Here is a 144179-nt window from a genome sequence, read left to right on the forward strand (position 1 = left end):
TGGTTTCTATATGCGTTTTGTGAGAGATTTCAGCACCATTGCTGCACCTCTCAACGAGCTTACAAAGAAGGATGTGCCTTTTGTTTGGGGTACCGCACAGGAAGAAGCCTTCACGGTATTTAAAGATAAGTTGACACATGCTCCTTTACTCCAACTTCCTAATTTCAATAAGACTTTTGAGCTTAAATGTGATGCTAGTGGAATTGGATTAGGAGGTGTGTTATTACAAGATGGAAAACCTGTTGCATACTTTTCTAAAAAATTGAGTGGGCCTAGTCTGAACTATTCTACTTATGATAAAGAATTATATGCTCTTGTTCGGACCTTAGAAACATGGCAACATTATTTATGGCCCAAGGAATTTGTTATACATTCTGATCATGAATCTTTGAAACACATTAAAAGTCAAGCAAAACTGAACCGTAGACATGCTAAATGGTTGAATTCATTGAGACTTTCCCTTATGTCATTAAACACAAGAAGGGTAAAGAAAATGTTATTGCTGATGCCTTGTCTCGTCGTTATACTATGCTTTCACAACTTGACTTTAAAATATTTGGTTTGGGGACCATCAAAGATCAATATGTTCATGATGCTGAATTTAAAGATGTATTGCAGAATTGTAAGGAAGGGAGAACTTGGAACAAGTTCGTTCTTAACGATGGATTTGTGTTTCGTGCTAACAAGCTATGCATTCCAGCTAGCTCCGTTCGTCTTTTGTTGTTGCAGGAGGCGCATGGAGGAGGATTAATGGGACACTTTGGCGTCAAGAAGACGGAGGATATACTTGCTACACATTTTTTTTGGCCAAAGATGAGACGGGATGTTGAGCGTTTTGTTGCTCGCTGCACTACATGTCAAAGAGCTAAGTCACGACTCAATCCTCATGGTTTATATATGCCTTTGCCTGTACCTAGTGTTCCTTGGGAGGATATATCTATGGACTTTGTTTTAGGTTTACCTCGAACAAAGAAGGGGAGGGATAGCATATTTGTTGTCGTGGATAGGTTCTCGAAAATGGCACACTTTATACCATGTCATAAAAGCGATGATGCTGTTAATGTTGCTGATTTGTTCTTTCGTGAAATTATTCGCTTACATGGTGTGCCAAATACTATTGTTTCAGATCGTGATACTAAATTTCTTAGCCACTTTTGGAGATGTTTATGGGCTAAGTTGGGGACTAAGCTGCTTTTTAGTACTACTTGTCACCCCCAAACTGATGGACAAACTGAAGTAGTCAATAGAACATTGTCTACTATGCTTAGGGCTGTTTTGAAGAATAACAAGAAAATGTGGGAAGAATGCTTGCCTCATATTGAATTTGCTTATAATCGTTCATTGCATTCTACTACTAAGATGTGCCCTTTTGAAATTGTGTATGGTTTCCTACCTCGTGCACCTATTGATTTGTTACCTCTTCCATCTTCAGAGAAGGTTAATTTTGATGCTAAAAACGTTCTGAATTGATTTTAAAAATGCATGAGTAAGCTAAGGAAAACATTGAGCGTATGAATGCTAAATATAAACTTGCTGGAGATAAGGGTAGAAAACATGTTGTGTTTGCACCTGGAGATCTTGTTTGGTTACATTTGCGTAAAGATAGATTTCCTAATCTGCGCAAATCAAAGGTAATGCCACGTGCTGATGGTCCTTTTAAGGTGTTAGAGAAAATAAATGATAATGCATATAAACTTGAGCTACCTGTAGATTTTGGGGTTAGTCCCACTTTTAACATTGCAGATTTGAAGCCTTATTTGGGTGAGGAAGATGCGCTTCCGTCGAGGACGACTTCATTTCAAGAAGGGGAGGATGATGAGGACATCAATACCATTGTTACACCCACAACCCCTACTGTTACATATACTGGACCAATTACTAGAGCTCGCGCACGCCATTTAAATTACCAGGTACTTTCGTTTCTTGGTAATGATTCTAATGTTCATGAGATTATGATGCTGCCTAAATTGGATACATTTGTTTTGCTTACAAATGAAGGGCCTAGCTTGGAGAAGGATGAACATTGGAGCAAGAACACGCATGGAGTTGATGGCATGCGCAAGGGGATCAAGAACGGAGTTACAAGTGATGATTTCAGGACTTTGAAGCCGCCATAAGGATTGCATGAAGCCTTGGACGAAATATACAAGATGCCACTTCATAATATTCGTCCATAGGCTATTCTAGGTGCTGCGTCACCTTATTAATGGGCCAGGCCCATGTAATTTCGAAATACTTAAGTATAGGCTATTTTCAGAGTCCGTATGTGTGGGGAAACAAGAGTAAGGGTTGGTTTCGGACCCCACCCTCAAGGGCCACGAAATTCCCCCCTCTTCCTCCATATATACAGCCCTTAGGGCGTCGTTTAGACTTTGGGTTTTGTTTAGATTAAAAGTTCGCCATAGCTGCAACTTCGCGTACTTCGTTTGTGTCCAACGACCAGACCAAGACGTCACAGAACCCCACCTTGATCAATAAAGCTTTCATCTTATATTCGCAATATCCCGATTGCAATCTCAGTTTCTTGCTTGTTCTTCGTTTGCTCGCAGGAAACAGACCCTCGTGGTCAGGTTGATCGTGCTCCGACGTGGTCAATAACCCTCAGAAGTTGGTTTAGCGATTGCTAAGGCGCGACGTCTCGCACGTTCGTAGTCGGATCGTCAAGGTCGACTCCCACAGAAAACGATAGCCACCATCTCATCGAAACATCCGGACACCTTAGCCTCTATCAGAAATAGATGTTTGGGGGTGTCGTTTCGTGCGTATGGGAAAGATACACTCTATATAGTGTGTGTGCTATGGAAAGAGAGATGCCAGGAGACCTAGAGAGTGAGGGAAGAGATGTGTGCATGCCCGAGAGACAAAGTGATAGAAACCTATATTGGGGTCCAGACTTTAGAAGAGAGGGGGTGTTAATGTACTCCTGTGTTCTTGTCTGGGGGAGAGAACAACTTGTGGTTGGGAGGGGGGTAGGTGGCTTCACATAAAGAGTGAGGTGTCTATATTTGAGAGACTTTAGCGTAATTGAGATATATATGGTCAATACTGTGTGCACTCATGGTTGACCAATTTGTTTCACAGTTTGGACTATGAGATAACGATACTTTTGAACATGCATATATACTTTGAAGTACTAGAATTACAAACCTAAGATTGGAATTTTGGAACTCGACTCCATCATTATCTTTTGTAATTCATTTAAATGGGGGTACATTTTTTAAGTCAGGATTTGGTGATTTCAAATTCATATATCAAACCTAGAGATATACACATACGGGCATGTTCAAACCTTATAATCCACTTTATTCATACACATACACAATTTTGTTTTTTTCATAATATTTAGGATAAAAACATTTGGAATTTCATTTGAATTGGACCATATGATGGTATTTGCTTCCACTAGCTCAATGATCCATATTTGAATTGAATGGACAATCTAAGTTTCGAGTTGGAGACATTGATTTTCGAAACTTGCACTTTTTTGCATGCAAAACAAATAAATTCTCGGCCATAATATCATAGTCAGTCGTACAACAGCAGAACATTTAATTTCAGGTGCCAAAAGCATTCAAACTTCCCGCTCGTATCGAAATATCTCGCGCCCGAGAGTTTAGCCTGTGATATTCCTGTTTTACCCCTGCCACACGAACGGAAAAGGGCTGCTTTGGTAACTCCATTGTTTTCCCCTATTTGCCCCCAACATTCTTCCCCAGATTCACTTCCCTTCCCCTCCCCGCCTCCAACCATGCCAAGGTGACGAATCTAGTCTACCTCCACTGCGGTGGACCTCACACCCCACCGGATCTACCTTCCGCACCTTGGAAGCCCCAACTGCCAACTCACCACTTCACTAGAGCCGCTTCAGCGACTGGCTTGTCCACCGCTCTAGATCTCCTTGACCTCCATCATGGTCCACCGCACCGGATCTGCTTCACCGACGCCGTCGTCCACCATAGTGTAGGCCCTTCACCGACTCCCTTGTCAGCCCCATCGCTGGCCCTTCATACAAGCCCTTGTCCGCTGCAACAGAACCGCCTCACTGAAAGCACTATACACCGGCTTCGCCGATGCCTTCGTCCACTGCACTGGACCCGCTCCACGGACGCCACATTCAACTCCATCGACCCTGCTTTACTGACACCGTAGACTCATCAGGTTATTTCAATTTGTACTCCTTCGGTTTTTCTCTTCTTTGTCATGGAACTGTTTCTAACGCCCTCGATGCGGCTATATCACCTACGTGTCGAAGCACGACTTAGAGGCATAACCACATTGAAAGCAATGTCGCAAGTAAGGCAATCTTCACAAAATCCCATGTAATATAGATAATAAAAGGGGAAGGTACATAGTTGGCTTACACTCGCCATGTCAAACAAAGTACATAAATAGCATTACATCATTCAATCACTCATGGCCCGACTACGGCGCCAAAATAAAAGATCAACCCAACATGTGACACAGTCCCGATCGCCCCAACTAGGCACCACTACTGATCATCAGGGAAAGACACATAGTAACGACGGGAAGCTTCATCGAACTCCCACTTGAGCTCAAGCGCATCATCTGGAACGGAGTCATCAGGCCCTGCATCTGGTTTGGAAGTAATCTGTGAGCCACAGGGACTCAGCAATCTCGCACCCTCGCGATCAAGACTATTTAAGCTTATAGGTAAGGCAAGGTAATATGTGGAGCTGCAGCAAGCGACTAGCATATATGGTGGCTAACCTGTTCGCAAAAGAGAGCGAGAAGAGAAGGCAAAGCACGAACGAATAACTAGAGAACAACCTGCGCCAAGCATTACTCCAACACCGTGTTCACTTCCTGGACTCCGCCGAGAAGAGACCATCACGGTTACTCACGCAGTTAATTCATTTTAATTAAGTTAAGGTTTAAGTTATCTACAACTGGACATTAACAAATTCCCATCTGCCCATAACCGCGGGCACGGCTTTTGAAAGTTCAAATCCCTGCAGGGGAGTCCCAACTTAGCCCATGACAAGCTCTCACGGTCAACGAAGGATATACCTTCTCCCGAGACATTCTGATCAGACTCGGTATCCCGGTTCTACAAGACATTTCGACAAGTTAAAACAAATCCAGCAACACCACCCAGATGTGCTGACAAATCCTGATAGGACCTGCACATATCTCGTTCTCAGGGCACACCGGATGAGCAAGACGTCGGGTAGGCCAGCCCAGAGTTGCCCCTGGTAGCCCCGGACATCGCTCGGTTGGACCAACACTCAGAGGAGCACTGGCCCGGGGGGGTTAAAATAAAGATGACCCTTGAGTCCGCAAAACCCAAGGGAAAAAGGCTAGGTGGCAAATGGTAAAACCAATGTTGGGCATTGCTGGAAGAGTTTTATTCAAGGCGAACTGTCAAGGGGTTCCCATTATCACCCAACCGCGTAAGGAACGCAAAATCCGGGAACATAACACCGATATGACGGAAAACTAGGGCGGCAAGAGTGGAACAAAACACTAGGCGAGAGGCCGAGCCTTCCACCCGTTACCAAGTATATAGATGCATTAAGATAACAAGATAATATAATGATATCCCAATAAGTAAACAATGTTCCAACAAGGAACGGTCTCCAATCTTCACCTACAACTAGCAACGCTATAAGAGGGGCAGAGCAAAGCGGTAACATAGCCAAACAACGGTTTGCTAGGACATGGTGGGTTAGAGGTTTGACATGGCAATTTGGGAGGCATGATAAGAAAGTGGTAGGCATCGTAGCATAGGCATAGCAAAAGAACGAGCATCTAGCAAAGCAAAGATAGAAGTGATTTCGAGGGTATGATCATCTTGCCTACAAAGTTGTCAAAGTTGACTGGATCCTCAAAAGCAAACTCAACGGGCTCCTCGTTAGCGAACTCATCTCCTGGCTCTACCCAAACAAGACAAACAAGCAAAAGGGACACAATCAACCACGTGCAAAGCTCAAACAACATGATGCAAACATGGTATGCTATGCGGGATGCGATATGTGATGCATATGCAAGATTTGACAAGGAAAGAAAGAACCTGGCCTCAACTTGGAAATCCAAAAGTGCCACTGGAAAAGTGAGGTAATTTCGGTTGAAATCGATATAAAGATCGCCGGAATCGGATGCACGGTTTAGAAATGGCAAGCAATTCAAATATGACAACGGTCTGCGATAAACAACAAGTAACCATCTAAATGCAACAAGTTAAACATGCTACAGCACCCAAACATGGCAACAAAATGCATGGCAGGGATCCATTCATGATGCTTAACAAAAGATGAACACTGAGCTACGGCCAATTCATCCATTAACAGGTTCAAACAAGCATGGCAAAAGTGCAATTGGTAAATAGGTTTCAGACTTAGTGAAATTAACACTTGTCTGGGATTTCAGATCAGGTAGCACACTTTGGAGCACGAAAACTACATGCTACAGGAACTTAACATGGCAAAGAAAGGCATGGCATGGAGCTACTCAAAGAGCTTAACAAAAGTCCCTTAGTTACCTTGAGCCAAAAGGGATCGTAAAATACAATTGCAAGCATGTGAACATGGCAAAAACATAATCAGATCTCAGACTTAGTGAAAAACTGAAGCATGCAAATCAGATATCAAGTAGGCATGTTTACGAGCTCGATGCACTCACTACAGAGCATGTCATGACAATCTAAGCATAGACTCATCAAGAATACATATTGTACAAGCTAGTCATGGCAAGAACAACAACATAGCACGCACGGATCAACTACAACATCCTCGGCAAAATCGCTAACAAGTAGACAATCTGCCTAGATTCACGAAATAGCAAAAGTAGAGCTCGATTGACTCAAGCTAGGTTGCTCCATAATTGCAAACAAAGACATGGATGGATAGAGCACTACAATATTAACAAAACATCCTTACTGATCATCCTCAAAAGAGGCACGGATCACTAGGAAACAACATGAACATATGGCATATTGATAAAAACAGTCCAAGGACTTAGTGGAATTGCTAAGTCCCTGAAATCAGCATTAACGAATGCACCACTTTGCAAGCTTGTGCTAGTCACCACACACATCACAAAAATACATGGATGGCACCTCTGGAAAGATGACAAAGCATATAACAAAACACATGTAGAGCTCAGGGGCATATCATGCACACAATAATCAAGGCAAAAATGACAAATAGCTATTTGGAGCAGCAGATCTGACAACTAAACTCAAATAGCACTCTTTCAACTGTATTTCGGGCATCAAGACGAACTCAAATGAAAATGATGCAATGAGTTGAAATTATGTACTCTCTGAGACGAACATTTTGATATCCTACACGCCCAAAACGGAGCTACGGATGCGGAGATATAGCAGGATGAATAATGCAAAAAAATACTGGAAATGGGGCAAAAGTCAACCCTAGGGTTTGGATCCGGATCTGGATCGGATCGACCGGCACTGTTCACGCGCGCCCTCCCGAGGACTCCGGCGAGCTTGTCGGGCTCCGGCGAGGTGGGCGAGGTCGGCCGGCGAGCGGGCGGAGGGAGTCGCCGGCGAGGGGAAACGGCGGCGGCTCGGCGAGGTACGGGCGGCGGAGCGGCTCCCTGGCCGCGGCGGAGTGGTTCCCTGGCCGCGGCGACCGGCTAGGTGGCGAGGCCGGACGGCGACGCGGCGGCCTCCGGCGATGTGGGCGGCGGGTGGGCGGAGGCAAAGTCCGGCGAGGGTAGCGGGGCGGCGCGGTGAGGGCGGCGCGCCCCGGGCGGTTGGCGGCGGAAACGGGCCTCGGGGGCCCGGGGTGGGCTTTCCGGGCCGGCGGCGGAGGAAGGCGGCGATGTGGGCTCGGGCGCCACGTGGCGTTCCCGGAGTGGCCGGCGGGTGAGCAGACAATGTCCGGCCCGCTGGATTTCGTTCGGCGGCGGCGGGTGGAGATGGATCTAGGGTTTAGGGGGAGGGGAGGCCCGTGAATTTCGGAGGGAAACCTATATATGGGCATAGGAGGAGCTAGGAGAGTCCAAATGAGGTGCAGTTTTCGGCCACGCGATCGCGATTGAACGCTCTAGAAGATGGAGAGGGTTTTGGTGGGTTTTGGACCAAATTGGAGGGGTGTTGGGCTGCAACACACACGAGGCCTTTTCGGTCCCTCGGTTAACCGTTGGAGTATCAAACGAAGTCCAAATGGTACGAAACTTGACAGGCGGTCTACCGGTAGTAAACCAAGGCCGCTTGGCAAGTCTCGGTCCAATCCAGAAATGTTTAACCCCCACACATGAAAGAAAGGTAGAAATGGCCACCGGAGAAGAACGGAGCACCGGAATGCAAAACGGACAATGGGGAAAATGCTCAGATGCATGAGACGAACACGTATGCAAATGCAATGCACAAGATGACATGATATGAGATGCATGACAATGACAATAAAACACGGAGACAAAAACCCGAACCCGAGAAAATAAAATAACTTAACGCCGGAAATGGCAAGAGTTGGATTACATATTAGGTAAATTACATTCAGGGTGTTACACTGTTCACTTACCATAGATGAGCTTTCCTGTATGTCGACAGGCGCCGCATCCGAAGCACCAGAGTCGCTTCAGCAATAGTGAGAGCCGTCCAAAACTCAACCGCAACACGAGCACCATCGACGATCCTTGGCTATCAAGTATGACAACGATGCCCATATGCTGCCGAGAATCAGGTACTATTATCCAACGGTCGGCCCCTATGTTCACTTTCTTGGCATAAACACCGCACCTTTGAATTTCTTTAGGGCATCATTCAACTTTTCATGAGACACGTTATTCTGCTTGCACCTATAGGGCCATACTTCTGGCAGTGAACATGTTACATGTGCAAAATTACAAACTAGTGCACATATAGTTATAATGCTTTCGTTTTATCCTAAGTATTATTGTACTTCCTAGATATCAGTGCCTACTATTTTACTTCTTGCATGCTATATTTATGATAATGGTGTTGTTCTGATGCCACCTGTAGGTTCCATGAGTCTGCTTCATGTTCTCTATTATTAATTACACATTAGCAAACTAGCATGTGGTTCCACAGCTTTTTGTTTGTTTACCCTACGTTTTCTGATGCTAGCTATTACATCACTGCTCTGAGCCTCTGTTCATTATATTTTTGTGCATTCTTGATCTTCCCAAGTTGCATGACTAATTTCATTCTTCTATTATTATGGAGTTGCCCACCCCATCAAGCAAAATATTTGTTCTTTTGGGGCTGGCACCTCGAACAAGCATAAAAATAGAGTGAAGCACTTATATTGTCGTGTAAGCACACACCCTTATTTCATTAGTTTAGATGAACCATTGATGATCAATTCGAACTAGTGCATGCGATTAAAATTAATTTACCTAAATAGAGGGTGTAGAATAAACTACAACAACTAGATTTGCAACCACGGGATGCTGACGATATCTTCAAAGAACATTGCAACAGTAGCGAGGCTTCACAACAACATATGCTAAGCCAATGTGCTTTAGTACATGTGAAATGTAATGCCTGTGGGCTACTTTCTTGGCTTGTGCCCTCAACCTGCAACCCTATAGAATTACAAATAGTTCAGTTGTCTGCTTTGCTGTATTGCTTGATTCAAATGCTTGTTTGTTACTTGTTAGGCTATACCTGAGTTGGCCAATATGTCAGCAGTGCCAGCTATAAAATCGTAAAGAAATGCATGCCTAGTTCATTGGACTCCTTTTCTTTTCCTATGAACTTCATCACAAGATTGTCTTCGTAGTTTATATGAGGCCACACTGTTAAGTGCTTTCTCAGATTATTTCAACTGCTTAGATGCCTTGGAAACTAAAATATAGCGGTGGTACACTGCCTTTCAACTAGGGATGTCAATTGGGTCCCATTTAATCCGGATTAAAGTCCACTAATGGTATGATAGTTCAAAAGAGTTTTTTTTTGGAAAATGAACTAGCGAGCTAGCAAAAACTAACTAGATGGGACTGGAGGTTGCCATTTATTTTCCACTTACATCCCTAGTTTCATCTTACCATTTTAATTTCTTTTCCGTTGTTGATGCTTCGAACCATTTAAATATAGCTTGGCATGCTCAGCAATAATTTGTATGTCGTTTACCATGTAAGTGTACTGCCTGGATCATGTGATAACTATCTCTTACTTATGTCCAGCGGAAACCTTTCAGGATGCTGTTCCCACTAGGATGCAATGTACAACCCCAGAATCTATTTATGGAAGCAGTGCGCCATCCATGTTACCAGATGGTAGCAGTTCAGAGGAAACACCGCCGGAGAGCGGTCTGAGCACATATATTATAATTCTTGAGGCTCTACTCGAGGCAAAAAGAGATGGTGTGGCTGCCATGAATGAGGCAATCTTGATCTTGAGGCTGGATATTATGCAATTAGCTGCACGCATTATGCAAGCAACCCAAGAATTGGAGGAAGTAAGAATGCTGCATTTGAAGATGGAGGAGGTCCTGCTACTTCTGCTATCTGAAGCCCATGGTAATCCCAGTTATTCTTTAGATACCAGTTGAAATTGTCATTAGATTATTATACTTGCACGTTGTGTCATGTTTCTGAATGGATTATGTTGTAAGACCCGCTATGTTGTCCATGTGTTGTAATGATCTGAATTTTTTAGGCGAGGTAATCCTCGGTACTAGTATGATTGACATAAGGTGAACTGTTTTTTGTGTGAGCATATTGTAATTTCTGAAATAACTTTTTGACTCAAAGTCCATCCAACCTACTGAATTCAAAGATCCCGACATTTCTAAATCATATTCATATATAAAGGTGGATTAAATCTTTGTCGTGGTTTTGATGAAATAAATAAATAACGTAGAATGATGTATGCATATTCGTAATAGAATACAAATTGGATTTGAATTTAGTTGCCAGGGCCCAAGGTAAACATGAATGCTAACTCTCACAAATTTTGAACGAAGCGGCAAAACACCCACTATCATTTGTCGGCTGCCCGAAGCAAGTGATTGCCAGATGGAAATTGCTGTCTACCCCTGACACTTCACATCCTAATCGACCCGATTTCAACTGCTGTCGATAGGGGTAGACTAGTAACTTCAATCAGACGTGACATGACCGCCTCTGAGCCAATTCATACACGATCGGCGCCAAACGTAGGCGGCAACACACATTTGATTCAAGCTCATCCAAAAGACCTCTGTCTCTCCCTCCATTTCCCCATTCATACACGGTGGGCGGCAAAACAAACTCTCCTCTTCCGGAATCGATGTAGGCGGATATTTTAAATAGGGGCAAATGTGTAACTTCCCTCAAACGTGACACAACCCTACCTATCAGCCTCGTTCATACACCGTGGGAACCAACCGTGGGCGCCAAAACACCCTTTCCTCACCCGAAATCGCTACCGGCAAATATTGGGGAGATGCGAGATTACCGTCCTATCCCCAACCGATGAGATGTCTGAAATTTTAAACCAGGGATAAGTTCGTAACTTTTCCACATTTCAGACAAGCGCGTCCCAAAGTTTGAGATCCCCCCTCCCCCTCCAATTCCCCATTCATACACCGCCGGCGCCACAACAACCTCCCCACTCTGGCCAGCCTCCTCCGTCCGCCACCCCATCCTCTACCTTGCCGAAGCCGCTACCCCTGCCCCGTCGTCCACTACAAGAGATGGCGTCTCTCATCCACGGCGCCGGACCAGGATCCTTTCATGGTGTCCTCTCGCTTCATCGGCGCCGTTGTCCACCTTGTCGTTGCCACTCCTATGACCGCCTCTTCCACGGTAACAGGACTTATCCCTAACCCTACCGTCTACCGTCTAAAGTCTTCTTCCGCACCACGGCAGTTCATCGCACCCGCAGCACCCTCAATGTATCAGCGGGGGCCTACATGGCGTCGCAAGAGAGTTGGTACTCTTTCATATCTGCTTAAGTTATTGATCTCACATGGAAAATAGATCGGAACTTGTTTACTATACTTTTCTTGTTCGTACCACATCGTAGTAGCTAGTTGAAAGCAAACATTGGTTGCGAAGTAGCCTTTCTCCGGTTTGCACCTTCAGATCGGCCATGGCACAGTCACTATACTCGTAAAGCTTATGGTTTCCCCCCTTTATATGCACTACCATCATCATAGGTGCTTTGTGTCATGCTAGCACTGCTCCTCAAGACCTCAACCCATCAAGAGAAACAACATGCCACTCATAATGCCAAAGCTTAGTTGTTGAAATATGAATCTGATATGATGCTCATATTACTAAAACAAAGAACATTTAATTGGTCAGCTAATGTTCCTATATTAATTTGAAAAAGCATGTGCGCCACATATAGAGAGACAGCAGGGATTTGCATTTGTCTGTGTGCTCTGGTTCATCATGGGTGGGCAACATGCATTCTAACTATCAAGATGCATTTGTATGAGTAGTTTATCGTGTGGGAGAAAAGGATGAACAAGGGAAGGCCTTATTTTCAAATGTGGAGAGGCGTGTGGGTATCTTTTTGGAAAATTGCCATAGTTTTCTTCCTATCCATCAGATGTAAACCAGACGGCCTATATTGCAGGATGGCAGGCACACCATCATCACCAACTCTATTTTTTATAAGAGTATAAGTGTAGGGAAAAAAGTAGAGAAATATGCTTGCTCTTTGTTATCATATTCCTCTTTTGTTCTTATTAATGAGTATATTACTTCGTCCGTTCCTAAACTGCCTTGGGTGCGTGTGTGTGTTGTGGTGGTGTGCGTTTGTATCGGGTGTTGTTCATCGTTGCTTTATCTATAAAGTGGGGCGAAAGCCTTTTTCGGTAAAACATAAGTCTGTTTATATATTCCAATGAGAACTACATACGGATATATATAGACATATTTTGGAGCGTACATTCACTCATTTTGCTCCGTATGTAGTCCGCATTTGAATCTCTAAAGGATTCATATTTAAGAACGGAGGGAGTAGTACAGTATGTTCCTTGTCGAGAAGTGGAGCAGGGACATTTGCAGTCGACAGGTCTATTTACTAGTACGTGTCGGTGCTATACAAACGGTTTTTAACCCCTTTCTGTGACAGCATTTGGAACCGTTGCCAAGTGAGTGTGGGCGATAGGGGGGTCCTTCCCACATGACCCAGAAATCATCGGGGATAGGCCCTCCTAGGACATAGGCTGGGGCCATGTGCGATCGGGCGAGGCATCGAAACCCAATCATTTCCGTTGGTATGTACATCCCACACGGTGAATCCTAGAAAAACATTTCCGTAGGTATGTACATCCCACACGGTGAATCTGAGAAAAATATTTCCGTAGGTATGTACATCCCACACAGTGAATCCTAGAAAAACATTTCTGTAGGTATGTACATCCCACACGGTGAATCCCAGAAAAACATTTCCGTAGGTATGTACATCCCACACAGTCAAACCGGGGAAAAGGTTTCCGTTTGTATGTACATCCCACACAATTTTATGTGTAGGCTCCTCTGTGAAAGGTGTAACTATCACACATGCTCCGCCATGGTTAACTATTTGCTTTTATCAACTACATCACACACGATTTGTTGAAGAAAACTGTGTGGCATTGAGCTATCCATCACAAGCGCTTTTACAGCTAGAACCGTTTGCAAAGTTCCATGACACATTTAGCAGGTTTATTAGTTTACAATTAATAATTCTAGTGTTACGCAAATTCACATTTCATATCGAATAGTTGTTTGCCAATTTCATATCAGGCACCTAAATATATTATAACATCACAGTACGATAGCTACATGAAAACAACACAATACAACATATAGCCAGTTCAACTTCATAAGAACAATATTAGAACAATATATTCATTTCCCTAATCGAGATCATCCAGGCTCGTCTTATCCACCTCTGCTTTCAGTTCAGTAAATACCTGTTTTACACAGGCCAATTGGGAAACTGCCTCCTCCTTCGCCAACACCATCTTAGCAAAGTCTGATTTAAAAAATCTGAGCTCATTCTCAACCTTCAACTTTTTATCCCACATCTTCAAATATTCTTCAGCGTTGACAATAGTTTCTCTAAGCCTACATCTGTTCCCTTCCTCATACATGCTCCATTGCTTCGCTAGGCACATCTTCAAAGACTGTGGCCACTCTTGATCAACCCACTCCAAGTAAGAACACTTCCATTCATCCTATAATATTTAAAGCTAGATTGGTAACAATTGTAGGGGAAATGGGTTTATAGCAACATAGAAAATCACCAATGCTTATTTTGAAAAACTGGAGAAACATGTTAATTATGACATATCTTCTCAAAAAGATCAATGTGCAAATGTTAATTGCTACTGAGACAACAACCAAATTCTGGAACATCAGAAGCTATGATTAACCACAACAACACTACAAGTCCTTACTCATGTACAATAAATAACAAATTGAACATTTTATGCGGAAGGTAAATATAACGGCAACAGCATAGCGACAGTGTTTGGATGACAGCAAATTGATACTAACAGGTGTGTGCATGCACAAATTTAGTAACATAGAACTAATAGCACTAAGGAAGTCCACTATCTATGCCAAAACTGTGGTAAAGACAACTGTTGCTACATCTTGCATCGGTGCCCTACACAGGCAAGCCGATGCAGCGGAAAAACAATCAGGGACCCGTACTCTAGAGCACGTAGTTGCTCCGATGCCCAGTTCCTTCGTGCCATAAAGATTTAGTATTTTACTGCTTGGCTTCTCGGATGTGTGGAACAAAGTTGGCTGCACAAACTGCTAAAAGCGGTGCCAAATAATTTTCTAATGGCACCGCTGATGAGATGGCAACAATTAAGATACTAGGTACAAACTATGACACTGTCTTAGGATGCGTTTGGTTGAAGGTGTGGTATGAATGGGTTGGGACTGTGACAGTGTCTAAATCACATCCAACAAATGATTTCTAACAACGAAAGAAGGTCTAACCTTCTATGTACATGCCAGAAACTTCCTCCCACTGTCCATAGATTCAAACGCAACTACCTTCATGCATGGAGATTGACGGTGACAATGAGAAGATAGATTTTCAGCCACCCCGCTCCATTCATTGCCACTAATGGTCCTAGGGAGCTACAAGAGGAAGAAATAACTCAAATCGACCGCCGGGTAAAAATCCTTCATTCCAAGTCATAGCCTAAGAGATAGGAGAGAGGCATACCCGGGTGGTGAAGGAGTCGTCGCTAGAGGAGGAACCGCTGGAGAGGTCTTTGAAGAAGACCATGGCGACCCCGACGGTAGGATGCGAGACGGCGAGAGCGAGCAAGCGAATATAGCTTAGGAAGGAAGGAAGGAAGGAGGAAACAAGGGAAATGTGACTTGTGGTCGGGGAGAAAAGGGGGTGGGGAAGGGGGAGGGGGCGGGGTAGATATTTTGGCGGTAGGCCAAAATTTTGGAAATGTGGAGGGAAACTTTGCGCTCGGTGCCGTCGGACCATTCACTTTGAATGACTGTGTGCATCGCAAATGATTCTTCTACTTTGCGCGCATGGGATGAGTTTGATGATTCATATTTTGGTGGAAATTTCCCCGGGTACGTCATTGCATAATTTAACATCGCTTGCTAATTTGGGCACACAAAAGAGCGTACAGCAGACAGACCACACTAACTGAATCGAGCAATTTTAGTAATTAAACAGAGCCAGTTGACCTAAACATTGCTCTAACAAAAGACCAGTATTAAAAAAAAGGCTAAGTACACATAATTTTAACAAATCCGCCGCCATGCCGACCTATGCATCACCGGTGTGAGATGAGAAGTCGATGACTTGTCCTGGCGACATGCCGCCGTTGGTGGACTCCACGTCCCCCGTGCTGAAGTTGACCGCGTCGTCGTCGTCGTCCTCGGCGCCACCCTCAAGGTTGTAGTACTCGTAGTAGTGGATGTGCCAGAGCTTGCATTGGTACTCCATCGCCGATTCCTTGACGGACAGACTCTTCTCTACGTCAACCCCGGCCACGCTCAAGTCCTCCCCCCGGCGCTCCTCGATCTCCACTGCCTCCTACATCTCTAGCTCCCGCTCGGCGACCTCATGAGGAAGCAGGTGCTCCATGGCCACCACTGCCTTTTCGGACGTGAATTGCATGCTGGAGTCCGAGGTGGCCTGGAATATCTTGGCGTGTGCATCCTTGATCTTAGCGTGGATGGCCTCGACCCAGGCCACGATGACATCGGTGGCAGGGACGGCAGCTCGAGCGCTCTCGACATTTGCAGTCACCGTCGCAGCAGTAGTTGCAGCTGTATTGGCTACTGCTGCTGCCTTGTTGGCTGCCGCAGACGCCCTCTCGGCAGAAGCGGTCGCGGCGCTCTCGGCGTAGGCGGCGGCGCTCTCGGCGCAGGCGGCGGCGCTCGAGGTGGAGGCAACCATCGTACGGGCCTTCACGAAGCGTTTCCATGGTGTCATCTTTGCAAGAAAGGGTGTGGGAAAGGGGATCGGGATTCGTGGATTCGGGGGTTGCCGGCACTGGAGCAGACGAGCCGGCAAAGGTTAAGGAGGGAGACTTAAATAGACCCAGATATTTTCATCACAAACGGTTCCTAGAAAACAACTGTGTGTGATGTTGTAGATATTTTTATAGCTGTGAAAGACGAATTTGGAGTAAAGTGGCTACGGATGGTGATTTAAATTTACGAGAAATTTCATAGTACTAATACAACTGTCATGTCAAATTTTGGAAAATTCCAGGGGTCATTTGACCTTTTAAGACATTTAAGTGATTTTCTGGCCATTTAATGACCGTAATTGGAATTTGAACTACATGTACATGCAACAGCTAACCATAACAGTTTGAAAACTCATATTTTCTATACTTATGTGCGATTTAATTCCATGTGCACTAAATTGGAAGGAATTTTCAAACATATTGGTCTAACGGCTATGACACAATTAAGCATGGAGTGACATGTCATTTTAATTCCAAAGAATTAAAAAAATATAAGAAACACATGAAACCTTGGTTGATGTAATGTCATGCCACCAAGATGATGTGGTAAAAAAATTGGCATGTTTGACGAAAGTTTGGACACACACCCCTCACAAATCGGAGCAACTCACTAGAAGGCTCGTGGTTCCGATAGGGAACAATGCATGTTTGATGACGAACGGGAGATAGCTTCCTCTTACGGCCTTTAATATTTTTCTACATGTAACATGCACTACAACAACTGTAATGTGAAACTTTAGAAAATTCTAGGGTTCATTTGACCTTTTAAAGACATATCAGTGATTTCCTAGCCATTTAATGGCTGTAATTCAAATTAGAACAATATCTACATGCAACAGCTAACCATAACGGTTTGGAAAATCATATTTGTGTACTTGTGTGCGAGTTAATTCCATATGCAGTAAATTAGAAGGAATTTTCAAACATATTTGTCTCACGACATGGACACATGCATTTGTATGCATGGAGTGACATGGCATTTTAATTCCAAAAAAATAAAAAATCAGAAACACATGAAACCTTGGTTAATGTAATGTCATGCCACCAAATTGACTTGGTAAAAAAATTGGCATGTTTGACGAAAGTTTGGTCACACACCCCTCACAAACCGGAGCAACTCACTAGAAGGCTCATGGTTCCGAGAGGGAACAATGCATGTTTGATGACGAACGGGAGATAGCTTCCTCTTTCGGCCTTCATTTTTTTTCTACGTCTAACGTGCACTACTACAACTATAATGTGAAATTTTGGAAAATTCTAGGGGTCATTTGAACTTTTAAATACATTTAAGTGATTTTCTAGCCATTTAATGACCGTAATTTGAATTTGAACTACATCTACATGCAACGGCTAACCATTCGGGTCGGGCAGGCGAGGTAGCAGGCCGGTGGCGGGGCTTGACGAATCCAGGCAAGGGGCGGTCTTAGCATGGGGCTCTAGCGACGGCGATGGATCATGGTGGCAGGACACCGCGGGAGGGTGGGCATGAGAGCGGGCGGGGGCCTGGTTGTGCGGTGGCTAGCAACGGCCGCGAGGCGCGGGGCACGCAGGGGGCGCGCGGGGAATGGAGCGGCGACGGGGCGGCAGCCGGCAACGGCTCCGGTGGCCGACGTGGTTGAGGGAGGAGGCGAATGGGCGTGGGGAGTGGCTCTCATGGCGTGTGGTGCGTGTGGCGGCGCGAGGGAAGGAGATGGGGATTGATCGGGAGAGGAGGCCAGCGAGCAGGGGGATAAGGGGAGATGGGGAAGGCCTCTTGGGCCGGCTAGGTCGGGCCGCAGGCGGGCCTTAAGCAGACTGCGATTATGGACTTCCCCCCTCTCTTTACATTCTCTAGAGAAATAGAGATTTAGAGAAAGGAATAGAGTTTGGACGTGGGATTATTTCCTTGGACTCGCAAGAATGAGTTTGATCCAGAAAAATTGTAAGGAGAGATGTTGAAGGCTTTTGAAAGCAACTAACTTGAAGCACATTCAAATGAGTTTGAATAGGAAGTGGGTGTTTGGAAGGTCCAAAAATGTAGAAATTTTTGGTGGAGCTTGCTTATGAGACAAAAGAATTATCGGTAAAGTTTGGGGACCAAACTTGAAGTAGAAAGGGCGTGGGAATTATTTGCAAGTGTGTTATGGTCGATCCCAAATTAATGAAATATTTTATTATAGCTCCCTAACCATATTGAGAGATATGTTATAAAGAGAAGTCACCATGTTCCCTTCCCTCGATTTAAATGGATCGAAGATCCATATGTGAGTCGCCAAAATTAATGAGATGAAGCATGATGACATGATGCAAATGATGCTATGAAGAATGCAACAAACAAACAAATCGCACGGCAAAACTCGGAATACATGGAAGGCATTTGAAGTGTCCGTCTCGGGTCATTACAACTCTCCTCCACTTACAAGAGATCTCGCCCCAAGATCTAGGGATAACAATGGAAAGAAGAGGTATAACAAAGTTGCTTCTTTGACAAATGAGTGAAACCATGAACCTTGAGAGGTTAAACAATTTCAAGGAAAGAATACACCGGAGATGAATGAGGATGAAAAAACTCCGTTAGAAAAGAGGAACAAGGAACACGACAAGAATTTGGAAAGCACTCCGATTGAAAGAGAGGCAAGACTTGATAAGATGAAAAGAACTTGAATAGGGGACAGAACACCCCTGTTAAATGGATAAACAAGGGAAAGAACATGATCTTGACAAGACGAGAAGATTGGTCGAAAGAGAAACATCACAATGCCTTCGGGACGAAAAAAATAGAAGCTGGATCGTTGGAAATAAAAGAATGGAGAAGAAAATGACAACTTCTACCATAATTAAATTTGGCAAGCATCCTTACAAAGAACGATTGAACGAAGAAATCAACAATGAAAGGAATAACCTTGTTGTCGGCTTATGGAAAACATCTCAACATTATGAGGTGACAAATGGCCACTAACGGAAACCACTGATTTGATTGAGAGAACCAAAGAGATGAAAAACTTCTTCCACCAAGATGATAAAGAGATAACTTGGATCATTGATAAGCACCACAATAGAAACATTCCTTTGGGAAGACTTTAGGTGGAATATGACACAAGATAACTCCAACAAAGAAATTGTTGGGTTGAAAAAATCTCACAGACGAAGAGAAAATGATGGTCTTCAAATATCTCATTCCTGAAAACTTGTGAATCATGAAACACGAAGGGAAATTGTCAAGAATGACATAACACCACCTCAAAATATAAGAGAGAAAGAATTACACTTTGAAATGCATGAAGAAGAATACTTGAGCTCCTCCAACAAAATCTTGATGAGCACTTCACGAATGAAAGGAATATTTGATGAACCACCATGATGAGCCTTAGTGAGAACTCTGGTTGATAACAAGATGGTTGCAAAGAAAGGAAGCTTGAAAAGAATAAGATGAATCCTTGCAATGATTTAGATGGACTTCGTGACGACATAATTGAGAGCTCGGAACTCTGAAAAGAAAAGGTGAAGCATCTCGAACCGAGAATATGATATGATGAACAACTCTGGAAAGAAGAAATTGATCACCTCGAGGAAATAAGAATGAGATTTACGTCATGCTTACTCTTCATCAACTTAAACTGATGACAAGCAACACATAGGCATGCTACTTATTCTTGTTGAAAAAGTATTAAGCAGGGATATAGCGCAAATTTGAGAAAGGTCTTGATTGAACCACTGGTGTGATTTGGAAACCACGAATGAATTGATATGATAACGAAGGAAGGGAAATCTTGACAAACCACCGTAAGAATTGAAAACGAATGAAGAAAGGGAACGAATCACCAGGAAGAATTAGAAAAAAATGAAGGAAGATACTTGAGGGAATTATATGCAAGAGAACGAAGAGATCACAAGCTGACTAGAGAATACTTGAACGATCCACCGGTAAGAATTGGGGAATGAGAGATGAATGTTCAGAATGAATAAACCTTCTGAAAGGATGGCCTTCGGATGATCTAGAAATGAAACAACTCCTGAGATGCTTCGGATGGGTATGAAAAGAATTCTTGATGATCGGAACAATTATGAGGATGAGATGAAGTTAGAACCATGAATCTTCAAGAGAACGGATATGATTTGGAGGAAACTCTTCTTCGGTCTTCAATGCTGAGAATGTCGACGGGGAACAACACCAAACTGCTGAGATACTCCGGAACAATGAAGAATATTAATATTGAACCAAAGATGAAAAGAGTTTGAAAGCGATCTCAAAGAAAGCAATTGACTGATGAAATTTCATTCTTACGTCAAACTATGAAAAGAATTTGAGAATAGGTCAGGAAAAATTAGAAGAGTCAGGTAAAATCCTAGGAAAGACCTGTGGGTTAGGGCCCACTCAAAGATACACCGTTGAAGTGATTGCTTGAAAAGAGAGATTGCACTAGTTGAATTAAATAGCTTGAATGAGGTAACAACCACAAAATAGAACGAGCGGATCTTTAATGGAAACACGAATCTTCAGAGATCTTCAGCACCCTAAAACAATTGAATAGAAAACGGGGAATGATTATGAGGTGCACCGGCATGGGAAAGCATTTGAAACAATGAAAGGGATATGATCAACACCGAAATTTTGCATTTAGTCCACCGGAGAACAAAAAGAACGAAGAATGAAGAACTTGTAGAGCATCTTCATGAGAACCACTGGGTAAGAACATTGAAGGTAAAGAATGAAGAAACCTCACATGAACAAAATGGATACTTGACTAAGAAATCTGAATCCTTAAAGAAAAAGGGTGGGACGATGGGAAAAACAACAAATGCAACTTAGGACGGATGATACGAACAAAACCTCAGGCTTCTCAACTGCGCCCGTATGGAATAACTGAAGAGAAGTTAACCGGTTGAAAAGGATTGACATGACAATCTCAATGATCCAGAAAGATTAGTATTCACATAGAAATATGAGAACACCGCTTAGGAAAGTTATGGAATCAACAATTGACAATGAAGCAACTCGAATACCACAATCAAAACAAAATCAAGGATTTGGCTTGCAGAAATAAGCCTGAAACAAATATATGATAGAGATTTACCCAATCCCATATCATGCATCTGTCAGAAAGATATTCTAGGTAACTAATTGAATTCCCACCTAAAAACTCCCGAAACTTTCTGGTTATGCAATCTAGTGTTGGGGATACAGGGAGGCACAAATTTCTCACACAACTAACAAATCCTACACTCCAACTGTATCCATCTGTCTAAACATAACCAAGAAAACCTCAGAAATCCTGTACCTCAGACCTTCAAAAACATCTGATATACTAGATGTGGCAATACATGTGATCACTCTCCCTAGTACTGGGTGTCGTCAAACTACTCTCACCACAAAGAGTATAGAAGCATTTTCGTTGTTGGCGACCTCTGGTATTCTGGAACTGAAACGATAAGCACTGTGACAAAAACACCTTGGAGCTCAACTCCCCTGAACACTGCCACAACCCCTAAATGTCAGGAGGCACCAAGAACATAATCCCCGTCACAATGCTATCCCAACGATCCAACAACACCCATGTGATCCTAAAAACAATTTGAGTGAAAAGGATAGAAGAGTGGAAAAACACCTACATCACGAGTCCTCACCAGAGCGACGAAGGGGATAAGGAGTAAAAAGAATTCCTACTCTCCGATATAACTAGACTCAAAATAGTTTTCTTCTAGACTCAACAACGTCAGCGGTTCGATCAATCAATGGGGCTCCTAAGGTCCGTAAGGCTCTAATACCAATTTGTAGCGTCCAAGATGCGATTCTATCCCAATCACGTGATGAATTCCTGATTGGGGCACAATCGCATTTCAAGCGCATAGCAAGGTGGATATCATTACAACATACCATGTACTAAACAGATGAGAATACAAGATAAAGGCTTACACTCGCCACAAGCTATAACATGAATACAACAGTTCATTAATACATAGCAATCATCATACAGAAGAGCAGGATCCGACTACGGATGAAATCAAACGAAAAAGAAGAACGGCATCCACCCTGCTAATCCTAGGCTCCCCGACCCAGAACCTATCCCTTGATCGAAGAAGAAGCAGAAGAAGAACTCCAAACAATCAAGCATCGCTTTACCTGCACCTACAACTGTTGTTGTAGTAATCTGTGAGCCACGAGGACTCAACAATCCCATTACCATGGGTAACAAGACTAGCAAAGCTTAACGGGTATGGAATGGATAAGTGGTGAGGTTGCAGCAAGCACTAAGCATTGTATGGTGGCTAACTTACGAGTACAAGATTAAGAAGAGAAGCTACGCAATGGTCGCAAACTAGTAATGATCAAGAAGTGATCCTGAACTACTTACGATCAAACATAACCCCACAGTGTTCTCTTCTCGAACTCACTCGAAAAGAGACGGTCACGGTTACGCACATGGTTGGTGTATTTTAATTCAGATCTGGTGTCAAGTTCTCTACAACCAGATATTAAAAATTCCCATCTACCACAAAACCGCGGGCACAGCTCTCGAAAGTTTAAACCCTACAGGGGTGTCCCAACTTAGCCCATGATAAGCTCTCATGATCCGCGGAGACAATCCTCCATCTCACGACACCCCGAGTAACCTCTGAGTCTCAGTGCACAAGCTCTTCGAAGAAAGGAAAAATATCCCAAGGAGATCCCCCGGTGAGTCAGACCCGTGTCCAGAGCCGCGCGCTCTCTATCTACAGACTCATCCATCTATGCAAAGTGGACGATAGCAAAAAGACCTCGAGTTGCCTCGAGGCAGCACCACCGACTGCTAGGTAGGTGGACCAACACTCATGAGGAGCACTGGCCCGGACGTTGATTAAGAGACCTCGGGGCTAGCCAGTCCCTATGCAAGTTTTAGTTGTTATTAGGCAAATGGTAAAACCAATGTTGGATCTCCTTAGGAAAGCTTCACTTTAGACGAAGAAACAAGGTGTAAGTGCATCTAGTACCCCTTAGTGCTTTTGGTGTATTGAAGAATTATAGGTTAAGGGACTACTATGTTTGTGAGTGTACACAGGTCTATAAGTGTATGAGGAGTTTGATATTTACAGAGAAAGTCAGTCCCTAAAAATGAATGTATTCAACTGAAGACTTTGGCTTTCTGAAGACTTTGAAAGTGAATAAATTGGTGTGATCATGAAGACTTGATATTCATGCGAGGAATATGAAGCATGAAGACTTTTGTTTTCGTAGTTTTGTTTTCTCCTTCTCGAGTCATAGGAAACACCGTATTGTTAAAGGTGGTCGAGGTAAAACTAAGGAAAAGTTTCCAAGTGATGCTCATCTCAAAATCCTTCACCTACCAATCCTTTCGAGTGAAGCCATTGGAAATCTCATATAGTTCAGTAAATTTCTTCAGTGACAAAGACAAAGATCTTCTGGTCTCTAAGGAATTTGTTCTGACTGAGGAATTAGGAATTCGCCAATGCGGATTGCGTACGAGTGAGGAACATGATAGCCCTGAGGAATTTGATAGTCAAATTTCCGACCGTTGTTGTGCTATGCGCCAGCTGTCCCAAAATATCTTACCCGCCTAAAGGTCATATCATTGAAGGACATTTATGTCTTATCATGTCGGGCGGCTCCCTAGGCTATAAATAGCCGCCCACTACAACCACTAGCTGGTTGGCTGCTCCGAGAGAAACTGACACTTGTCATTGAGAGCATTCCATCCTCCGAGGACTTTGAGCGAAAATCATCAAGTGAGGAAAAACCCAAACCCAAACACCTACAAACCCAAAGTAATTGAGCATCACTGATGAGATTGTTCCTATGTGGAACCGACACTTGTTACCTTTGAGGAATGTGCATCCTCCAGATGGTTAGGCGTTATGGTCTAGAGCATCCAAGAGGAAATTGTGGATCACCAAGTGACCGGGTCTGTGAAGGTTTGGAAGTCACCTGAAGACTTACCACAAGTGATTTGGTGAAGTCTGTGTGACCTCAGCTCAAGGAGAATACAGTGAAGCCTGTGTGTCCGGGACTATGTGTCCTCAGGTTTAAATACCTAGCCGCTCCAATCAGACATACGACTGTCACGGCAGTTGGAACTAGTCTACCAAATCACTATCTTCACCGAACTAACTGGTTCTATTTCCTCAACCCTTTCACTTCCTCATTCTATGTTGTTGTACCTGATCGTTACTATTTGAAGACCTGGATTGGAGACTTTCTCAATTTCCTCAGTTCAGTTTCTTCAGTCTGCTTATCATGTGTTTACGCTTCCTGTACACATTGCTTGTTTTCATTTCATCATGTTGACTGTGCTACTGCTTTTTTATGCTTACTTTTGAGTACTCATTCCGCTGCTAGTTGTTCGTGACTTAGTAATTTCCTCAGTTTGAAATTCCTTAGTGACAAATTTGTAAAAATTGCCTATTCACCCCCCTCTAGTCAATATAACACACTTTCAATTGGTATTAGAGCAGGGTACTCCCTTGTTCTGTGTGATTTTGGTTTAATCGCATGGAGGTTTAGTTCTGTGTGATTTTGGTATTAGAGCAGGTATGATCAAGGTCTCTGTTGGGTGTCCTACCTTCGATGGGGCGGACTACCCCTATTGTAAGAACAATATGCGAATGCATCTTGAGGCAATTGACAACAATCTCTGGTACGTTGTGGAAAATGGCGTTCCCTCTGTCACTCCTACCATAAACGCTACTGATGTGAAGAGATTCAAGCAACTCGACTCTCAAGCGAAGAACATCATATGTGGCCATTTGAGCAAAGGGCAGTATGGTAGAGTGAGTGCTTTGGAGACAGCGAAGCTTATCTGGGATAGGTTGTCCAAGGTCAATAAGGACTCTCAACTCAGCGTGACTCTCGAGTTGACGTTCTTCGCAATCACTTCAACTGCTTCAAAAGACTCGACAATGAAAATGTGCAGCAAACTTTCGATCGCCCCACTGACATCTCAAATGAGCTTCAAGCGTTGGTGCCACTGACATCACCGACCATGAGGTGGTGAAGAAATTGCTGAGGTCGCTTGATTCCTCATTTGACACCCTTGCAGTGATGACATAAGAACGTGGAGACTACAAGTCACTTGATCCCGCTGATATCCTCGAGAGGCTAAACACTCATGAGTTCCAACTTGCTGAGAAGAGAGATCTCTATGGACCAAGCTATGGCAGATCGCGCGCTCTAAAGGCCAAGGCAGTCTCTGAATCTGAAGGTGAGGATTCTGGTAGCAGCCTTGGTTGTCCTGAAGAACTGAGCCAGGAGCTAGCAATGCTTGTGAGGAAATTCCAGAAGTTCTCAAAACATGGTCGCTTTGGTAAATCCTCAAGAAGTGATGACATGAGAACAGATTCCTCATCCCGTGACTACAAGAAGAGAACTTTCCACAAATGCAAGAAACCTGGTCACTACATTCAAGATTTTCCTCAATGGCAGAAGGAATCAAATAAGAAGAAATACAAGGATTACAGTTCAGATGACTCGAAGAAGAAGAAGAAATCTTCAAAGTTCTCATCATCAAAACCCTCGAATTCTTCATCTCACAAGAAGAGCAGCTCCAAAAAGGCTCGGGCATTCATTGGCAAGGAAATGGACTCTGAAGCTGAATCTGAGGAAAATGAGGAAGAGGAGGCATCTGAGGAGTCAGACTCTGGTGTGGCGAGCCTAGCCCTCGCTACTGCGTTCATCAGCAAAACCATCTTCAACTCTGAGCAAAATGAACTCCCCAACACCGCTGTCGACGACGATGATGACTACGCTCCCACCTATTGCTTCATAGCAAAAGGTGCGAACATACTCAAATACCCCTCCTCTGAATCAAGTGAGGAAAGGTTCAAAATATGCTTAACAAGAGCGATGATATGTTGGGTGAAGAAATGGATTGCACTAAAACTTTGACTGAAAATCTTCAGAGACTTCAGTCTAAGTTTGATAACCTTCAGAATCATCATAACACTCTATTATCTGATCATGAGAAGCTATCTTATGAATTTCTTCAAAGAAATAAAGATCTTGAGAAGCTAAGGGTAAATTATGAAGATCTTCATAAGGAGCGTGATTCATTGCTTGCTCAACAGATCAGTGCCGCTCACGAAGAATTCATTCCACCATGTTTGAAATGCATTGAACGTGAACCTGCTAATTCTTCACCTGAAATTTCAAATGCTTCTATTGCTGCAAATTCTTCAACTATCTCTGCTATTGCAAATTCCTCATCTGAGGATGCTGCTAGTATCACTAACCATGCAGGGCTGAAGGAATTGTATGTGACAGGCATGTACAAAAGCCTCAAAGGGCATCAGGCACTTTGTGATGTGCTTAAAAAGTAGATCCTCAACAGGAACCCTAGGAAAGAGGGCATTGCCTTTGAGAGGAAACTCAATGCTGATGGGACCTACTTGAAACCTGAGCAGTATCCCAAAACCTCATGGGTTGCTGCAAAGTGACCTTCAGTGGATCCATCTACTTTATCTGGCTTTACATGTGAATCTTCATATTCTTTTGATGAGTCATTCAACTCCAACTATAAACAGTTCAAAAATCAGAATGGTGAAGTATTTGCTAGATATGTTGGCACTAACTGCAGGAACGACCCCCCTATGAAGAGAATCTGGGTTCCCAAAAGGTGCCTTGAAAGTCTTCAGATGAATTTCATCATGACTCCACCTGTGAAGAAAAGGAACCCCAGATCAAATCCTTCATATGGACAAAATTCTTCATATGGATCCAAGTCTTCATATGGACCAAAGTCTTCATATGGATCAAAGTCCTCATATGAACATCATCGTGCTAACACTTCTGTTTCGCATGGAAGATCTAAGGGCTATGAATATGTGCATTATTCTTCAAACCATTATGTTCATAAGTCCTTGAAGAATTTCTCTGCTTATTCATATGCTTACTCTAACCCCTCTTATGTGAAACGAAGTGGATTGGCATCTATGCCACCTATCTCTTATGGAGCTCGCAGAATGATGAACTCTTTGCCACCCCTCCAGATGTGGGTGGTGAAGAAAAAGAACTAATCTCTTATGCAGGGTCAGGTCTCCAGATGAACTTAAACGTCTGAAGAATTTGCTGGAGACATGAATATGCTTGAAAGGATGCAAGCTAATCATGAAGAATTGACTTCTCATTTCTCACGTCCTCGTACTACTATATTTGTTCGACTTCTTGATGAAATTTCTGATGAATTTGATGTCATATTCTTCATTGCTGAAGTATATGGGTTCGTAAGATGCACTAATTCATCTGCAGGATGATCAACCCAAAGCCACTGAGTGGGTCCTCGACAGTGGATGTGCAAACCACATGACTGGTGACAGGAACTTATTGATGGACACTGCTTTATCTCCATCGCATCTGAAGCATATCACCTATGCTGACAAAGGCAAAAGCAAGGTATTGTGTCTAGGTAAGGTTGCGATCTCAAAGGGTCGACACATGAACAAAGTCATGCTTGTCGAGTCCTTAGGGTTCAACCTCATGTCTGTCTCAATGCTTTGTGATCTTGATATGGTTGTTGTTTTGGCAAGTATCGTTGAGTTGTGATCATGGAAGCTGACAATTCCAAAGTCTTCGAAGGCTTTAGGAGAGGAGACTTGTATATTGTTGATTTCTCTACAGGACCACAACCTTCCACGTGCCTTCTTGCAAAAGCTTTAGAAGGATGGTTATGGCATCGACGACTTGGTCATGCTGGCATGAGGAACTTGCACACTCTCGTGAAAAAGAAGCATGTCACTGGCATCGAGGATGTCAAATTCCACAAGGATCACCTGTGCGGAGCTTGTGAAGCTGGAAAGATGACCAAGGTCAAGCATCCCTCAAAGACCATCATGACTACCACTCGTCCATTTGAATTGCTTCACATGGATCTCTTTGGCCCTACTCATTATGCCACATTCACTAATGCTGCATCTTTATATGGCTTTGTCATTGTTGATGACTATTCTCGTTACACATGGGTGCATATCATCACTTACAAAACTGAAGTGCAGTAAGTCTTCAAACGATTTTCCTCGAGGGCTTCAACCAACTTTGATTTGAAGATCAAGCACATCAGAAGCGATAATGGGACCGAGTTCAAGAATACTGGTCTTGATGACTATCTTGATGAACTTGGTATTACTCACGAGTTATCTGCTCCTTATACTCCTCGGCAAAATGGCGTCATGGAGCCCAAGAACAAGACTCTTGTTGAGATGGCTCCCACTATGCTTGATGAATACAAGATGCCTCCTCGCTTCTGGCATGAGGCAATTGATACTGCATGCCACATCATCAACAGGGTATATCTTTTCAAATTCTTCAAAACATCATATGAACTCCTCACTGACAAGAAACCCAATGTGAGTTATTTCAAAGTCCTCGGTGCTAAATGTTTGATTAGAGATCCTCATCACAATTCTAAATTTGCACCGAAAGCACATGAAGGTTTTATGCTTGGTTACGGAAAGGACTCGCACACCTACAGAGTCTTCAACAACTATCACCACAAGGTTGTTGAAACTGTAGATGTGCGGTTCAATGAAACTAACGGCTTGCAAAGAGAGCACCTACCTCCTGTGTTAGATGAAATATCGCTTGAGGAATCCATTAAGTTCAAGGCTACTGAGGATGTCATTCCTACCAAAGAATCTGCTGAAGAAGTCTTTCCAGAACGTGAAGAACATCATGCTGGTGCACCTGAAGAAAATGGCTCTGAAGAAAATGCTGAGCCCCCTCAACGTCGTCAACCCGTTCATCCTCGTGTTGCTAAAGAAGTGCAAATTGAGAGAATCATCAACGACATCAAAGCACTAGGTCCTCTCACACGCTCAAAAGCTTCACATTTGTCTAACTTTTGTGGGCACTTTTCTTTTGTCTCTATCACGGAGCCCACCAAAGTAGATGAGGCATTTCTGGAGCCTGAGTGAATTCAAGCGATGCAAGAGGAATTACATCAATTCAAGCTCAACCATGTTTGGGAAATTGTCAAGCGACCAGACCCACGCAAGCACAATATCATCGGCACCAAATGGATCTACCACAACAAGCAAGATGAAAATGGCCTTGTGGTGAGGAATAGGGCACGGCTAGTAGCTCAAGGCTACGCACAAGTTGAAGGAATTGATTTCAATGAAACTTTTGCACCTGTTACTATACTTGAGGCTATTCGCATATTGCTTGCTTATGCTAACCATCATAATATCATCTTATATCAAATGGATGTGAAAAGTGCATTCCTCAATGGTAAGCTTGACGAAGAAGTATATGTTGCTCAACCCCCAGGTTTTGAAGATCCAAAGCATCCTGACCAAGTTTTCACACTCAATAAGGCCCTCTATGGCCTCAAGCAGGCCCCTCGGGCTTGGTATGATACTTTGAAGGAATTCATCATGAAAAAGGCTTCAAACCCGGTTCACTTGAACCAACTCTTTTCACCAAAATCTATGATGATGAATTATTCGTGTGCCAAATCTATGTTGATGATATTATCTTTGGTTGTACTAACCAACGTTACACTGACGAATTTGCCTATATGATGAGTGTAAGTGCATCTAGTGCCACCCCTAGTTGGTTTTGGAGTATTGACGACAAACCTGGTTGACGGACTAATGTGTTTGTGAGAATTGCAGGATAACACAGATAGTAGTCCCTCATTGATTCGGTTTACCTACCAGAGATGACCCCTAAAAACGTGTGAAGACATTGAAGACAATGGTGGTATGTGAAGTTATTCATATTGAAGACTATGACATGAGAAGACATCGCACGAAGACTTTGGAGCACGGAGACATAATTGTTTTGTAGTTTCATTTTCTTCTTCGTTGAGTCATAGGAACCACCGTACTGTTAAGTGGGGTCCAACTGAACAAAGTCAGAGTGACTAAAGTGATGCTCAACCAAATCCTAAGTCTTCGAGTGAAGACAATGAGAGCAAATCTTATCCAAAGCTGGATAAGTCAGCTTTACTTGTAGCCCAAGTCAAGCTGCCGCGTGTGTGTGAAATCTGACCGTTGGAACACGTGTCAGTTCCTTAGTGGCCCAGGGTCATTTTGGACAAATCAGGTCAGGTTGCCTAGTGGCTATAAATAGCCCGCCCCCTACACCATAAATTGGTGGCTGCTCAGAGTTAGTACATGGCTTTTGTCGTTTGAGAGCAACCCACCTCGAAGCCTTTGAGAGAGAAATTCTTGCGAGGACAAATCCCTAAACACCCAGAGCCAAAGAGTGTTAGGCATCACTGAAGTCTTTCTGTCCACGTGATCTGAAGACTTGTTACACTTGAGGACTGTGAATCCTCCAGCCAGTTAGGTGTCGCGTTCTGAGCATCCAAGAGTCATTGTGGATTGCCGGTGGACGAAGTCTGTGAAGGTTTGGAAGTCGACCTTGAAGACTTACCTGAGTGATTGGGCAAGGATTGGGTGTCCTTAGCTCAAGGGGAATAAGGTGAAGACACTGTCTTCTGAGTTGAATCTCAGCCTCCCTAACCAGACGTACAGTTGTCACAGCAACTGGAACTGGTCCAACAAATCCTTTATCTTCACCAAGCAACTAGTTCTATCTCTTCCTTCTCTTTACTTACAGTTTGTCTTCATGAAGTCATTGCTTTCTTGCATTATCTGTTTGACTTCACTGTGTGACTACTTGTTCTAATTGGCTTCATACTATCTTCCATCCTGATCCATACTGCCTAGCTGCCAATAGTCTTCGTGCTTTCACTTCATTAAATACTTGACTATGGCTTGCCTAGTGTAGTCTTCCTTCTGCTGCATGTTAATAGCTTCATTTCTATCATTTGTCTTCGAAACTTCCATGTTTTGAAGACTTTCATAAAAATTGCCTATTCACCCCCCTCTAGTCGATAACTAGCACTTTCAATTGGTATCAGAGCAAGGTACTCCCTTGTTCTGTGTGATTCAGTTTAACCACCTGGAGTTTTAGCTATGTCGACTGCAGGGATAATCAAAGTCTCCGTTGCGTGCCTTGTCTTCGATGGCACTGATTACCCCTACTGTAAGAATAACATGCGCATGCATCTTGAATCCATTGATGTCGATCTATGGTATGTCCTCAAGAACAGTGTTCCCAAGACTAGTGAAGGTGTCACCCCTGTTGATGTCAAGAAGTCCATTCAACTGGATTCTACTGCCAAGAACATCATCTGTGGTCATCTGACCAAAGGACAGTATGGCTGTGTGAGTGCTCTGGAATCGTCGAAGCTAGTCTGGGACTGGCTCTCCAAGGGTCAACGAAGGCGTCTCAACCTAGAGAGATCAAAGGATCAGTGTCCTTCGCAACCTATTCACCCGCTTCAAGAGAAACGACAATGAGAATATTCAGCTCACGTTTGATCGCCTCACTGACATCACAAATGAGCTTTATGCTCTCGGCGCTACTGAGTTCACCAAGCATGAAATCGTCAGGACACTCCTGAGATCACTTGACAGCTCATTTGACACCCTAGCCCTGATGATTCAAGAACGCCCTGATTTCAAGACACTCGATCCGTCTAACATACTTGAGAGGCTCAACACACATGAGTTTCAGCTTTCTGAGAAAAGAGATATCTACGGTCCCAACTACGGCCGAACTCACCCTTTGAAGGCAAAAGCTGTTTCCTCATCTGAAGAAGAATCTGACTACAGTTCTGGTGATCCTGAAGACATTGGAAAGGAGCTTGCTATGCTTGTGAAGAATTTCCAGAAATTCACCAAGAAGAAAGGCTTTAGAAAGTCTTCACGGTCCAACTCAAGAAATGATGAAGCTTCTACTCATGACTACAAGAAGAGAACATGCCACAAGTGCAAGAAACCCGGTCACTACATCTATGAGTGTCCGCAGTGGGACAATGAAAACAAGAAGAAGAAGAAGAAGAAGAAGAAGAAGAAGAAGAAGAAGAAGAAGAAGAAGAAGAAGAAGAAGAGCAAGGAATATGATTCTGATGACAAGAAGAAGAAGAAATCATCAAAGTATTCTTCCAAGTCTTCATCAAAGTCTTCATCACACAAGAAGAGCTCATCTGGCAAGGCTCGTGCTTTTGTTGGCAATGAGATGGATTCAGAGGAGGAGTCTGCTTCTGAGGAGGCGGAGGTGGAGTCTGAGGAGGAGTCCGACTTTGGCGTTGAAAGTCTGGCTACAGCCTACGTTGCCAAGTCCATCTTCAACACTGAAGACAATGGCTCCGTCACCTAAGCTGATGATAATGACAAGGACGACTTCGCTCCCACCTACTACTTCATGGCATGTGGTGCCAAGGTAAACTCACACGATGCTTACTTTCAAACATCAAGTGAAGATGACTCTGATTGTGAATCCAAACCTAGCTACAAAACACTTGCTAAAATTGCAACTGAACAACAGAAAGCTATGGAACATATTCAAAAACTGTTAGACAAAAGCGATGACCTGTTGGACGCGGAAATGACCCGATCTCAGTCCTTAATTGAAGACATAAAAAATCTTCATGTTAAGTATGAGGAACTTGAAAGTCGTCACGAAACGCTCTCAACAACTCAAGAAAAGCTTTCCTATGATTATCTTCAAAGGAAGCAGGAACTTGAGAAATTGAGAGCAGTTCATGAAGATCTTCAAAAGGAAAACGAGTCACTTCACGCTCAACTGATCAGTTCCGCTCAGGAAGGATTTGAACCACCATGTCTAAAATGCCTTGAGCGTGATAACGCTACTTCTGTAGCTGAATGTTCTACTGCTACTACTATTGCAATATCTTCAACTGTTGGTGTGGTAACTAACCCCTCTGCTGAGGATGCCACTGCTATTGCTGATGAAAATGCTAGGTTGAAGACATTGCTCGAAACAGGGATGTACAAAAGTCACAAAGGGCATCAGACACTATGTGATGTCCTCAAAAGGCAGATTCTGAATCGAAACCCTAGGAAAGAGGGTGTTGGGTTCGAAAGGAAAATGAATGTTGATGGCTCTTACTAGAAGCCTGAGCAGTACCCCAAAACTACATGGGTTGCTTCAAAGGAACCTTCAGTGGATCCATCCACCCTATCTGGCTTCACTTGTGCTAACTGCTACCTCTTGAGCACTTGCGTTGGTTTTCCCTTGAAGAGGAAAGGGTGGTGCAGCAAAGTAGCGTAAGTATTTCCCTCAGTTTTTGAGAACCAAGGTATCAATCCAATAGGAGGCTACGCGCGAGTCCCTCGCACCTGCACAAAACAAATAAATCCTCGCAACCAACGCGATAAGGGGTTGTCAATCCCTACATGGTCACTTACGAGAGTGAGATTTGATAGATATGATAAGATAATACTTTTGGTATTTTTATGATAAAGATGCAAAGTAAAATAAAAGCAATGAAAATAACTAAGTATTGGAAGATTAATATGATGAAGATAGACCCGGGGGGCATAGGTTTCACTAGTGGCTTCTCTCAAGAGCATAGGTATTTTATGGTGGGTGACCAAATTACTGTTGAGCAATTGATAGAATTGAGCATAGTTATGAGAATATCTAGGTATGATCATGTATATAGGCATCACGTCCGAGACAAGTAGACCGACTCCTGCCTTCATCTACTACTATTACTCCACACATCGACCGCTATCTAGCATGCATCTAGAGTATTAAGTTCAAGAGAACGGAGTAACGCTTTAAGCGAGATGACATGATGTAGAGGGATAAACTCATGCAATATGATGAAAACCCCATCTTGTTATCCTTGATGGCAACAATACAATACGTGCCTTGCTGCCCCTACTGTCACTGGGAAAGGACACCGCAAGATTGAACCCAAAGCTAAACACTTCTCCCATTGCAAGAAAGATCAATCTAGTAGGCCAAACCAAACTGATAATTCAAAGAGACTTGCAAAGATAACCAATCATACATAAAAGAATTCAGAGAAGATTCAAATATTGTTCATAGATAAACTTGTTCATAAACCCACAATTCATCGATCTCAACAAACACACCGCAAAAGAAGATTACATCGAATAGATCTCCACGAGAGAGGGGGAGTGTCGGTGTCAAAACCGGCGGATCTCGGGTAGGGGGTCCCGAACTATGCGTCTAGGCCAGATGGTAACAGGAGGCAGGGAACACGATGTTTTACCCAGGTTCGGGCCCTCTTGATGGAGGTAAAACCCTACGTCCTGCTTGATTAATATTGATGATATGGGTAGTACAAGAGTAGATCTACCACGAGATCAAGGAGGCTAAACCCTAGAAGCTAGCCTATGGTATGATTGTTGTATATGGAGTTGATTGCCTACGGACTACAACCCTCCAGTTTATATAGACACCGGATAGGGTTATGGTTACATAAAGCCGGTTACAATGGTAGGAGATCTTGAATATCCGCATCGCCAAGCTTGCCTTCCACGCCAAGGAAAGTCCCATCCGGACACGGGACGAAGTCTTCAATCTTGTATCTTCATAATCCAGGAGTCCGGCTGAAGGTATAGTCCGGCTACCCGAACACCCTCTAATCCAGGACTCCCTCAGTAGCCCCTGAACCAGGCTTCAATGACGACGAGTCCGGCGCGCAAATTGTCTTTGGCATTGCAAGGCAGGTTCCTCCTCCAAGTTCTTCATAGAAGATTGTAAACACCAAGAGTAGTGTCCGGTTCTGCAATATAAGTTTCCACATATTGCCATAGAGAGAATAATATTAACACAAATCAAATCTGCTGACGTATTCCGCAGTGCGTCATCACACTACGGCCAAGTTCTTTACTCGAATCATTTTTACTTTTCCACCTCAGCATGTTTTGCGAGGCGGTTTCCTTGGCACGTCTTGTCGAAGCAGAGATCGTGTGCCCCCCTTTTATGGGATTCTCATCCATACGGACGTGGGTAACCCAATCGTGCCCGTTAGCATGTTTTCTCAATTAAAGGCGAGTCCCAAACGGTTACGGGGAGGGCTCCTGGTATTCAACCTCTTATAAAGAGACCAGGGCCTTACTCTTTTTTCCAATCTCAAACGAGTTCGCCCATCACCTCGAGTTCCAACACCCTAGGCCCCAGATTCCAGGCCCTTCGGACCTTCGACAATGTCCGGTTCTGACCTTCAAGGCCGATGGATGCCCTCCTCCGTCACGGAGGAGGATGTGCTAAAGTTGAGAGAGGCTAAGTTCTTGACCGCCGAAATTCCGCATAGGTTGCCTGCTCAAAAGCAGGCTATTCCCAGTCCCCAGCCCGGCGAGAGCGTAGTGTTCATGTCTCACTTCCTTCGGGGGTTAGGCTTCCCGATGGATCCCTTCGTGAGGGGGCTGCTGTTTTATTATGGGCTAGAATTTCATGACTTAGCTCCGGAGTCCATCCTCCACATTTCCTCATTCATCATTGTGTGCGAAGCGTTCCTTCGTGTTACTCCTCACTTCAGATTATGGCTCAAGACTTGTGGATTGGAGCCGAAGATGATCGAGGGACGGCACGCAGAGTGCGGAGGCGCTATCATAAGTAAGAATGCTGATGCTCCATGGCCCAAAGGCTCCTTTCAAGAGGAGCTCGGCTTGTGGCAACGAGAATGGTTCTATATCACCGCTCCCAGGAGCGCCAAGTGGGCGGCGCCTCCTGCCTTTTGCTCGGGTCCCCCATCACGGCTAGCGTCATGGGTCAACAAAGGATTAGATTGGGGTTTGCCCAAAGACGTGCCCCTGTTACAGGGCCGAATTAAGGATCTCTTGGAAGGAGACCTCAATTTGGTCAAGGTGACGCAGGTCATGCTGATTCGCCGACTATTTCCCGGCAAACGTCGCCCCCTTCGCCTATGGGAGTTTAATCCAGAGGGACCGCGAGCTCTCTAGAATTTTATGGGCGCAACGCCCACGGAGATGTATAGAATGTTCTTCGGATCACAAGAGATGTGTCCAGATTTAACTAAGGACGCACGCCTAAGCTGCAATCATCCGGATACTCAAGTAAGCAACCCTGTGCCCGGACCTTCTATCCGTATAACTGTCATAAACTTGCCCCTAAAAGAGCCGTCCTTTTAAACAGGAGTGGATAGTGAAGGCAAAGCTAATCAGGTGTCCGGCTCCCCTTCCTAAAACCAGGCCAGATCCCGTGCTGGTCAGGATGCTGGAGATAATGCATTTGGAGGGGGAGGACAAGGAAGCTATGGCCTCCTCGAAGGAGGCTGCTCCGAAGGGAGGAACCAACAATTCCTCTCCTAAGGGGAAGAAGAGAGCCGCCTCTGACGACCCGAAAACCATGGCCTCAAAACGGGGGAGAAAATCCTCGTCAGAGGGTCCGACGCCGGGGAGTTCCTTGGCCGGACTACGCCCTCAAGGGGATCAGCCCTCCAGCGAGCCGTAAGTAGAGAGAGGTTTTCCTTTTTAGGGATGAGAGAAATCCTTGATTTATATCTGAGAAGATTAACCGAAATTTTACCTTGTAGCTTGGACCTCGGCCCTTCTCAGCAGAGCTCGTCTTCAGGGGATCTTCTTCCAGAGATGATGGAGAGCGGGACGCCTCCTCCTGCCGTACCGCCTAGCGAGGCGGGTGAACCTGAGGTGTCGTCGCGGAGGGTTTATCCAAATCCGGCAGGGGCGGAAGGTGGCTGTGTGGCCCCTCGAGGTTCTTCGCGTCCGGCCTTCGAAAGAGGCCATAGGACAAGTCCGGCACCGTCTAGTGCTCGGCCGGAGGAGCTAAAGATTCTGCTGGGGCGAGCTTCTATCTCAGAGGAGCACCGTGCATTGATGGGCACGGTGATTGAAAGGATTTCATTCGCAGAAAGCGGATTGCATGAGGCCTTCAAATTTTTACTGACGGGTTTTAAGGTACGTTAGATAATGTACACTTTTGTCAGTTGCGCATAAGTAAGATGCGCCCTATGTAGATAGTAGCCCCTGAGACTCTGCGCATTGTGAAGAAATGACGGCACGCAGAGGATCATAATCCCAGGTCTAAGATGTCGCATTTGAATGTAGGTGGCGAGGTGTCCGGAATCAAGCCGAACTGATGATGTGGCCGAACTAAACCGGCAACTGGACATGGCAGATGCCGACATCGCGCTTGTCAACAAGCGGCTTGATGAGGCTCAAGGTATGTAATTCTTCGGACGGCATCAGGTAAGAGGAGCTTCATGCCAATGTCTTACAATGTGTGTGCTTGACGCAGATGGTACGGCTGCCGTGGAGAATCTTAGGGCAGAACTTGCCCAAGCTAAGGAGCAAGCCAGAAAAAGCGATGCGGCTGCCGAGAAGGCCCTTGAAGGGCTGAGAGCCGAACAGGCTGCTCATTGCCGAAGCAAAGAAGAGATAGCCGAGATGGCCGAGAAGTTAAATAGTGTTGCAGACCATTGTAAACTTCTTGAGAAAGAGGACCGGGCGAGACAGACGGACTTAGAGAAGGCCGTTGCCGATGCCAAGGACGCTCGCTCTGTGATGAGAGCTGCGAAGGAGGAGCTGCGTCAGGCCGAACAGATTGCAGCTGGAAATCCCTTTATGCTGCGGAGGAAGTTTTGTGATCCGAAGTTTGCTCCGTTGGACCGGATGTGGAGTGTGGAGGACACCTATCTGGACTTGGCAGCGAGTGCCGCTGATGCGACCGAACACTTTCGAGATCAGAAAGATCGCGAAGTGGAAAAGCTTTTCTGGTCACAGTTTCACAATCCAGAGCGTCCACTGGCAGTGGATGATCGTTTGGCTCAATGGTCCGAACCGAATAGGTTGTCCGGACTCGCCATGAAGTACGTCATAGATCATCTGTGGCCGGGGAGATCGGAGTCGAAGAGTTATTTCAGCTTGGTGCAGCAATTCCTTGACGCGGTGCCGCGTATTAATGCAATGAAGAGGTCAGCATGCATAGAGGGCGCAAGGATGGCTCTTGCCCGTGTCAAGACATCCTGGGCAGAGATGGAGACCACTGTTGTTGCGTCCCGAGATTCGGACAAAAGCCGAGTACCTTCCGAGCACTATTTTCAGGAAGTCCTTGAAGGCGCTCGTGTAATAGAGACGCAGTGCTCGAAAGATGATATGTTATGATAGCATATGTAATTGAAAAGTAATATTTTGATAAACTGTAGTGGCCTTTTTTATACTTGTGCCTCCAAGTATTGGGAACCCCTCATGTGCGGCCATTTTTAAGATATATATATATATATAGAATCTAAAAGATGGCAGTCGTTGGCTTCAGCCCCCACACACATAGTGCGGGGGTGCTCGCAGAAGACGCATTTTCACACTTAACCCAACGTCTTGGTCCTACAAAGGAGGTGATAGCGCAGCGGGCCAGGCAACCGGACTATAATGCTTTAACACTTTCACTTAGCCATAGGAGTTTGACAATGAGACTCTTTAGGTAGCTCCTTGGTGGCAACTGCGCTCGTCCGAATTCGGGGCGCGTATGTGCCTGACCGGGAAGCGGCCCTTTGTTAAAGCGGAGGAATCCGATAGATTCCGATAGGTCATCGAGTGGCTGACCAGTCTCACGCTACATCATGACAGTCAGTTTTTGGCTTTCTCTACTGAGGTGCTCGCCCGGCCGAACCAGGGGCACAATCGCAGTAGTTCTCCTGGTGCTACCTTAGCCGATAGAGCGGAACGTAAGGTAGCCGAACTCAGGAGCCGGGCAACCCAACATTTGACCAAAGACATGATTCAGAGCTGATGCATATAATGCCAAAACTCACGACGTCGAACACTCCCTAAGGTGTTCGATCTTTATGAGTGCGGGCGAAACAACACTCTTTATTATTAAAAAAGCCCCTAGTGTCCAGGTACGCGCGAAAGTTCTGGCGTGGCCACATGCCAAGACGCCAGCCTCCTCCTTGGTTATATCAGAAAGAAAAAACCAGGGGATGTGTAGCAACAAGAGGCAGTAAAAAAGGTTTACGTAGGGTCTTAATCTAAAAAGAATCCTTTACGACGGGTCCCTACTGCATGTCTGCGCCTGTGTCTCCGTTGTGCCGTATCCTGGACGGGCGCCGCACGACGTTCATCTGTAAAAGAGAGGAACTGAGTTGAAAACGGGTCGTGCCGAAAAAGTTTAAAATAAGTAAAGTATAAAGTAAGGTATATAAGGTTGAGCTTTATTGTCTCTTATTGTATAAGCGTGGAGCCCCTAGTGCGGGGGTATATGGCTTCTAGGCCTGCATCAATGATGATTCTGCACCGAACTCGTCTATCCGCGTTCGTGGTCTTGAATGACCTATTTTGAAGTTTTTGTTGGCCGGTGAGGCCATTTTGCTGTGGGGCTGTCAAAGCGGCCGCACAGCCATCCGCTTGGGGAGGCGCACTTTAGTGCTTCCCCTTCAAAGAGATGATGCCTCATGGACCGGGCATCTTAAGCGTAAGAGATGCATAATGCGGTATTGCATTAAAGCGAGCAAAAGCTTCGCGTCCCAGTAGTGCTTGATAGCGACTTGAGAACGGGACGATATGGAAGGTCAGCTTTTCGTGGAGGAGGTTATCGGCAGAGCCGAATGTGAATGTGAGCCGGAGAAAACCCATACAATGGGTGTCTGGACCAGGTATTACCCCTTGAAAGGAGGTTTTGCTGCGGTGGATTTTTGCTGGGTTTATCCCCATGTGCTGCATTGTATCCTGATATATCAGGTTTAGTCCACTGCCGCCGTCCATAAGGACATTTGAGAACTGGAGTCCGCCAATTATTGGATCGAGTATCAAGGCAGCCCAGCCTACATTCTTGATATTCCTAGAATAATCTAGCTGATCGAAGATGGTCAGTTTTGACAACCAGTTGCAGGACCCTTTGGGTCGTGTGGTGCGTACCTTTACGGGCGCCGCACGTTTTGTTATGTGAAGTGAGTTCACTGTTTTTACTTCTTGTGGGAAGTTCTTTTGTTTCCTGGTGCTCTGCTTTTGGGGTTCGTCCTCGTCTTCGCTTGGTGTGTCGAGCCCCTTGTGTTCGGCATTGAGTCTGCCGGATTGTTTGGAAACAACAGTCTCTGTGGGTATGGTTAGCAGGCTTCCCGGGAGTACTGTGTATCTGACATATTCTGTCCAGGATTTTATTTAGGTTGGATGGATCGTCCCTGTTATCCTGGGGGGGCGATTTTTCCTGATTTCGTCGTGAGCCTTTGAATCCGGCATTGACTGTCGTGCTCTTCAGATTTTTGTCCTTAGTCCAGCGACGGTCCTTGTTGCGTCGCGGTTTTCCGTTTCCATCCCTAGTTTCGGATGTACTAGGGTCGCTGGGGCTGCACCTTGCCAACCAGCTGTCCTCTCCTGCACAAAAGCGGGTCATGAGGCTTGTTAGTGCGGCCATTGTTCTTGGCTTTTCTTGGCCGAGGTGTCTGGCGAGCCATTCGTCTCGGACGTTATGCCTGAAAGCTGCTAAGGCTTCAGCGTCCGGAAAGTCGACTATTTGATTCTTTTTAGTGAGGAATCTATTCCAGAACTGCCGAGCTGATTCTCCGGGTTGTTGAGTTATGTGACTAAGGTCGTCTGCATCCGGAGGGCGGACATAGGTCCCTTGAAAGTTTGCTCGGAAAGCATCCTCGAGCTCTTCCCAGCTTCCAATTGTGTTCTCGGGAAGGCTTTTAAGCCAATGCCGGGCTGGCCCTTTACGCTTAAGGGGTAGATATTTTATGGCGTGGAGATCATCTCCTCTAGCCATGTGTATGTGGAGGATATAATCCTCGATCCAGACTCCAGGGTTTGTTGTTCCATCATATGCCTCTATGTTTATGGGTTTGAATCCTTTTGGGAATTCATAGTTCAGGACCTCATCAGTGAAACATAGGGGGTGTGCGGCGCTCCTGTATTTGGGTGTGCCAGATTCTGATGATGGCTTCATAGTGTTGCTTATGAGAGCTTGCTTTCGTGGCCCATAGATGGACCTGACTGGGCCATGATGCGAATCCTTAAGTGGGTCGCATGCCGATTTGGGTGCGGCGTCGCTTGCCGCTTTATGGGGTCGTCTATCCGACCGTGTGGCTTTTTCATTTTTTGAATGCGAGGGCTCTAGGGCCTCTTCATCGAATTTAGGCAGTAGCTTTCTTTTCGGATAGCTTTTAGTGCAGCGACTGTCGCCGTACTTATCTGTGGTATTGATTACTTTGCTCCATCTAATCCAGAGTGCGTCTTCCGCTGTTTTTAGCTTCCGCTTCTGCTTCTTTAGGCTGCGTGCAGTTGCAACGAGCCTGTCGTGGAGATTCTTCTGCTCCATAAGTTTATTCGGCGTGAGGTCGTCTGGAATGCCATTTTCGCCAGAGGAGGGATGTTTGGTTTCTCTATCCGTGTTTCCTTGTTCAGGCGGTTGCTCTAAGGCCTCCTCGTCGTCTACCGGCTCGTCCTGCTCTATGGCTGGGTTTTTGTTGAGGCGGGGCTTGGGTCGGCGTTTACGCCGACGCTTTGATTGCTTTTCGGGGGGTCGATCTCCCGTCCCATCCCCTTTTTCCTCTTTGTTGCTTCCTTTAGGGGAATCCACCATGTATACACCGTGAGATGAGGTGGCTGTCCAATGCCCTATGGGCGTTGGTTCGTTGGTATCTCCTGCATCGTCATCCATGCTGTCGATGTCTCCGGAGTCAAAGTTGAGCACGTCGTTTAAATTGTCGATAGTGGCTACCAAGTGGGTGGTGGGTGGGCTTTGAATTTCTTCATTGTCCGTATCCCACCTTCACTGACCGTAGTTCGGCCAGGGCTCTCCTGATAAGGAGAGAGACTTGAGAGAGTTCAGGATATCGCCACAAGGCGAGTGCTGAAAGATGTCTGCGGCGGTGAACTCCATTATCGGTGCCCAATCGGATTCGATTGGCAGGGGCGCAGGGGGTTCGGAGTCCGGGGAGGAGTCCGGATCCTCGGAGTCACGGGTCGTGCAGAGTGCGGGGCTAGCGTTCGGCTCGATCGCTTTCGGGATCGCAGCCCCCGAGGTGACGTCCAACCGCTCATCCTCAATTGGCGCAATAGGCTCCGCATTAGGGGTCGGAACCGATGTGTGTGCGGCCTCCAGGACACTGTCCGGGGGCAGAGCTATATCATGCCCATCGAGACAGTGCGGCACGCTTGGCTGTGGCTCGGATCCATCGAAGATCAAGTCACCGTGGATGTCAGCCGTGTAGTTTAGGCTACCAAACCTGACCTGATGGCCAGGGGCGTAGCTTTCGATCTGCTCCAGGTGGCCGAGCGAATTGGCCCGCAGAGCGAAGCCGCCGAAGACGAAGATCGGTCCGGGGAGAAAAGTCTCACCCTGGACCGTATCGTTGTTGATGATCAAAGGAGCCATCGGGCCTCCAGGCGACGACACAGAGGAACTCTCAATGAAAGCACCAGTGTCGGTGTCAAAACCGGCGGATCTCGGGTAGGGGGTCCCGAACTGTGCATCTAGGCCAGATGGTAACAGGAGGCAGGGAACACGATGTTTTACCCAGGTTCGGGCCCTCTTGATGGAGGTAAAACCCTACGTCCTGCTTGATTAATATTGATGATATGGGTAGTACAAGAGTAGATCTACCACGAGATCAAGGAGGCTAAACCCTAGAAGCTAGCCTATGGTATGATTGTTGTATATCGAGTTGATTGCCTACGGACTACAACCCTCCGGTTTATATAGACACCGGATAGGGTTAGGGTTACATAAAATCGGTTACAATGGTAGGAGATCTTGAATATCCGCATCGCCAAGCTTGCCTTCCACGCCAAGGAAAGTCCCATCCGGACACGGGACGAAGTCTTCAATCTTGTATCTTCATAATCCAGGAGTCCGGCTGAAGGTATAGTCCGGCTACCCGAACACCCCCTAATCCAGGACTCCCTCAGGGAGAACTTTGTATTGAGATCCGAAAAGAGAGAAGAAGCCATCTAGCTAATAACTATGGACCCGTAGGTCTGAGGTAAACTACTCACACTTCATCGGAGAGGCTATGGTGTTGATGTAGAAGCCCTCCGTGATCGATGCCCCCTCCGGCGGAGCTCCGGAACAGGCCCCAAGATGGGATCTCGTGGATACAGAAAGTTACGGCTGTGGAATTAGGGTTTTGGCTCTGTATCTGATCGTTTGGGGGTACGTAGGTATATATAGGAGGAAGAAGTACGTCGGTGGAGCAACAGGGGGCCCACGAGGCTGGAGGGCGCGCTGCCTACCTCGTGGCCTCCCTGTTGGTTGCTTGACGTAGGGTCCAAGTCTCCTGGATCTTGTTCGTTCCAAAAATCACGTTCCCGAAGGTTTCATTCCGTTTGGACTCCGTTTGATATTCCTTTTCTCCAAAACCCTAAAATAGGCAAAAAAAACAGCAATTCTGGGTTGGGCCTCCGGTTAATAGGTTAGTCCCAAAAATAATATAAAAGTGGATAATAAAGCCCAATAATGTCCAAAGCAGTAGATAATATAGCATGGAGCAATCAAAAATTATAGATATGTTGGAGACATATCACTAACCCTATTATCATTGATGAATCCTTTGATGCAAACTATAAACTGTTTAAGAATCAAAATGGTGAAGTGTTTTCCAGGTATATTGGTACCAACTGCAGGAATGGGCCACCTATGAAGAAAATCTGGGTGCCCAAAAGGTGTCTAGAGAATCTTCCAGTGAATGTCGTCATGACACCACAAGGGAAGAAGAAAAACCCCAGACCAAAGGCTTCATATGGTCCAAAGGCTTCATACAGACACAGGACTCACCTGAGTCACCCTAACGCTGATGTTTTGCAGGGAAACTATACTCAGGACTATGAATATGAGCATGTTTCAAACCGCCATGTTCATAAAACCAAGAACTACTCTGCTTATTCTTATGAGTATTATTCACCTCCTGCAAGACTATTTGCTAGGGCTCCAAAGCCAAAGTTCTCAGATGCTGCACTTAGACTCATTGCTTCGAAGCCACCCCTGAAAATGTGGGTGGTTAAGAAGACTTAACTCTCTTTTGAAGGGAAAGGTCTCCAACCGGTAATCAAAGGCGTCAGACGCTATTGCTGGGGACCTAAAACATCTTGTGGGGTGCAAAATTGAATGCCCAAATGGTCTTATTATGTATTTCGTTCCTGAGTTGCTTGCTATTCATCCTATCAGTCCTAACCTCGATCTAAGCTTTCATAATCCACTTGCTCGTCAAATGTTTATGATTCACAATACTCTTCGTGAAGCCTATCCCCCTAACTGCACTTTAGGGTATGACACCAGCTGCTTCAGAATGAATTATTGATAGTGGATGCACTAGCCACATGACTGGCGAACGAAGTCTTCTCATGGACTCAACCTTACGTCCATCTGACAAGAGTCACATCACATTTGCTGACACTGGTAAAAGCAAGGTATTGGGCCTAGGTAGAGTTGCAATCTTAAAGGATCAGCACATGGATAAAGTGATGCTTGTTGAATCCCTTGGTTTCAACTTAATGTCTGTCTCAATGATGACTTGAACATGATTGTGATATTTGGAAAATATCGTTGCCTTGTTCTAATGGAATCTGACAAGTCTCTAGTCTTTGAAGGGTATCAGAAAGATAATTTGTACATGGTAGATTTTTCAGCAGGACCACAGCTTGCCGTATGTATTCTTGCAAAAGCTTCAAAGTGTTGGCTCTGGCATCGGAGGCTAGGGCATGCTGGCATGAGGAACTTGCATACTCTCCCAAAGAAGAAGCACGTCATAGGCATCAAAGGTGTCAAGTTCAAGAAGGATCACTTATGCGGTGCCTGCGAAGCTGGAAAGATGACAAGGGCCAAGCATCCCTCGAAGACAATCATGACAACAACTCAACCCTTCGAACTGCTACACATGGACCTATTCGGCCCTACTCACTACTCTACTCTCACTACTACTGCTTGTCTCTATGGCTTCGTCATTGTTGATGATTATTCAAGATATACATGGGTGCATATAATTCTCTACAAGACTGAAGTGCGGGATGTCTTAAGACGATTCGCCAACCGTGCCATGAACAACTATGGCATCAAGATCAAGCATATCAGAAGTGATAATGGCACAGAATTCAAGAACACCGGCCTCGACACTTATCTTGATACCTTGGGTATCACTCATGAGTTCTCAGCTCCATACACGCCGCAGCAGAATGGCATCGTGGAACGCAAGAACAGAACACTGATTGAGATGGCTTGGACGATGCTTGATGAATACAAGACTCCACGAAAGTTCTAGCCTGAAGCTATTGATACTGCATGTCATGTCATCAACCGTGTTTATCTTCACAAGCTTTTGAAGAAGACATCCTATGAACTCCTTACTGGTAAGAAGCCAAATGTCAATTACTTCAGAGTATTTAGTGCTAGGTGCTGGATCATGGATCCACATCACACTTCAAAATTTGCACCGAAAGAACATGAAGGTTTTATGCTTGGTTACGGAAAGGATTTGCACTCCTACAGAGTCTTCAACCTCTTTCACTATAAACTGGTTGAAACTGTGGATGTGTGGTTCGATGAAACTAACGGCTCGCAAAGAGAGCACCTGCCAAATGTGCTAGATGAAATTCCACCTAGTGAATCCATCAAGCTTATGGGAACTGGAGAAATCTTACCGTCTGAAGCTCGGGCTGAAGAGGGACTTATCATTTCTGCACCTAGTCAACCTGAAGACAATGCTCATCCCAAGACAATCCTCCTAATGATGACAATGATCAGCAAGAGTAAAGTCTTCGTCCAGTTCATCCTCGTGTTGCAAATGAAGTACAGATTGAGAAGATAATTGATAGCATCAATGCACCTGGTCCACTCACTCGTTCAAGAGCAACACAGCTAGCAAATTTCTGTGGGCACTTTGCATTTGTCTCAATATGAGAACCCAAGAAAGTAGATGAAGCCTTCATGGAACCTGAATGGATTCAACCTATGCAAGAAGAGCTTCAACAGTTCGAGTTGAACAATGTGTGGGAACTGGTCAAGCGTCCTGATCCTCGTAAACACAATGTCATCGGCACTAAATGGATATGTCGCAACAAGCAAGATGAGCATGGTCAAGTTGTCAGAAACAAGGCTCGTCCCGTTACTCAAGGAAACACTCAAGTTGAAGGGATTGAATTCGATGAAACATTTGCTCATGTGGCTAGGCTTGAAGCCATTTGCATACTGGTAGCCTACGCAAATCATCATAACATCCTTCTGTATCAAATGGATGTGAAGAGTGCCTTTCTCAATGGCAAGATTGAAGAAGAAGTGTATGTTGCACAACCGCCTGGCTTTGAAGATCCAAAACACCCTGATATGGTATAGAAGCTCAATAAGGCACTGTATGGCCTTAAACAAGCCCCTCGTGCTTGGTATGACACATTCAAAGACTTCCTGAAGAGCAAAGGCTTCAAACCTGGTTCCTTGGATCCCACACTCTTCACGAAGACATATGATGGTGAAATGTTTGTGTGCCAAATATATGTGGATGATATTATCTTCGGTTGCACTAATCAAAAATATAGTGATGAGTTTGGATACATGATGCAAGAGAAATATCAGATGTCCATGATGGGTGAGCTGAAGTTCTTCCTTGGTCTTCAAATACGTCAGCAAAGCAATGGCATCTTCATATCTCAAGAGAAATACCTCAAAGAATGCCTGAAGAAGTTTGGAATGCAAGACTGCAAAGGTTACACGATGCCAATGCCAACCAAAAGTCATCTGGGTCCTGACGCCAATGGTAAAGAGTTCGATCAAAAGGTATACTGCTCCATGATTGGTTCTTTACTTTATTTATGTGCATCTAGGCTAGATATCATGCTTAGTGTTTGCATGTGTGCCCGATTCCAAGCGGTACGAAAGGAATCGCATCACTTAGCTGTGAAGCGAATTCTTCGATATTTGGCTTACACCCCAACACTAGGATTATGGTATACAAAGGGCTAAGAGTTTGATCTAGTTGGATTCTCAGATGCTGATTATGCTAGTGACAAGGTGGATCGCAAGTCTACATCAGGCACATGTCACTTTCTGCGACGATCACTTGTTTGTTGGTCTTCAAAGAAGCAGAACTGTGTATGTCTCTTCACTTCCGAATGTGAATACATTGCTGCTGGATCTTGTTGCGCTTAGCTTCTATGGATGAAGCAAACACTCAAAGACTATGGCATCCATCTGAAGCAAGTACCATTCTACTGCGACAATGAAAGCGCCATCAAGATTGCCAACAAACCAGTTCAGCACTCGAAGACAAAGCACATTGAAATTCGTCATCACTTTCTCAGAGATCATGTCATGAAGGAAGATATTGATATCATTCACATCATCACTGAAGAGCAACTGACAGATATCTTCACAAAGCCCTTGGAAGAGAAAAGGTTTCAAGTTGCGGTGTGAGCTAAATATCTTGGAATCCTCAAATGTCCTGTGATTAGGCACACATCCTAACACTTATGCATGTTGATGACTTAGATGTGCAACACACGAAGTAACGTATATCTTCAATTAATGAAGACTTACACTCTAAGTGTGAATACATTAATGCGGAATTTGACTTCGGAGCACCACGATAATTGTGCGCCGTGTCTTGGTCTAATACTTCCTATACGGTGGGTAACGCCACCACCAAACTTTTGTTTGGAGTGTTTTCTGTTGGCGTTACATTTCCAAAGTCTTCGCATTTCGTTTGTCTTCAATATTGACATGACTTCATGTTTATCTTCACAATTTTGATTTGGTCTTATTCTGATATATTCATATATTAGTGTTCTGTCCTCTATAGCATTCACTTATAGCTATGTCTTCTCATTTGAATCTTTTGATCTAAGTGAATGTGATCGGACCCTAACCTCTCTATGCTCCCTTCTCAAACCTATCTATCCAAATCATATGCATTCTATTGAAACTGTCGAATGTCTTCTCTGCGTCCTTGTCAGCAGGAGATACAGAGACAAACATTAAATCTGTTTTAAATGCTCAATCCTTTTTGCCTGAAACCCGGAGAAGCGGGAACGACCACCTGACAATCCAGGCGTGCGTGGGAACATGGAACAACTTCCAATGTGTTGCATGTTCGCCACGTGTCCCTCAGATGTGAACCGCTAGGGGCACATGCGTAATAACGTTGTGCCGTCCCTGTTCTTATAAATACACGCCACACTCCAGTCATTATCTCTTCTTCCAATTCTCCTTCTCGCACAAACCCTAGCGCCACCGCTAGCTCTCGACGACGCCGGCGACGAAGCCCTCAGCTGTCGCGACCTCACCGACGCCGTCCTCACGCCGGCCGCGGACATCGTCTTCTCTGCCGTCGCCGTAGGTGTCCTCCGTCGCCAAGTTAAGGCACGGAAGATCGAACTGCTCGGCCTCATCTTCTACTCCGTCTAGCAGTTCTTCGTGTGGTAAATAAAACCTTCTTTTTATTGTCCATTTGATCCGATAGATTCATCCTTTTCAACCACAAGTGGTTTCTGTCCCTACAAATTTGGATCTATCTTGTTCTGCATCTCATAACATGCCTAGTATATTCACTTATGCTTCACAAAGTAGTTAGATTCCTCACTTGTACTTATTCTTGGATTCGTACAAATCTGGAACCAACTCTCAACATATGAGTGAATGTCTTCACACTATGAGGTCAATGCCTTCTAAACTGATTTATCTTCAAAATCTTCTGAGAATGCATATGACCTCTTCCCCTTCCCTCGCATCTCTAATGTTGTCATAGGTACATGTCTGTGGGAGAATCCCTTGGTTCTCATAGTTTGCATTCATTTGCAGATTTCTTACAGCGTCACATTAATTCTCCCGAAGCCAGTTCCTGTCTGACCAGCAGACGGAAGCCTTTGCAAGTTCTGAAGCCATTCAGTCTGAACTTCATGGCAAGAGAGAAATTAGTCAGGAAGGGCGGTAGACAGCACCGTGGGAACACGGCTAAGGACCTGCCACCAAATCTCTATGAGCTATACAAGTCAGATCCTAAAGAGACCTATGGTGAATGCAAGAACCGAATCCAATGGATTCGAAGACATTGGGCAGAGGAATGGTTCAAGTACAAATTTACCACTAACGAATATGCTGAAAAGAATGCCATCAAGAGCCCCTGGGGAGATATTATATACAAAGGTCTTCAGCCCAAGTCGAAGCCCGAAGCCATTGCTCAAGGATTCTAACCATGTATGGTCCGTGGACCTCAGCCTGCTAATGCCAACCCATCCAGTCTGCTATGGTGTCGTGAAGACAATCTCTTTAAGCGCAACTTCCAGTTTGCCAAATAGTCTGCAAAGAAGAACAAGAAGGACCTTGGTCTAGACTTCAACCCAGGTCCATCAGCTCCTCGTGCCGATGGCACCCGTGATGCCGAACCCAATATCATCGGGGCCTTCTACAACCTCGAAGGTCTCATCTCACACACTGTTGTTCAGGGGGCAGCCGTGGAGCACTCTGCAGATGACGCCGATTCTGATGAAGCGCCTGCTCCTCCCAAGCCACAGAAGCAGAAGAAACCAAAGGCTTCAAAGCCCTCCACTGCACCAAAAGCTTCGCGTGCGAAGCCTCTAGCCACTACACCTCCTGAAGCCAGTGTGCAGTCTGAAGATCTCTCTCGCATCTCCAAGACTGAGAAGAAGAAGAAGCCCAGTCAAATCTCTGGTCAAGCACTGACCCCAGCTGTCGTTCTGAGGAATGAGAATGAAGCCATTGATCTGTCAAGTGACGAAGCACTGACCCCAGATGTCGTTCTGAGGAATGAGAATGAAGCCATTGATCTGTCAAGTGACGATGATCTTGGCGATGATGCTCTTGAGCTGCTGATAAAGAGCAAGGAAGAGGCGGAGATCTTCAATGATCTACCCCTGTTTGATGTGGACATCTTGAACAACTTCATTGATGAATGGTTTGAAAACCCCAACATCAACCTCGATGACCTTGAGCTTCCAATTGGCATCAGTGTCTCCTTCCACAGTGCCATTACTACTGAGCTGGCTCTGGCTCAGAAGATTGTTGAACTGAAGAACAAGATTGATTATGAGAAGGCTCGGTTCAAGAAGAATATGGCTAACCTCAGCGTGGCTGATGTTCAAAGCTTCAAGCAGACGCTGGATGAGCTCAAGGAAAAGTTTCACCAGAAATGCCAGGAAGCAAAAGGTTTAAGAGAGAGAATGAAGTATTTTGCGAAGAAAAGTGTTCAAGCTCACAATGAAGCAGAAAAGCGCAAGGCTCGGGGGCGCCCTGGCATCGACCCCAGAATGGCTGTCAAGAAGAAGAAGAAGCCTGTTGTAGCCCCAGCCGAAGCGTCAAGGCATGAAGAACCCCACATTGTCTTCCCTGCCAGTATGACAGGCTCGAAGCCTAAGGTCCCCACAGCTGCTTCAGAACTCAAGAAAACAAGGGCAGCTGAAGCTGAAGCCCGAAAGCGCAAGACCAAGAACACCATTGACGATGCTCCACCGACCAAGAAAAGGAAGACAAAGAAGAAAGATCGGGCTGCTCCCACAGAGCCCCTGGTCGTCGAGCCAATCTCAGTTGCTCGCCCTGCGCCTGAACACTGTGAGCGCCAGTTGATAGTTCACGAGCTTGCTACCACAGAGGCTCCTAAAACTGAAGAAGATCCAGCTGTTGACCCCACCGCAGCTGAAGACATTGGTCCCCAATACAATGTTGAAGATGATGAAGTCCTTCCTCAGATCGAGCACAACATGGTATCCTAGCCTGTTCTGACAAACAGCGAACTCATCAGCATTGGTCGTCCCTTGACGCCAATTGCTCATGATGATTCATGGGCTGATCACCCTCAAGACTCTCCAAGTACTCCCCCACCTCAAGCCACCACTCCGGTGCTTGCAGATGATGACTTTGTGGTCCAGCCGACTCCCTCTCCAAAGGCGCCGCCCGCACTCTGCAGGCTTCGCAAAGGACCAAGGCCACAAGTCACTCTGTCGAGCGTTCCAGAAGGAGAAGGGCAACATAATTCAGTGGCACGATAAGTCTTCCCTGACGCCACTCCAATTGTGAATGTCTCTGAGTCCGAAGCAAAAGCTGTTGAAGACATTCCGGCTGCATCAGCCGACGAACAAGAAGAACCAAGAGAAGAAGAAGAATGTGTTGCTACACCCCCGTCCAACCCTGAAGTTGTTCTCGAGGAGAACGTGTCCGACCCTCCAGCTACTCGAGTGGAGGTTGAAAATTCTGAGGCGGCTACTAACACCAATACTGAAGCCAATGACGTTGTCATGGCCGAAGCTAATGTGGTGCCTGAAGCCAATGTGGTGCCAAAAGTGAATGCACCTGAAGCCAATGATGCACCACAGCTCGAAGACAATGCCTCTACTCATGTACCACCTCCAAGACCTCACCCCATTGAGCAAGCATATGATCGTGGTCAGCTTGTGACCGTCCGCTGGCCCATTCTGGTTCCTCCGCCTGCTCCCGGTCCTCAATTTGACTATCATGTGGAGCACAGGCCTTAGGTCCAGAAGCCGAAGCCAAGGCTGTCAAGGTTTCCAGGTACTGCAAGTTCACCAAGATCATTTAATGTGAATGGCTTCATAGCACACAACACCTTCTTTGATAGTGCAAAGAACCCCTACTCCAAGCCAAGAATTTCATCTGATCGATTCTGGAGCTATCAGCAGCATAGTTACTATTCATGTGTTCTCTATGATCAAGGGCGCATCTTTCCCCACATGCGTCTCGATAGTGAAGCTATTGCTGGACTGCCCTGCTTAGAAGAGGCACTTGACTGTTTCCGTGATGCTGGTCTCCTGAACTTTGTGACTACTAAAGAGCATTGGGATGAAGAACTTCTGCTACAATTTTATGCTACCCTCCACATTCGCGGCTACAACAGGGATCTGAAGACTTGGATCCTTGAGTGGATGACAGGTGATGAAGCTATGTACCTAGGGTAGGGTCATGGACCTGTCCTAACTGCCCTACCCAAGGACATCTCTAGAAGAAATCACCTTTCAATCGACTTGGAGGTGTTCCACTCGACAGACTCGAAGACACTCGACCAAGAAGCAACCACTCGACCAAGACCCAACCACTCGACCGCCAGGAGACCTAAAGTCACTCCGCACGCTAACGGTCAGTCATTAAGTAGCTTTTATGGTCATCATAGCACTTTATTAGGGGCGTTACCAGTAACCCCCGACCTTAATGTATTTGAAACCCTGCATAACTGAGGGCCGGAGGGGTCTGGCGAACTCTATATAAGCCACCCCCCTCCTCAGTGTAAAGGGTTCGCACCCCTGTAATTCTTACGCGCATAATCCAGTCGACCGCCTCCGGGCTCCGAGACGTAGGGCTATTACTTCCTCCGAGAAGGGCCTGAAATCGTAAACCTCGTGTGCTTACAACTTCTCCATAGCTAAGATCTTGCCTCTCCATACCTACCCCCTACACTACTGTCAGACTTAGAACCACGAAAGTTGGCGCCCACCGTGGGGCAGGGGTTTTAGCGATTTGTTGGAGGAGCTGCGATCTTTTCCGATCCAAATCATCATGGTTTCTGGCGGAGTTTTGGTGGAGGGCCGCGAGATCCGTCTCGGCGCGCTCACGTTCATCGCCGACAACTCCGCTTGGCTTCAGGAGGCTCCGCTCGACGTGGATGCACTCCCTGTTCGCGGGGCAACTCACTTTCGCGCGTGCGTCCGCGACGTCCTCTTGCGGCAACCATCGACCCACTATCGGTCGGCTCCTGTGTTGTCCTCCCTCCCTGTTTCCCACCGGCGCAAGCGCTCCAGTCGGTCGAGACTTCAGCGGTGGGTGAGACACGCGGTGGCACGCCAGTCGGCCACCCCTCAAGTCGTGGCGATCGAGCCCGACGAATCCCTCTACGGCCTGTTCGACCTATCGACTGGCTCCGTAGAGACCGCATCAGAGTGCGACAGCAGTGATCTAGCGGCGGAGGTTCTAATGGTCGATGGACCACCCAGTCCTCCCGGTTTTCCCCGCATCGACAGAGGCGCAGCTGGAGGCGACCCGTCGCGTCCCCATGAGGAATATCTCCCCGAGCCGCTCACGTCGCTGCAGAGAGAAGAACTTCGTCGCCGGAACATGGATGCACTGCACACTCCTATCGTTGGAGAAACCCCCGAGTCTCATGCCTTGGAGGACGCGCGCCTAGCAAACTAGGCCGAGCGCACTCGACTGGAGAACCTCCAGTGACCACTCGACGAGCGTGCGCGACAACGGGTTCGAGAATCCAGTCGACGTCAGCTCTTTCCGCCCCCGCAGGTATATCGAACTCCGATTCAAAAATTAGCAGCTGCAGCCCGTATAGCAGAATCGATTCAGCCTTCCCAGTCAGAGGCTGGCAGAGGCTTGCTGCAGATCAGAGCGTTACTCCGGGCAGCAGGAGACTAGAATTCCGTTGTTTCTCAGTCACGGAACAGGATTCATAGTAGATCCATTGCTGCAGTCACAGTCCAGTCGGCTCATAGCCCAAGATCGCCCCCGAGGCGAGAGGGACGTGGGGACTGGCGGAATCAGTACGGGAACCGTGAACAGTATGACCACCGATTCGATCGTGACGATCGACGTTGAGTGCCCACCCCTCCCCCGAGGAGCGGGTCGTATGCGCCTCGGCAGCAGGATGACAGGCGCCCTCATAGTGTTGGGCGAAGGATTCCAGTCGACCCCAGGGAACCAGGCTTTAATGCGAGATCCATTCTCGTTCAAGGTTTGGTCGACAGGAACAGAGCTCACCGAGAAGGTCACGATAGAGATGCACCTACCAGCAGTAGAGTACATGTTTCGGGGCCAGAGTGCTTTAGTAGAGCCATCAGGGCCGCTGTGATTCCTCCCAATTCAGGTTGGCGACTGGGGTCAGTAAGTTCACTGGTGAGTCCAAGCCCGATACTTGGCTTGAAGACTACCGAGTGGCCGTCCAGATTGGCGGTGGCAATGATGAAGTGGCCATGAAGCACCTGCCTCTCATGTTGGAGGGCTCGGTCATAGCGTGGCTGAATCAGTTAGCACCCAGCAGCATTTACACTTGGGAAGATCTCGCCCGAGTGTTTGTCACCACATTTGAAGGAACATGCAAGCGACCGGCAGGGTTGACGGAACTGCGGTCTTGCGTGCAGAAGCCGAATGAAACTTTGAGGGATTACATCCAGAGATGGATCACGTTACATCACACGGTAGAGAATGTGCCTGACCATCAAGCGGTCTGTGCCTTCAAAGAAGGCGTCAAGTACAGAGAACTGAATCTGAAATTAGTTCGAAACGGAGACATGTCTCTGAATCGGATGATGGAGATTTCCACCAAGTACGCCAATGGTGAAGATGAGGATCGACTCAGGAGTGGCAAGCTCAAGTCAGTCGCTCAAGAAACCAGAGGAAATTCCAATCGGAAACAGAAGCGGAAAGCCGAGCCAGCTGCTCCTGGGGAAGCCTTGGCTTTAACTCAAGGAAAGTTTAAGGGGAAACCCAAAGGTCCTTGGAACCCCAAGAAAGTTAAAGACCAGGACGAAAATGATGTGTTGGATTTTCCATGTCACATCCACACCAAGAAAGATGAAGAGGGTAATTTCATTTACCCGAAACATACCACTCGACAGTGTCGACTCTTGATCCAGCAGTTCTAGGGAAAGCAACCCAAAGATAAGGAAAAGGAGTCGAACAAAGTTGAGGACAAGGAAGACAGTGACGATGGATACCCCCAGGTCAATTCCACCCTGATGATTTTCGCTGATGTTGAAAGCAAAAGTCGATTGAAAGTTATCAACCGAGAGGTGAATATGGTTGCTCCGGCGACGCCCAGTTATCTGAAGTGGTCTCAGACTGCCATCACATTCGACCGGTCCGATCACCCAACGCACATTGCCACCCCTGGGAGGCAAGCTTTGGTGGTCGACCCAGTTGTTGAAGGCACTCGACTGACCAAAGTCTTGATGGATGGCGGCAGTGGTTTGAACATACTATATGCTGAGACATTGAAAGGGATGGGCATTCCGATGTCTAGACTCAATACCAGTAACATGAGCTTCCATGGAGTCACTCCTGGAAATAAAGCTGAATCACTCGGCCAGATTGCTCTTGATGTGGTTTTCGGTGATTCCAAGAATTACCGCAAAGAAAAGTTGACGTTCGAAGTTGTAGACTTCCAGAGTGCCTATCACGCTATTTTGGGCAGGCCGGCTTATGCATGCTTCATGGCCCGACCATGTTATGTGTATCTCAAATTGAAGATGCCTGGTCCCAAAGGTGTGATTACTATTACGGGCAATCGGAAGAAAGCAGAAGAATGTTTTCAGAAAGGTTCAAAGATCGCTGATGCTCAGATGGCAGTGGTGGAGCTGCAGGAATACCAGAAGACCGCGGACCCGAGTGATTTGTTGCGAGCCAAGAAGCCTGCTACAGAATCAGCTTTTCAGTCGTCTGGCGAAATGAAGACGGCTCACATCCACCCGACCGATCCCAGCGCTGGTCCAACTCATATCTCAACAACACTCGACTCCAAATAGGAAGAAGCGCTCATCTAGTTCCTCCATGAGAACTGGGACATTTTCGCATGGAAGCCTTCTGACATGTCGGGTGTTCCCAGGGAGCTGGCTGAGCATCGCCTACGAGTCGACTCAAAAATAAAACCTGTCAAAGAACATCTCCGACGGTCCGCCGTCCAGAAGAGAAAGGCTATTGGCGAGGAGGTGGCTCGGCTCTTAGCAGCGGAGTTCATCTGAGAGATCTACCACTCTGAGTGGCTCGCCAACGTTGTCATGGTCCCCAAGAAGGACAAGTCACTTCACATGTGCATTGACTTTAAACATATCAATCGGGCCTGCCCGAAAGATCATTTTCCTCTCCCCCGCATTGACCAGATAGTCGACTCGACTGCGGGATGTGAGCGACTGTCTTTTTTAGATGCCTACTCCGAATACCATCAGATCCGTCTGTATGGGCCTGATGAGATCAAAACAGCTTTCATCACTCCATTCGGGTGCTTCTGTTACGTTACCATGCCATTCGGCCTCAAGAATGCCGGAGCCACATTCATGAGGATGATTCAGAAGTGTTTGCTCACTCAAATCAGTCAGAATGTGGAAGCATACATGGATGATATTGTGGTCAAGTCACAGAAGGGTTCCGACCTGCTGACTAACCTTGCTGAAACCTTTGCCAACCTCAGGAGGTATGACATCAGCTTAATCCGTCAAAGTGCACATTTGGAGTTCCTGGCGGAAAGTTACTTGGTTTCCTCGTTTCCGAATGGGGAATCGACACAAATCCGGAAAAAGTCGGTACTATACTCCGAATGAAAAGTCCTGTGCGAGTGCACGACATCCAAAAGCTTACTGGTTGCTTGGCCGCTTTAAGTCGACTCATCTCTCGTCTTGGTGAAAAGGCATTGCCTCTTTACCGATTGATGAAGAAGTCAGACAAGTTCGAGTGGACTCCTGAAGCTGATGCAGCGTTTGCAGAGCTCAAAGCTCTGCTCTCCACCTAGCTGGTGCTTGCCGCGCCAATCAGCAAAGAGCCTTTGCTGCTTTACATCGCAGCCACGGGACAAGTCGTCAGTACGGTACTGACGGTCGAGCGGGAAGAAGAAGGAAAAGCCTTCAAAGTTCAGCGCCCAGTGTATTATATTTCTGAAGTTTTGACCCCGTCGAAGCAAAGATATCCTCACTATCAGAAGCTTGTATATGGGATTTATATGACCACAAAGAAGGTCGCTCACTACTTCTCTGATCATTCCATTACAGTCGTCAGTGACGCTCCATTGTCAAAGATCTTGCATAACAGAGATGCGACTGGTCGAGTGGCAAAATGGGCATTTGAACTCATTCCTCTGGATATCAAGTTTGAGGCAAAGAAAGCTATCAAGTCCCAAGCAATAGCAGATTTCATCGCCGAGTGGATTGAACAGCAACTACCGACTCAGGTTCACTCGGAGCATTGGACCATGTTCTTCGACGGTTCCAAAATGCTCAATGGTTCCGGTGCCGGAGTGGTATTGGTTTCCCCTGAGGGGATAAGCTCAGATATGTTCTTCAAATCCACTTTGATTCCTCCAATAACGAGGCAGAATATGAAGCACTTTTATATGGGTTGCGCATGGCCATTTCACTCGGCGTCCGTCGCCTCATGGTCTATGGCGACTCTGTTTTGGTGGTTAATCAGGTGATGAAGGAGTGGGACGTCAGAAGTCCAGCCATGACTGGTTATTGCAATGCAGTGAGAAAGTTGGAGAAGAAATTCGAGGGGTTAGAACTTCATCACATACCCCGATTGAAAAATCAAGCAGCCGATGATTTGGTGAAAATAGGTTCCAAAAGAGAAGCCATCCCCAGCAATGTGTTTTTGGAACACATCCGCACACCATCAGTTCAGGAGGATCCCTTCACTGAAGAAGCCCCACGGCCAAAAAGTGCCACAGATCCGACTGAAGTTGAAGTTCCAGCTGTGGTCGACCTGGTCATGGAAGTCTAGGTCATCATTCCCGACTGGACAATACCGTTCATCGCGTACATCCTAAGGAAAGAACTCCCAGAGGACGAGGAAGAGGCTCGACAGATCGTCCATCGATCCAAGACCTTTACAGTCATAAACGGACAGTTGTATAGAGAAAGCGCGACTGGAGTCAGCCAGAAGTGTATAACACCAGAAGAAGGTCAGATGATCCTTGATGATATCCACTCGGGGACCTGTGGTCATCATGCGTCCTCGCGGACCATTGTGGCTAAAGCATACCGAGCGGGATTCTACTGGCCAAGGGCCAATGAAATGGCAAAAGAGATAGTCGACAAATGTGAAGGATGTCAGTATTACTCCAATATGTCGCACAAGCCCGCGTCAGCCCTGAAAACCATTCATCACAGAGTTGATATTCAAATATGGAGTTCCACACAGCATCATCACTGACAATGGGTCAAACTTCGATTCCGACAAATTCAGGGCCTTTTGCGCCTCTCAGGGCACACGAGTCGACTACGCTTCGGTCGCTCACCCCCAGTCGAATGGACAAGCAGAAAGGGCAAACGGCTTAATTCTCAAAGGATTGAAACCTCGATTGATGCGCCATCTCAAGCATGCAGCAGGTGCATGGGTCGACGAGCTTCCATCAGTCCTTTGGGGATTGAGGACAACCCCGAACCGATCGACCGGAAGAACCCCGTTCTTTCTGGTCTACGGGGCCGAAGCGGTTTTGCCAAGTGACCTGCTTCACAACGCACCCCGAGTCGAGCTCTACTCTGAAGATGAAGCAGAACAAGCCCGGCAAGACGCAGTCGACCTCCTGGAAGAAGAAAGAGAAATGGCCATGATCCGATCGACCATCTACCAACAAGACTTGCGTCGATTCCATGCCAGAAATGTGAAGAGTTGAGCCTTCCAAGAAGGAGACTTGGTCCTCCGAGTGGATCAACAGAAACCACACAAACTCGCTCCCACTTGGGAAGGTCCCTTCATAGTCACTAGAGTTCTCCACAATGGAGCGTACCACCTTTATAACGTCGATCGCCAAATTGATGAGCCACGAGCCTGGAATGCGGAGCTGCTCCGCCCCTTTTATACTTGAATTCTCACTCGGATGAGATGTAATAAGAAAAACTTCTGTAGTTTATTTATCAAAGACAAGAGCGTTATAATTTTCCCAGTGATTGTTATTGTTTTTTACATGAGAAATCCCCCAGCGGGTGGCTTAGCTGCGAATCCGTTTCGCCTAAGTTTGTAAAAATAATTTCCTACCGAGTGGTAAGCCAGCCTTCCACTCGGGGGCTTAGCTGCGAACCCGTTTCGCCTAAGTATTTGAAAATCCTACCGAGTGGTAAGCCAGCCTTCCACTCGGGGGAATAGCTGCGAACCCGTTTCTCCTAAGTATTTGAAAATCCTACCGAGTGGTGAGCCAGCCTCCCACTCGGGGGCTTAGCTGCAGTCCAATACTCGCCTAAGTATTTGAAAATCCTACCGAGTGGTGAGCTAGCCTCCCACTCGGGGGCTTAGCTGCAGTCCAGTACTCGCCTAAGTATTTGAAAATCCTACCGAGTGGAGAGCGACCCTCCCACTCGGGGGCTTAGCTGCAGTCCAGTACTCGCCTAAGTATTTGAAAATCCTACCGAGTGGAGAGCGACCCTCCCACTCGGGGGCTTAGCTGCAGTCCAGTACTCGCCTAAGTATTTAAAAATCCTACCGAGTGGAGAGCGACCCTCCCACTCGGGGGCTTAGCTGCAGTCCAGTACTCGCCTAAGTATTTGAAAATCCTACCGAGTGGAGAGCGACCCTCCCACTCGGGGGCTTAGCTGCAGTCCAGTACTCGCCTAAGTATTTGAAAATCCTACAGAGTGGAGAGCGACCCTCCCACTCGGGGGCTTAGCTGCAGTCCAGTACTCGCCTAAGTATTTGAAAATCCTACCGAGTGGTGAGCGACCCTCCCACTCGGGGGCTTAGCTGCAGTCCAGTACTCGCCTAAGTATTTGAAAATCCTACCGAGTGGAGAGCGACCCTCCCACTCAGGGGCTTAGCTGCAGTCCAGTACTCGCCTAAGTATTTGAAAATCCTACTGAGTGGAGAGCGACCCTCCCACTCGGGGGCTTAGCTGCAGTCCAGTACTCCCCTAAGTATTTGAAAATCCTACCGAGTGGAGAGCGACCCTCCCACTCGGGGGCTTAGTTGCAGTCCAGTACTCGCCTAAGTATTTGAAAATCCTACCGAGTGGTGAGCGAGCCTCCCACTCGGGGGCTTAGCTGCAGTCCAGTACTCGCCTAAGTACGTGCGCTCCATCGCCGACCCGCAAGGACGACGAGGTGCAGGTTGACTGCCGCCTTCTCCTTGGGAGCTTCGCCACAAATACAACGTGCGCTCCATCGCCGACGTGCAAGGACGACGAGGTGCAGGTCGACTGCCACCTTCTCCTTGGGAGCTTCACCACAAATACAACATGCGCTCCGTCGCCGACCCGCAAGGATGACGAGGTGCAGGTCGACTGCCACCTTCTCCTTGGGAGCTTTGCCACAAATACAACATGCGCTCCATCACCGACCCGCAAGGACGATGAGGTGCAGGTCGACTGCCACCTTCTCCCTGGGAGCTTCGCCACAAATACAATGTGCGCTCCATCGCCGACCTGCAGGGACGACGAGGTGCAGGTCGACTGCCACCTTCACCTTGGGAGCTTCGCCACAAATACAATGTGCGCTCCATCACCGACCCGCAAGGACGACGAGGTGCAGGTCGACTGCCACCTTCTCCTTGGGAGCTTCGCCACAAATACAACGTGCGCTCCATCGACCGACCCACAAGGACGACGAGGTACAGGTCGACTGCTACCTTCTCCTTCGGAGCTGCGCCACAAATACAAAGGTTGTCTCGGGTGAAGACCGATTTCCACTCGACGGAGGATTCGTGAAGACAGTCAACGATAAACCAAGTTCAGATAAATCCCAAAGGATCCGGACCACAGATCGAAGTACTCGGGCGTTCAGCCCGAAAGAGTTTAACGGTTACAAAAACCACTCGGCATTCCAGGCAAATTTAAGGTGAGGCATAAAAGTTTGTTCACTCCGCGGGAGGAGGACTAGCAGGCTCGACGAACTCGTCTAGGTTGACGCCGTCGGTGATTCGAGTGGCTGCAGCGATGAAAGTCTCCATAAAAGATCGGAAGTCATGCTTATGGGTGTTGGCGACCTTGATTACTGCCAGCTTCTCTTGTCGCACCTCCTTGCAATGGACACGAACCAAAGACAGGGCCACATCAGCACCACACCGGGCAGAAGATTTCTTCCACTCCTGCACTCGGTCAGGGATCTCATTAAGTCGAGTCATCAGGGACTCAAGATCATTCGGGAGCGTGGCCTCTGGCCAAAGTGCCGGGTCGATCCGTGACATGGCGACCTTCAGTCGAGCCAAGTAGTCTACAACACCGTCGATGTGGGATTCCAGTCGGAGCAGATTCATGGCAGTTTCATCTTTCACGGGAGAATTGATTGGGTCCAAACCTGGCTCAATCCGCCCAGTCTCCTCCTCGAAGTTCTGGCAAAACTCTGCATTCACGATCCAAGGATAAGTCAATTTTCACACCCTGAGTCGACACAAAAAAATCAGTCAGAACAAAATGTGTACCTTCAAGCTTGATGAACAACTTCTTGGCAAGGCTCCTCAGATAGCTCTCCATATCGTCCCTCCTGCGAGCGATGCCTTCCATCTTCTCGCACAGATTGAGATTGTCCTTCTTCCAGCGTGTGCACTCCTTGTTGGCTTCATTCAGAGCAGATTTCATCTTGGTATTCTCTTCTTCCAACTGGCCGACTGAAGCCAGTTTCTGTTCTGCCAGAGCGGTTTTGTCGTCAGCTTCCTTTCGAGCAGCAGCCAAATCCTGATCCTTCTTCGCCAGAGCTTCTCTCAGTTTTTCTGCAAAAAAATGGTGCTTGATTCAGAGAGGGCAGAAGGGTACTCAAGCCTAAGACAAACCAGTCGACAAGCACGTCTTACCCTTGGCGTCGTCCTTGCCCTTTTGCAGCTCTGTCTTGGCCAATTCCAAGTCAAGGTTCAGTTGGATCTGGTGTTTCTCCAAGTTAGCAAAGCGAGCTCCAAGATCACAAGATTTTTGCAATCAAGGAGGAGAAGTTATTTTGCAGCGAAAAACGACAAAGACAATAAGTACTAAGACTATGGTCGACTGCCCGTAGTCCACCATAGTCTCGGGGACTACACCCAGTGGGTGCACTTTGCGTGCCCCCACCGGTTCTGATCCCACTCGACCGGCCCGCCGGAGTCGAGTGCAGAGAGTAAAAAAAAGAGAGAGAGAAGAACTCAGACCATAGTCGACTTCCAGCAGTCGACTGCGGTCTCGGGGACTACACCTAGTGGGTGCACTTGGCGTGCCCCCACCGGTTCTGATCCCACTCGACCAGACCGAGTGGAAGAGACAAACTACCAGTTCAGTTTACACTCGACAAAATACAAAGACTACAGTCGACTGCCAGCAGTCCACCGCAGTCTCGGGGACTACACCCAGTGGGTGCACTCAGCGTGCCCCCACTAGTCCAAAAATTCAATCGACGCACCCAGTGGGTGTACAGATGCAAAGATTTTTGGAAAGAGTCTTCAAGATAGCATATCCTAATAGAACAAGCGGTGACCAACTAACCTGGACGTTGCTTTGGAGAGCCGAGCTGGCGTCATAGGCGGCCTGACTGGTGTCCCTCACCATCTTCATCTTCTCCATCATGATGCCCGCCTGGCGTATGGCTTCCTTGGAAGCATTCACTTCGTCCTCTGGGACATGATGGGTCGCGAAAACTGAAGGTGGGTCGACAGGGGCCAGAGCGGTCGAAGAAGAAGGCGAGGCACTCGACAGTGGCACGGCGAAGGTAACAGAACCCCGATTGGCGTCGCCAGTGTCCTGAACTACTAGTTCCGCCCTCGGCGTCGACTGTGGCACCTTGCTTGCAGGAGCTTGCCTATTCTTCCTCGTCAAAGGCCTCTCGGGCTCTTCATCATCATCGGGGAGGTCGAAAATGTTGGGAGCTGTACAAAGTTCAATCGCCAAAATCACATCACCCAATGGTGCACATTGTAGTTGAGTCGACCAAATAAAGACAGAATGGTAGAAATCATACCCAGATTGGAAGTGACCACATCCTCCATTGCCTCATCCTCGTCCCTGTAAGATGAGGTCCCGGAAGTAGCAGCGCTGCCAGTTCCAATGTTCGTTTGGTTAAAACAAGAAAAACAAACAACATGGGGCGTCGAGTGAATACGAAGGGAGACACTCACGCAGAAGCGACGGGGATGTCAATCTTAATCTTCGGCAACGCCTTCCAAGACTTCGGCTCTGCAACTTTGCGATGCTTTGGCGCTTTTTCGGCCGGGGTTGGTGAAGAGACCCGAGGACGCTTTGAAGACTGACCAGCCTGAGCAGTCGCCTTTTCACGGGCGCTCGGTCGTTCTTGGTCAAGCTTGGATCGCCTCTCCCTGCGAGGAGGCGACTCGACTTCTTCTTCGTCACTTGAGTCGTCGCTTTCTCCATCCCCTTCACCGTCAGAAGTCCACTCGCCACTGTCGCCGCCGCTCACCTCTCCTTCCAGATCTTGCTCTTGCTCTCCGTTGGGCATCGAATACATTTCGATAAGGGCCTGAAAGAAAGCGGGAAGAATAAAGTCAGTCGACGCAGTATAAACAGCTGCGCGAGTGAATTCAGATTACAATCAAAGCTCAGAATCAGACCTTCTCTGGTACATGGGACTGGTCGAATGGAGGAACTCTCCTGGCTCCCCAGGGGTTGTCCTTGTTTCCGGTCATGCCCGACAGCCACTTCTCCAGTGTGTCGTCATCGACCTCCTCCGGGTGAATCCGAGTGGAGTCGTCAAGACCCGAATACATCCACATCGGATGGTCTCGGGCTTGAAGAGGCTGGATGCGCCGCTGAAGGAACACCTCCAAGAGATCCATACCGGTGACCCCGTCACGGATAAGCTGGACCACTCGCTCGACCAGCACCCTCACATGCGCCTTCTCCTTCGGGAGCACCATCAAAGACGAAGGTTTCCTCACTCGGTCCATGGTAAAAGGAGGGAGGCCAGTCGACTGCCCTGGCGTCGACTGGTCTTTGCAGTAGAACCAGGTCGACTGCCATCCACGAACCGAGTCGGGAAGAATCATGGCCGGAAAGGAACTTTTCCCTCTCATCTGAACACCAAGACCCCCACACATCTAAATCACTTGAGTCCTCTCGTCACTCGGGTTGGCCTTTTTCACCGTCTAGGAGCGACAAGTGAAAATGTGCTTGAAAAGGCCCCAGTGAGGCCGACAACCCAGGAAATTCTCACACAAGGAAACGAAAGCATCGAGATAAACGATTGTGTTGGGAGTGAAGTGGTGGAGTTGTGCCCCAAAGAAGTTCAGAAACCCCCGAAAGAAAGGGTGAGGGGGCAAGGAAAATCGACGGTCGACGTGGGTGGCAAGGAGAACACGCTCACCCTCCCGAGGTTGTGGCTCGGATTCCTTCCCCGGGAGCCGCGCCGATTCATGGGGGATCAGCCCTCCTTCGGCTAGGTCGTCGAGGTCTTCTTGGGTGATCGTCGAGCGGATCCATTCGCCCTGGATCCAGCCCTTCGGCAGGTCGGTTCGCAAGGAAGATCCACCCCGACTGGTCGCCTTCCCCTTCGCCTTTGTCGTCGCCTTCTTCGCCCGCTCCAGAGCCGTCGTCTTCTCCTTCCCCATCATCGCCGGCGTGACGCGTACGGAGCGGTGGTGCTGGGGCGAGAGCAAGTGCGACGAGGGAGCCTGAAGAGGAGAAGAGAGAATGGGAACGCACTGTGCAAGAGACCCCGGTCCGACGCCTTATATGAGGCCGCTTCCTAGTGGCTGACTGGTAGGCCCGGGCGGTCCTGTCAAATCCCGTAACAATCGTGTGCACGATACGTGGCGAAAAAGGTGGCGCGGGGATCAAGGCGGCTCCGCCCTATCCCATCCGATTATTGCGGCCTCCCCCGTCCCGCGCGCTTCCTAAAAATCGGATCCCGCGAAATCTGCAGGCAGCAGAACAACTTGTCAGACCGAAGATCTCCTCCACACCGCCACTCGGAACCTTTCAAGTAAAGAAACTCACTCGACAAAAAACCAAGAATGGATCAAGGCGACTGAAAAGGAAGTTGCTGTCGTCACTCAGGTCCGGTGATCCGAAACAAGATATGCTCATGGCATGAAAAATGAGTCGGAGAAGTTCTCAACTCCTTCCCCACTCAAACCTCGATCCATTCGGGGGCTAATGATGAAGCTATGTACCTAGGGTAGGGTCATGGACCTGTCCTATCTACCCTACCCAAGGACATCTCTAGAAGAAATCACCTTTCAATCGACTTGGAGGTGTTCCACTCGACAGACTCGAAGACACTCGACCAAGAAGCAACCACTCGACCAAGACCCAACCACTCGACGGCCAGGAGACCTAAAGTCACTCCGCACGCTAATGGTCAGTCATTAAGTAGTTTTTATGGTCATCATAGCACTTTATTAGGGGCGTTACCAGTAACCCCCGACCTTAATGTATTTGAAACCCTGCATAATTGAGGGTCGGAGGTGTCTAGCGAACTCTATATAAGCCACCCCCTCCTCAGTGTAAAGGGTTCGCACCCCTGTAATTCTTACGCGCATAATCCAGTCGACCGCCTCCGGGCTCCGAGACGTAGGGCTATTACTTCCTCCGAGAAGGGCCTGAAATCGTAAACCTCGTGTGCTTACAACTTCTCCATAGCTAAGATCTTGCCTCTCCATACCTACCCCCCTACACTACTGTCAGACTTAGAACCACGACAGTTGGCGCCCACCGTGGGGCAGGGGTTTTAGCTATTTGTTGGAGGAGTTGCGATCTTTTACGATCCAAATCATCATGGTTTCTGGCGGAGTTTTGGTGGAGGGCCGCGAGATCCCTCTCGGCGCGCTCACGTTCATCGCCGACGACTCCACTTGGCTTCAGGAGGCTCCGCTCGACGTGGACGCACTCCCTGTCCGCGGGGCAACGCACTTTCGCACGTGCGTCCGCGGCGTCCTCTTGCGGCAACCATCGACCCACTATCGGTCGGCTCCTGTGTTGTCCTCCCTCCCTGTTTCCCACCGGCGCAAGCGCTCCAGTCGGTCGAGACTTCAGCGGTGGGTGAGACACGCGGTGGCACGCCAGTCGGCCACCCCTCAAGTCACGGTGATTGAGCCCGACGAATCCCTCTACGGCCTGTTCGACCTGTCGACTGGCTCCGTAGAGACCGCATCAGAGTGCAACAGCAGTGATCCAGCGGCGGAGGTTCTAATGGTCGATGGACCACCCAGTCCTCCCGGTTTTCCCCGCACCGACAGAGGCGCAGCTGGAGGCGACCCGTCGCGTCCCCATGAGGAATATCTCCCCGAGCCACTCACGTCGCTGCAGAGAGAAGAACTTCGTCGCCGGAACATGGATGCACTACACACTCCTATCGTTGGAGAAACCCCCGAGGCTCGTGCCTTGGAGGACGCGCGCCTGGCAAACTTGGCCGAGCGCACTCCCACAGAGCCCCTGGTCGTCGAGCCAATCTCAGTTGCTCGCCCTGCGCCTGAACACTGTGAGCGCCAGTTGATAGTTCACGAGCTTGCTACCACAGAGGCTCCTAAAACTGAAGAAGATCCAGCTGTTAACCCCACCGCAGCTGAAGACATTGGTCCCCAATACAATGTTGAAGATGATGAAGTCCTTCCTCAGATCGAGCACAACATGGTATCATAGCCTGTTCTGACAAACAGCGAACTCATCAGCATTGGTCGTCCCTTGACGCCAATTGCTCATGATGATTCATGGGCTGATCACCCTCAAGACTCTCCAAGTACTCCCCCACCTCAAGCCACCACTCCGGTGCTTGCAGAAGATGACTTTGTGGTCCAGCCGACTCCCTCTCCAAAGGCGCCGCCCGCACTCCGCAGGCTTCGCAAAGGACCAAGGCCACAAGTCACTCTGTCGAGCGTTCCAGAAGGAGAAGGGCAACATAATTCAGTGGCACGATAAGTCTTCCCTGACGCCACTCCAATTGTGAATGTCTCTGAGTCCGAAGCAAAAGCTGCTGAAGACATTCCGGCTGCATCAGCCGATGAACAAGAAGAACCAAGAGAAGAAGAAGAACGTGTTGCTACACCCCCGTCCAACCCTGAAGTTGTTCTCGAGGAGAACGTGTCCGACCCTCCAGCTACTCGAGTGGAGGTTGAAAATTCTGAGGCGGCCCCTAACACCAATACTAAAGCCAATGACGTTGTCATGGCCAAAGCTAATGTGGCGTCTGAAGCCAATGTGGTGCCAAAAGTGAATGCACCTGAAGCCAATGATGCACCACAGCTCGAAGACAATGCCTCTACTCATGTACCACCTCCAAGACCTCACACCATTGAGCAAGCATATGATCGTGGTCAGCTTGTGACCGTCCGCTGGCCCATTCTGGTTCCTCCGCCTGCTCCCGGTCCTCAATTTGACTATCATGTGGAGCACAGGCCTCAGGTCCAGAAGCCGAAGCCAAGGCTGCCAAGGTTTCCAGGTACTGCAACTTCACCAGGATCATTTAATGTGAATGGCTTCATAGCACACAACACCTTCTTTGATAGTGCCAAGAACCCCTACTCCAAGCCAAGAATTTCATCTGATCAATTCTGGAGCTATCAGCAGCATAGTTACTATTCATGTGTTATCTATGATCAAGGGCGCATCTTTCCCCACATGCGTCTCGATAGTGAAGCTATTGCTGGACTGCCCTGCTTAGAAGAGGCACTTGACTGTTTCCGTGATGCTGGTCTCCTGAACTTTGTGACTACTAAAGAGCATTGGGATGAAGAGCTTCTCCTACAATTTTATGCTACCCTCCACATTCGCGGCTACAACAGGGATCTGAAGACTTGGATCCTTGAGTGGATGACAGGTGATGAAGCTATGTACCTAGGGTAGGGTCATGGACCTGTCCTAACTGCCCTACCTAAGGACATCTCTAGAAGAAATCACCTTTCAATCGACTTGGAGGTGTTCCACTCGACAGACTCGAAGACACTCGACCAAGAAGCAACCACTCGACCAAGACCCAACCACTCGACGGCCAGGAGACCTAAAGTCACTCCGCACGCTAACGGACAGTCATTAAGTAGCTTTTATGGTCATCATAGCACTTTATTAAGGGAGTTACCAGTAACCCCCGACCTTAATGTATTTGAAACCCAGCATAACTGAGGGCCGGAGGGGTCTGGCGAACTCTATATAAGCCACCCCCTCCTCAGTGTAAAGGGTTCGCACCCCTGTAATTCTTACGCGCATAATCCAGTCGATCGCCTCCGGGCTCCGAGACGTAAGGCTATTACTTCCTCCAAGAAGGGCCTGAACTCGTAAACCTCGTGTTCTTAAAACTTCTCCATAGCTAAGATCTTGCCTCTCCATACCTACCCCCCTACACTACTGTCAGACTTAGAACCACGACAACGGGCGATGTACACCATGAAGCCAAGCCCAAGACATCATTGAGCTTACTGCCCTGCCCACTCCTGGTGAACACTATGAACCAGGTTGTCAGCTGCACCAGAATGCTTTGGAAAGCATCTTCCAGAAGCCAGAGCCCAACATGAGCCAAATGATGAGCATGATGAAGCCACTGCCCCAAGACGCTGAATATCCACATGAGTTCTTTGTTGAAGACCTAGAGTATCTGCCCCGCACTATTTATCATATCATCAGGCGAACTCTATGGCCTGTCAAAGGACACTCTCCTACAGCGAAGCTTGAAGGAGCAATGAAGACATTGGTTTTTTATATCTTCAATGGCATCAGCTTCAATGCTCAAGACTTCTTCATCAGGCAATTGGCTGCATCTGGCTCCGATATATTTGTTCTGAAGTTCTATGCTCCATGGGTAATGCGCCTCATCAAGCTTCACTCTGCTATCAACTATCAGCCTTATGCGCACAATCATCTCATATTCTTGCCAGAGGTTGATCTGTCTGTCGAAGCCATATACCCAGAGCCTGCCAAGGAGCCAATTTATCTTCACAACATCGATCGTCAAAGTTTCATCCAACCCATTGACGGAGTTCAGGCCATCACTTGTGTTTATCCTTTGGCTGGCAATACACGTGCCCCTCGTGCCCAAACTGAAGCCACTGAAAGCACAATTGCCCAAAGGCCTCGGAAGCGATCTTGTGTTCTCAATGACCGAGAGCTTCTAGTCGCCCTGCATCAGAAACAGGATAAGCATCATGACTGGCTCAAGTGTCAACTGCATAGCCTCTTGGCGGATGTCAATCGCATTCGCAACCTTGCCACCAAGAATGCGTTTGTCACTCATGAAACCTGTCGCCGGTCGTGGAAGAGTCTGACTTTGCTGAGCTCTGAAGATGATCTTCAACAGGATGGCTTCATGGAGAGATTCAAATTTGATTCCACTCCTCCCAGGAACGCTCACTTGCGTCGGACTCCCTCACTCGAAGACTCTGACTATTCCTCCTCAGCTGCAACTGTTAATGCTAGAGTCATTGATGACCAAGATGATGCTACTTCACCACCTCCAACTTCGGCCCGTATCGACACTGCACCAAGTTCATCTGCACCACCAAACCTCAACGACGACCCTGCTGCTTCGCCTACTCCTCATGGGAACGAGTAGAAAGCTCTATGTCTTCAAACCTTTTTGGTCATTACTGACAAAAGGGGGAGAAGCATATGAGTTGATAGTCTTCAAGCGGGTCCATATGGGTGGTTGCTATACTTTTGCTACATTATGCCAGGTGCTTACAACTCTCGCTTTTGATACATTTGGTTCTTTGATTTGTAACACTTAAACTTGATGGTCGCCTGCTACCTTTTCTGTCAACTATGTGATGCGATGATAAATTCCTCATGTGCGATGATAAATTCCGCACGAAGTCAATTTGCAGACGTCCATCTTTCATTATGCATGTCATTATCTTCGTTATATCTCTACATGCATGATGAATTGTCTTCATAAGTTGAAGAGGATCTCCACAAGTACAACCTGCCATGTGCATTTGCATTCGAAAGCAAAATACTTATATGCACATATTCAGGGGGAGCCTTTTTGCTACTTACGAAGACAATACCTCAATCCTTTACAATTGCACATACTTTTATCCCCGTTGAAAACTTCAACCAGTTTGTCATCAATCACCAAAAAGGGGGAGATTGTAAGTGCATCTAGTGCCACCCCTAGTTGGTTTTGGAGTATTGATGACAAACCTGGTTGAGGGACTAATGTGTTTGTGAGAATTGCAGGATAACACAGGTAGTAGTCCCTCATTGATTCGGTTTACCTACCAGAGATGACCTCTAAAAACGTGTGAAGACATTGAAGACAATGGTGGTATGTGAAGATATTCATATTGAAGACTATGACATGAGAAGACATCGCATGAAGACTTTGGAGCGCGAAGACATAGTTATTTCGTAGTTTCATTTTCTTCTTCGTTGAGACATAGGAACCACTGTACTGTTAAGTGGGGTCCAAGTGAACAAAGTCAGAGTTACTAAAGTGATGCTCGACCAAATCCTAAGTCTTTGAGCGAAGACAATGAGAGCAAATATTATCCAGAGCTGGATAAGTTAGCTTTACTTGTAGCCCAAGTCAAGCTGCCGCGTGTGTTTGAAATCTGACCGTTGGAACACATGTCAGTTCCTTAGTGACCCAGGGTCATTTCGGACAAATCAGGTCGAGTTTCCTAGTGGCTATAAATAGCCCACCCCCTACACCATAAATTGGTGGCTGCTCAGAGTTAGTACACGGCTTTTGTCGTTTGAGAGCAACCCACCTCGAAGCCTTTGAGAGAGAAATCCTTGCGAGGACAAAGCCCTAAACACCCAGAGCCAAAGAGTGTTAGGAATCACTGAAGTCTTTCTATCCGCGTGATCTGAAGACTTGTTACACTTGAGGAATGTGAATCCTCCAGTCGGTTAGGCGTCGCGTTCTGAGCATCCAAGAGTCATTGTGGATCGCCGGTGAACGAAGTCTGTGAAGGTTTGGAAGTCTGCCTTGAAGATTTACCTGAGTGATTGGGCGAGGACTGGGTGTCCTTAGCTCAAGGGGAATAAGGTGAAGACATGGTCTTCTGAGTTGAATCTCAGCCTCCCTAACCAGACGTACAGTTGTCACAGCAACTGGAACTGGTCCAATAAATCCTTTGTCTTCACCAAGCAACGGGTTCTATCTCTTCCTTCTCTTTACTTACAGTTTGTCTTCGTGAAGCCATTGCCTGCTTGCATTATCTGTTTGACTTCACCGTGTGACTACTTGTTCTGATTAGCTTCATACTATCTTCCATCCTGATCCATACTGCCTAGCTACCAATAGTCTTCGTGCTTTCACATCATTAAATACTTGACTATGGCTTGCCTAGTGTAGTCTTCCTTTCACTGCATGTTAATAGGTTCATTTCTATCATTTGTCTTCGAAACTTCCATGTTTTGAAGACTTCCATAAAAATCGCCTATTCACCCCCCCCCCCCTCTAGTCGATAACTAGCACTTTCAATGAGTGAGGAATATCAAATGTCTATGATGGGAGAATTGAAATTCTTCTTAGGTCTTCAAATTCGTTAACAACGCAATGGCATCTTCGTATCTCAAGAGAAATACATCAAGGATGTGTTGAGGAAATTTGGCATGCAAGATTGCAAATGTGTCAAAATCCCTATGGCCACAAATGGCCATCTATGCACTGATGCAAATAGTATTGACTTCAATAAAAAGGTATACCACTCCATGATTGGTTCTTTATTGTACCTAGGTGCATCTAGGCCAGATATTATGCTTAGTGTTCGCATGTGTGCCCGTTTTCAAGCTACACCGAAGGAATCACACCATAAGGCTGTGAAGCATATTCTTCGTTATCTAGCTCACACTCCAACACTTGGATTATCGTACCCCAAGGGCTCGGCTTTTGATCTCATTGGATATTCGGACTTTGACTATGTTGGTGATCATGTGGACCGCAAGTCAACATCAAGCACATGCCATTTCCTCGGACGTTCCTTGGTATATTGCTCCTCGAAGAAATGGAACAGCATATCACTCTCTACTGCTGAAGCTGAGTACATTGCTGCTGGTTCATGTTGTGCTCAATTGCTATGGATGAAGCAAACCCTCAAGGACTACGGCATCAACGTGAAGAATGTGCCTCTCTACTGTGACAATGAGAGTGCCATCAAGATTGCTCATAACCCAGTTCAGCACTCGAAGACAAAGCACATTCAGATTCGTCATCATTTTCTTCATGATCATGTGTTGAAGGGTGACATCTCTATGGAGCACACAAAGACTGAAGAACAACTAGCCAATATATTCACAAAGCCCTTGGATGAGAAGAGATTTAGCAAGTTGCGGTGTGAGCTAAATATCTTAGAATATTCGAATGTCCTTTGAAAATGACACACATCCTAACACTTATGCCAATGAAAAACACAATCGAAATATATTTGAGTTTTCAGTCCTCTACAGCATTCACTTATTGCTATTTCTTCAAGTTGATTTTTCTGCTAAGTGAATGTGATCGGGCCCTTCCCCCTCTATGTTGAACTCAACCCAATCTGTTCATAAATTCTTCATGTGTGTTCTATTTGAAACCCATTCAAAATCTTCACTGTGTCCTCGTTAGCTGAAGAATTTGCGAAAGAAACTTTAGAATATTCCATATCTCAAATTTTCAGCTTTTGCCGCTCAAATCGTTCCACATCCCACGATAGGATTTATCTATTCACTCACGATCTCACACGATCACCACCGCTCTATACATGGGTGACACATGTCGCTAGGATGAGAAGGGTCAGGGGCACGTTCGTCCATTTTGATAGAGGCAAAGGTGTCCCGTCTTTCAATGAGATGGTGGCTATCGTTTTGGAGGAAGTCGACTTTGACGATCTGACTACGAACGTGCGAGGACGTCACGCCTTAGCAATCGCTAAACTAACTCCGAGAGGTTAATGACCACACCGGAGCACGATCAACCTGACCACAAAGGTCTGTTTCCTGCAGGCAAACGAAGAACAAGCAAGAAACTAAGATTCCAATCTAGATATTGCGAATATAAGAGGAAAGCTTTATTGATCAAAGGTGGGCTTCTGTGACGCCTTTGTCTAGTCGTTGAACACAAACGAAGTACGCGAAGTTGCAGCTATGGCAAACTTTAATCTAAACAAAACCCAAAGTCTAAACGATGCCCTAAGGGTTGTATATATGGAGGAGAGAGGGGGGAATTTCGTGGCCCTTAGAGGAGGGGTCCGAAACCAACCCTAACTCTTGTTTCCCCACACATACGGACTCTAAAAACTGCATATAATCAAGTATTTTGAAATTACATGGGCCTGGCCCAAAAATAAGGTGACACAACACCTAGAATAGCCTCTGGACGAAATTTATGAAGTGGCATCTTGTATATTTCATCCAAGGCTTCATGCACTCATTATGGTGGCTTCAAAGTCCTGGAATCATCACTTGTAACTCTGTTCTTGTTCCCCTTGCGCATGCCACCATCTCCATGCTTGAACTTGCTCCAAGTTTCATCTTTCTTGTAAGCTAGGCCCTTCATTTGTAAGCAAAACAAATGTATCCAATTTAGGCAGCATCATATTCTCATGAACATTAGAATCGTTACCAAGAAACGAAAGTACTTGATAATTCAATGGGCGTGCACGAGCTCTAGTAATTGGTCCAATATGGATAGCAGCAGGGGTTGTGGGTGTAACAATGGTATTGATGTCCTCATCATCCTCCCCTTCTTGAAATGAAGTCGTCCTCGACGAAAGCTCATCTTCCTCACCCAAATAAGGCTTCAAATCTGCAGTGTTGAAAGTGGGACTAACCCCAAAATCTATAGGCAGCTCAAGTTTATATGCATTATCATTTATTTCTAACACCTTAAAAGGACCATCAGCAAGTGGCATTAGCTTTGATTTGCGCAAATTAGGAAATCTATCCTTACGGAAATGTAACCAAACAAGATCTCCAGGTGCAAAAACAACATGTTTTCTACCCTTATCTCCAGCAAGTTTATATTTAGCATTCATAGGCTCAATGTTTTCCTTAGTTAACTCATGCAGTTTTAAAATCAATTCAGCACATTCTTTAGCATCAAAATTAACCTCCTCCGAAGATGGAAGAGGCAACAAATCAATAGGTGCACGAGGTAGGAAACCATACACAATTTCAAAAGGGCACATCTTAGTAGTAGAATGCAAGGAACGATTATAAGCAAATTCAATATGAGGCAAGAATTCTTCCCACATTTTCTTATTATTCTTCAAAACAGCCCTAAGCATAGGGACAACATTCTATTGACTACTTCAGTTTGTCCATCAGTTTGGGGGTGAAAGTAGTACTAAAAAGCAATTTAGTCCCTAACTTAGCCCATAAACATCTCCAAAAGTGGCTAAGAAATTTGGTATCACGATCAAAAACAATAGTATTTGGCACTCCATGCAAGCGAATAATTTCATGAAAGAACAAATCAGCAACATTAATTGCATCATCGCTTTTATGACATGGTATAAAGTGTGCCATTTTAGAGAATCTATCCACTACAACAAATATGCTATCCCTCCCCTTCTTTGTTCAAGGTAAACCAAAAACAAAGTCCATAGATATATCCTCCCAAGGAACACTAGGTACATGCAAAGGCATATATAAACCATGAGGATTTAGTCGTGACTTAGCTTTTTGACATGTAGTGCAGCGAGCAACAAAACGCTCAACATCACGTCTCATCTTTGGAAAAAAGAAATGTGTAGCAAGAATATCCTCCGTCTTCTTCACGCCAAAGTGTCCCATTAATCCTCCTCCATGCACCTCCTGCAACAACAAAAGACAAACGGAGCTTGCTGGAATGCATAGCTTGTTAGCACGAAACACAAATCCATCATTAATGACGAACTTGTTCCACGTTCTTCCTTCTTTACAATTCTGCATTACATCTTTAAAATCAGCATCATACACATATTGATCTTTGATGGTCTCCAAACTAAATATTTTGAAGTCAAGTTGTGAAAGCATAGTATAGCGACGAGACAATGCATCACCAATAACATTTTCTTTACCCTTCTTGTGTTTAACGACATAAGGGAAAGTCTCAATGAATTCAACCCATTTAGCATGTGTACGATCTTGACTTCTAATATGTTCCAAAGATTCATGATCAGAATGTATAAAAAAATCTTTGGGCCATAAACAATGTTGCCATGTTTCTAAAGTCTGAACTAGAGCATATAATTCTTTATCATAAGTAGAATAATTCAGACTAGGCCCACTCAATTTTTCAGAAAATTATGCAACAGGTTTGCCATCTTGTAATAACACACCTAATCCAATTCCACTAGCGTCACATTCAAGCTCAAAAGTCTTATTAAAATCGGGAAGTTGGAGTAAAGGAGCATGTGTCAACTTATCTTTCAATATCGTGAAGGCTTCTTCCTGTGCGGTACCCCAAACAAAAGGCACGTCCTTCTTTGTAAGCTCATTGAGAGGTGCAGCAATGGTGTTGAAATCTCTCACAAAACGCCTATAGAATCCAGCGAGGCCAAGAAAACTCCTCACTTGTGTGACCGTTTTGGGCTGCGGCCAACTCTCAATAGCTTCAATCTTGGCTTTATCAACTTCAATTCCCTGTGGAGTAACAAAATAGCTAAGAAAAGATACTCGATCGGTGCAGAAGGTGCACTTCCTAAGGTTACCAAACAAACGTGCATCATGTAGAGCAATAAAAACAGCACATAAATGTTCCAAATGTTCCTCCAAAGATCTGCTATAAATCAGTATATCATCAAAATAGACTACCACAGATCGTCCAATTAAAGCACGAAAACTTCGTTCATTAGTCTCGTGAAAGTACTAGGTGCATTAGTTAACCCAAAAGGCATGACTAACCACTCATATAAACCAAACTTAGTTTTAAATGTTGTTTTCATTCATCTCCCAATTTCATACGAATTTGATGGTATCCACTATGCAAATCAACTTTGGAGAAAATTGTAGAGCCACTCAATTCATCAAGCATATCATCTAGCCTAGGAATAGGATGACGATAATGATAAGTAATATTATTAATGCCTCTACAATCAACACACATACGCGACGTACCATCCTTTTTAGGCACTAGTATAATAGGAACAGCACAAGGACTAAGAGATTCGTGTATGTAACCTTTGTCGAGCAGCTCCTATACTTGACGCATAATCTCCTTCGTCTCCTCTGGATTGGTACGGTATGGTGCACGGTTGGGTAGCGATGCACTGGGAATTAAGTCAATTTGATGCTCAATCCCTCGAATACGTGGTAATCCCAGTGGCACGTCTTGTGGGAAGACGTCAGTGAACTCCTGCAAAATGTTACTGACGGCAAGGGGCAAAGAGGAAGGCACGTCCTCGAATGAAAATGATGCCTCTTTGCACACAAAAGCATAGCAAACAGATTTGCTAAAACCTAGCTCATCAATATCAGATTTTGTGGCAAGTAAACATGCACTTTTCAATTTAATTTCAGAAGCAACACTAGATGGTTTATTATTAGGTTTCATTTGTTGCTCAAATTCTTTTGCGACGATCTGATTTTCACTCTTATTTTTCTCCTCTTTTGCTTTATTAGCTCTATTAATGTCATCTTCCAAAATGGATTCAGGAGTCATAGGAAGCAAAGTAATATGGCTATCCTTATGAACAAGAGTATACTGATTATTTCTACCATGGTGTACAGAATTTTTATCAAATTGCCATGGTCTACCAAGTAATAAGGAACATGCTTGCATGGGTACCACATCACAATCAACATAATCAGCATATGTAGAGATACTAAAATGCACACGAACAGTATGTGTTACCTTAACCTTTCCGATGTTGTTGAACCATTGGATGTAGCAAGGATGTGGATGTGGTCTTGTGGTGAGAGATAGCTTCTCCACCATCTCCATGCTAGCCAAGTTGTTGCAGCTCCCTCCATCTATGATGATGCGAACAGAACGTTCCTTCACAACTCCCTTTGTATGGAACAAATTATGCCTCTGATTTTGCTTAGCTTGTGTGACTTGCACACTCAAAACACGTTGAGCAACTAAACATTCATACATGTCAGCATCTTCAGAAGCCATGTATTGCGTCTCATGATCAGAATCATCTCCACTGTGTTCTTCACGTGTAATAAGAGCCAAAGTCTCCTCATCATAGTCACCACCGGACTCATACCCACCATCCTCAGTAGCAATCATCACACGCTGAGATTTGCATTCTCTCACCAAATGTCCTCTTCCCTTACAACGACGACAAATTATATCACTTGTGTGGCCTGTTGATGCCATAGAAGAAGAAGAACTCTGTGCAGACCCGATAGGTGTGCTCTTGGCAGATAATGGTGGTTGTGCCTGCTTCCTTGTATCACGGCTGGAGGTAACAGCTGATGGAGGTGTCGATGCAGTAGAATGTGTGGAAGTAGAGGATGCACGTGGTGTCCATGATGAAGGTTGACCTGCAGAAAAGTTAGTCTGCGCCAATGCCTGTCGATCCTGCACTTAATGTTCAGCTTTACAAGCAAGATGGAATAAACGAGTGATATTATTATACTCCTTATACTCTAGAATGGTCTAAATCTCTCTATTTAATCCACCCATAAAACGTGCAAGCATAGCTTCATTCTCCTCAACAATACCACATCTAATCATGCCAGTTTGTAATTCCTGATAATATTCTTCTACAGAATTTTTTCCTTGTCTTAAGCGCTACAATTTTTGAAGTAATTCACGTTGATAATATGGTGGAACCCAACGAGTATGCATAGTAGTTTTCAAAGCAGCCCAAGTAGCTGGAATAGGATATAATCTACAATGTTCAAACCACCAAACACATGCAAAACTAGTGAAAGCACAAACAGCAGCAGGAACACGTCTCTCCTCAGGATATTGTAAACATGTAAAACGTTGTTCAGTTTCTAACTCCCAAGTAAGATATATATCAGGAACATATCTACCCTCAAATGGTGGAATATTCAATTTCGGTTTAGGAAAAAGGTCATGATCTCGTACCTCACGTGGTGGTGCAGCCCTACCGTTCGATAGTATACCTAAGGACGACCTCGTGGTGGTGGTGCTGGTGGTTGCACGTAGTTCTGATTTTGATCAACCTCATCCTCGTAATGGTCCTCCACCTCTGCAGTAGTAGCAGGAGCTACAGAAGCATCAACAGCGGCATCAGAATTTTGCCCAGGGTCAATGGGAACGCGTTGTGCTCGTCCCACTTGATTTGGAAGGCGACGTTGTTACGCGTTGTGCTCGTCCCACTTGATTTGGAAGGCGACGTTGTTACGCGTTGTGCTCGTCCCACTTGATTTGAAGGCAACGTTGTTGTTGTTGTTGTTGTTGTTGTTGTAGAATTGCGACAGGTGCAGCCAGCGGTGGTGGTGGAAAATGCGAAAAAAATTCAGTAAACTTGTTATCGAGCTTTGTTTCGAACGTCTTCTCCATGCCATCTATCTTCTCCATGGCCTCTTCAAATCTGTTTAGAACATCTTGCACCTGTTCACTCATCATTTGTTGAAACTTATCATGAAGCTCCTTGTTCGCCAAGTTCTCCCAGTCAATCTTGTTGGCTTGTGATCCTGCCATGGTTAGCAGCAATAGAAACACACAAGAATATGATCCTACAAACTAATAACAAGTGGTGGTGGTGGGTGTCACAAATCCGTCAAGCAAATCTCAAATTCTTACCAGTTCTTACCCAGCAGCAGGCGGTGATCGGCAACCGATGTAGTCAAAACTCTCAAAGCTCGGATAGAGCGATTACCAGGGAGAGTCGAACGCACGATGTAGATTTATGTGAAGCTAGGAAGGCTTATAATATGGTAGCAAAAATATTAGCAACAATCAATTCAGAGATGCAAAGTTGAATAAATGCTCAACGACGGTACTGTGCTGGTCCTAGGCTAGACCGTGCTAGAGACGTGAGCCTGGAACACTAACAAAATCACGACGCTGCACGTAAACAAGGGAAAAGCACACTCTGGAAAAAAATTGCTCTGTTTTTTTGGCGCTCCTCTTTTTTTGCGAAAAATCACTATAATGGCGAGTGTCTCAAAACTCTTCCCAGGTTAAACTGACAGGATGGGCACGAAATTATTATTTTTTTGACTTTTTTTACGAAAATTAGGGCAGCGACGATGAAAAAGTGCGACAAAAAATCACTATGATGGCGCGTGGCTCAAAAGACTCGGAAAAGCCTAAAAATGGGATAGGGAAAAAATATTTTTGCCTACGAAAATTTTGGCCTAATAACTGCCCGGGGTTCTCGAGACTTTTTTTCCAAAATCTACTCAGGCAAGGAAACATGAATCGGAAATAAGACGGATCTCGAAAACAAACCTAATATGAAAGGAACTCGGATTGGTCATGGATATATGGTGGTAGGATATGGCAGCGGTGGTGGTATATGGATACAGATTGGTGGTGGTATATGGATACGGATTGGTGGTGGTATATGGAGACAAATTGGTGGCGGATAAGCGGTGGTGGTAGATGGCAGGGGCGATGATGATGGTGCGGCGGCGGCGTGACAACTTATGACCAGAACTCGAAACTCTAAAAGACTAGATTCTAAGACCAGCAACTAGACACGACAATGCAACCGCAAATTCAATAAAGCAAAATGCTGAAAAGACTATGCAAAGGCTCAGACTAGTTCGGATATGATTGACTAACCCTAAAAAATTTGGCTTTTTCGCAGGCTATAGGTATGAAGGACAGACTCGATCTAAACTACGAAAAACTGTAAAATCTCACCGAGCAACCTGGAAATCTGATACCACTTGATAGAAGCAAAGGTGTCCCGTCTTTCGATGAGATGGTGGCTATCGTTTTGGAGGAAGTCGACTTGGACGATCTGACTACGAACGTGCGAGGACGTCGTGCCTTAGCAATCGCTAAACCAACTCCGAGAGGTTATTGACCACGCCGGAGCACGATCAACCTGACCACAAAGGCCTGTTTCCTGCAGGCAAACAAAGAACAAGCAAGAAACTAAGATTGCAATTTGGATATTGCGAATATAAGAGGAAAGCTTTATTGATCAAAGGTAGGGTTCTGTGACGCATTTTTTTGGTCATTGAACACAAATGAAGTATGCAAAGTTGCAGCTATAGCGAACTTTAATCTAAACAAAACCCAAAGTCTAAACGATGCCCTAAGGGCTGTATATATATGGAGGAGAGAGGGGGAATTTCGTGGCCCTTGGAGGAGGGGTCCAAAACCAACCCTAACTCTTGTTCCCCACACATACGGACTCTAAAAACTGCCTATAATCAAGTATTTCAAAATTACGTGGGCCTGGCCCAAAAATAAGGTGACGCATCACCTAGAATAGCCTCTAGACGAAATTTAGGAAGTGGCATCTTGCATGTTTCGTCCAAGGCTTCATGCACTCATTATGGTGGCTTCAAAGTCTTGGAGTCATCACTTGTAACTCCGTTCTTGTTCCCCTTGCGCATGCCATCATCTCCATGCTTGAACTTGCTCAAAGGTTCATCTTTCTTGTCCAAGCTAGACCCTTCATTTGTAAGCAAAACAAATGTATCCAATTTAGGCAGCATCATATTCTCATGAACATTAGAATCGCTACCAAGAAACAAAAGTACCTAATGATTCAATTGGCGTGTGCGAGCTCTAGTAATTGGTCCAGTATGGATAGCAACAGGGGCTGTGGGTGTAAGAATGGTATTGATGTCCTCATCACATTTTCCTCGGGCGAACGGTTTTTCACCTCGGCTATAAATACTCCTCTCCCTCCTCAGACCGCATTTACCCCGCTCGACCTCATCGCCAGTGAGGAAGAGCTTCACTGCCTCGACCTCGTCACCGTCGTACTCGCGCCGGCCACAGATATCTTCACTCTGCCGCCGCCGTAGCTGTCTTCCGCCACCAAGTTAGGGTGTGGAAGATCTGGACTCACGAACTTCCAATCTACAAATCCTAGTTCGTCGTGTTCTTCATCAAGGGTAATTAAAAGTTACTTTTACTACCCTTGTTGATTCTGATGATTTCCATAAAATCTTCAAAAAGGTGTTTATTCTTCAAATTCCACACTCTAAACACCTCGCACAAGCATCAGTTCTTGATCTATTTATCTAAGCTATGGTTTTCTTCAAGATTCCTCAATTGTGTGGATTTTTTAATCTATACAACTCTGGAACCTAAGTCAAAGAACGCTTAGTGAAATTCCTCAGGACACCTCTGGTCAAATTCCTCAAACTTGTTCATTTTGCAAAAACTTCTGAGAACGCATATGACCTCTCCAAATTCTTTGCACCTATACTCTATTCACAGGTACACATGTCCACTGCTAAATCACTAGGTTCTCATCAACTTAACTCATTTGCAGCATTCCTCAAAGACAGATTGCATACCTCTTCAGAGAACTCAATTGTTCAAAATCCTCAGCTGAAGAAAATGGCAGATGGCAAGAAACCTCATAAGGGAGGCAAGAAACTGGAAGTGAACACTGCCTTTGAAATCCCTGATGATATCTATGTAGGATATTGCACTCCTGATGAAGAAATTCATGGAAAGGAAACAAAGAATGAGCGCAAGGTGCGCATTCAGAGGATTGAAAGAAGATGGGCACGGGAATGGAGGGAGTACATATATGTCACTCCTAAGTATATGAAGAAATTTGCAGTACACCCTCCTTGCCCAAGACCTCCACTGGCACCTGGCCAACAAGCTGATCCCACTAGCCTCAAGCGCGGTGAGGACTATCCTGATGAATGGGCCAAGTGGCAAGCAAAACTAGCCAAAATGGCTAAGGAAGCAGTGAGGAAATTCAACAAAGACTCTACTATTGCCGCTGCTGAGGCCTCTGCTTGCAAGCCCAACAAAGCTATGCCTAAGAAGCCAGCTCGCAAACCACCAAGTACCTCAGCAATGCCCTCATGGCCAAGCTCTTCTGTGCCCTCAAAGCAAATTCCTCAAGTTGCTCCAGTTCCTCTAGCTGCAAAATCTTCAGCTGCTCCTGCTAAGTCATCAGCACCTGTGCATCTTGCCTCTTGCCAAAGGACCATTGGAAGAAATCATTAGAGACAGACAGCAAAGGGCCGCTAGAGCCAAATGCACATATGTGCCTCTTCTATTGGATCCCAAGCTGATCCTAGACTTCATTGATCTCTGGCACAAGGACCCTAACACGCCTATGCCTGACTTCAAGCTCACCCCTGGCCAAAGTCACTTGCTGACCGCCTTCATAGGCGAAGAAAAATGGAAGTTTGAGAAGGCCAGGCAGCTGAAGAAAGCTCAGTACAAGAAGGAGCATTTTCTGAAGAAGCATGTTGTCTAATGAACTTGTTGCCATGCAAGCTGAGATCAAAGGACTCGGTGATGAATTTGACACCTACCATGCAGATTTGCTGGGAGCAAAAGTCAGATTCGTCAAGATGGCGAAGGGATTCACCTCCAATGTTGTAGCCCCAACGCAACATGAATCTCCTCGGGCTGATGCATCTGCACAGCCTACTGAAGAACATGCCAGCACCATTGATGAAAATCAGGCTGCTGAAGAAACTGAAAGCACCAGGGCTGGTGAAGACATTCCAGCCACTGAAGAAACAGCCAGGGAAACCACTAGTGTTGCACCTGAAGAACAAGCCAGACCAGCTGAAGCATCTGCTGTTGCGTGAAGACACTGAACAAGCTAGGGCAACTGCATCAGTTGCGCCTGAGGAAACTACACCAAGTTTTGAACGAATCTTCGGCAATAGCTTGCGAGACCGAGAAAACTGCGGAGTTGCTTCACATTCTGAGGAGGTTCCCAATTCACAATTGCGGATACCTTCTCGGGATTCAAGGAAATGCCCTTGGCAGAGATGATATGACCAAGATAAAGAACCTCATCGAGCCAAAATTCACACTTGGAGAACTTGGCGTAGAACTGATGTTCCCTGAGCTTGTCAAGAACCAAACGCAAGTGCTTGGCATGATCTTCCTTGTTCTTGGAGAAAACCAGGATGTCATCGAGATAGACCAAAACGAAGTCATTGGTGTAGGCGTTGAAGATGAAATTCATCATGCGAGAGAACGTCGGAGGAGCGTTGGCGAGGCCAAAAGACATGACTGTATTCATATGAACCAAAGCTTGTTCTGAAAGCTGTCTTGGGAATATCTTCTTCACGAATGCGAATCTGGTGATAACCCATACGGAGATCAAGCTTGGAGAAAACTTGGGCACCTTTGAGTTGTTCGAACAGCTCATTGATGTTGGGAAGTGGGTATTTGTTCTTGATGGTCTTCTTGTTCACTGGACGGTAATCAACACAAAGTCGGTCCGTTCCATCCTTCTTCTTCACAAAAAGAACACCACAACCCCACGGAGAAGTACTAGGCCGGATGAGACCCATTCTTTCTTGCTCATCGAGTTGCTTCTTCAGCTCCTTCAACTCTTCAGGTCTGAGCTTGTATGGACGTTTGCACACAGGTTCCGTGCCAGGCTCAAGTTCAATAACGAATTCAACTGGCCGGTGCGGAGGCATTCCTGGGAGCTCTTCTGGAAAGACGTCTTGATATTCGCAAACGACTGGAATTTGCGAGATGGCATCCAATTCACCCTTCTCATTGAGAGAAAACAGACGGATAGTATTATCCTGAGCGGCAAAGACAATTACATCCTCAGACGAATGAGTCAATTGAATCTGTCTGGCAGCACAATCAAGCTGAGCCTTGTGCTTAGAAAGCCAATCCATCCCGAGAATAAGATCAATATCCGAGTTACCAAGAACCATTGGAGAAGCCAAAAACTTGAAATCACCCATCAAGATAGAAATATCCGGAACCATCAAACTAGAACTCAGACGCTTAGCTGGAGAGACAACTTGCATAGCTCTAGGTAAAGCCTTAGTACTAAAATTGTTCTCCGATGCAAATGGGAATGACATGAAGGAATGCGATGCACCAGAGTCAAAAAGAACTTTTGCGGGAATATCATTAACAGGAAGGTTACCCATGATCACATCTGACGAGTCCTCTGCCTGAGCTGCATTCATCAAATTGACCTTGGCGTACTTGGGGTTATGCTTGACCACAGTTGTACTTGCCGATCTGACAGGAGGAGGAGGAGGAAGACGCCTCTGGTTGAAACACTTGTTGGCATAGTGACCCTTCTGTTGGCACTTGTTGCACGTGACCTCTGAAAGCGGACGGTGATACGGAGCACTCGATCTTGGAGTTTGAGACGAAGTCTTGTTCTGAAAGCCTGGGTTGGGTGGGTGGGAAGAACCACTGCCACCTTTGCTCTTCTGTTGGTATGGCTGACGGAACGGAGGAGGAGGAAGCCAAAACTTCTGCTGCTTGGCCACTTGAGTAGAGGAAGAAGGAGTAACATCTCTGACTCGCTTCCTGGAAGCATCACACCTCAACTGAGCAGCCTCTTGCTTCAGTGCCATGTTGTAGAACTCATCGTATCTCAAAGGCTCAAAGAGAACAAGAGCGAGCTGAATATCTTCTCTGAGACCACCCCTGAACTGATATATCATGCTCTTCTCATCAGGCACGTCCTGCATGGCAAAGCGGGCAAGCTTCTGGAACAATTTGTTGTAGTCATAGACAGACAAAGAACCTTGCTTCAGATTGCGGAATTCCTCACGCTTGCTTTCAACCACGCTCTGCGGAATGTGATGAGCTCGGAAATCTCGACGGAAATCAACCCAAGTGATAACACGTCCACCTCTGGAATCCTTGTACTGCTGGAACCATTCTGCAGCTTGATCTTTGAGTTGGAAGGAAGCGAACTTGACAAAGTCCTCAGGCCTGACGTTACTGCACTCAAAATGCTTACACAGATCCACAAGCCAATCGTCAGCATCGGTTGCCTCAACACAATTGCTGAAAGTCTTTGGCCCGTTAGCAAGGAACTAGTTGAGTGTAGCAAAGTGACCCTGATTGCTGCCTTGATTCCCTTGACTGCCTTGATTGCGCTATTGGAGAATTTGCATGATCAGCTGAGTGTTTGCATTGGTTGCGGCCATCACAGCTTGCCATGCCTCTGGAGGAGGTGGAGGCGGTGGCGGATCTTGATTCTGGTTCTGACTGGTGCTCTTAGCGGGAGCCATCCTGAAGAGGTTGACCACCGTTAGCACATAGACAGATAAATATTGAAGCTGAATCCAACGGAATGAAAATTGCAACATATAGTCTTCACATCCGAACAAAATGAACGAATGCATTCTCTTAAAATGGTCACATATCCATAAATTGAGAAGCCACGTAGAATTAAGGTAGAGAAATAAATCAACAAGGTACGGATCAAGAACGAATAATCGGTAAGAAATCCCAATCTCAAACCAATATCCGTGGAAGAAGAACTAGAGCTACTAGAATTCCCACCTATGAAACTCCCGAACCTTTCCGGTTATGCAATCAGGTGTTGGGGATACAGGGGAAGCATAATATCTCACCCAAACTAGCAAATCCTACATCCAGCTGTATCCATCCTTCAACACATAACCAAGAAAACTTCGGAAACCATCTACCTCAACCTTCGAAAAGCATCCGTTATACAAGTTATGGCGATACTCCCGAACTCCCGCCCCAGTACTGGGGTCGTCGAGGTTATCTCACCAACGAACTGCATAAAAGAGATTTTCGATGTCGGCGAACATATCTCAAGTATTCCAGAATTGCAATGATAAAATTATGATGACAACACCTCAGAGCTCAACTCCCCAGGACACTTCCACTAAACCCCTGACAGGAGGCACCAAGACAGTATTCTCATCATAAGCCATCGGAACAAATCCAAGATACTTGCGTGATCCTAAAAAAAAATTTAGTGAAATTTGAGAAGAGAAGAGTCAAAACTCTACGTCAGGATGCCTTACCGGAGCGATGAGGAGACTGGGAAGTAAAAAGAATTCCTAAGCTCTCCGATATATAATTCCTAAATGACTCAAAACATTTTTCTAGACACAACTCGGCTGCTAAAAACGATCAAGCAATGGGGCTCCTAAGGTCGGGGAAGGCTCTGATTACCAACTTGTAATGCCCTCGATGCGGCTATAGCTCCCACGTGTCGAGGCACGACTTAGAGACATAACCGCATTGAAAGCAATGTCGCAAGTCAGGCAATCATTACAACAACCCATGTAATATATAATAAAAGGGGAAGAACATAGTTGGCTTACACTCGCCACGTCACATCAGAGTACATAAATAACATCCATCAAACACACACTCATGGCCCGACTACGGCGCCAAAATAGAAAAGAACCCAACATGCGACAAGGCCCTGAATCAAACCCCAACTAGGCACCACTACTGATCATCGGGAAAGGAAACATAATAACGCTGAGAGTCCTCGTCGAACTCCCACTTGAGCTCGTACTCGTCACCTGGAGCGGAATCACCTGGACCTGCATCTGGAATTATAGTATCTGTGAGCCACAGGGACTCAGCAATCTCGCACCCTCGCGATCAAAACTATTTAAGCTTATAGGAATGGATAAGGCAAATATATGTGGAGCTGCAGCAAGCGACTAGCATATATGGTGGCTATCTTATTCGCAAAAGAGAGCGAGAAGAGGAGGCAAAGCACGAGCGAGAATCTAGAAGGATAACCTGCGCAAACATAACTCCAACACCGTGTCCACTTCCCGGACTCCGCCGAGAAGAGGCCATCACGGTAACACACTTAGTTGATTCATTTTAATTAATTAAGATTCAAGTTATCTACAACCGGACATTAACAAATTCCCATCTGCCCATAACCGCGGGCACGGCTTTCGAAAGTTCAATCCCTGTAGGGGAGTCCCAACTTAGCCCATGACAAGCTCTCACGGTCAACGAAGGAATAGACCTCCTCCCAAGACGTTCCGATCAGACTCGATATCTCGGTATCTCAAGACACTTCGACAGGTTAAAACAAGACCAGCAACACCGCCCGAATGTGCCGACAAATCCCGATAGGAGCTGCACATATCTCTTTCTCAGGGCACACTCAGATGAGACTAGCTACGAGTAAAACCAACCCTCAAGTTTCCCCGAGGTGGCCCCGCAGGCAGCTCAGTTCGGACCAACACTCAGAGGGAGCACTGGCCCGTGGGGGGCTAAAATAAGATGACCCTTGAGTCTGCAGAACCCAAGGGAAAGAAAAGGGTAGGTGGCAAATGGTAAAACCAAGGTTGGGCATTGCTGGAAAAGCTTTAATCAAGGCGAAATATCAAGGGGTTCCAATTATAACCCAACCGTGTAAGGAACGAAAAATCCGGGAACATAACACCGATATGACGGAAACTAGGGTGGCAAGAGTGGAACAAAACACTAGGCGAGAGGCCGAGCCTTCCACCCTTTACCAAGTATATAGATGCATTAAGATAACATAGCAATATAGTGATATCCCAACAAGTAAATAAATGTTCCAACAAGGAACGGCCTCCAATCTTCACCTGCAACTAGCAACGCTATAAGAGGGGCTGAGCAAAGCGGTAACATAGCCAATAAACGGTTTGCTAGGACAAGGTGGGTTAGAGGTTCAACATGGCAATTGGGAGGCTGACAAGCAAATGGTAGGCATCGTAGAATTGGCATAGCAAGAGCGAGCAAACTAGCATAGCAAAGATAGTAGTGATTTCGAGGGTATGATCATCTTGCCTGCACAGTTGTCAGAGTTGACTGGATCCTCACAAGCAAACTCAACGGGCTCCTCGGTAGCGAACTCGTCTCCCGGCTCTACCCAACAAGACAAACAAGCAACAAGGATACAATCAACCACGTGCAAGACCAAGCAATATGATGAAATGATGATATGCTATGCGGGATGCGATGCGGGATGCAAAATGCAAGTTATGACAGGAAAAACATGAACCTGTCCTCAACTTACTATTCCAAGGGTGCCACTGGATAGAGGGGATGAAATCGCTTGATAACGATATAAAGATCATTGGAATCGGAGTTACGGTTTGGAAATGGCAAGCGTTTTAAGATATGACACCGGTCTGCGATTTACAGCAAGTAGGCATCTAAATGCAACGAAATGAACATGCTACAGCCACCAAACAAGACAACAAAATACATGGCAGGGATGCCCACAAGATGCTTAACAAAAGACTAGCACTGAGCCACGGCCAAATCATCCATTAAGAGGTTCAAACAAGCATGGCAAAAACGCAAATGCAGAACAGATTCCAGACTTAGTGAAATTAACACTTGTCTGAAATTTCAGATCACGATGCTCTCTTCGGAGCAGCAAAACAACATGATACATGACCTGAACATGACAAGTAAGAACATGGCATGGAGCTACTAAACAAGCTTAACAAAATATGCAAAGTGAACTGGGGCCAAAAGGGATCACAAAATATATTAACGGGCACACGAACATAGCTAAAACACAATCAGTTTTCAGACTTAGTGAAAACTGAGACATGCTGAAATATAACTCACGAAGGCATGTAAACGAGCTCGATGCACTCACCATGGTGCAATTCACAGCAAGGCAAGCATACATCCATTAAGAAGGCACAAAATACAAGCTAGACATGGCAAGAAAAATGGCATATCATGCACGGATCAACTACAACAACGCCGGCAAAATCGCAAACGAGTTGACGATCTGCCCAGATTCACCACGAAGCAAAAGTAGAGCTCGAATGACTCAAGCTAGGGTGCTCCGTAATTGCAAACAAAGAAATGGATGGGTAGATCATAACATGAGTAACAAAAGTCCCTTACTGATCATCCTCAAAAGAGGCACGGATCACTAGGAAACAAGCTGAACATATGGCATCATGAACTAAATAATCCCAGACTTAGTGAAACAACTAAGTCTCTGAAAACAGATTTCCCGGGTGCCTCACTTTGCAAGCTTGCACAAGTCACCACACACATCCTAAAAATGCATGGGTTGCACCTCTAGAAACAAGACAAAATGCTTAACAAAACATATGAAGGACTCAGAGGCATAGCATGCACACAATAATCATGGCAAAAATGACAAAAGTCTAAGATGAACTAGCAGATCTGACAATTAACTCACGAAGCCTCCTTTTACCAGCATTTTGGGCATCAATATGAACTCAAATGAAAATTATGCAATGGAATAAAATGATGTACTCGTCGAGACGAAGATTTTGATATATCGTATGCCCAAATCGGAGCTACGGATGCAAAGTTACGGGCGGTCAAAGTAGGCATAAAAAATTAGGGTTAGGGACGAAAAAGTCAACCGAGATGACCCAGATCCAGATCTGGCGCGTTCTTCGATGTTTGTCGGAATCACTGTAGCTCGAATCGCCGGAGAGGAGAGGGACGGCCGGAGCTCGGGGAAGAGGTAGGAGAGGCCGGGGACGGGGCCGCGGCAGCGCGCCGGCGGCGAAGGGCGGCGCCGGCTCGGGCGGCGACCCGAGGCGAGGCAGGCGGCGGCGGGGCGCGGCTCGCGCGCCACCGAGGTGCGGCGGTCGCCGGCCGGTGATGGTGGCCGCGGGCGGTGGTCGGGCGCGGGGAAGAAGACAGGCGGCGGCGGGCGGCGGAGATGGGGGGCCGGCTTCGGGCCTCCCGGGCCGGCGGCGAAGCGGTCCCGCGGTGCTGACGTGGCGGCGGCGGGTGGAGAATTTTTGTCCGGCCGGGTTGGACGTGTCCGGCTTGGCGCGGAGATCTGTTTTTTTTAGGGTTTGGATGGGGAGAGATCCGAGATCCGAAACGGGGGGGGCTATTTATAGGCATAAGTGGAGCTAGGAGAGTCCAAATGAGGTGCGGTTTTCGGCCAAGCGATCGTGATCGAACGCTCTAGGACATGGAGCAGAGTTTGGTGGGTTTGGGGCCAAAATGGAGGGGTGTTGGGCTGCAACACACACGAGGCCTTTTCGGTCCCTCGGTTAACCGTTGGAGTATCAAACGAAGTCCAAATGATACGAAACTTGACAGGCGGTCTACCGGTAGTAAACCAAGGCCGCATGACAAGTCTCGGTCCAATCCGGAAATGTTTAATCCCCACACACGAAAGAAAGCTAGAAATGACCTTCGGATGAGAACGAAGCGCCGGAATGCAAAACGGACAACGGGGAAAAAGCTCGGATGCATGAGATGAACACGTATGCAAATGCAATGCACATGATGACATGATATGAGATGCATGAAAACGAAAACAACACACGGAGACAAGACCCGAACCCGAGAAATAAATATAACTTAACGCCGGAAACGGCAAGAGTTGGAGTACAAATTGGGAAAGTCGTATCTGGGGCGTTACACATCACTGAAGAGATTGTTCTTGTGTGGAACCGATGCTTGTTACCTTTGAGGACTGTGCATCCTCCAGACGGTTACGTGTCATGGTCTAGAACATCCAAGAGGAAATTGTGGATCGCCGAGTGATCGAGTCTGTGAAGGTTTGGAAGTCACCTGAAGACTTATCACAAGTGATTGGACGAGGTCTGTGTGGCCTTAGTTCAAGGAGAATAAGGTGAGGACTGTGTGTCCGGGACTGTGTGTCCTCAGGTTTGAATACCTAGCCGCTCCAACCAGACATACGACTGTCACAGTAGTTGGAACTGGTATACCAAATCATTGTCTTCACCAAGCTAACTGGTTCTATCTCCTCAACCCTTTCATTTCCTCATTACTGTGTTTTGTGCTTGTTCATATCTGTTTGAAGACTTTGACTGAAGACATTCTCACTTTCCTCAGTCCAATTTCTTCAGTCTGTTTGTCTTCATTCTGCTTTATCCTATGCTAACGCTTTCTGTACTATGTGCTTGTTTTCTATTCATCATGATGTCCATACTTATGTTATGTCATGTCTGCATCTGAGTACTTATTCCGCTGCAAGTAGTTCTTCGCTTAGGAATTTCCTCACCCTGAAATTCCTCAGTGATCAATTCATAAAAATCGCCTATTCACCCCACCCCCCTCTAGTCGACTTAATGCACTTTCAATTGGTATCATAGCAAGGTACTCCCTTGTTCTGTGTGATTTTGGTTTAACCGCCTGGAGTTTTAGTTATGTCGACCGCAGGAATGAAGACAGTGACATGCCCCATCTTTGACGGTCATGATTATCCCAAGTGGAAGGCCATGATGAAGAAGTGCCTCATGGCGATGAACAGCAAACTTTGGACTGTCACTGAGATTGGTCTTACTGACCTATGCAAGATGGCGGAAGCTGATGATATTCGCAAGTACGCTCTACTCAACCTCATGGAGAAAGACATCATCTGCTCCGGCTTGTCGCAAAATCAGTTCAGGAATGTTATGCATCTCCGCCATGCGAAGCTCATCTAGGACTATCTATCTGAGGTCTATGAAGGTCATTGAACTCATCATGATCCCTGGTTTGGGGAATTCATGGAATCGCGAAAGGCTATGACCTTCAATTCGGAATCATAATCCTCTTCACCATGACTTATGGCAAAAGGTGCCAAGGTAACTGAATGCTATCTATCTGAGTCCAGTGATGATGAATCTGGTGATGAATTTGGACCCAGCTATACCAAACTTTCTTCCCTTGCCACTAAACAACAAAGAGTTGTGGAAAAAGTTCAAAACATGCTGGATAAGAGCGATGATATGTTGGGTGAAGAAATGGATCAGTCAAAAGCTTTGGCTGAAAGTCTTCAGAGACTTCAGACTAAGTTTGATAATCTTCAGAGTCATCATAACACTCTCTTATCTGATCATGAGAAGCTTTCTTATGAATTTCTTCAAAGAAAGCAATATCTTGAGAAGTTAAGAGTGATTTATGAAGATCTTTAGAAGGAGCGTGATTCATTACTTGCTCAACAAATCATGCTACTTAGGAAGAATTTATTCCTCCATGTTTGAAGTGCATTGGACGTGAATCTGCTAATTCTTCACCTAAAAGTTCAAATGCTTCTATTGCTGCAAATTCTTCACCTGACTATGCTATCACAAATTCCTCATCTGAGGATGTTGCTAGTATCACTGACCATGCAGGGCTGAAGGAATTGTATGTGACAGGCATGTACAAAAGCCTCAAAGGGCATCGGGCTCTTTTTGATGTTCTTAAGAAGCAGATCCTCAACGGGAACACTAGAAAAGAGGGCATTGCCTTTGAGAGGAAACTCAATGCTGATGGGACCTATTAGAAGCCTGAACAGTATCCCAAAACCTCATGGGTTGCTGCAAAGGGACCTTCAGTGGATCCATCTACTTTATCTGGTTTTACATGTGAATCTTCATATTCTTCTGATGAGTCATTTGACTCCAATTATAAACTGTTCAAAAATTAGAATGGTGAAGTATTTGCTAGATATGTTAGCACTAACTGCAGGAACGGTCCTCCTATGAAGAAAATCTAGGTTCCCAAAAGGTGCCTTGAAAATCTTCAGGTGAATGTCATCATGACACCACCTATGAAGAATAGGAACCCCAGATCAAATTCTTCATATGGACCAAAGTCCTCATATGGACCACATTCCTCATATGAATCAAAGTCCTCATATGAACATCATCGTGCTAACACCTCTGGTTCATAGGGAAAGGCTAGGGGTTATGGATATGTGCATTATTCTTCAAATCATTATGTTCATAAATCCTCGACGAATTCCTCTGCTTACTCATATGCTTACCCTAACCCCTCTTATGTGAAACAAAGTGGATTGGCATCTATGCCACCTTTCTCTTAAGGAGCTCGCAGAATGATGAACTCTTTGCCACCCCTCCAGATGTGGGTGGTGAAGAAAAAGAACTAACTTCTTATGCAGGGTCAGGTCTCCAGACGAAGCTAAACGTCTAAAGAATTTGTTGGAGACCTGAATATGCTTGAAAGGACGCAAGCTAATCATGAAGAAATGAATTTTCATTTCTCACGTCCTCATACTACTTTACCTGTTCTATCGCTTGATGAAATTGATCCGATAAAACTGATGTCATATTCTTCACTGATGAAGTATATGAGATCGTAAGATGCACCAATCCATCTGCAGGATGATCAACCCAAAGCCACTGAGTGGGTCCTCGATGGTGGATGTACAAATCACATGACTGGTGATAGGAGCTTATTGATGGACACTGCTTTATCTCCATCGCATCTGAAGCATATCACCTACGCTGACAAAGGCAAAAGCAAGGTATTGGGTCTAGGTAAGGTTGCAATCTCAAAGGATCGACACATGGACAAAGTCATGCTTGTCGAGTCCTTAGGGTTCAACCTCATGTATGTCTCAATGCTTTGTGATCTTGATATGGTTCTTGTCTTTGGCAAGTATCGTTGTGTATTGATCATGGAAGCTGACAATTCCATAGTCTTCCAAGGCTTTAGGAGAGGAGATTTGTATATTGTTGATTTGTCTACAGGACCACAACCTGCTATATGTCAACTTGCAAAAGCTTCAGAAGGCTGGCTATGGCATCAACGACTTGGTCACGCTGGCATGAGGAACTTGCACACGCTCGCAAAGAAGAAGCATGTCATCGGCATCGAGGGTGTCAAATTCCTCAAGGACCATTTGTGTGGAGCTTGTGAAGCCGGATAGATGACCAAGGACAAGCATCCTTCAAAGACCATCATGACTAAAACTCGTCCATTTGAATTGCTTCACATGGATCTCTTTGGCCCTACTCATTATGCCACATTTACCAATGCTGCATCTCTATATTGCTTTGTCATTGTTGATGATTATTCTCGTTATACATGGGTGCATATCATCACTTACAAAACTGATGTGCAGGAAGTCTTCAAACGATTTTCCTCGAGGGCTTCAACCAACTTTGGTGTGAATATCAAGAACATCAGAAGTGGCAATGGAACGGAGTTCAAGAACACTGGTCTTGATGATTATCTTGATGAACTTGGTATTACTCATGAGTTATCTGCTCCTTATACTCCTCAGCAGAATGGCGTCGTGGAGCGCAAGAACAAGACTCTTGTTGAGATGGCTCGCACTATGCTTGATGAGTACAAGAAGCCTTCTCGCTTCTGGCCTGATGCAATTAATACTGTGTGCCACATCATCAACAGGGTATATCTTCACAAATTCTTCAGAAAGACCTCATATGAACTCCTCACGGACAAGAAACCCAATGTGAGTTATTTCAAAGTCTTCGGTGCTAAATGTTGGATTAGAGATCCGCATCACAATTCTAAATAAGCACCGAAAGCACATGAAGGTTTCAAGCTTGGTTATGGTAAGGACTCTCACACCTACAGAATCTTCAACACCTATCACCACAAGGTTGTTGAAACTGTAGACGTGCGGTTCGATGAGACTAATGGCTCACAAAGAGAGCACCTACCTCCTATGCTAGATGAAATACCACCTGAGGAGTCCATTAAGTTCAAGGCTACTGAGGATGTCGTTCCTACCGAAGAATCTGCTGAATAAGTCATTCCAGAATGTGAAGAACATCATGCTGGTGCACCTAAAGAAAATGGCTCTGAAGAAAATGCTGAGCAAATTCCTCATCGTCAACCAGCTCATCCTCGCATTGCTAATGAAGTGCAGATTGCGAGAATCATCAACAACATCAAAGCACTAGGTCCTCTCACACGCTCAAAAGCTTCACGTTTGTCTAACTTTTGTGGGCACTTTGCTTTCGTCTCTATCACAGAGCCCACTAAGGTAGATGAAGCATTTCTGGAGCCTGAGTGGATTCAAGCGATGCAAGAGGAATTACATTAGTTCGAGCTCAACAATGTGTGGGACCTTGTCAAGCGACTAGACCCTCGCAAGCACAATATCATCGGCACAAAATGGATCTACCGCAAGAAGCAAGATGAAAATGTCCTTGTGGTGAGGAATAAGGCACGACTTGTAGCTCAAGGCTACACAGAGGTTGAAGGAATTGATTTCGATGAAACTTTTGCACCTGTTGCTAGACTTGAGGCTATTCGCATATTACTTGCTTATGCTAACAATCATAATATCATCTTATATCAAATGGATGTGAAAAGTGCATTCCTCAATGGTAAGCTTGATGAAGAAGTATATGTTGCTCAACCCCCAGGTTTTGAGGATCCAAAGCATCCTAACAAAGTCTTCAAACTCAATAAGGCCCTCTATGGCCCCAAGCAGGCGCCTCGGGGCATGGTATGACACTTTGAAGGAATTCCTCATGAAGAAAGGCTTCAAACCCGGTTCACTTGACCCAACTCTTTTCACCAAAGCTTATGTCGATGAATTATTTGTGTGTCAAATATATGTTGATGATATCATTTCTGGCTGTACTGACCAATGTTACAGTGATGAATTTGCCTATATGATAAGTGAAGAATATCAAATGTCTATGATGGGAGAATTGAAATTCTTCTTAGATCTTCAGATTCGTCAACAACGAAATGGCATCTTCATATCTCATGAGAAATACCTCAAGGATGTGTTGAGGAAATTCGGCATGCAAGATTGCAAAGGCATCAAAATCCCTATGCCCACAAATGGCTATCTATGCACTGATGAAAATGGTATTGACTTCGATCAAAAGGTATACCACTCCATGATTGGCTCCTTATTGTATTTATGTGCATCTAGGCCAGATATTATGCTTAGTGTTTGCATGTGTGCCCGTTTTCAAGCTACACCAAAGGAATCACACGATAAGGCTGTGAAGCATATTCTTCAATATCTAGCTCACACTCCAACACTTGGATTATGGTATCCCAAGGGCTCAGCTTTTGATCTCATTGGATATTCAGATTCTGACTATGCTGGTGATCGTGTGGACTGCAAGTGAACATCAGGCACATGCCATTTCTCCGGACGATCCTTGGTCTGTTGGTCTTCGAAGAAACAAAACTGCGTATCACTTTCTACTGCTGAAGCTGAGTACATTGCCGTTGGTTCGTGTTGTGCTCAATTGTTATGCATGAAGCAAACTCTCAAGGACTACGGAATCAATGTGAAGAATGTGCCACTCTATTGTGACAATGAGAGTGCTATCAAGATTGCTCATAACCCAGTTCAGCACTCGAAGACAACGCACATTCAGATCCTTCATCATTTTCTTCGTGATCATGTGTTGAAGGGTGACATCTCCATCAAGCACGTGAATACTGAAGAACAGCTAGCCGTTATCTTCACAAAGCCCTTGGATGAGAAGAGATTTAGCAAGTTGCGGTGTGAGTTAAATATCTTAGAATCTTCGAATGTCCTTTGAAAAGGACACACATCCTAACACTTATGCAAATTGATGACTTAGATGTGCAACACATGAAGTAACGTTTTTCTTCAATCAATGAAGACTAACCCTCTAAGTGTGAAGAAATTTATGAAGAATTTGATTCTCAGAGCCCTACAGCAATTGTACGCGGCGTCTGAAATCAGCATTCTTATACGGTGGGTCATGCCATCAACAAAAGTTAAAAATCTTCAATTTGAGTTTTTCTTCAGTCTTGAAATTCCTTAGTTGATTTCTTCAACTTTGCAATGTATTCACTCTCTCTGTCATTTTTCTTCATTGGCTATATATATTTATATGAGTTTATGTCCTCTACAGCATTCACTTATAGCTATTTCTTCAAGTTGATCTTTCTGCTAACTGAATGTGATCGGACCCTTCCCCCTCTATGCTATACTCAACCCAGTTTGTTCACAGATTCTTCATGTGCGTTCTATTTGAAACCTTTTCAAAATCTTCATTGTATCCTTGTCAGCTGAAGATTCTGTGAACGAAACCTTAAAATATTCTAATCTGAATTTTCGGTTGTTGTCGCCTAAACCGTTCCACATCCCATGATAATACGTATCTATTCACCCATGATCACTCACGATCTCCACCTCTCTGTACGTGGGTGACACATGTCACAAGGATGAGAAAGGTCAGGGGCACGTTTGTCCGTTTTCCTCGGGCGAGCAGTTTTTCACTGTGGCTATAAATACCCCCTTCCCTTCCTCAGTCTGTTTTTACTCCGCTCGACCTCACTCCCTCGCTCAAGCTCTCAAAACCTAGCGCCGCTGCTACTTCCATCATCACCGGTGAGGAAGAGCTTCGCTGCCTCGACCTCGTCGCCGTCGTACTCGCGCCGGCCGCGGATTTCTTCACTCGGCCGCCACCGTAGTTATCTTCCTCAGCCAAGTTAGGGCGTGGAAGATCTGAACCGACGAGCTTCCAATCTTCATTCCCAGTTCGTCATGTTCTTCGTCAAGGGTAATTAAAACTCACTTTTACTGCCCTTATTGCTTCCAGTGATTTCTTCATAATCTTCAAAAGGTGTTTATTCTTCAATCTTCACACTCTAAACACCTCGTACAAACATATGTTCTTGATTTGTTTCCCTACGCAACATTTTTCTTCAAGATTCCTCAATTGTGTGGATTCCCAATCTATATAACTCTGGAACCTAAGTCAAAGAATGCTTAGTGAAATTCCTCAAGACACATCTGGTCAAATTCCTCAAACTTGTTCTTATTTGCAAAAACTTCTGAGAACGCATATGACCTCTCCAAATTCTTCGCACCTATACTCTATTCACAGGTACTCATGCCCGCTGCTGAATCACTAGGTTCTCATCAACTTAACTCATTTGCAGTGTTCCTCGAAGAAAGACTACATACCTCTTTAGAGAACTCAATGGTTCAAAATCCTCAGCTGAAGAAAATGGCAGATGGCAAGAAACCTCAGAAGGGAGGCAAAAATTGGAAGTCAACACTGCCTTTGAAATCCCTGATGGCATTTATGCAGGGTATTGCACTCCAGATGAGGCAATTCATGGAAAGGAAATGAAGAATGAGCGCAAGGTGCGCATTCAGAAGATTGAAAGAAGATGGGCCAGAGAATGGAGGGAATATCGCTATGTCACTCCCAAGTACATGAAGAAATTCACTATACACCCTCCATGCCCAAGACCTCCATTGGCACCAGGCCAAGTTGCTGATCCCTCTAGCATTAGACGAGGTGATGAATTTCCCGCTGAATGGGCCAAGCGTCAAGCTAAACTGGCCAAAATGGCAAAAGAGGCAGTGGAGAAATTCAATGAATATATTGCTGCTGCCACTACTGAGGCCTCTGCTAGCAAGCCCAAGAAGGCTATGCCTAAGAAGCCCACACATAAGCCCAGTGCTTCTTCTTCAGTGCCCTCACGGCCAAGCTCCTCAGCTATGCCCTCACAGCCCAGTTCTGCAAAGCCCTCACGGCCAATTCCTCAAGCTGCCCCAGTTCCTCAAGCTTCAAAACCCTCAGCTCCTCCGGTAAAGTCCTCAGCACCTGTGCATATCGCCTCGTGTCAAAGGACCACAGGCAAATCAATTTCCTCAGGAGCCTCTGCAAGTTCTTCAGCTCCTTCGCATTCCTCAACAGGCCCCACGTTGCTGAAGACCAAGGCCACTGCTGGACGAGGCACTAGACCAAGTCCTCAAAAGAAGCAGGTCGCCTTCCAAGTACCGTCCACTGATGACGAAGCTGATGATGAGGAACTCGCCGAAATCATCAGAGACAGACAACAAAGTGCTGCTAGAGTCAAAGGCACAGATGTGCCTCTGCTTTTGGATCCAAAGTTGATCCTCGATTTCATTGACCTCTGGCACAAGGATCCCAACACTCCTATGCCTGACTTCAACCTCACTCCTGGACAAAGTCACATGCTGACCGCCTTCATAGGCGAGGGAAAATGGAAATTTGAAAAGGCCAAGAAATTGAAGAAAGCGCAATACAAGAAAGAGCGATTTCTGAAGAAGAACATTATCAAAATGACAACTGATGAACTTGTGGTTGTTCAATCTAAAATCAAAAACCTCAGTGATGAATTTGATGCCTACCATGCAGATTGGAAGGGAGCCAAAGTCAGATTTGTGAAATTGGCAAAGACATTCACCTCCAATGTTGCTACTCAAATGCACATTGAAATTCCTCAGGCTGACGCTTCTGCTCAGCCGACTGAAGAACATGCCAGCACCGCTGATGAAAATCGAGTTGCTGATGAAGCTGCTAGTACCAGGGCTGATGACTCCATTCCAGCCTCTGATGAAACTACCAGGGCAACCACTAGTGTTGCGCCTGAAGAACAAGCCAGGCCAGCTCAAGCTTCAACCGTTGTGCCTAAAGAAATTGAAAATGCCAGGGCAACTGCATCAGTTGCGCCTGAGGTTACTGAACCAATTTCCTCTGCTCCTCCTGCACCAACACCAAATCCAGTTCTTCCTTCTGCATCAGAAGTGAAGAAAACCAAGGCTGCGGAGCGGGCAGCAGTAAAGAAAAGGAAAGCATCTGCTCCATCAGATTCTTCATCACCGAAGAAGATGAAGAAATTAACAAGCTCTTTTCAGAATCCAATTGATGATATTCCATTTTCAAGCATGCCATCAAAGGAACTCGTTCCCTTTGGTGAGGATTATGAGATCCCAAGCGGATCTGTTGAAGATGTTCCTTTTGCTGCTTCTTCAGAGCAGTTGGATGAAGAAATTGAAGCGGATAATATCCCTTCAACCCCAGTCATCTCATCGCCTATGCCTCAGTTCACAGCTGAAGAGGCAGGCATTGAATAATTGAATGAAGAAGATGAAGATGTGGACATTGGGTGCTCCACTCCAGTGTTGAATGATGATTATTGGGATAGTCAGCACCCCAACTCTCCGCTCTTCATGCCACTGCAACAAATCCCTCAGTCCCCAGTGCACACTGAAGTTCAAATGGGTTCTACATATCATCACTCCACTCCTTCCATTCATGAAGAAATTCCAGCCACTAGTGCTGATGTTAATGTTGATGAAGAATTGAAGACCCGGGCTGCTACTGAAGCAGAAACTGAAATTGCTCAGCCTGTGGTTCCGGAGAATGTGATTCCTGAGGCTGTGATGACCTTGACTGGCACTCCTCAACCCAAGCCGAAGAATCTCTTCTCCAAGAAGCAAAAATTCAAGGTTGATGACTTCTTTCATGAGCATGTATTCTTCATAGATTACAATTCATATGACACTGCTCGTCTATGAAGGAAGCATTTCTGGACTGCAAGCCAAGCTAACTTCTATTCTTCACTACTTTTTGATAAGGACAAAGTATTTAATCATGCACATATTCCTCATGTGGACATGGAATCACTGCCTTGCTTCACACCAGTCCTCAGTGCTCTTCATGAAGTTGGGCTGCTCAACTTCTGCACCGACATCTTAGACCGGAATGAAGAACTAATTCTTCAGTTCTACGCGACGCTGCACATCACAGGAAATGCTGATGATGTGACTTCTTGGGTGTTGAACTGGATGACCAATAACACTCACTTCAAAGCACTAGCCTCTGAATTGCTTCATGCCTTGCATGTCAGTCCTCCCCTTGAAGGTGCGCAGCTGGTATATCATGAACCTGAGCTTTCAGATCACTACATGCAAGTGCTGATGAAACCGCTGAAGCCTGGTCAAGCCCCAAGGACCAAATTCCTCGTGAAGGAATTGTTGTATGTGCCACGGACTGTCTATCGCATTCTGACCAAGACGTTGAGTCCAATCAAAGGCCACGCCTCGAGTGAAGAAGAGGTCGTTGGCATCATGAAGAATCTACTTTTCAATATCATCCATGGAGTTCCAATCAACTACCATGATTTCTTCATGAGGACTCTGGAAAATGTTGCATTATCGTCTTTTGAGTTGAAGCCTTACGCTCCTTGGATTATGAGATTCCTCAGATCAAGGTCTTCAATCAATTACAAGGCTGATTTGCAGAATCACGTCAGCTATTTGCCCCCAATTGAAGTCTTCAAGCGACCTATTTCCTCATCTGATGAGAAGGGCAAGGCACCTGCTATTATTGATGAAGGCATTCGTCCATTGGATGGTCAGTTCCGCAAAGCTGCATCTTACTCCACCAATGATGACTCTGCCACTCGTGACTCTGCCGCCAATTCTTCAAAGCAACATCCTCAAGCCACAGCTCCAAGGGTATTGACTGATCGTGAGCTTCTCCTCAGTCTTCACCAGAAGGTCGATCGCAACCACAAATGGGTCAAGCGTCAGTTTGGTTCAATTCTTTAGAACATGACCATCACTCAGAATTCAGCTAAGAAGAACCATTACTACCTCCATGAAGTATTTGATCGCACCTCGGCTGTTCTATCTCATCTCTATGGTGAAGATGATCTCAACAAAATGGGCTTCAAGCAGGACTTTGACTGGTCTCAGCCACCTTCGGAGAAATTCAAGAAGGTCAAAGTTCCTCACTTGGTGGCCAACTCTTATTCTTCATCGCGTGAGACGAATGAGCATGAAGATTTGGACGACACTGCGGCAGGCCCTACTTCAACAACCGACCTCAACAATGCTGGCGCTCCTCCATCGACTCAGTGATGATATTCTTCAGGGGCGTTAGTCCTCACTTTTCCTCCCTTTTGGTCATTCAATGACAAGGGGGGAGAAATTTTGAGTTAGCCTTCAAGCGGTTCTATCTATATGGGCGTTTTTTGCTAAGTTACAACTCTTGTTCTTCTGAAGACTTATTGGATCGACTTGTAAACTTAAATCTGATGGTGGTCTGATACTTTTGCTATGTTCTTCTGCATGCTATTTCCTCATGTATGATAATGTACGCATGCTAAATTACATCAGCCACCATATTTCATCATGCATTTCAAATTCTTCATATCATACGTTGAATGCGTGTATGAATTACAAGATATAGGGGGGATCTCCATGATTCTACTCTTCAAATGTGCATTGCTTAAAAAGCAAATTCCTCACTATGCACATCTTCAGGGGGAGTTCTTCTATATCTTGCAATCAAATTCCTCAATATCAGTATTTACACTTCATATGTTTATCCCCGTTGAATACTTAACCTATATTGTCATCAATCACCAAAAGGGGGAGACTGTAAGTGCATCTATTGCCCCCTAGTGATTTTGGTGTATTGAAGACTTATAGGTTAAGGGACTAATGCGTTTGTGAGTGTACACGGGACTATAAGTCTATGAGGAGTTTGATATTTACAAAGAAAGTTGACCCCTAAAAATGAATGTCTTCAACTGAAGACCTTGGATTTCTGAAGACTTTTTGAAGACTTTGAAAGTGAAGAAATTGGTGTGACCGTGAACACTTGATATTCATGTGAGAAACATGAAGCGTGAAGACTTTTGTTTTCGTAGTTTCATTTTCTCTTTATTGAGTTATAGGAAATACCGTACTGTTAAAGGGGGTCGACGTAAAACTAAAGAAAGGTTTCCAGGTGATGCTTAGCTCAAAATCCTACACCTACCAATCCCTTCAAGTGAAGCCATTGGAAATCTCATACAGTTCAGTCAATTTCTTTAGTGACAGAGACGTAGTTCTTCTGGTCTCTAAGGAATTTGTCCTGACTGAGGAGTTAGGAATTCGCCAGTGCAGATTGCCTACGAGTGAGGAACATGATAGCCCTGAGGAATGTGAACCTCAAATTTCCGATCGTTGCTGTGCTATGCACCAGCTGTCCCAAAATATCTACTCACCTAACGGTCATATCATTGAAGGGCATTTATGTCTTATCATGTCAGGCTGCTCCCTAGGCTATAAATAGCCGCCCCCTACAAGCACTAGCTAGTTGGCTGCTCCGCGAGAAACTGACACTTGTCATTGAGAGCATCCCATCCTCCGAGGACTTTGAGCGAAAATCATCAAGAGAGGAAAAAACCCAAAACCCCAAACCAAACACCTACAAACCCAAAGTTATTGAGCATCACTGAAGAGATTGTTCCTGTGTGGAACCGACGCCTATTACCTTTGAGGAATGTGTATCCTCCAGACGGTTAGGCGTCATGGTCTAGAGCATCCAAGAGGAAATTGTGGATCGCCGAGTGACCGAGTCTGTGAAGGTTTGGAAGTCGTCTGAAGACTTGCTACGAGTGATTAGACGAGGTCTGTGTGACCTTAGTTCAAGGAGAATACGGTGAGGAATGTGTGTCCTCAGGTTTGAATACCTAGCTGCTCCAACCAGACATACGACTGTCATAGCAGTTGGAACTGGTCTACCAAATCATTGTATTCACCGAGCTAATTGGTTCTATCTCCTCAACCCTATCATTTCCTCATTACTGTGTTGTGTGCTTGTTCATATATGTTTGAAGACTTTGACTGAAGACATTCTCACTTTCCTCAGTCCAATATCTTTAGTCTGTTTGTCTTCATTCTGCTTTATCCTGCGCTAACGCTTTCTCTACTTTGTGCTTGTTTTCTATTTATCATGATGTACATACTTATGTTATGTCATGTCTGCATTTGAGTACTTATTCCGCTGCAAGTAGTTCTTCGCTTAGGAATTTCCTCACTCTGAAATTCCTCAGTGAAGAATTCATAAAAATCGCCTATTCACCCCCCCCCCCTCTAGTCGACTTAACGCACTTTCAAAAACCAAAGCTACGAGCGAGCAGCTGTGAAGAAAAGGAAAGCATTTGCTGCCTCAGAGTCTTCAGCCCCTAAGAAAATGAAGACTTTGACGAGCTCTTATGACAATCCTATAGATGTTGTTCCTGGTTCAAGCATGTCATCAAAGGAGATTGTTCCCTTTGGTGAAGATTATGAAATTCCAAATGATTCAGATGAAGAAGATCCTTCGGCTGCTTCGACAGAGCAGTTGGATGAAGAAATTAAAGTGGACAATATCACTTCAACTCCATTGGTATCATCGTCCATGCCTTAGTTCACGGCTGAAGAGGCAGGCATTGAGGAAATTGATTAAGAGGATGAAGACGTGGATATTGGGTGCTCAACTCCTATTCTAAATGATGACTACTGGGAAAGTCATCACCCCAATTCACCACTGTTCACTCCTCTGCAACAAATTCCTCAGTCCCCGGTCCAGACCAAAGAGATCCACACTGGCTCTGAAGAACCTCAAGCTTCTCTACTTACCATCCCTGAAGAAATTCCAGCCACTAGCGCTGATGTAAATGCTGCTGAAGAAATGGAGACCCAGGCTGCTACTGATGACATTGCAACTGAAATTCCTCAGCCTGCGGCTCCGGAGATTGTGATTCCAGGGGCTGTGAAGACTTTGACTGACACTCCTCAGCCCAAGCCAAAGAATCCCTTCTCAAAGAAACAGAAGTTCAAAGCTGATGAGTTCTTCAATGAGCACATTTTCTTCACAAAATACAACCCCTATGACTCTGCTCGTCTTCGACGCAAGCGCTTCTGGACAGCAAGTCAGATGAACTTCTATTCTTCGCTGCTATTTGATAAAGACAAGATCTTTAACCATGAGCATATTCCTCATCTAGATATGGAGTCGTTGCCCTGCTTCACCCCAGTCCTCAGTGTTCTTCATGACGCTAGGCTGCTTAATTTCTACACCGACATTTGTGACTGGAATGAAGAGTTAATTCTTTAGTTCTACGCTACGTTGCACATCACCGGCAATGCTAAAGATGTGAATTCATGGGTGTTGGACTAGATGACTGAGAACACTCACTTCAAAGCATCGGCCTCTGAATTACTTCATGCCCTACTAGCCAGTCCTCCCCATGAAGGTGCAAGACTCATCTACCATGAACCTGAGCTATCTGATCATTTCATGTAAGTGTTGATGAAGCCTCTGAAGCCTGGCCGGGCCCCAAGAACCAAATTCCTCGTGAAGGAATTGCTCTATGTGCCAAGGACTGTATATAGAATATTGACCAAAACCCTCAGTCCAATCAACGGCCATGACTCTAATGAAGAAGAGGTCGTTGGCATCATGAAGAATCTGCTTTTCAACATCATACATGGTGTGCCTATCAACTACCATGATTTCTTCATGAGGACTATGGCAAATGTTGCTCTTTCACCATTTGAATTGAAGCCTTACGCTCCCTGGATCATGAGGTTCATCAGATCAAGGTCTTCAATTCATTACAAGGCTGATTTGCAAAATCACATCAGCTACTTGCCCCCAATTGAAGTCTTCAAACGACCTATTTCCTCATCTGATGAGAAGGGCAAGGCTGTTATTATTGATGAAGGCACTTGTCCATTGGATTGCCAGTTTTCGCAAAGCTGCATCCTACTCCACCAATTATGACTCTGCCACTCATGACACTGGCGCAAATGCTTCAAAGCCAAATCCTCAAGCCACTACTCCAAGGGTGCTGACTGATCATGAGCTTCTGCTCAGTCTTCACCAAAAGGTCGATCGCAACCACAAATGGGTCAAGTGATAGTTTGGTTCAATTCTTCAGAACATGACAATCACGCAAAACTCTATGAAGAAGAACCATTACTATCTGCATGAAGCATTTCATCGCACCTGGGCTGTTTTATCTCATCTCTATGGTGAATAAGATCTTAAGCACATGGGCTTCAAGCAGGACTTTAACTGGTCTCAGCCACCTTAGAATAAATTCAAGAAGGTCAAAGTTCCTCACTTGGTGGCCAGCACCTATTCTTCATCACGCGAGATAGATGAAAATGAAGACTTGAACGACACTGCGACAGGCCCTACTTCAACAACCGACCCCAACAACGCTGGCGCTCCTCCATCAACTTCATGATGATATTCTTCAGGGGCGTTAGTCCTCATTTTTCATCCCTTTTGGTCATTCAATGACAAAGGGGAAGAAATTTGACTTAGTCTTCAAGCGGGTCTATATATGGGCGTTTTTTGCTAAGTTACAACTCTCGTTCTTCTGAAACCTTTGTTGGGTCGAGTTGTAAACATAAGTCTGATGGTGGTCTGATACTTTGCTATGTTCTTCTGCATGCTATTTCCTCATATATGTTAATGCACGCATGCTGAATTACATCAGTCACCATATTTCATCATGCATTTCAAATTCTTCATTTCATATGTTAAATGCGTGTATGAATTATAAGATATAGGGGGAGATCTCCATGATTCTACTCTTCAATGTGCATTGCTTCTCAAAAGCAAATTCCTCACATATGCACATCTTCAGGAGGAGTTCTTCTATATCTTGCAATCAAATTCCTCAATATCAGTATTTACACTTCATATGTTTATCCCCGTTGAAAACTTAACCTATATTTTCATCAATCACCAAAAAGGGGGAGATTGTAAGTGCATCTAGTGCCCCTTAGTGATTTTGGTGTGTTGAAGACTTATAGGTTAAGGGACTAATGCGTTTGTGAGTGTACACACAGATCTATAAGTCTATGAGGAGTTTGATATTTACAGAGAAAGTTGACCCCTAAAAATGAATGTCTTCAACTGAAGACTTTGGTTTTCTAAAGACTTTGAAAGTCAAGAAATTGGTGTGATCCTGAATACTTGATATTCATGCGAGGAATATGAAGTGTGAAGACTTTTGTTTTCGTAGTTTCGTTTTCTCCTTCTTGAGTCATAGGAAACACCGTACTGTTAAAGGGGGTTGAGGTAAAACTAAGGAAAAGTTTCCAAGTAATGCTCATCTCAAAATCCTTCACCTACCAATCCTTTCGAGTGAAGACATTGGAAATATCATATAGTTCAGTCAATTTCTTGAGTGATAGAGATGAAGATCTTCTGGTCTCTAACGAATTTGCTCTGACTAAGGAGTTAGGAATTCGCCAGTGCGGATTGCCTACGGGTGAGGAACATGATAGCCCTGAGGAATTTGATAGTCAAATTTCTGACCATTGTTGTGCTATGCGCCAGCTGTCCCAAAATATCTTACCCACCTAACGGTCATATAATTGAAGGGCATTTATGTCTTATCATGTCGGGCTGCTCCCTAGGCTATAAATAGCCGCCCCCTACAACCACTAGCTGGTTGGCTGCTCCGAGAGAAACTGACACTTGTCATTGAGAGCATCCCATCCTCCGAGGACCTTGAGCGAAAATCATCAAGTGAGGAAAAACCCAAACCCAAACACTTACAAACCCAAAGTGATTGAGCATTATTGAAGAGATTGTTGCTATGTGGAACCGATGCTTGTTACCTTTGAGGACTGTGCATCCTCCAGATGGTTAGGCGTCATGGTCTAGAGCATCCAAGAGGAAATTGTGGATCGCCAAGTGATCGAGTCTGTGAAGGTTTGGAAGTCACCTGAAGATTTACCACGAGTGATTGGGCGAAGTTTGTGTGACCACAGCTCAAGGAGAATACGGTGAGGACTGTGTGTCCAGGACTGTGTGTCCTTGGGTTTAAATACCTAGCCGCTCCAACCAGACGTACGACTGTCACAGCAGTTGGAACTGGTCTACCAAATCACTGTCTTCACCGAGCTAACTGGTTCTATTTCATCAACCCTTTCATTTCGTCATTCTGTGTTGTTGTACCTGATTGTTAATGTTTGAAGACCTTGACTGAAGACTTTCCCAATTTCCTCAGTTCAGTTTCTTCAGTCAGTTTGTCTTCAGCCTGCTTATCATGTGTTTACACTTTCTGTACTCATTGCGTGTTTTCATTTCATCATGTTGACCGTGCTACTGCTTTGTTATGCTTACTTCTGAGTACTTATTCCGCTGCTAGTTGTTCGTGACTTAGGAATTTCCTCAGTTTGAAATTCCTCAGTGACGAATTTGTAAAATTCGCCGATTCACCCCCCCCCCTCTAGTTGATATAACGCACTTTCAAAGGGGGGGCATAAACCCCGACCGCGTTAGGAACGCAAAATCAAGGAGCATAACGCCGGTATGATGGAAACTAGAGCAGCAAGAGTGGAACAAAACACCAGACAAAAGGCCGACCTTCCTGTAGCGACCAGACCTCAAACGGTCCAATCTCTGCCCTCCGGTGTCATCCCTAGATCAGTAATGCTGACACCACACAGTACTTGAAGGATTTATAGCAGAGTAGCAATCACACACTTATTACATTGAGTGTCTCCAAAGATAACTTATTACAATAAAAATGGCTTAAGGCCATCTAATAACGATAACAGTGGAAGGCTTGGAAGATAAGTGAGTCCATCAACTCCAACGGCATCACTGAGTATAGAACCACGATCTAAAACTCCTTAATCGTCGTCTGAAAAGTCTGCAACATTAACGTTGCAGCCTGAAAACAGGTCAGCACATGGAATATGCTAGCAATGTAACACATAGAGAATAATGGAATGAAACAGCTATACTATATGCATATTTGGCTGGTGGAAAGCTCTATGGTTACAGTTTTGCGTAAAGCCAATTTTTCCCTACTGCAAAGGAATAAATTTATTTAACTATTATGGTGGTTGTTAAACATTGAGAATGGTTGACAGCATTCCCAATCCCAATTAAACATCATCTTTAAACAAACCCAACAAAATTAATCTTTAGAGTAACATGTTGAGATTCACATGATAATCCAGGTACTAGATACTCAAGATGTCCATAACCGGGGACACGGCTAACCATGATTAGTTTATACACTCTGCAGAGTTTTGCGCACTTTTCCCCACAAGACTCGATCGCCTCCGTTTGGTTTCTCGCACTACACGGTGTTTGAGAAACGGATGACCGAAACATAGTCTTTCAGAAGCGCTAGCACCTTACAATGGGTAGACCGTACCACCTACATCCCCTACATCTGCTAGTCTACCACTGTAAGAGTTCGCACGACTTAGTCAACTATGCTAGAGCCCATAATAGCTTGTGGCTGCACACAGAAGTTTCTAGCATGAATAATCTCATGATCCCTTTGAGCCTGGGTGGCGGTCCAAAAGAAAACAGGCAATCCTGGAATACCCAGGTGCCTCAATCCACCCAGATGTGTGTATAGGTTGCCACCTTAAGTAAACCATTAATTAACAAAGCTCACATCTGTCATGGATACACTCACCCAATCCACGTCTACTAGCATAGCATAGCAATAATAAGCAAACATAGAAGTAACTCCCAAAGGTTTGATAATTAGATAGGTAATAGGTACTACCTCAACTACTTCCCAAACCCACAATTTAATTAGATCCTAATCATGCAATGTGTAAGGATTGATCTAATGCAATAAAACTGGGTAGTGGGAGGTATGATCAAAGTGTTACTTGCCTTGCTGATGATCCGGGAAACCTAGCGATTCGAAATAACAAGCGGCGCACTCCGGGTACTCTATCGCAAACAAACAAGCACACAATAAGTACTCAACTAATGCACAGGTAAAACTCAAATAAGAGATTTAACCAGAAAGTTCAACTTAAGAACTTCGGTTGGCAAAAAGAATCGAATCGAACGAAGCAACGAAAGACAAGCGGCAAAAGAACCAGGCTTCGTTTACTATTCTGGATCTAAGGCAATTTTTACCGAAGCAAAAAACTTGTTTAGGTTGGTTAAACGGAAAGAGGGTTTCGAGACAAAACTCCAGGCGCTTGAATCGCCTGATTCCGATAAACGAGCGAAAAGATAAACTAAAATGAAAATCGGATCAGAAATCGCGATCAGAAAATCACGGATTTAATCCGAGAAAAAGAAAAACGACGAACAGTTGAACAAACGAACATTCGTTAACTGAATCTAAACGAAGAACGCGTTCATTAAAACGAACGAACGAGCGAACGCTCGCTAATTAGCCTAAACCGGGAAAAAACCGATCTAAAGAAAAAACGAAACAAAAAAACCGACGAAAACCGAACGGTTTTTCCGGGAAAACCGGTGGCGGGATCGAGGTAAACTTCGGGCGGCGGGACGGCGGCGGCGGCGGCGGCGAGGCGGCGGCTGCGGCGGTGGCGGGGTCCGGTGGGGCGGCGGCGGCGGGAGGCGGCGGCGGCGGCGGTGGGCGGCGTCGGGCGCGGGTGGCGGCGTCGGGCGCGGCGGCGGGGTCCGGCGGCGTCGGGCGCGGCGGCGGGGTCCGGCGGGGCGGCGGCGGCGGGCGGCAGCCTCGGCGGCGGGCGCGGGGTTCGAGGTGGGGCGGCTAGGGTTTCGGTCCGGGGTGGGCCGGCGGCTTATAAAGGCTGGGTCCGGGGAGTCCGGGCCTAGCACGGCCTGTAGGTCGGTTCGGACGTTTTTTTAAAAAGAAACTTACGCTCGGAAAAAAAACAAAAGAACTACTAAACGGACTCCAAAAATCCTGAAATAAATTTTCCCCGGCTTCTAAAATCAAGCCGCACAGGATGAACATTTATTTGGGGCCTATATGCAATTTTGAAAAACGCGCATTTTTCCTAAATTCAAATAAAATAGAAAATAAAACCAAATAAAATCTTATTTGATTTTTTATTAAATCCTCAATATTTCCTTATTTTGGGAAAGTCATTTTATTCCCTCTCTCATATTTTTGTAATAGAAGTAATTGAAGATAAAATAAATAAAATAAAATGATCCTATTTTCAAAATTTGAGACAACTCAAATATGAAAATAACGAAATCCCCAACTCTCTCCGAGGGTCCTTGAGTTGCGAAAAATTTCTAGGATCAGCCGAAATGCAATAAATATGATATGCAATGATGATCTAGTGTATAACATTCCAAATTGAAAATTTGGGATGTTACAAACCTACCCCCCTTAAGATGAATCTCGCCCTCAAGATTCGGGTTGGCTAGAAAATAGGTGAGGGTGGTTCTTCAGCAAATCTTCCTCTCGTTCCTAGGTGGCTTCATCCTCCGTGTGGTGGCTCCACTGAACCTTGCAAAACTTGATAACCTTGTGCGGGTGACTCGACTGGCATACTCTAGAATCTTAACTGGTTTCTCCTCATAGGTCAAATCACTGTCCAACTGAATTGCTTCCAGTGGTACCGTATCTCTCAGCGGTATGTCGGCCATCTCTGCGTGGCACTTCTTCAACTGGGATACATGGAACATGTCATGAACTCCTGACAATCCTTCGGGCAATTTCAACTTATAGGCAACTTCTCCCATACGCTCCAAAACTTGGTATGGGCCTACAAAACGTGGTGCTAACTTTCCCTTAACTCCAAAGCGCTTAACTCCTCGAAGTGGTGATACTCGAAGATAGACTCGGTCTCCGACTTCGTAAACTGTCTCCTTGCGTTTAGAATCTGCATAACTCTTCTGCCTGGATTGAGCTACCTTCAGCCTGTCACGAATTAATTTCACTTTCTGTTCAGACTCCTTTATCAGATCTGGTCCAAACAACTGGCGATCTCCAACTTCATCCCAGGACAATGGGGTCATGCACCTCCTTCCGTACAAGGCTTCGAAAGGGACCATCTTCAAACTAGATTGATAGCTGTTGTTGTAAGAGAACTCTGCATATGGCAAATTCTCATCCCAACTAGATCCATAATCTAGCGCACAAGCTCTTAGCATATCCTCCAAAATCTGATTTACTCTCTCGGTCTGTCCATCTGTCTGCGGGTGGAAAGCTGTGCTAAACTCCAGTCTGGTTCCCAAAGTCTCATGCAACTAATTCCAGAACTTTGAGCTAAACTGGGTCCCTCTATCCGATACAATGCTCCTTGGAACTCCATGAAGACATACGATCCTGGTCATGTATATCTTTGCCAACTTTGCACTGGTATAGGTAGTCTTCACTGGAATGAAATGAGCTACCTTTGTCAAACGATCGACTACAACCCATATCGAGTCATAGCCTGAACGTGTTCTGGGCAATCCTGTGATGAAATCCATGCCTACCTTATCCCACTTCCATTCGGGTATCGGTAATGGTTGTAGCAATCCTGCTGGCTTCTGATGCTCTGCCTTCACTCTCTGACATACATCACAAACTGCTACATATTCCGCAATATCCTTCTTCATTCCGGTCCACCAGAAAATATCCTTCAAATCCAAATACATCTTGGTATTTCCTGGGTGAATCGAGTATGGTGAGTCATGGGCCTCTTGCAGAATTAGCTTCCTAATCTCCGGATCATTTGGTACATAGACACGGTCTTCAAACCATAAGGTATCGTGCTCATCCTCACGAAATCCCTTAGCTTTTCCTTTGTTAATTTTCTCCTTAATGGAAGCAATTTCCTTGTCAGTCCTTTGAGCTTCTCTAATCTTATCCATTAAGGTAGACTGAATCTCCAATGCTGCTACATAGCCTCTTGGAACTATTTCCGAACATAGCTCTCGAAGATTTTCGGCTAACTCCCTTGGTAAATTTCCCGTCATTAGGGTGTTGACATGGCTCTTATGGCTTAATGCGTCAGCTACTACGTTAGCCTTTCCGGGGTGATAATGCAATTTCATATCATAATCCTTGATGAGCTCCAACCATCTCCTTTATCTGAGGTTCAACTCCTTCTGTGTGAAAATATACTTCAAACTCTTGTCATCCGTGTACACCTCGCAATGGTTTCCAATCAGAAAATGTCTCCAAGTCTTCAATGCATGCACTACAGCTGCTAACTCCAAATCATGCGTGGCATAATTCAACTCATGAGGCTTAAGCTATCGTGAGGCATACGAAACAACTCTGCCTTCCTGCATAAGCACTGCTCCAAGTTCTCGTCTTGAAGCGTCGCAATACACCTCATAATCCTTGGTCTGGTCCGGTAAAATCAACACGGGTGAGGAAACCAAAAGTTTCTTCAACTCCTGAAAACTAGCCTCACATTCCTCTGTCCATATGAACTTGGTATCCTTCTTCAACAACTCAGTCATAGGCTTCACAATCTTTGAGAAATTCTCAATAAACCTCCGGTAGTATCCTGCGAGTCCAAGAAAACTCTGGATCTCTCCCACGGTGGTTGTTGCTTCCCACTTGGTCACGGTATCAACTTTAGTGGGATCTACTGCTATACCTTCTCCGGATATGACGTGTCCAAGAAATCCAACTTCCTTCAACCAAAACTCACATTTGCTAAATTTGGCATATAATTGATGTTCTCTGAGCTTTCCAAGAACCAAACGCAAATGCTCCTTATGCTCCTCTTCATTCTTTGAGTAAACCAGGATGTCATCAATGAACACTACGACGAACTTATCCAAGAACTCCATAAACACCTTGTTCATCATGTTCATAAAATATGCAGGTGCGTTAGTCAGACCAAATGACATAACGGTATACTCGTACAGCCCATACCTGGTGGTAAAAGCCATCTTGGGTATATCCTGTTCCCGAATCTTCAACTGGTGGTATCCTGATCGCAGATTGATCTTGGAAAATACCTTAGCTCCTTGCAATCGATCAAACAGATCATTGATCATCGGTAGGGGGTACTTGTTTTTGATGGTTACTTCATTCAATCCTCGATAATCGACAACCATCCTTAACGATCCATCCTTCTTCTCCACTAGAAGTTCTGGCGATCCCCAAGGCGATGAACTTGGGCGAATATATCCTTTATCCAGTAACTCCTTAATCTGCTTCTTAATTTCCACCAAATCCTTTGCAGGCATCCTATATGGTCTCTTTGATATTGGCCCTGTGCTTGGCAAAAGCTCAATCAAAAACTCAATATCTCTATCCGGTGGCATGCCTGGCAACCCTTCATACTTTGATAACCAATCCATGCCTAATATCACGTCCAATCCTTGGGATTCCAATACTATTAGGTCCGAGGGAAAAACATAGTTACCAATCCTTAATGGTAACCGATCACACCATAGACTAGCCATATGTTCTGCTCCAGGCGAGGTTACTAACATGGGTGACCTAAGGGCTTGGGTTGGCAGTTTATACTTATCCACAAATCCCCTTGATATGTATGAATGCGATGCACCAGTATCGAAAAGAACGAGTGCAGTAAATGACTTAACCAAAAACTTACCGATTACTGCATCCGGCTGCTCTTCAACCTCCTCCACGTTAACGTGGTTCACCTGTCCCCTATTGAAATGGTTCGGCTTCTTCCCAGAGCTTCCATTGCCATTTCCATTCTGGGATTCAGGACATTCATTGGCATAATGTCCGGTCTTCTGGCACTTAAAGCAAGTGACTTGGCTTAGGTCTTTCTTGGCTGGGGTTGATGGGTTGGTGCGGTTCTGGCCGTTGCTTCCTCCATTCCCATTACCATTCCTGGGGCCATTGTGATTGTGCGAACTACCTCCTCGATGGGTATGCTGGAAATGTCCTCCCGGCCTACGGGTAAATCATGGCTTCTGCTGAGCTCCTGAATTGTACTTTCCTTGTGCATACTTCATTCTCAATTTGCTGCTACTTCCCTTCAATCATAAGAGCACGATCTACCAACTCCTGGTAGTTGTTGAAGGTTTCTACCATCAACTGCATGCTCAACTCATCATTCAGTCCTTCCAGAAACTTCTCCTGCTTAGCTGCATCCGTAGCAACGTCATCTAGGGCATAACGTGCTAGCTTACTAAAGTCCTCCACATACTGTCCAACTGTCCGTCCTCCTTGGCGCAAGTTGCGAAACTCTCGCTTCTTCATGGCCATAGCTCCTGCTGAAACATGGGCAGTACGAAAAGCCTGCTAAAACTGGTCCCATGTGACAGTATCGACAGGGAAAGTGGCTGTGAAATTCTCCCACCATGATGTTGTGGGTCCTTCAAGCTGATGTGCGGCAAACTTCACCTTCTCTGCATCAGTGCATCCTGTTGTGGTCAACTCTCTAGCTGTCTTGCGGAGCCAATCATCTGCTACTATCGACTCGGTGCTACTGGAAAACACCGGCGGATTCAGCCTAAGAAAACAGGCTAAGTGATCAACAGGTGGTGGTGGTGGTGGGTTGCTGTTGTTGTTGTTCCCCTGGTTCTGATTCTGGACTAGTAACTGCATCAATGTGTTCTGCTGCTGGATCAACTAAGTGAGCTCCGGTGGGAAGGTAAATCTGGGGTCACGTCTCGGAGACATCTGAGGGTTTAGAAAAGGATGAGATTTAAGAATAGAGGGGGCCTAAAGAGAAAACACTACCCATATGCACATGAGGCAAAAGCAAACAATTCACTTCATTCAATCAACCAAACAAGGGCATACAATCGATCTAACTATCACAAAAGTGCTCGGGCTACTATATTTACATGGTGGACTACTACTACTGTTGGGGTGGTCTACTAGGAATATTCTTCGGTTGCAGACTCCATGATATCTGCACCAGCTTCATCAACATAGTCATCATCGCTATCATCTAGATCCGAGTCGGTGTCGTCGATGATGATGTAGTATTCCGGACGAATCTCCTTGGGTTCTTCGTCTTCTTCTATCGATGTAGGGTCTCCCATGAATATTCCAATTTTCTTGATCAGATCGTCATTCTTTTCCACTAATACTTCAATTTCTTCTTCAAAATTGTAAGTGCATCTAGTGCCACCCCTAGTTGGTTTTGGAGTATTGACGACAAACCTAGTTGAGGGACTAATGTGTTTGTGAGAATTGCAGGATAACACAGGTAGACGTCCCTCATTGATTTGGTTTTACTACCAGAGATGACCCCTAAAAATGTATGAAGACATTGAAGTCAAAGGTGGTATATGAAGATATTCACATTGAAGACTATGACAAGAGATGACACTATATGAAGCCTATGGAGCTTGAAGACTTAGATCTTTCGTAGTTCTTTTTCTTTTGTGTTGAGTCATAGGAACCACCATACTGTTAAGTGGGGACCAAGAGAACCAGTCAGAATGACTGAAGTGATGCCTAAACCAAAAACCTATGTCTTCGAGTGAAGACTATGAGAGTGAATCTTGTCCAGAGTCGGACAAGTCAGCTTTGCTTGTAGCCCAAGTAAAGTTGCCGTGTGAGTTTGAAATCTGACCGTTGGAACACGTGTCAGTTCCTTAGTGACCCAGGGTCATTTCGGACAAATCAGGTCGGGTTGCCAAGTGGCTATAAATAGCCCACCCCCTACAACCATAAACGGTTGGCTGCTCAGATTGAAAGTACGGCTTTTGTCTTTTGAGAGCAACCCACCTCGAAGCCTTTGAGAGAGAATTCCTTGCGATGATAAAGCCCTAACCACCAGAGCCAGAGAGAATTGAGCATCACTTAAGTCTTCTTGTATGTGTGATCTAAAGACTTATTACACTTGAGGACTGTGCATCCTCCAGCCGGTTAGGCATCGCGTTCTGAGCATCCAAGAGACATTGTGGATTGCCGGTGAACGAAGTCTGTGAAGGTTTGGGAGTCTACCTTGAAGACTTACCAAAGTGATTGGGCGAGGTCTATGTGACCTTAGCTCAGGGAGAATACGGTGAGGACTGGGTGTCCTGAGCTGCGTGTTCAGGACTGGGTGTCCGGGACTGTGTGTCCTAAGGTTTAAATACCTAGCCGCTCCAACCAGACGTACAGTTGTCACAGCAACTGGAACTGGTCCAACAAATCATTGTCTTCAATGAGTCACTGGTTTCATCTTCACTTCCCTTTACTTACTGTTACTCCTTGTGAAGTCATTGTATGTTTGCACTATCATTTGTCTTCACTGAGTGACTGCATGTTCTGTTTGGCTTCACAATATCTTCCTACCTGATCCTTACTACCTAGCTGCTATTAGTCTTTGTGCTTTCACTTCATTGAATACTTGACTATGGTTTGCCTAGTGTAGTCTACCTTCCGCTGCATGGTAATAGGTTTAATTTTATAGTTTGTCTTCAAAACTTCTATGTTCTGAAGACTTCCATAAAAATCGCCTATTCACCCCCCCCTCTAGTCGATATAACGCACTTTCAATTGGTATCAGAGCAAGGTGCTCCCTTGTTCTGTGTGATTCGGTTTAACCACCTGGAGTTTTAGCTATGTCGACTGCAGGGATAATTAAAGTCTCCGCTGCGTGCCCCGTCTTCGATGGAACTGAATATCCCTACTGGAAGAATAAGATGCGCATGCATCTTGAAGCCATTCACGTCGACCTATGGTATATCGTCGAGAACGGCGTTCCCAAGGCTGGAGAAGGTGTCACTGCTGCTGATGTCAAGAAATTCGTTCAATTGGACTCTACTGCCAAGAACATCATCTGTGGTCATCGGACCAAAGGACAGTATGGCCGTGTGAGTGCTTTGAAGACATACAAGCTGGTCTGGGACTGGCTCTCCAAGGTCAATGAAGGCATCTCAACCCAGAGAGATCAGAGAATCAGTGTCCTTCGCAACCTCTTCAACCGCTTCAAGGGAAATGACAATGAGAATGTCCAGCACACATTTGACCGACTCACTGACATCACAAATGAGCTTCAAGCCCTTGGCGCCACTGAGATTACCAAACACGAAGTCGTCAAGACGCTGCTGAGATCACTTGATAGTTCGTTTCACATCCTGGCCCTGATGATTCAAGAACGTCCTGATTTCAAGACACTCGATCCATCTGACATACTTGAGAGGCTCAACACACATGAGTTTCAGCTTTCGGAGAAAAGAGATATCTACGGTCCAAACTATGGGCGAACTTGTGCCTTGAAGGCAAAAGTTGTCTCCTCATTTGAAGAAGAATCTGACGGCAGTTCTGATGATCCTGAAGACATTGGAAGGGAACTTGCTATGCTTGTCAAGAAGTTCCAAAAATTCACCAAGAAGAAAGGCTTCAGAAAGTCTTCCCGATCAAGTTCAAGGAATGATGAAGCTCCTGCTCATGACTACAAGAAGAAAACATGTCACAAGTGCAAGAAACTTGGCCACTTCATCTCTGAGTGTCCAAAGTGGGACAATGAGAACAAAAAGAAGAAGAAGAGCAAGGAATATGACTCTGACGACAAGAAGAAGAAGAAGAATTACTCAAAGTCTTCTTCCAAGTCTTCCTCAAAGTCTTCATCACACAAGAAGAGCTCATCTGGCAAGGCACGTGCGTTTGTTGGCAAGGAAATGGATTCAGAGGAGGAGTCTACTTCTGAGGAGGCGGAGGTGGAGTCTGAGGAGGAATCTGACTCAGGCGTCGCAAGTCTGGCTATAGCATACGTTACCAAGTCCATCTTCAACACTGAAGACAATGACTTCATCACCGACACCGATGCAAATGACAAGGACTACTCCGCTTCTACCTACTGCTTCATGGCACGCGGTGCCAAGGTAAACACACGCACTACTCACTATCAAACATCTAGTGACGATGACTCTGATTGTGGTTCAAAACCTAGCTACAAAACACTTGCTAAAATTGCAACTGAACAACAGAAAGCTATGGAACATATTCAAAAACTGTTAGACAGAAGCGATGATCTGCTAGGTGCTGAAATGACTCGATCTGAATCCTTAATTGAAGACATAAAAAATCTTCATGTTAAGTATCAGGAACTTGAAAGTCGTCATGAAACTCTCTCAACAACTCATGAAAAGCTTTCCTATGATTATCTTCAAAGGAAGCAAGATCTTGAGAAATTGAGAGCGGTTCATGAAGATCTTCAAACGGAAAACGAGTCACTTCGCGCCAAACAGATCAGTCCCGCTCAGGAAGGATTTGAACCACCATGTCTTAAATGCATTGAGCATGATAATGCTACTTCTGTTGCTGAATGTTCTACTGCTACTGTTGTTGCTGTTGCAATATCTTCAACTGTTGATGTGGTAACTAACCCCTCTGCTGAGGATACCACCGCTATTGCTGATGAGAATGCTAGGTTGAAGACATTGCTTGAAACAGGGATGTACAAAAGTCTTAAAGGGCATCAGACGCTATGTGATGTCCTGAAAAAGCAGATTCTGAACCGAAACCCTAGGAAAGAGGGTGTAGGGTTCGTAAGGAAAATGAATGCAGATGGCTCTTACTGGAAACCTGAGCAGTACCCCAAAACCATGTGGGTTGCTGCAAAGGAACCTTCAGCAGATCCATCCAATCTATTTGGCTTCACTTGTGCTAACCCCATTATCATTGATGAATCCTTTGATGCAAACTATATACTGTTTAAGAATCAGAATGGTGAAGTGTTTGCCAGGTACATTGGTACTAACTGCACGAATGGACCGCCTATGAAGAAGATCTGGGTTCCGAAAAGGTGTCTGGAGAGTCTTCCTGTGAATGTCATCATGACACCTCACGTGAAGAAGACAAACCTCAGACCAAAGGCTTCATACGGTCCAAAGGCTTCATACAGACAGAGGACTCACCTGAGTCGCACTAACGCAAATGTTTTGCAGGGAAACCATACTCAGGCATATGAATATGAGAGCGGTTCATCAAACCGCCATGTTCATAAGACCAAGAACTATTCTGCTTATTCTTATGAGTACTATTGTCCGCCTGCAAGACTGTTTGCTAAGGCTTCAAAGCCAAAATTCTTAGATGCTGCACTTAGACTTATTGCTTCTAAGCTGCCCTTGATGTGGGTGGCTAAGAAAGCTTAACTCTCTTTTGCAGGGAAAGGTCTCCAGCAGAAAACCAAAATCGTCTGACGCTATTGCTGGGGACCTTAAACATATTGTAGGGCGCAAGATCAAATGCCCAAATGGTCTTACTATGTACTTCGTACCTGAATCGCTTGCTACTCTCCCTATTAGTCCTAACCTGGATCTAAGCTTTCATAACCCACTGGTTCGTCAAATGTTTTTGCTTCACAATGCTCTTGGTGAAGCCTATCCCCCTAACTGCACTGTAGGGTACGACACCAGCGTCTTCAGAATGGATTATTGACAGTGGGTGTACAAATCACATGACTGGCAAAAGAAGTCTTCTTATGGACTCAACCTTACGTCCATCCGACAAGAGCCACATCACATTTGCTGACACTGGTAAAAGTAAGGTATTGGGTCTAGGTAGAGTTGCAATCTCAAGGGATCAACACATGGATAAAGTCATGCTTGTTGAATCCCTTGGCTTCAACTTAATGTCTGTCTCAATGCTTTGCGATTTGAACATAATCATAATATTTGGAAAATATCGTTGCCTTGTACTAATGGAATCTGACAAGTCTCTAGTGTTTGAAGGGTATCGAAAAGATGATTTGTACGTGGTAGATTTCTTAGCAGGGCCACAGCTTGCAGTATGTCTTCTAGCAAAGGCTTCAGAATGCTGGCTCTGGCATCGGAGGCTTGGACATGCTGGCATGAGGAACTTCCACACCCTTGCGAAGAAGAAGCATGTCATAGGCATCGAGGGCGTTAAGTTCAAGAAAGACCACTTATGTGGTGCCTGTGAAGCAGGGAAGATGACGAGGACCAAACATCCCTCGGAGACAATCATGACTACTACTCGACCCTTCGAACTGCTTCACATGGATCTTTTCGGTCCCACTCATTACTCAACTCTAACTACTACTGCTTGCCTCTATGGCTTCGTTATTGTTGATGATTATTCTAGATATACTTGGGTGCACATAATCCTTTTCAAGACTGAAGTGCAGGATGTCTTCAGACGCTTCGCCAATCGAGCTATGAACAATTTTGGCGCCAAGATAAAGCACATCAGAAGTGACAATGGCACTGAATTCAAGAACACTGGCCTTGATACATATCTTGATACCTTGGGCATCACACATGAATTCTCAGCGCCGTACACGCCACAGCAGAATGGCGTTGTCGAACGCAAGAATAGAACACTAATTGAGATGGCCAGAACGATGCTAGATGAATACAAGACCCCAAGAAAATTCTGGCCCGAAGCCATTGATACTGCATGCCATACAATCAATCGTGTTTATCTTCACAAGCTACTAAACAAGACATCTTATGAGCTCCTTACTGGCAAGAAGCCAAATGTCAGTTACTTCAGAGTATTTGGCGCAAGGTGCTGGATCAAGGACCCACATCACACCTAAAAATTTGCACCAAAAGCATATGAGGGTTTTATGCTTGGATATGGAAAGGATTCGCACTCCTACAGAGTCTTCAATCTCTTTCATTACAAAGTGGTTGAAACAGTGGATGTGCGGTTCGATGAGACCAATGGTTCACAAAGAGAGCAGCTGCCAAATGTGCTAGATGAAGTTCCATCCAGTGAATCAATCAAGCTAATGGGAACTGGAGAAATTATACCTTCTAAAGCTCATCCTGAAGAAGAACTTACCATTTCAGCACCTGATCAACATGAAGACAATGCTCAGCCTGAAGACATTCCTTCCAACAACGACAATGAACAGCAAGAGCAAAGTCTTCGCCCTGTACATCCTCGCATTGCCAATGAAGTGCAGATTGAAAGAATAATTGATAGCATCGATGCACCTGGTCCACTCACTCGTTCAAGGGCAACTCAGCTAGCAAATTTCTGTGGGCACTTCGCATTTGTCTCAATAACAGAACCCAAGAAAGTTGAAGAAGCCTTCATGGAACCTGAATGGATTCAAGCTATGCAAGAAGAGCTTCAACAGTTTGAGCTGAATAATGTATGGGAACTGGTTAAGCGTCATGATCCACGGAAGCACAATATAATAGGCACCAAATGGATATACCGCAACAAGCAAGATGAGCATGGTCAAGTTGTCAGAAACAAAGCTCGTCTCGTTGCTCAAGGATATACTCAAGTGGAAGGCATTGACTTCGATGAAACATTTGCTCATGTGGCTAGACTTGAAGCCATACGCATACTGCTGGCCTATGCAAATCATCATAACATACTTCTATATCAAATGGATGTGAAGAGTGCCTTTCTCAATGGCAAGATTGAAGAAGTGTATGTTGCACAACCGCCTGCCTTTGAAGATCCAAAACATCCTGACATGGTATACAAGCTCAACAAGGATCTGTATGGCCTCAAACAAGCCCCTCGGGCCTGGTATGACACACTCAAATACTTCCTGAAGAGCAAAGGCTTCATACCTGGTTCCCAAGATCCCACTCTTTTCACGAAGACATATGATGGTGAACTGTTTGTGTGCCAAATATATGTGGATGACATTATCTTCGGCTGCACCAATCAGAAGTACAGTGAAGAGTTTGGATATATGATGCAAGAGCAATATCAGATGTCCATGATGGGGGAGATGAAGTTCTTCCTTGGTCTTCAAATACGACAACAACGCAATGGCATCTTCATATCTCAAGAGAAGTATCTCAAAGATTGCCTGAAGAAGTTCGGTATGCAAGACTGCAAAGGCTTCACAACACCAATACCAGCCAAACATCATCTAGGTCCTGACGACAATGGTAAAGAGTTCGATCAAAAGGTATACCGCTCCATGATTGGTTCTTTACTTTATCTATGTGCATCTAGGCCAGATATTATGCTTAGTGTTTGCATGTGTGCTCGATTTCAAGCGGCACCAAAGGAGTCGCATCACTTAGCTGTGAAGGGAATTCTTCGATATTTGGCTCACACCCCAACTCTAGGATTATGGTATCCAAAGGGCTCAGAGTTTGATCTGGTTGGCTTCTCGGATGCTGATTATGCTGGTGACAAAGTTGATCGCAAGTCTACATCAGGCACATGTCACTTTCTGGGACGATCACTTGTATGTTGGTCTTCAAAGAAGCAGAATTGTGTATCTCTCTCCACTGCTGAATCTAAATACATTGCTGCTGGATCTTGCTGCGCTTAGCTTCTGTGGATGAAGCAAACACTCAAGGACTATGGCATTCATCTGAAGCAAGTTCCACTTTACTGCGACAACGAAAGCGCCATCAAGATTGCCAACAACCCAGTTCAGCACTCGAAGACAAAGCACATTGAAATTCGTCATCACTTTCTCAGAGATCATGTTGTGAAGGAAGACATTGATATCATACACGTCAACACTGAAGAGCAATTGGCAGATATCGTCACCAAGCCCTTGGATGAGAAGAGGTTTTGCAAGTTACGGTGTGAGCTAAATATCCTGGAATCCTCAAATGTCCTGTGATCAGGCACACATCCAAACCCTTATGCATATTGATGACTTAGATGTGCAACACATGAAGTAAAGTATATCTTCAATCAATGAAGACATACATTCTAAGTGTGAATACATTAATGTGGAATTTGACTTCGGAGCGCCACGATAATTGTGCGCCGTGTCTGGGTCTAATACTTCCTATACGGTGGGTAACGCCACCACCAAACGTTCTATTTTGAAGTGTTTCACTCATGGCGTTACCTTGCAATCTCTTCACATTTGGTTTGGCTTCGATCTCAACATATTTTCATGATTATCTTCACTATGTTGATTATAGATATATATATATATATATATATACTAGTGTTCTGTCCTCTACAGCATTCACTTACAGCTATGTCTTCGTGTTGAATCTTTTGAACTAAGTGAATGTGATCGGACCCTAACCTCTCTATGCTTTCTATCTCAAACTCTATCTCTCCAAGTCATATGCATTCTATTGAAACTGTCGAATGTCTTCTCTGCGTCCTTGTCAGCAGAAGATATAGAGACAACCATTAAGTCCGTTTTCAATGCTCATTCCTCCACATGAAATCCGGAGAAGTAGGAATGACCACCCGACAATCCAGGCGTGCGTGGGACGTGGAACAAACCCCAAAATTCCGCATAATGGCCACGTGTTCCTCAGATGCGAATCGCCAGGGGCACCTGTGTAATAGCACAGTGTCGCCCCTGTACCTATAAATACACACTCACAGCGGTCATTATCTCTTCTTCCACCCTCGCACGAACCCTAGCGCCACCACTAGCCCTCGACGACGCCGGCGACGAAGCGCTTCGCTGCCGCAACCTCTCCGACACCGTCTTCACACCGACCGTGGACATCGTCCTCTCCGCCGTCGCCGTAGGTGTCCTCCGTCGCCAGGTTAGGGCATGGAAGATCGAACTGCTCCGCCTCATCTTACACTCCGTCTAGCAGTTCTTAGTGTGGTAAATAAAACTTCCTCTTTTTACAGCACCATTGATCCTATGGATTTGTCACTTTCTACCACAAGCAGTTTCTGTTCACACAAGCTAGATCTCCCTCATACTACATCTCATAACATGCCTAGTATATTCACTTGTACTTCACAAAGTAGTTAGATTCCTCACTTGTACTGATCTATGGATTCGTACAAATCTGGAACCAACTTCTTATCTATGAGTGAATGTCTTCGCACGATGAGGTCAATGTCTTCTAAACTGATTTATCTTCAAAATCTTCTGAGAATGCATATGACCTCTTCCCCTTCCCTCGCACCTTAATGCTGTCACAGGTACATGTTCGTGGGAGAATCCTTTAGTTCTCATAGTCTACATTCATTTGCAGAATTCTTACAACATCACATAAATTCTCCCGAAGCCAGTTCCCGTTGGTCCAGCAAACGAAAACCTTTGAAGCCTTTGAACGTCTTGAAGCCTTTCAAGTTAAAGTTTATGGCTTCAGAGAAAGCAGCAAGGAAGGGTGGCAGAAAGCGTCGTGGTGAGACCTCCAGAGATCTCCAGATGAACTCTCATAAATGTACAAGACAGATCCTGAAGAGGATTACAGTCAGCGCAAGACCCGAATCCAATGGATTCGAAGATATTGGGCAGAACAATGGTTCAAATACAGATTTGTGACCCAGGAGTATGCTGAGAAAAACGCCATCAAGAGACCGTGGGGAGACATCCTATTCAAGAATCTTCTATTCAAGAATCTTCTACCCAGGTCCAGAGATGAAGCCATTGCTCAAGGCTTCTATCCATGCATGGTCCGTGGACCACAGCCTGCTGATGCACACTCATCGTCACTGTTATGGTGTCGTGACGACAATCTGTTCAAGTGCAACTTCCAGTTTGCTCAGAACTCAGCGAAGCAGAACAAGAAGACTTTTGGGTTAGACTTCAACCCTGGTCCCTCATCTCCAAGAAATCTTCAATGATCTGCCTCTCTTTGATGTCACCATCATCCACAACTTCATTGACGAGTGGTTTGACACGCCAAACATCAGCTTTGAAGATCTGCAGCTACCCATTGGCCTCAGTGTCGCCTTTCAAGGCGCCATTGCTTCAGAACTTGCTATTGCCCAGCGCATTGTTGAACTGAAGCAGAAGATTGACTATGAAAAGGCTCAGTTCAAGAAGCATATGGCCAAGCTCAGCATGCAAGAAGTGAAGAATTTCAAGACAATGATGCACGAGCTCAAGGAAGCCTTTGTGAAGAAGCGTGCAGAAGCTCAGGGTTCGCGTGAGCGCATGAAGACTCTGGCTGACAGATGTGTGCAAGCCTATAATGAGGCTGAGAAGCGCAAGGCACTTGGGCGTCCTAGCATCGACCCCAGGATGGCCGCAAAGAAGAAGAAGAAGCCTGCTACGGCTGAACCTGATGCACCAAGGCAAGAAGCAGTTCCGATTGTCTTCCCAACTAGACTGACTGGCTCGAAGCCAAAAAGCCGGTCAAGAGCTTCAGAGCTCAAGAAGACAAGGACTGCTGAGGCTGAAGCTAGGAAGAGGAAACACTCTGAAGCCTCTCCTACTGCCCCCTCCAAGAAGAAGAGGAAGACCAAGAAAGCTCGGGCTGCTTCCACAGAGCCCTTGATAGTTGAACCCATTTCTATGGTCTATCCTGAAGCTGAACGACAACTGACAATTCATGAGCCTGCTTCCACAGAGGCTCATGAAGCTGAAGACATTCCAGCAGCTGATCCCATCGCTGCTGAAGACATTGGTCAACATGACAATGTAGAAGATGGTGCAGTCCTTCCTCAGCATGAAAACAGCGAACTCATCAGCATTGGTCGTCCACTGACGCCAATTGCACAGGACGCTTCATGGGAGGATCGCCCACAAGAGGAAGAAGACTATGAGGCCCAGCCCACTCCAACTCCACAGGTGTTGTCTGCGTTCCGCAGGATTCGCAAAGGTCCAAGGCCTCAAGTCTCTGCTGAAGACATTCCGGCTGCATCAGCCGCAGAAGAAGGAGTACCACAAGATCCCACTCCCCTGTCCCACCAAGAAGCAGTTCTCCAGGAGAATGTGCTTGTGACCGACCCTCCAGCTAGTCAAGTGGAGGATGAAAATCGTGAGGCTGCCACAACCACCAATGAAGCTAATGTGGAGCCCTCCCCAGCAAAAGCTTCAGTAGACAGCGAAGCCACTGATCCCGCCACTTCTGTTCCTGAGTCTGCTGCCGGCCCCCAGTTCAACTATCATGTTGAGCACAGGCCTCAGGTCCAGAAGCCAATCCCAAGATTGCCAAGGTTTCCAGGTCCTGCATCAGCACCTGGCTCCTTCAACATCAATGGCTTCAGGGCAGACAACACGTTCTTCAATAGCTCTAGGAACCCCTACTCAAGGGAAAGGATATCATCTGATCGGTTCTGGAGCTATCCTCAGCGAAGCTATTACTCTTCCATTCTTTACAACCAAGGTCGCATCTTCCCACACAAGCGCCTTGACGTTGAAGCTATAGCTGGTCTGCCCTGTCTGGAAGAAGCTTCAGATTGCTTCAAGGAAGTTGGACTGCTACCGTTCATTACTGACGAAGAGCATTGGAATGAAGAGCTACTACTTCAATTCTATGCCACACTTCACATCAGAGGGTACAGCAGAGATCCGAAGACTTGGGTCCTAGAGTGGATGACTCGCAACGTTCATCACGAAGCCAATGCATTTGACATCATTGAGCTCACTGGCTTGCCCACTCCTGGCGATCTCTTCGAGCAAGGTTGTCAGCTGCATGCTGAAGCTATTGAGAGCATCTTTCAGCGGCCAGAACCTGATATGAGTCAGATGCTCAGCATGATGAAGCCATTGCCCCAAGATGTTGCTTATCCCACAGAGTTCTTCGTTGAAGACCTTGAGTATCTGCCAAGAACCATCTATCACATCATTAGGCGAACTCTCTGGCCTATCAAAGGGCACTCTCCAAATGACAAGCTTCAGGGTGCAATGAAGACTTTGGTCTTCTATATACTTCATGGCAAATGCTTCAATGCACAGGACTTCTTCATACGCCAACTTGCTGCATCAGGCATTGATCTGTTTGGTTTGAAGTTCTACGCCCCTTGGGTCATGCGGCTGATCAAGCTACACTCCGCTATCTCGTATCAGCCCTCAGCCCGCAACCATCGGATCTTCTTGCCTAACATGGACATGTCTACTGAAGCCATATATTCTGAGCCTGCCAAGCAACCTCTAAGTCTTCAGAATGCAGAACATCAGAGTTTTACTCAGAATGTTGAAGGAGTTGAAGCAGTTTCTTGGGTGTATCCTTTGGCTGGCACTACACGTGCACCACACCCTGCTTCCACTGAAGCCATTGACAGTGCCACTGCTCCAAGACCCAAGAAGCGCACTCGTGTTCTCAACGACCGAGAGCTTCTTGTGGCTCTACATCAGAAACAGGATAGGCATCATGACTGGCTGAAGCGTCAGATGAAAAGCCTCTTGGTGGATGTTAATCGCACTCGAAATCTTGCCACCAAGAATGCTTTCGTTTCCCATGAAACCTGTCGCCGCACATGGAAAGGGCTCACGATGATGTGTTCTGAAGCTGATCTTCAAGAGGATGGCTTCACTGAGAGATTCAAGTTTGACTCCACACCTCCTCGAAGGGCTGTGCTGCTAGGAACTCCATCCCTTGAAGACTCTGAGTTCTCTTCCTCTGCTGCCACAGTGACTGCCAGAATTATTGAGGAAGAAGACGATGCTACTTCACCGCCACCTCCTTCAGCACCTCCAAGCTCTTCTGCACCGCCAAACAACACCAACAACCCTGCTACTTCACCTACTCCTCATGGGAACGAGTAGAGGCTCTATGTCTTCAAACCTTTTTGTTCATTACTGAAAAAAGGGGGAGAAGCATATGAGATTGATAGTCTTCAAGCGGGTCCATATGGGCGGGTGATTTATATTTTGCTTCATGCTTACAACTCTCATTTTTGCTACATTTGGTTCTTATGAGTTGTAACACTTAAACTAGATGGTCGTCTGCTACTTATTTGCCACCTTGTTTTGCGAAGATAAATTCCGCATGTGCGACGATAAATTCCGCACTTAGCTCATTCTGCAGACGTCCATTTTCCATTATGCATGTCATTATCTTCATATACTTTCACATGCATAGTGGATTGTCATCATAAGTTGAAGTGGATCTCCACAAGTACAACCTGCCATGTGCATTTGCATTCCAAAAGCAAATTAACTCATATGCACATCTTCAGGGGAGCCCTTGCAACTTATGAAGACAATTCCTTATCCTTTACAATTTCACAGATTATATTCCCCGTTGAAAACTTCAACTAGTTTGTCATCAATCACCAAAAAGGGGGAGATTGTAAGTGCATCTAGTGCCACCCCTAGTTGGTTTTGGAGTATTGACGACAAACCTAGTTGAGGGACTAATGTGTTTGTGAGAATTGCAGGATAACACAGGTAGAAGTCCCTCATTGATTCGGTTTTACCACCAGAGATGACCCCTAAAAATGTATGAAGACATCGAAGTCAAAGGTGGTATATGAAGATATTCACATTGAAGACTATGACAAGAGAAGACACTATATGAAGCCTATGGAGCTCGAAGACTTAGATCTTTCGTAGTTCTTTTTCTTTTGTGTTGAGTCATAGGAACCACCGTACTATTAAGTGGGGTCCAAGAGAACCAGTCAGAATGACTGAAGTGATGCCTAAACCAAAAACCTATGTCCTCGAGTGAAGACTATGAGAGCGAATCTTGTCCAGAGTCGGACAAGTCAGCTTTGCTTGTAGCCCAAGTAAAGTTGTCGTGTGAGTTTGAAATCTGACCGTTGGAACATGTGTCAGTTCCTTAGTGACCCAGGGTCATTTCGGACAAATCAGGTCGGGTTGCCAAGTGGCTATAAATAGCCCACCCCCTACAACCATAAACGGTTGGCTGCTCAGATTGAAAGTACGGCTTTTGTCGTTTGAGAGCAACCCACCTCAAAGCCTTTGAGAGAGAATTCCTTGCGAGGATAAAGCCCTAACCACCAGAGCCAGAGACAATTGGGCATCACTTAAGTCTTCTTGTCTGTGTGATCTGAAGACTTATTACACTTGAGGACTGTGCATCCTCCAGCCGGTTAGGCGTCGCGTTCTGAGCATCCAAGAGACATTGTGGATTGCCGGTGAACGAAGTATGTGAAGGTTTGGGAGTCTACCTTGAAGACTTACCAGAGTGATTGGGCGAGGTCTATGTGACCTTAGCTCAGGGAGAATACGGTGAGGACTGGGTGTCCTGAGCTGCGTGTTCAGGACTGGGTGTCCGGGACTGTGTGTCCTAAGGTTTAAATACCTAGCCGCTCCAACCAGACGTACAGTTGTCACAGCAACTGGAACTGGTCCAACAAATCATTGTCTTCAACGAGTCACTGGTTTCATCTTCACTTCCCTTTACTTACTATTACTCCTTGTGAAGTCATTGTACGTTTGCACTATCATTTGTCTTCACTGAGTGACTGCATGTTCTGTTTGGCATCACAATATCTTCCTACCTGATCCTTACTACCTAGCTGCTATTAGTCTTTGTGCTTTCACTTCATTGAATACTTGACTATGGTTTGCCTAGTGTAGTCTACCTTCTGCTGCATAGTAATAGGTTTAATTTTATCGTTTGTCTTCAAAACTTCTATGTTCTGAAGACTTTCATAAAAATCGCCTATTCACCCCCCCTCTAATTGATATAACGCACTTTCAAAAATCTTCACCTGTAGCCTTGAGTTCTTCCTCCAGTTCCTTGATTCTTGTCCTTGCCTTCTTCAGATCTATCATGTCGGCGCACATCTGGTTCTCCTGACGTTGAATGTGCTGGTTTAACTCCTGGATAAAAGCTGCAATTGATCTATCCTTTCTGGTGCTGATCATCTCCTAGTGCTCATCTCGGCGCCCACAAATCTGGTAGATAGTATCCTTGAGATCATTGCGGTAGACTTCTCCAATGCGTCCCATGGCGATGTGAGCTGCCATGCTCTTTCCTAGACTCCAGGTTGGTGCATCGAAAGAAAACTCTATGGGCTCAGTGACTGGCATGAACGTCCTTCCTGGAACTTGAACTTGAATCATTCAGCGCTCTTCTTCAGGTAAGGTGGCGTTGTAGGTTCCGGTGAAGCTTGGTACTCCCATGTTCAGGTATCTAGTGACTTCCTTCAAGTGACGTCCAAAGGGTGTATGTTCATCCGGTTGAGTGAACTTGTTCCTTGCATCCGCCATCCTAAAAGAGTAGAAAAGATGAGAGGTCATAAGAGAAGAGAGGGAGTAGTGATCTAAGTCTTTAGCTTAGTGGTCGTGTCCTACAGTCAGCGTGTGCTCTGATACCATCTTGTAGCGACCAGACCTCAAACGGTCCAATCTCTGTGCTCCGATGTCATCCCTGGATCAGTAATGCTGACACCACACGGTACTTGAAGGATTTATAGTAGAGTAGCAATCACACACTTATTACATCGAGTGTCTCCAAAGATAACTTATTACAATAAAAATGTCTTAAGGCCATCTAATAACGATAAAAGCGGAAGGCTTGGAAGATAAGTGAGTCCATCAACTCCAACGGCATCACTGAGTATAGAACCACGACCTAAAACTCCTTAATCGTCGTCTAAAAAGTCTGCAACATTAACGTTGCAGCCCGAAAACGGGTCAGCACATGGAATATGCTGTTAATGTAACACATAGAGAATAATGGAATGAAACAGCTATACTATATGCATATTTGGCTGGTGGAAAGCTCTATTGTTACAGTTTTGCGTAAAGCCAATTTTTCCCTACTGCAAAGGAATAAATTTATTTAACTATTATGGTGGTTGTTAAACATTGATAATGGTTGACAGCATTCCCAATCCCAATTAAACATCATCATTAAACAAACCCAACAAAATTAATCTTTAGAGTAACATGTTGAGATTCACATGATAATCCAGGTACTAGATACTCAAGATGTCCATAACCGGGGACACGGCTAACCATGATTAGTTTATACACTCTGTAGAGGTTTGCGCACTTTTCCCCACAAGACTCGATCGCCTCCGTTTGGTTTCTCGCACTACACGGTGTTGGAGAAACGGATGACCGAGACATAGTCTTTCAGAAGCGCTAGCACCTTACGATGGGTAGACCGTACCACCTACATCCCCTACATCTGCTAGTCTACCACTGTAAGAGTTCGCACGACTTAGTCAACTATGCTAGAGCCCATAATAGCTTGTGGCTGCACACGGAAGTTTCTAGCATGAATAATCTCATGATCCCTTTGAGCCTGGGTGGCGGTCCAAAAGAAAACAGGCAATCCTGGAATACCCAGGTGCCTCAATCCACCCAGATGTGTGTTTAGGTTGCCACCTTAAGTAAACCATTAATTAACAAAGCACACATCTGTCATGGATACACTCACCCAATCCACGTCTACTAGCATAGCATAGCAATAATAAGCAAACATAGAAGTAACTTCCAAAGGTTTGATAATTAGACAGGTAATAGGTACTACCTCAACTACTTCCCAAACCCACAATTTAATTAGATCCTAATCATGCAATGTGTAAGGATTGATCTAATGCAATAAAACTGGGTAGTAGGAGGTATGATCAAAGTGTTACTTGCCTTGCTGATGATCCGGGAAACCTAACGATTCGAAATAACAAGCGGCGCACTCCGGGTACTCTATCGCAAACAAACAAGCACACAATAAGTACTCAACTAATGCACAGGTAAAACTCAAATAAGAGATTTAACTAGAAAGTTCCTTCTTAAGAACTCCGGTTGGCAAAAAGAATCGAATCGAACGAAGCAACGAAAGACAAGCGGCAAAAGAAACAGGCTTCATTTACTATTCTGGATCTAAGGAAATTTTTCCAGAAGCAAAAACTTGTTTAAGTTGGTTAAACGGAAAGAGGGTTTCGAGACGAAACTCCAGACGCTTGAATCGCCTGATTCCGATAAACGAGCGAAAAGATAAACTAAAACGAAAATAGGATCAGAAATCGCGATCAGAAAATTGCGGATTTAATCCAAGAAAAAGAAAAACGACGAACAGTTTAACGAATGAACGTTCGTTAACTGAATCTAAACGAAGAACGCGTTCGTTAAAATGAACGAATGAGCGAACGCTCGCTAATTAGCCTAAACCGGGAAAAAACCGATCTAAAGAAAAAATGAAACAAAAAAACCGACGAAAACCGAACGATTTTTCCAGGAAAACCGGCGGCGGGATCGAGGTAAACCTCGGGCGGCGGGACGGCGGCGGCGGCTCCGGCAAGGCGGCGGGGTCCGGCGGGGTGGCGGCGGCTGGAGGCGGCGGGCGCGGGCAGCGGCGTGGGGCGGCGGCGGGCGCGGGGTTCGAGGCGGGGCGGCTATGGTTTCGGCCCGGGGTGGGCCGGCGGCTTATAAAGGCTGGGTCCGGGGGAGTCCAGGCCTAGCACGGCCCGTAGGTCGGTTCGGACGTTTTTTTTAAAAAAAACTTACGCTCGGAAAAAAACAAAAGGACTACTAAACGGACTCCAACAATCCCGAAATAAATTTTCCCCGGCTTCTAAAATCAAGCCGCACAGGATGAACATTTATTTGGGGCCTAAATGCAATTTTGAAAAACATGCATTTTTCCTAAATTCAAATAAAATAGCAAATAAAACCAAATAAGGTCTTATTTGATTTTTTATTAAATCCTCAATATTTCCTTATTTTGGGAAAGTCATTTTATTCCCTCTCTCATATTTTTGTAATAGAAATAATTGAAGATAAAATAAATAAAATCAAATGATCCTATTTTCAAAATTTCAGACAACTCAAATATGAAAATAACGAAATCCCCAACTCTCTCCGAGGGTCCTTGAGTTGTGAAAAATTTCTAGGATCAACCAAAATGCAATAAATATGATATGCAATGATGATCTAGTGTATAACATTCCAAATTGAAAATTTGGGATGTTACACTTCCACCCTTTACCAAGTATGTAGATGCATTAATTAAATAAAAGATATTGTGATATCCCATGATATCCATGTCCCAACATGGGACAACCTGCAACTGCACCTGCAAATAGCAACGCTATAATAGGGGCTGAGAAAAGCGGTGACATAGCCAAACAACGGTTTGCTGGGATGATGAAAAAGATTAGAGGCTATCATGGCAATTTAGGAAGCTTGATAAACAAGTGGTGGGTAGCGCAACATAGCGATAGCATTGAGACAACTAGCAAGCAAAGATAGTAGTGGTATGTAGGGTAACAGTCATCTTGCCTGAAATCCCGCTAGGAAGAAGACAGAATCCATGAAGTAGATGAACCAACATAGTCGAACGGATCCTCACAATCGCAACATAACCGGAACTATCGAGAAGAAGCACAACCAGAAAGAAGCAAACATCATGGTAAACAATCATCACATAAACATGACATGATGCGCAACCAAGTTTGATCCATGTCCAGTTTAACGAGTCATGGCATGAAAAAGTGCTACAAACAATACTACAAATTAAGTGGATCTCAATATGCAACGAGTTGCATATTGACGAAACACCACATTCAAATTGTTTAGTCCACTCCCATTTATGCTACTCAACAATATTAAATGTTGGTTAACATGTCAAGAGGTGAAGTACAATAAAACTACCTATCTAGGCAAGTTTAAATGAGGCCGCAACAATAAACAACAATTCCGGTAAATCCCCATGTCATTTAGCAATTTAATGCAAGCAACAATTTTAACATTTTAAATGTTGTTATCATGATGCGGATGACATATACAAGTTTTATGCAATTTTATGAAAATGTTGACAGTTAATATGATAGGGAGCATTTGTCACCATGGCGGAACGAAAGGGGTGGCACGGTAACTACAACAGAAATGGTGCCACGACAACATTCCGATGATCCGACAACTTGTCGAGATGTCGGTGCAAAAGAAAGTGTGGATGTACGGAACAAGCAAAAGATGGTGGGGGATCCCAGTTACCGGGTTCCCACGGGTCCACGACATGGCAAACGAGGAGGAACGTGCAATGACAACTCGAACACGGTGCAAACACGTGCATCTCATACAACACACATGCATTCAACCACGGGCGGTCGTCTTGGTGGCTATACCTTCGAAGCATGCAATCGGGACTGTTCGGGTTCAATGGGATGTAGTTGTTCACGGGTCGTTGTGGGAAGTAGTTGTTCACGTTTCGAAGAGGAACTTGACGGATTCGAATCCCTTCGGGGTTGTCGTGGTACTTGCGCTGTTCGGACTTGCCGGTCTCGTTCTTGCGACTGTAGTTGTACTCATATCATCGTGGAAGTAGTGGTACACATTCTAGAAGCGGTTCACAATGATTATAGTCGAACTTGGCGATCCGAAGGGGTACTTCGCGAACAACGCTCTTCGTGGTACTTGGCGGTCCATGAAGTCGATCTTGGAGGTCTTGGCATCCTCACCTACTCATGTACTTGGCGTAATCCCCGAAAACGGCGCTTGACGATCCACCGAGATGGCATGGTTCGGGCAGTCTCGATCTTGACGTTCTTGATGGTCCAAAATGAAGCATCACAAGGGCCTCGGTTGGGCAGCAGCAAGGAGGCGATGGTGGTGGTCAACGATAGGAAGCGGTCACGGGGCTCGTGATGACAACGACGATGAACAGAGGCGCGCGGAGAAGCGGCCGTCCGGCGATGGAGCAGAGGCGTCCATGTCCAGCGACCCAAGGCGTAAAAGATGATCGGATCTGTGCCAGTTCGGGTCGGGGAGGCGAGGTCGCAGGCCGGTGGCGGGGCTTGACGGATCCAGGCGAGGGGCGGTCTTGGCACGGGGCTCTGGCGACAGCGGTGGATCATGGCGGCGGGGACACCGCGGGAGGGCAGCCATGAGAGCGGGCGGCGGCCTGGTTCTGCGGTGGCTGGCGACGACTGCGAGGCGACGGGACGCGCAGGGGACGGCGGGGAATGGAGCGGCGACGGGGCAGCAACCGGCACCGGCTCCGGTGGCCGGCGTGGTTGAGGGAGGAGGCGGATGGGCACGCGGGGCTCTCATGACGTGTGGTGTGTGTGGCAGCGCGAGGGAAGGAGATGGGGATCGATCGGGAGAGGAGGCCAGCAAGCAGGGGGATAAGGGGATATCGAGAAGGCCTCTTGGGCCGGCTAGGTCGGGCCGCAGGCGGGCCTTAAGTAAGCTGCAATTATGGACTGCTCCCCTCTCTTTATATTCTCTAGAAAAATAGAGATTTAGAGAAATGAATAGAGTTTGGACGTGGGATTATTTCCTTGGACTCGCAAGAATGAGTTTGATCCAGAAAAATTGTAAGGAGAGATGTTGAAGGGTTTTGAAAGCAACTCACTTGAAATACATTCAAATGAGTTTGAATAGGAAGTGGGTGTTTGGAAGGTCCAAAAATGTACAGATTTTTGGTGGAGCTTGCTTATGAGACAAAAGAATTATCGGCAAAGTTTGGGGACCAAACTTGAAGTAGAAAGGGCATGGGAATTATTTGCAAGTGTGTTATGGTCGATCCCAAATTAATGAAATATTTTATTATAGCTCCCTAACCATATTGGGAGATATGTTATAAAGAGAAGTCAACATGTGCCCTTCCCTCGATTTAAATGGATCGAAGATCCATATGTGAGTTGCAAAAATTAATGAGATGAAGCATGATGACATGATGCAATACAAATGATGCTATGAAGAATGCAACAAACAAACAAATCGCAGGGCGAAATTCGGAATACATGGAAGGCATCTGAAGTGTCGGTCTCGGGTCATTACAACAGTAGCGTTGCGAACAACAGAAGCATCGCGGACGACCAGACAGGAGAGAATAGCAGCCGACGGGCTGACATCCCCCCGCAGTCATAACAGGAGCATCGTGGACGGTGTCATGTTGCGGACGCGTTGACTGTAGAGGAAGCCAACGAGTTGCTCAAGCATATGATAACGCTTTGTGTCGATGTCGAGGTAGCCGAGAGCGTAGGGCGGTGTAGCCGTGGGCGAGGTAGTCGTGGTCGATGTCGAGTCGGGGTAGCCGGTGTCAAGGGAGTCGCCGTGGAGCCGCGGGCACAAGGAGGCACCGAGTTAGTCATGGGTGAAGCGGTGTTGAAGTACTGGTGCGCCGGGAAGGAGACGGTGTTGACGAGGCGTCGTGTCGGGTTTGCCAAACCCGGGGACATGTCATAGACGAAGGAACACGTCGGTGTTGCCAGCACCGGGCATGGGTGGACGGACGAAGACGAAGTTAGCGAAACGCCGCACCAGGCTTGCCAGGCCCGGGGACACGTCATGGACGGAGGCACACATCGATGTTTCTAGCACCGGGCATGCATAGACAGGGACATGCACAAGCTGTATGCCATGTCAGAGAAGTCGGAGAGGCCAGCAGAGAAGAACTCGATGACGGTTGTGGCGTCCATCGGCGTGGGTCCGATGTCACCAACGATGGTCGGAGTAGATGAAGTGATCGGGATAGATGACGACGACGCTGGCGACGGGCTAGTGCTTGGACAAAGACGAAGGGGGTGCACAGGCAGCGGCGGCCGAAGAAGGGTGATGGCCTGACGGCGGCGGCGGCGGCTAGGTTAGTAGCGCGGCAGCGGTGCTCGAAGTAGACGACGAACCCGACAGCGGGATGAAGACCGGCGCGGATGATGGCGTTCCCACGCCAAGGGAGACGGCGCGGTGAATAGCACGAGAGGTCGACGCGTGGGGACGGTAGTGGACCGTGGACCGCGGCGCTACAGCCCGAAGGGGCGACACAGCAACGACGGGCGGGTCGGGGCTATGGCGGAAGACCTCGGGGCGATTGTGGGGACCGCGGGCCGCGGTGCTACAGCTCGAAGGGGCGGTGCAGCGGCTGAGCGTGGCACGGTGCAACCGTGGGGACGGCCTCGAGGCGGCGGCAGGGACCGCATATCGCGGCACTACGGCCCGAAGGGGCAACGCAAGGGGGGCGTGCGAAACGATGTAGCCGCTAGGAGAACCACAGGGCGGCGGCGCTGCGGCCCGACCGGGCGACGCAACGGCAGTCCATTGCTCGATCGGTGGAGGGGCGCGCTGAACTCGGGGACGATCTTCACGGGACCTGCGGAGGCGCGTGCAACCGACGGGCCAGGTCAGTCGCGTGGCGTAGATGAGGCGAATCGCGACGACAAGCGGATGATCAAGCCGATCGCGTGCGAGGTCGGGGACGCTACTCGGTGGAGATGGGGTGGCGTCGGAGTCTAAAATGAGGCCGACAATGACGGACGGCGTGGGATGACATGCGGACGGGCGCGTCGGCGAGGCCCAAGCGACCAATATAGCAGCGGCGCCCGAGCTAAGATAGTCGACGAGCCCGATGCAGCCGGCCTGACGCAGTCGGTGACGAGGCCGGCGAGGCCCATCGCCATAGAATTGAGCATGTCCGAACGCGTTATGATCAAATGGACACATCGCAGCCACTATTGGCGAGGGCGAGGGCTAGAGACGTGCTATTTTTTATCTCTTATTGTGCTATAATTTTTATCGCCCGTTGCAATGTAGAGGCATGTTTAGTCTTCCGGTTCTTAATTGATATTAGGAAATGGAAGAGTAGCAATATGTTTTACTTCCTCCGTTTCAAAAAAGATGACTCAACTGTGTTCTAATTTTAGTACAAAGTTAGTATAAAATTTGGTCATCTATTTTGGAACGGAGGGAGTATTTGTGCCATACAGAAACGGTTCCATTGCAGTATACAATTGAGGAAAAAGTAATCGAGAGAGCATATAAGAAGCTTGCCTTGGATGCTTTGGTCATATAGCAAGATTGATAGGCAGAACAGAAAAGTTGCTTTTGTTTCTTCTCGCTGCATGTAATGTAATTAGTTTTCATGTTAAATGATAAAGTGGAACAAGTAGTAATGTGATTTTGTTGTTGTGTTCTGTATTAGCTGCCAATAAAGACAAGCTGGTGGTGAGATTTGTTGCTGCAACTGTATTCAGTTCCAAGGATAGCATAATAGCAAATGTAAGATATTGACACATTATCGCTAGAGGATATGAGACAACATCACAACTTGATGCAAAAAAAGTGCTCACATTAGTTCTTATGCTTTTAAGATTTGGCTGCTGTAGAAGTTATATTTTGTCATGCAAACAAATTTTTCTTTTCTTAGATTAAAATAAGATTGGCAATATATATATTCTGCTGCACGTGCATCCTTCTGGCAGCATTTTAGAAATATAAATATGTTCAGTTGTTATCTTATCAAGTTAACCCCTTGTAAGTATAAATTGTGGAGGATAGCTCATTGTTCAATGTTCGAAAGATAGGTATTAGAAATCGCTCAACCTAAACAATAATATATCTAGAATTAGTAAAAACTAGGAAATGTGCCCGTGCGTTGCAATGGGAGAAACAAATGCTCGCATGTCTCTAACGACCCATCCGTGTTGTCACTTATAATTTTTCTACTTTCTTCAATCATGGACAAGTTATCCATATATTTAAGGATGATTGGCGCCCCCCTATCTCATTTACACTTGATGTGTGTATCATTCCCACGCTCACAAGCTTCACTGAGGAGCAAACACTTGATGTCTTGAAGTAATATGTACAACATCAATGTAACTTTTAAGTAGTGAAGCAAGTCAAGGCCCTCATGAGACTGGATGATGGACCTTGTTAAGATCCGTCGTAGTAAAAAATGTGCTATCGTGGTAAGACTGCGGTAGATAAAAAATTCATTGCCTATTGGTTGCAAATTTTCGAATGTTCATTTGGAAGTTAGGAAATGTATACAAAACACTTGTAATAACGTGACATATTAAGGAAATTCGAATTTCCATGCAAAAATGTAAGCGAGCGACAAATAAGATCTGGACGCAACGTAAGGTATACGCTTGAAAAAGCGAGCAAGGTAAGGTTTCTTATAGCAGATAAGTCGTCCGTATCCATCCATAATGGTGACCTCTATCTTGATGGTGGCAGCGCTGAATAGAGTTTTTTTTAAAAAAAACTCCAACTTTATTCATTTGTAATAAGTAGTACATTGTTTGTGAGGAACATTGCAATTTCGTTTAAAGGCTCCTCAAACCAATCAGAAGTCAAAGAAAATTTAGCTGATCTAGCAAGCTCATGAGCTACTTTATTTGCTTCCCTATTACAGTGCTCAAATCTAGCGGTAACGAAATCACAGGCATAATGAAAACAGTCTTCGAAGATTGCTGCCACCGCACCCGCCGACTGCCCTCCATCATTCATAGAGTCAATCACCTCCATATTATCCGAATTTATGATAATGTGATTGCATCCCGTCCTTTGCGCCAATGTTAGACCAAATTTGAGAGCTCTAACCTTTGCCATCAGCACATCCGCGCAAAAATCTATTCTCTCATTCCCTCTAGCAATAAACCTGCCTCTGTCATCTCTAAGCACTGCTCTCATTGTCCCCCTAAGAAGGTCGTGATCAAAGGAAGCATCAACGTTGCGTTTAACAAAACCTCTTGGAGGGCACGACCAACTCTCCTTCTTCACAGACGCCTTGGGGGATAATGCATTAACAAAATTTGTGGTAAGGGCAAGGATTCTCGTTGAAATATGCGTTACATTTTGTATTTTCTCATTGTGAACCAACTTCCGTCTTTCCCACCATAGGTACCATGTTGAGATAGCGCTGGATAGAGTTTAAATAGATGTCCATCTCTAGCTCCTGCACCACGTTCTCCATGACGTTCAATACGATGGAGCCAAACTTGAGACACCTGCATTTTTCTATCAAAAAATCGAGTCCGTAGGTAAAATACCTACAAATCATATGCATAGTGTCATTTATTTGATTGAGTGGTCTAAGAATTAACACATAATTCTTCCTCACAAAAAAAGCACATAATTATAAATTCTCACGAACTAATTCATCACTTAATAGTATGAATTAATTCTATATTTATTTATTTGTCTGCATGTTTCCTCCCATTAATTAATTCTAATTTCCGACAGTAGCAGCGTTGATCTCTTTCCCTTTTTCTATGTTTCCTTTTTTATGTTAGTGGGGGTCTTATTTGGGTCTCTCCAAACATTATTGCATGTCCTTCCTTTTCTTCTTTATTTTCATCTCTTCCGTTCCTTATTCTTTCGAAATCCCTCATTCCTTCTTATGTTTCTCTCTTTCCTTCTTTATATTACGTGTCTCCTTTCTTTCCTTCCTTATTCTTTCGAAATCCCTCATTTCTTCTTATGTTTCTCTCTTTCCTTCTTCATATTACTGGGCAGCTTATTTTCTTCTTTATTGATTCCCGAGATCGCTCCTTGAAACCAAGAAAACTCAATGGTGTATATAAATTAGGAGGATTTTTTTTGACAAATATCTCCTCCTTTATTCATTGATCAAAATGGTGGCATCGCTTACAAAAAAGGGAATAACCGCACTAGGGGCAGTATCCATCCAACAACCAGGAGGAGAAAACTTAGCTAACCTAGCCAATTCGTGAGCTACTTGATTGCTCTCTCTATTACAATGTTCATAAATGACTTGATTGAAATCTAATGACATGAAATAATAATCATCGAATATAGCACTAGCAACTGAAGAGGAATTGCCCTCTTTTAAAGCTTCAACCACCTCTACACTGTCGGGGTTGATTTTGATCTTGCTACATCCAGCAGAACGGGCTAGATTCATTCCAAATCTTACTGCAACAGATTCTGCTGTAAATGAATCAAGGCATATGTCTATTTTTTTCATTTGCAGCAGCAATGAACATGCCGTTGTGATCACGAAGGACTGCTCCCACCGATCCTTCAAGTGTATCCATATCAAATCCAGCGTCCACATTCAGTTTAGCATATCTGAACCTTGGTCTACTCCACCCGCCTACCTTCTGTTTAGCTTTGGGTGTACATGAGATAATGTAGTTCGCCGCTACTCCTCTCACAGCCACACTGATTTGAGCTGCTGTTTGCGTGGCCTCTCCATGAGTTAATTTCCGCCGTTCATACCATAGGTACCATGCTGCAGTGGCTACTGATTGTCTCAATTTAGGTAGGCCCAGGATATGAACTTCATGATCCTTTAAACACAACAAGTGTTCAAGTATCACTTCTCCAGCTCGATCCACTCCGATGGCCTTTTTGATGATATCATCCACGCCTAGCATTTTCCACAATCCATAGCTAGCTTGCATTGAAACAACAAATGTTTGATGTTGTCCGGCCCTATGTCGCACGCAGGGCAACTTGGATTGGTTTTTATATGCTTATTAGCAAGGATTGATCTGCAGGGAATCGCGCTATGAAGCGCCCTCCAAATAAAAAAATTATCTTGGATGGACAAAATAAACTCCAAACTGAGTCCCGTGAATCTTTTTGGTTAGAGGGCCCTTCCGAATTCTGAATTCTGCTGCCGAATTGGGATTTCCATATTCCATAGTACGCAGATCGCACCGTAAAAGCTCCTGTTCTTGTTAGATTCCAAGCCAAACAATCGTTCATCTCATGTAAAGGTAAAGGAATTGAAAGAATACGTTGGGCGTCCACCTACCAGAAGGTTTGCCTGACAAGTTGTTCATCCCAGTCTCCTGTCGAGGGATTAATGAGGTCGCTCACACGAGATAGAAGCTGGTTTCCTTGAACAGTTATGACCTTCCTTGTTGGAGACTGTGGGATCCATTCATCTTCCCAAATCTTTATTTTAACTCCATCACCCACTCTCCAAATGTTCCCAACTTTTAGGGCCTCCACTCCAGCCATAATGCTTTGCCATGTATACGAAGCTTTTTTCTTTAAGGTACCATCCATAAGATCTACATCAGGAAAGTATTTCACCTTTAGCATCATCGCACATAGAGATTCAGGATTATCAATCAGTCTCAAGCATGTTTAGCCAACAATGCCAAATTAAAGAAGTGAATATCTCTGAACCCCATCCCTCCTTGCTTTTTAGGAATGCACATCTTCCACCATGCGAACCGGTGCATCTTCTTGTGAGTTGTATTGCGTATGTTGGTATTGCCTATGCTACTGACTTAATGAGAATCTCTTTCCCTCCCGAAGATAGGCACTTTTCCTTCCAACCACTTAATCTCAGAACTAACCGGTCAATGAGATACTGGAAGTTGTCACTTTTATCAAGCCCAAGAGTGGCCGGAAGTCCTAAGTGTTTGTCATTCAAGGCTTCCGTCATAATATTAAGGGAAGAGCATACCTCAGCCTCGATATTCACATCTGTACTAGGACTGAAGAAAATACTAGATTTGTCCACACTGACCAATTGTCCAGAGGCAGCACAATATGTGTCCAAGATTGACCTTAAGCACACAGCATTATGAACATTTGCCTTCATCAAAATCAACGAATCATCTGCGAACAGTAGATTTGTGACAGCTGGCGCATCCCGACAAACCTTGAAACCCTCTAACTCTCCACTTTGCTCAGCATGAGATAATAAGGCTGACAGTCCCTCCGTGCAAAGGAGAAATAAATACGGTGAGAGGGGATCCCCCTGTCATAACCCTCTAGTGGGAGTAAAGGATTCAGTCTCAACTGAATTGTATCTTACTCTGTACTCCACTGAAGAAACACATAGCATAATCAACTTGACCCATTCCGCATGAAACCCAAGTTTTTTCAGCATTGCCTCCAAAAATACCCACTCAACCCTATCATATGCTTTATGCATGTCAAGCTTCACAGCACACCATCCTATTTTACCAGATTTCCTCTGTTTGATTGCATGCAAACTTTCATATGCAATAAGCACATTGTCAATAATGAGCCTCCCCGGAACGAAAGCACTTTGGGTTGGGCTAATTATCTCAGGCAGTAAAATCTTAAGTCTCGCAGCAATCATTTTTGAAATGACCTTAGAGACCACATTACATAGACTTATAGGTCGGAGTTGAGTGACTCTTTCTGGATTGTTTGCCTTTGGAATCATAACAATTGTGGTGTCGTTCCAGCCTCGTGGCATAACCCGAGAATTAACTGCATTAAGGACCTCAGCCACCAGATCGTCGCCAAGCATGGCCCAGAATCTCTTATAGAACATGATGTAGGGCGAAACCCTAGGTGGCCGATCTTTCATGAAAGGAGCGAAACCCAAAGAGAAACACGAAGAACACGAGGGGGATTCACGAGGGAAAACACAAGAGGAACACTCAAACCAACAAGATTCAATTACACATGTGCTAGATACTCGAAACACAAAGAGATACACGATGATCCAAGGTCAACAAAGGACGATACAAGTAACCGGTTCTTCTCCTAGAAGGAGGTCTTAATGGGTCCGCCCAAGAGGGGGTCTTGAATCCAAGTTGATCTTCTTCGAAGAGGGGCCGCAGTCTCTCTCGAGGAGGAGATCGATATGGATGAGCGAAGCTCTATCTCGAAGTATGAGCTAAACCAACGCTGCCCTAGCTAGGATGAATGGGGGTCTATTTATAGTCTAAGTGCAAAAGGGCGCGAAGTGAAATGGTACATTGGCCTCGGGCCCGAGTACTGCACGCAGGCAGGGCCGGAAGTTCTGGGCTAGGCCGAAAGTTTCAGGCGCCGGAGGTTCCGGGGAGGGTCCGGCCTAACCAGAGAGATGGCGCGGTGGAGTTGTGCTGGCATCCGGGGGCCGGAAGTTCCGGACGCCGGAAGGTCCGGGGCGGGGTCCGGGCTAACCCGAGAGTTGGCACGCCTGGGCTGGTCAGAGTCGTCGGAGGCCGGAAGCTCCGGGTCGACCGGAAGGTCCGGGGGCCAGAAGTTCCGGGCTGTCCAGAGAGTTGACGCCTGCCTCTTCTTCTTCTCTGTCTTCTCGTCCATCTTCCTCTTCTTCTTGTCCTTGCTCCTTAGCTTCTCCATTGTACCTGAGTATGCACAAAGTATCCATATGAGGTAGTAGCCATGCTTCATGCGCATCGAAGTGGAATTGTGAGAGGAGAGATGTCACCTCGGTTTCAAAGGCTCTTGCACGTGATCGAGTCATGGGTCCGGTAGGCTCTTGCACGTGATCGAGTCATGGGTCCGGTAGGCTCTTGATGAGACGATGGTAGGTCCATGGGGATGACCTTGGGATGCTCGGATCAAAATCTTGGGGAAGATCCGTCCTCGGATCAAAATCTTCATCACCATGGAAAGGAGAGAGAGATCTTTGACGTTGAAGATGTCGCTCACATTGTACTTGTCGCGTGGAAGGTCGATCTTGTAAGCATTGTCGTTGTAGCGTGCAAGCACCTTGAAGGGTCCATCCGCTCGTGGGCGAAGCTTGTATTTGCGTTCTTGTGGGAAGCAGTCCTTGCGAAGGTGTAGCCACACTCGATCACCAATGTTGAAGACCATAGGTTGCTTGTTGAAGTTGAGCTTTGTCGCAAGGCGTTGAACTTGGCGCTCGATGTTGTTTCTTGTATCTTCATGCATCTTCTTGAGGAAGTTGGCTCGGGCACTCGCGTCCAAGTTTGTGCGCTCTTGAGGAGGTAGAGGTAGAATGTCCAATGGGGACAATGGGTTGAAGCCATAGACGACCTCGAAGGGGGACTTGACGGTAGTCGAATTTCTTGCTCGGTTGTAGGCGTACTCGGCGATGGGTGGACACTCCTCCCACTCCTTGATGTTCTTCTTGATGAGTACTCGAAGTAGAGCGGAGAGTGTGCGGTTTGTCACCTCTGTTTGGCCGTCGGTTTGAGGATGGTATGCCGTGGAGAAGAGTAGCTTGATGCCGAGCTTGGCGCATAGGGTCTTCCAAAAGTAGCTAAGGAACTTGACGTCGCGGTCCGAGACAATTGTCTTAGGCACACCATGGAGACGCAATATTTCCCTACAAAAGAGATTAGCAACATGTGAAGCATCGTCTATCTTGTGACAAGGAATGAAATGTGCCATTTTGGAGAAACGGTCCACAACGACAAATATGGAATCTTTCCCATTGCGAGTTTTTGGCAAACCAAGTACAAAGTCCATGCTTATGTCCTCCCAAGGTTGGTATGGAATTGGTAAAGGCATATAGAGACCATGAGATTGAGCTTTGGACTTAGCTTTGCGGCATGTCGAACATCGGTTGGTGAAGCGATTGACATCGCGAAACATCTTTGGCCAAAAGTAGCTCTTCGAGAGTGTGGCGAATGTCTTATCGCGTCCAAAGTGTCACATTAATCCTCCTCCATGCGATTCCTGCAAAAGCAATAAGCGAAGGGACGACTTGGGGATGCAAAGTTTGTTAGCTCTCATAAGATAGCCGTCTTTGATGTAATAGCGTTCCCACGATGTATGCAACAAACACTTGGCATAAGGAATGGCAAAAGTCTCATCATGCGCATACAATTCTTTGATATGCTCGAAGCCAATGACATCTAACTCAAGTTGCGTGACTAGCATGCATATGCGGGAAAGAGCATCCGCTACGATGT

The sequence above is a fragment of the Triticum urartu genome, chromosome 5A (genome assembly GCF_056163025.1).
Source record: "Triticum urartu cultivar PI428250 chromosome 5A, HENAU_Tu73, whole genome shotgun sequence".
In the NCBI taxonomy this organism is placed as follows: domain Eukaryota; kingdom Viridiplantae; phylum Streptophyta; class Magnoliopsida; order Poales; family Poaceae; genus Triticum; species Triticum urartu.